Source organism: Triturus cristatus, chromosome 1_1 (assembly GCF_964204655.1).
Source record: "Triturus cristatus chromosome 1_1, aTriCri1.1, whole genome shotgun sequence".
Taxonomy (NCBI): Eukaryota; Metazoa; Chordata; class Amphibia; order Caudata; family Salamandridae; genus Triturus; species Triturus cristatus.
The window spans coordinates 1,113,370,424-1,113,514,602 of NC_140579.1; the positions used below are offsets into that span (position 1 = coordinate 1,113,370,424).

General features: G+C 45.8%; 1 protein-coding gene across 1 annotated transcript; it reads right to left on the minus strand.

Annotated features, from left to right (window-relative positions):
• Positions 1–64,105: 64,105 nt before the first annotated feature.
• LOC146871694 (uncharacterized) lies at positions 64,106–93,394 on the minus strand. Its single transcript, XM_085647646.1, has 3 exons — positions 93,285–93,394; positions 83,205–88,899; positions 64,106–64,276 (listed from the first exon to the last, which is right to left on the minus strand). Exons 2-3 carry the CDS (start codon positions 88,854–88,856, stop codon positions 64,106–64,108), a joined length of 5,823 nt encoding a protein of 1,940 aa, XP_085503772.1. The 5' UTR covers positions 88,857–88,899; positions 93,285–93,394.
• Between the last annotated feature and the right edge of the window lie 50,785 nt (positions 93,395–144,179).

Sequence of the window (144,179 nt, forward strand, 5' to 3'; positions counted from 1 at the left end):
TGCGAGGGGGTACTGTCATGGATAGGGTGAGGAGGCGCTCTAGAGGAGGCACACGACGTATGGTATGAATGTGAGGGGACCAAAACTATCTCTCCCATGAGTCTGGGGGAAAGAACTACTGCTCCCATGATGCTGGGGGAGCAACGGGATTGGCCTACTTAAGCTCCGCCCACCTAGAACACAGGGCTTGCCACTTCGAAGACTTCCTGGAGTCCTAGAGGATTATAGAAGTAAGCTAACAAGAGCGTTCTGCTCTCCTTAGAGAGACCATCGCCAGTATTCGTTCCAGCAAAGTTCCCGGCAGGGTGTGGTGCCCTACTACAGAGAGAATCTCTTGCCGTAGCGCGAACGCGCTACGTGGACAGCTTGGTGCGCATGCGTCCACAGAACCCGCAACACGGAAGCTGAGCAGTTATCGGCTCTCCGTGACCTAAACCTGTAGGCTCGTTTCGTGACATGTAACCCCTGACTTGGCCCGCAATTTCCACGGACTTCTCCACCTGCAGCGGACCGACGCGAACCGGAGGATACTACATCGGACAAAAGAAGGCGTGTCTTCTCCCCAGGGAGTACGGGTGACGTCACCGGAGCCGTGGTGATCCTGGGAGATACAAACAACTGTACGAGGAAGCCAAAGAGAAGCACCGGCTTCTATTTGCAGGTTACCTGGTGATGTAACCAGAGAAGAATACTGCGCCAGTATTCAGTTGCGAGGCGATCTTGACTTCGCGGCAACCTGAGATAAGTACATTCTAATTTTCGTTTACAAGACTGTATATACCTGGAATCTCTGTTCTCTTACACATTGCTGCTGTGTGGAAGATCACGAGTGCTGTTTATGTAAGTGTACCTACGCAAGGATTGCTGGGGGGAGAATGGTGTACCCTTCGAGCTTGCATGATGGAGTGTTTGTTTTATGTCTCACTCACAGGGTTTCTGGGGTGAAGCACAGGCGAGTGAGGTTCTACCTAGTGAAGACATCCCGTGCCAGTGCCTAGCAGCAGCTGATTATTTCCTTTTGATTTCTTTGTCCCTTTTTTCCCTTTCCCCGGGAGGGGTGGTGACCGGGTCGTGATTTGTGAGCACGCTTGGGTATCGCCCCTGAGGGGATAGGGTTAACTTGCATCTCATCGTTCCCGCTGTACCCGGCTACAAGGTACGTCTTACCTACCTCTGTGTGACAGGGCTCCTGGATATTTTCCTGTGGAGACACTTTTGCCAGATATGATTTTGTAATATACTCCAATTCCTTTTACTAACTCGGCACAAGGCATCAAGATGGCCACCAAGAACAGTCACATCCCCTGGATTTGCGCGTGGCTGAAGATGCTAATGTAAGTCCTGTTTCCGCGTATGTCCAGAGCCCTCTCTGATCCTGTGTCCCTTGGAAAGCAACTTATGTTAGGGTGCGCGATGATGGCCTGTAAAATATAGCCTAAACTTGGCGGGAGACCTCGGGGCTTCCCCACAGTACCAACGGACGTGGGCATCATTAGAAAAGATAGGTTTCCTGCATGCAGCTCGATGCTTGCTTCATAAAGCAATCAAACAGCATTTGTAGAGCGCAGCACTGTCACCCTTAGGGGTATCTGGTGCTGTATCTCCATCGAAGAGCCAGGTCTTGAGTCTCTTTCTGAAGTCTGCCAGTGAGGGGGCTGTACGGAGCTGGAGGGGAAGTCTTTCTAGGTCTTGGCAGCAATGTAGGAGGAGTGGCCACCACTGCAGCTGCGAAAGACGTGGGGGGTGTGAGCGAGGGCAAGTGAAGAGGCGCAACTGTCTAGCAGGTTGGTGGACGTTCAGTCAATGGTTGAGAAAGGCAGGTCCTCCGTCATGGAGGGCATGTATGAGGAACTTAAACTGGCATCTTTTCTGGACGGGGAGCCAGTGGAGGTCTCTCAGGTGGGGGCGATGAGGGTTCATTTGGGGAGGTCCAGGATGAGGCAGCTGCAGTGTTCTCTATGGTCGGAAGTCTTCTGAGGAGCCAGGTGGAGATGTCGGCGTGGAGAGCATTGCTGGAGTTGAGGCGGCTGGTGATGAGGGCCTGAGTGACAGTCTTTCTGGCGTTGGTTGGGATCCATCTGAAGATTCTGCATAGAGCATGCTAAGTGTGTGGAAGCAGGAGGAGGCGACTGCGTTAAATGGTCGTGTCATGGTCAGTTGGCTGTTGAGAATGATGCCAAGGTTGCATGCATGGTCAGTCTGTGTGGATGTGTGTCTGAGTTCTGCGGGCCACAAGCTGTGGTCCCATGCAGAAGTGTTCTTCATGAAGATAAGTACTTAGGTTTTGACGGAGTTGAGTTGAAGGTGGTTGTCTCTCTTCCATTCAGCTATGTTGGTCATGGCATTGCAGAAGTTGATTTTTGCGTTGGAGGTGTCCTCGCTGGATGAGAGGATCAGTTGAGTGTCATCTGCGTAGGAGATGATATTGAGTCCCTGGAATCTGATGACATCTGTGAGGGGAGGGGGGGTCATGTAGATGCTGAAAAGGGTGGGGCTGAGGGATGATTTTTGTGGTACTCTGCATATTGCTTTGGGTGCAGAGGTTAAGGGAAGCAGTTGGATGCTCTGTGTGCATCCTGTGAGGAAGGAGGCAATCCAGCTGAGGCCGTTTTGCTGTATGCCTATGTTGTGGAGTCTGTTGATGAGGGTGTTGTGGGAGACTGTCAAAAACCATAGAGAGGTTGAGGAGGATCAGGGCCACGACTGAGGAGTGTTCTGATGTCATCTGTGGCAGCAATCAGCGCTGTGTCAGTGCTGTGGTTGGGCCGGAATCCTGACTGAGAGGCGTCTAGTAGGTGGTTTTGTTCCAGGAATTCAGAGAGCTGCTGGTTAAAGACTTTCTCGAGAACTTTGGCTGGGTAGAGTAGCAGAGAGTTCAGACAGTAATTTATGAGGTCGCTGGGGTTTATGGGTACTAAAGTAGACCCTTCACAGGTCCTCACCAGAAGCTAGTCTCATGTTAGGGATCTAACAGTGGTGTTGAGGTGCTTGTGCACCACCTGAAATAGAGAGAACTTAAGTCTTGCAGCAGACTCAGCCGCCTGAAAACACAAGCCGCAATCTATTACTGCAAACAGTCGGAAATTCTACCACACCGAGATCCTGAATGATTTTATTTTAATCACATCACCCTCCCTACCTATTTCTGGCAGGATCTGGCTGTCACTAGAACTCAAGAGAAGAATTTGCTTCTGCCAGAGGTATCTTCAGGTTGAATAATGCATCAGGGTTTTCAGATGCTTCCTTCGGCACAGAGAGCTTCGCACATAAGGTGGACCATCTTGACTAATTAAGTGATCAATACATGTGCAGGCAATGCTAGTTCTTCAGAGTGGAGTTCGCTCTGTCCATTTTTTAAATCCCATCAACTGATTCTCTTTCTGTTTTGCACTAGCTGAAGATGCTGTGGTATTTTTTCAGGTGAATACATTTGTGTTGCATTGCAATAATCTGGTTCAACCAGTACTATTCCACAGCATACACTGGTTACCCTTAAATCTACCTAGTGGTTAATGGTGAGAGGGGGAGGATTTTGTGAAACACCAGCCATTGAAAATGCGTCCTCTTGGTGACCAGGTCAATTTAGAGCGATAGAACAGAGTAAAAGAGCACGCTTAGATGTTGGTTACTGAACACTGGAAAGTAGACGAAGAGAGCTGCTTTGCAGTGTGGCTTCCAATCCATATTTGCTTTACTTCCCCACCCACAATGGCAAAACTGTCTGACATGTCAAATATTGGGTCTAAAACAGGAATAGGCAGCCTGACCAGTTACAATAAATTGGCATAGTTAAATGTCCAGAGCAAGGATGGATATAATGGACTTGTACAGTCTGCTTGCCGTATTTCCCCCATTTGTTCACTGTTCTGGAATCTCCAAGTCATCCCATAGCTCTTGCCCAGTGGCTTGCATCCTCAGGACAATAGGTGGACTGGCTCCATGGTTTTTGGTGTGCTCCAGATGAAACAAAGCTTAATGGGGGGTCAGCAGCGGCCTGTGTAGGTAAGAGTAGTGAGGCCGGGTTGGGGGGGGGTTTGACAGACTACCACGAGGGAAAATTAAATAATTAATTTTCCCTTGTCTGATCAATCCCCCCCCCCCCCCCACCCGTCCCCATCGCTCTTACCTGCACGGGCCGCTGCTGACGGGGGTACCCCCAAAATATATGCTCATCCACAGTCAATGAGAGTAACATGGCCTCAGTAGGAGACATGGCGTCTCATTATCTTTGGTCTTGTTTGCGGGGGTATTGTGACTGCAACACAAGACACTGGCTCTTAATTGTTCATGCCATGTAGCTGCTTCTAGTTTGCATCTTCAACAACTTCTAGTTGTGCATCTCCTCCATGATGGCGAGACAAGATTTAGGCGCATGAGAGGCGTGCAATATGCCACTCCCGCAACAGAGATGTTTTTCTCCTCTATTAAGACAAAAAACAATCAACCTGACCTCGCCCCTGGGTGGACCTTGTAATCCTCCTGAAAAGGCTGGACAACTGAGCAGGCATTTCTGGAACTGCTTTAGCTTGAATCCAGGATTTCCAACAATTATCAAAAAATAAGAATGGGCTCAGTGGAACCACTGTCATTGCTCACCATCATGCAGCATACCACAAAGATCACTGTGTCCCTCTTTACTCTTCAGCACTTACCTGTGTCCTCTGGTGTATCTCATGGAATGATACCACGTAAATTTACAAATGTACGTCAATGACACTTAAATCCATTTTATGCTGGAGTACATCACAAACAGCCAGAGAATATCACAGGCAACATTGCTAATATAACCATATGCTTGAACTATGTTTTCCATTGAATGAAGGAGAATTTCGTCTGCACAAATGGGTTAAAAATCCTACTGCTAGAAAGACCTCAGCTGGACTCTTTGCTCTTCACTTGACGCTAAGATAATGACACACACCCAACTCCACAAAAATCTAAGAACCTATGGATTATATTCAAAATGGAGTTCTTCTTTGTGCTCAAAATCAATGCAGTCATCAAGGGACTTGAGGTGGGCCTCAATAAAGTTAGTCCTCTACTTGAACCAGAGAAGGGCCCTAGTCATGGTCTTTACTACTATAACACCATATACTCAGGGCTCTACATGCTGCAATTTCACACAACTAGAATATGCCTCAACATTCCCAAACGTGACTACCACAAAATAGCACTGACACAGCTTCAAGGGTGCCTGGGGGAAGAAAGGATTAAGTTCACCTTGCAGGGCATGGTCCACTAGACAACTGGGGATCAGAAAGGCTTGACTACATTTACCCACTATCCCCCCCACCCCTCACCAACTAGGAAGATTCACTCACTGACAACACAGCGCATCTGCCAGCAATCCTATAAACAGCTCAAACACAGAGACCGACCCCTGGGGTCCAGGATTCAAGACTATTAAAAGCTGAATCGAACTCCAGTTCAGGAAAAGAACAGTACAGGGTCTGGGGAGAGCACTGCACGGGCCAAGGAAACAAACGCTGCACAGTCCAGGAGGACAAGAAACACAAAGTCCAGGGGGACAGGGAGGGCACAGTCCGGGTGCAAGTAGCAGAAGGTCGGGGGAAGGGAAAGCTGTAGTGAGGACATGGGATTAACTGCGGACATTGCTAAAGTTAGCATAAGTTAGTATAGGCTTGGCTGCCATTTGCCGCTTTTTGCACGCGTTCCTACATGGCTCTGTTCTCGTAAACACTCTGCTTGCGCTTTTTCACATGAGAACTGTCTGCCTTTCACACATCTAGCTGTACACTGTGCTCCTCGTCTGCACAGCGTGTTCAAGGTCGAAAAATAATGTATGCTGTTGATTCCCTTTGGTCAGTCCCACGACCATAGACATAACATGGAACACAGCTGCACTACTGAAACTCGGGTGTATTTAATATGGCATTACATGCATGAAGAGGCACTTGGAGTAAATCATTCCAACGAAGAAGAGCTGTCTGTCCGGGGATGTAAGTCCTTGCATCTACACTTGGAGGTATGGGGTCCCCCTGACAAAGCCTAGAGGTCTTCTATAATTATAATAAACTAGCTCTTAGCACGGGGAGGGTGGTAAGGCGCTGTAGTCCTGTTTCCACTGTCGTTATGATATGGTTTCCCTTTTTGTGCTATATGGAATTGTAACAATGCTGATTATATTGTTCTTATGCATTTTGCTGCTAGCATTGGCTCGTGCACTGCATTATAGAGCATGTTAGTTAAAATAAACATTTTAAACTATACAGTGTCTCTGTTTACTCACATTGTGGACAAGTATGAGTGTTTGAAGGAAATAGTGTTCTTCTTCCCACGATTCCTGAGAAGGTCGGAGTGACATGTTCTAGGATGTCTAATCATTGGTAGCTTCACTGTAGTACGGAGAACGAATGAGACACTATAGCTGGTCGGATTGAGGTTCTGGGCACAGAGGTGGGTTTGGTACACCACTACACACCGAGGTCCTGGTTTCCTGCGCATAGTTCTGTGTATGTGCAGTATCCCTGCACCTAACATTTGGTCTGGTTCTTATTTAGGAGGCACTTTAGTAGTACTTATATTTGTCCACGATACCCACGCTTCTGTTTTCCGGAAAAACAGCCGTGACGGTATAATCTACCTATATTGATGTTTTTATCATTTTTTTCAAGTTTGATACTATTAAATGGTTTTATTATTCTTTTGAATTACTACCCTATTGCGCTACCACGCATTAAGTTGTTATTATTTCTTAGTTCTTATGGCTGATATTGATATTGCGGCACATAGCCGCTCTCCGTTCCGTCGTCATTTGACTACTTATGGAGTGCCTGACGTGCGTATCACACTTATTTTTGTGGTTGGAGCTGATCCAGCTTTCCACTTTGAGGTGTATTACTCTTGGGTAACCTTTCCGGCAGTGAATGGAGATGATAACTTGTTTCATGTATACACTCACACTGCGACACCTAATGTGTATCGGCCTTATAGGATTCTTGAGGTTCCGATTTCGGCATGGCAGCACCGTATTTGGTTTAATGGTGCCCTACCCCACTCAGTGACTTTGGTTCGTTTAGGCCCTTTATCAATTCCAGGGGCCACTTGGCCAGTATTGGCCGGCTACACACCACATCCACGTTATCTAGCAGTCCCAGTAGACGAACTGCGTGTCTTGCACACCTCCTTAATCGAGGTGCATAGGGCTCTAGTACAATACGTCTCACGCAATCTCCAGGTGGGAGCACCTGGGGTTGCTGCACAACCAGCTGGACCTAGTGGACTGACTATTAGTCCCGTCATGGTTAACTCGGTTATGGGCAAACGTCCACAGAATAAGGATGATTTACCTTACTGGCTTGCTAAGAAATTTGACTAGCTGGAAGCGGTATTTCCGAATACCACTCCTGTGGAAAAACACATGATTTTAACTATTAGTTTGCAGAAAGATTTAATACCCGAAGTAACCGATTGTGAGAATTGGGGTAAAGTGTTCACGGCGGTGTATGCGAAGTGTTTCGGCACACCTTCTATAACTGTGCTCCGCTCTGTGATTAAGCGTGTTCAAGATGAGCACGAACTGGAGGCGGCTGTGGAGTTGGGTATGAGGTTGGTTGGAGTGTTTGACGTAGTTGCTGATCTAATCCTTGCTAATGTCAAGGGAGATGCAGTTAACTTTCAATTGTCTAATGCTTTGCGCCTTGTCCCAGAGGAAGAGAAACCCCGCGAATTACCAAACATTATTGCAGATGCTTATAAGACCGTTGGAAGCAATAGTTTGGGTGTTAAGCCTTTTGCTAGAATACCAGCATAACAGCAAACAGACAGCACAGTCTACTAAAGACGACCGTCCTAATTTTCCTAAAAAGAATTGGAAGAATAAAAAGCAGGGGAAGCAACAACAAAAACAAGGGTGCGTGCAGTGTCACCGGTACCCGAGTCTTCTGAGCGCACTTATGATTTGCACGCCCGCGCGAGAATTAGGTCTCCTGACAGGTTTCAGGTTCCTGATCAGCGTTCTCCTCGTTCTTCACAGGAAACATCGGGCTCACAGGCTGGTGGCGGGGAACGCCAGGAACGTGGCAGAGGTCGAGGTGCTCCGCAAGAACGTGAGCAACCTCGTTGGACTGACGGAAAAGGGAAGCAAGACGATTTTCCTCGTCAGCGCCCACAGATTCAGAAAAAGAAAGTTTCTACTTTATCAGCGAGATATGCCACAAACGGTGAGGACCCGGCTCCGAAACCTATCATGGGCAGTAACTCTGCTAGACAGCGCAGCGGAGGTTACCATAGTACGGCAAGCACTGCGTCCATTTCTGGAAGCGACAGCAACTGAAACTTTCATCACAGATGAAACGGCTGATACCCGAGTGGCTCGCCCTGACAGATTATATGATATAGTTCTTCTAATTGAAGGTGACATAGAACGTGTAATTAAAGGGATTTTTTGGGAAAATCTGACTTCTTCTTATAACATTTTGTTGGCAGAGGCAGGTTGGCCCTCGCCTTTTGTTCTGGCCGCTCCACGGGGAGAAGAGGTTATACTCCCAAGATTTTCGCACAATGTCTCCAAGAAGCAAGCAAAGGCTTTTGCAGAAGAGTGCGCTTTGGTGCTTGCACCGGTTCTGTACCGTACTCAGGTGGGCTGGGATAAAGATTCTCCCCTGCATGAGATACCATTGCGGTCTATGCCACAGCCACAACCCCAGTATCCCCTCCGGCGGGAACCAAAAGCACCCGGTTCTGAGATTCTAGATAAATTAGAGTATCAAGGAGTGCTTGATACATCTGTGTCACCGATGAATAACCCTCTTTTTACTGTAACCAAACCCGATGGGTAGTACCGCTTAGTTTTGAATTACCGGCATTTGAACTCTCATTGTCGCACATGTGCGGTTCAGAATACCCATAGTTCTGCTCTAGTAGACAGTCTTGTTCGTAAAAAAATATAAAACTACACTTGACATTTCCAATGGCTTTTTCAGTCACAATCTGTCCCGAGAAAGCAGTCAATGGACCACTTTTACCGCCGGCGGAAAACAAAAACAATTCCGGCGTTTGGCGATGGGTTACAAGAATAGCCCGAGCGTATTCGCCGCCCGTGTCGTCTCCTTGTTGGACGCCATAGACCCTGATGCGTACTCGCACATTGATGATATTTATCTCACGGACGACGAATTATGGCCGCATCTTTGTCGCGTGGACCGCATCATAGTTTTGTTTGCGAACTACGGCTATAAATTTAACTTTGTAAAATCACACATTGCAGAGTACACAGTGTTGTTCTTGGGCTACAAGCTCAATAATTAAGGTAGAGGCTTAGCGCCTCACTTCCTGGAGAAATGTGCACGTTTGCGTCCTCCTACAACCCTGAAAAAACTACAGTCTTTGCTGGGATTTTTAAATTTCGGTCGAACTTACATTACTGAATATGCCCAGCGTATCAAGCCATTGTATGCTTTGATACAGCCTAACTTTTCCAAAGTCTGCTGGCTTCCGGAACATTCAGCTATCCTGCAATCTTTGCAGTCTGATCTTCTTGAATCTAAATACTTGTTGACAAGTGATAACCACACAAACCTGGTGATACGTAAAGTGCCAGGCGCGGTGGGTTTCTCCTACTTGACGTTTAATGAAGGTGACAGTGCCTATTGCTTACAAATCACATCTGTACACGTCGGCTGAACTGCAGTTTTCCACTGTTGAAAAAGTGTTGACGACTGTCCAGATGGCGATCCTAAAGGAACGCGCTCTGGCCCAGGGGAAACTCATTTTGGTTCTGACACTGTATCCTGCTCTAGAAGCAGTGACGAAAGCAAGTGTACTAAACTCAAAGGCTTTGCATCCGCGCTGGATACAATGCGCTACTTCGTTGACATCTCCGGATGTCACCTTTATCTTCGACTCCTCACTACAAACACAGGAGTTTTTACAGTATGAATTTGTTCATCCTGCTCCTCTGTCTATGCTTCCATTAGAGGAGTACCATTGTATCATTTACACCGACGGTTCTGCGCAACCGGCGACCGGGTCGAAGCATTCTTATTCAGCAGCATGCGCGATTGTGGCAGGTGCCATAGTGAACGGGGAGTTCAAGTCCAGTGTTGTACACACACAGGCACTAGTTGACTGTACCGCCCAATTATCAGAGCTATACGCTCTGGTGCTTGCGCTAGAGTTTGCAGATCCGAATGTGACTACTTTAATTGTAAGTGATTCTTACTACTGTGTTCAGTCTTTCAATGACAACTTATTCTTTTGGTCTCAGAATGACTATTGTGATTCTAAAGGCAGCGCAATTAAGCATAAAATGCTTTGGGTTCAAGTCGCAGATCTTAAAGACCGTCTGCCACTTACACATGTGATTCATACTCTTGGCCACCAGCGCGTAGGAGTACACGCAGTAGGCAATAGTTTGGCTGCTGAAGCAGCTAAATCGGCAGTAGCCACGTGCTCAGTTGCAGCAGTTACAAGATCCAATGATAAGATTCATAATGAGATCTTGGCAGCAATAGCTGCTACAGAGAAGGGTGGCAATTACCCGCAGGGTTTCCCTTCAAAATACTCTTATCATTTAAGTCCCGATAAGGTTCCTTATGTGAGAATTCATGACATTGATGACCGGTTGATTCCCAACACGGACCGCAGACTATATCTGATAACCGCCGCACACAAAGGCATGGCTTCAGCGCATGCTGGAGTGTCTGCGACAGTTTCTATCTTACAGCAGCGTTCCTGGTGGCATGGTTTATATAAACAAATCCGTAATTATGTGCTTTCTTGTGACATTTGTCAGCAGATTAAACCATCTACAGTAACAGGGCCACCACAAACGCAGCTGTGCATCTCTAATAAACCTTTTGGATGTGTTTATCAACATCACTGCGGTCCATTTTCTTCGGATACTGCTTATAAATACATCTTAGTTGCAGTTGATTTGTGCACAGGTTTTCTTTTGGTCTGGTCACAACACAGTGCTGACGCACGGACTGTCATTAGGGATTTGAGTGTCTTTGTGGGAATTTTTGCATGTGGCACCTTTCATTCCGACCAGGGTCCCGCGTTCGCCTCTAAGGTGTACAAGAATGCCATGAGGTCTTTGGGGGTGCAGGTCAAATTTTCGTCTATATACAGGCCTGAGGGCAACTCAGTTGTGGAGCGAATGAACCGTGACTTAAAGCAATCCTTGACAGCTAGGGTCTTAGGTAATAGCAGGAACTGGTTCGCCCATTTGTATAGCGTACGTGTACTTAAAAATCTCCCTAGAAGATCTCTGGGTGGGCGGACCCCATACGAAATGCTCTTTGGCATGAAAATGTTTGTGCCAGACCTTGATGGTCTAGACATGGCGGCGGCTGCCGCATCCTTTGACGTAGATAATCATTCTGCTATGTTACAGAACCTACAAGAAACCAGGGACAGTCTTGCAAAGGAACATTTACCCTCTACCACTGATGCAGCACTGCAGATTCCGGTAGTCGGCTGGCTACCCAAAGTCGGAGACCTGGTCCGAGAGAAGGTGGAGAACAAAAAAGTTTGGCCCCTCTTATCGTGCACCAGTCCCAGTGCTTAGTGTGCAGGGTACTCGTACAGTCATTTTACCACCACTTCCTGGGCGCAAAGAAAACAGATACATCTTGGTGGACAATGTCAATCTACAACATCTGGCCAATCCTGAATAGTATAACACCAGCAGCTTCTTGTCCAGCTTTGTCCAGAAATTGGAAGTTGGGCGCTTCTGACAACACGCAGTGTGACACTGCCAGAGAGATGGACTCTGTTACTAATCCTTTGCTAAACCCACCAGCTTCCAGTAATAATGGAGAAACTGGATATGGTTTTCCTACTACCGAGTCATTGCTTGGTCTGCAACCGGATACCCTTAACCAGTCACGTTTTTGCTTTGATTCGCACTCCACATCATCGTTGACCCCTACCAAATTCTCTGTCACATGGTTTAAACAGACTTATTTGGTTCCACCTTGGACATACATCTGGTTGGTGCTCATCGCCATTTTTTTGTTCATGTCCATTGGATTTGTGAATTTTTTTTTTCTTCTAATCAATGGTCACTACCTATCTGAACGCTCTGCTGTGAAACTGGTTGATGGAACTTTGGCTCCGCATTCTTCTTCTCACATCATGAAAAGAGACCAGACTTTTGTCAATATCACAGCCTGGCCAGTTGCAGATGGAATAGTTTGGGATGCAGTGGAGTTTGGTATGTGCGAACTCGTGAGATTGAATGCTGCGCGATGATGTGTGCGGCGTTACTGTGTCTAGTGTAGAAGTGCCACTTCTAGAAGCTGGCATGTCTGTGTAATAAATGTGAAGTGACTGTCTGGCTTGTGATTGGCTGGTGTGCCTGGCTCCAGGAGTCAGGATGGGTCTGCCCCGGTGGTGAATGGAGAGATCTGCATGTAGATGGCAGGGAGGAGTACACCCGGGACGTGAATAGGGCTGGGCTTTCCCTCCACAATGCTGGCTCCACCCCCTGTGGTGCGTCTGATGTCCCTGGCCTGTCCTGTGAATAGGGAGAGAGGCTGAGCAAAACAAAGTGGTCAGGAACCAGTTGCATCTGGTTCGCCTTTTCCCTGCACCTTTGGAGACAAAGGATTGTGTGTATAAAAGAGGGGCTGTGACCCCATGAAAATGTTCTTGTTCTGACTTGAATCTACCAGGGGCGTGCTGCTGCTGGGGCCCAGGGGAAGCCTTGCCTCCCTGGGCCCTGCCAAGCCCCTGGATGCTGGAGGACTTCTTTTGGACCCTCCTGCCTGGCCTGAGGATAGCTGGGAGACTGTCCTTGCCCTGAAAGCCTTGCCCTGCATTGCCCCTTACTTCCTAAAGGACTTATTCTGTTTACTCCTGGACTTTTGCATTCCTCTAGCGCCTGGGAGCGCTTTTGCCTTGATTTGGCCCTTTATTTTAGGAGGAGCGCTGAGGCTTTGCAGCGCTGCTTCCTGGGAGAGAGAGGGAATCCCCAGCTGAGGGATTCCCCCGTGATGCCGGCCTTGCGGGTGCCCACCCCGCTTATTTTTAGCTTTTGGTGCGCAGGTGCCCACCCTGCATCTTCGTTTTACTGGATGGATTGAAGCGGGTGCCCACCCCGCTGATGTGAGCCCTTGCGGGTGCCCACCCCGCTTGTTGACTTTGTTTCCCCACCGAGGGAGCCTACCCCTCATTTGCCGCTGTTGGACTCACCGCTGCGGCCCGAGTCGCGGACCGGGCGGAAGTCATGCAACGATATGCCTGACGGCGGGCGGGACTTCTGGTTTGGAGAAGGAAGGCCCGCGCACACCGCTGCCGCCACAGGAAAAGCTGCCGAGGAGAGGGAGGCTGGCGCCTGCCCGTGCGGGGCTCCCCGTTGCTGAGGGAGAGCCCCGCGGGCGCCAGCCGGTAGGAATGAAGGGCGGAGGGGGTGCGAAGCACACTACCGGTGCCGGCCCCCGCCGCAAGTGAAGAGGCGCGGAGTCCCCCTTGAGCAGCCCGGTAAATTAAGAAGGGCTGGGGGGCTCTGTTGGTGCTTGGTTTATGCCGACCGTGGCAGTGTGGGACAAATAGTGCTGAGTAGTCCTGCCTGGGAGCGGGCCACTCCAACGACGGGGCATAATTGTTCTAAGAGCCTAAGGGGCTCTCACAAAGGGGGCATAGTTGTTTCCAGAGCCCCCTGTCCGCTCCAACGTTGTGGGCCTATTTGTTTAAAGGGCCAGAGGGGCCCGTGAGCATTTTTCAGTGCCCCTGGTGTGGGGCTGATCTTCACAGCGGCGCCGCAGTTGCGGGCCGCTGCAACACTTGGGGGCATAGTTGATCGTCAGAGCCCTGTGTGGCTCCACAGTACTGGGGGACATGTTTTTTTTTAGAGCATAGGTGGCTCCAACGTTTTGGCATATTGTTCTAGGGCCATTGAGAGCCCATGCCTCATATTTAACTTCCACAGCTGCGCAGCACTTGGTGCCAGCTGCAGCGTTTAGGCCCTGGTGCAACCTGGACCCAAATGTGATTTAGGTGCTATTGTGATTTATATACTAATGCTTTGGGTGTTAGGAAATGTACCCTGTGTAGTATGTTTTGCGCACCCTGTGTTTTTTACCTCTAGATAGGATTTCTGCATAGGAGGTTGTTTTACCTGTTTAGGTTTATGTTAGGGAGATTATACTTCCCTGTGTGATGTACGCCCCTAGTGTAATTATACTTAGGAGGTAGGTTCTAATGCGTTAGACTTGTGAGAGATTGCATAATGTGTTTATGCCCCTGTGATGTATACAGGATAGGTTTTATACCTGATTCTATTGTGATAATGCTGAGGTCATTATTGCGCCAGTAGTTACTGGTTGTGCTCTACAGTTATAATTTGTGTTACAGTTGGTATATGTTCTACATTTACAATTGGTGATTTGTGCTAATTCTGACAGTGGTCCATGTGGCCCTGTCTTGTGTAAATAGTCCCCTGTAAAATTCTGCCCAGTGCCAGTTGGCACAGTGTAAATTATGTGATTATCATCTAATGTGTTTATTATAATACAACGGCTATTTTTTATATATAACCTTGTGTGGAGTTTCTTTTGTGGTGGGCCTAGGGTGTTGTTGCTGTGTGCGCGCACAAACGCTTTACACATTGCCTCCGGGATAAGCCTGATTGCTCGTGCCAAGCTACCAAGGGGGTGAGCAGGGATTATCTTTGGCGTGTAACTCCTCAGCCCTGACTTAGAGTGGTGGTCTGTGCCTGGCTTTGGCGCAAGCCTTAGCCAACCAGAGATCCCATTTCTAACACTAGTACATTTAGAAATGTTTTTAATCACACACAGTGGGAACATTGCCCGACTCCTTTGGAAGACAGCTCAAAAAGTTTACATATTTTACAGATTTTGAAAGTCAAAACCAGAGTCATTCTACTTTAGATTGGATACTTCGTCCAATCTTAAGGTAATGCTCACCCACACTAAACTTTTGTATTCCAAAACCTTTATTGATAAGTTGTCAGTGGTGGGCATGATCTGCGGAAGGCCACAGTGGATCTTAAATCTTTTTGGGGTTCTAGACCATGGCAAGTGAGGGGCACAGAAGCTTTACATCGCGCGTGCCTCATCCCAACTCAGATTTTATTTTTAAATGATTCGGCTACTTGTTTTGGATTGGCTACTTCAAAGCAAATGAATACCCCTACGATTCCTGCTCTGGCAAAATACCAGCACTGGAGCAGTCATACCAATTATTCCATTGAAGACTTGCAATCATTGTTTACAAATGACACCTTTAATATTTCTAGTCTAGACCTCCTAGGTTGGTTGATTTGGCAGACCAGTTCATGCAAGAAGAGGCACTTGGAGAAAATCATTCCAACCAAGAAGAGCTGTCTCTGTCTGGGGATGTAAATCCTTGCATCTAAACTTGGAGGTATGGGGTCCCGTTGACAAAGCCTAGAGGTCTTCTATAATTATAATAAACTAGCTCTTAGCATGAGGAGGGTGGTAAGGCGCTGTAGTCCTGTTTCCACTGTCATTATAATATGGTTTCCCCTTTTGTGCTATCTGGAATTGTAACAATGCTGATTATATTGTTCTTATGCATTTTGCTGCTAGTATTGGCTCGTGTACTGCATTATAGAGCACGATAGTTAAAATAAACATTTTAAACTATACAGTGTCTCTGTTTACTCGCATTGTGGACAAGTATGAGTGTTTGAACGAAAGAGTGTTCTTCTTCCCACAATTCCTGAGAGGGTCGGAGTGACATGTTCTAGGATGTCTAATCATTGGTAGCTTCGCTGTAGTACGGAGAACGAATGAGACACTATAGCTAGTCGGATTGGGGTTCTGGGCACCGAGATGGGTTTTTTGGTACACCACTACACACCGAGGTCCTGGTTTTCTGCGCATAGTTCTGTGTATGTGCAGAATCCCTGCAACAAAGCATCACAGGGTCTTCGGAGGAGAAGGGGTCAAACAGCATAAGATCAAGAGTGTGGAGAGGACCAATGCAGAGCCCAGGGCCCGAGGGGAGCAGGGCAGAGCCCAGGGCGGAGTGGAGCAGTGCAGAGCCCTGGGCAGAGGGGAGCAGTGCAGAGCCCAGGGTGAAGGGGAGCAGTGCAGAGCCCAGGGCGGAGGGGAGCAGTGCAGAGCCCAGGGCGGAGGGGAGCAGTGCAGAGCCCAGGGCGGAGGGGAGCAGTGCAGAGCCCTGGGCGGAAAAGAGCAGTGCAGAGCCCAGGGCGGAGGTGAGCAGTGCAGAGCCCAGGGCGGAGTGGAGCAGTGCAGAGCCCAGGGCGGAGTGGAGCAGTGCAGAGCCCAGGGCGGACTGGAGCCGTGCAGAGCCCAGGGCGGAGGGGAGCAGTGCAGAGCCCAGGGCGGAAGGGAGCAGTGCAGAGCCCAGGGCGGAGGGGAGCAGTGCAGAGTCCAGGGCGGAGGGGAGGAGGGTGGAACCCAGGGCCCGAAGGGAGCAGGGCAGAGCCCAGAGCAGAGCAGTGCAGAGTCGAGGGGAGCAGTGAAGGGCGCAGGGCCGAGGGGAGCAGTGCAGGGCGCAGGGCCGAGGGCAGCAGTGCAGAGCCCAGGGCCGAGGGGAGCAGTGCAGAACGCAGGGCTGAGGGGAGCAGTGCAGAGTGGAGGGGAGTAGGGCATAGCCCAGGGCGGAGGGGAGCAGTGCAGGGTCGAGGGGAGCCGTGCAGGGTCGAGGGGGGCAGTGCAGAGCCCAGGGCGGTGGGGATTAGAGGATTAGAGTAGAGCCCAGGGTGGAGGGTAGTAGGGCAGAGCCCAGGGCGGAGGGGAGTAGGGCAGAGCCCTGGGTGGAGGGGAGTAGGGCAGAGCCCAGGGTGGAGGGGGGCAGTGCAGAGCCCAGGGTACACGGGAGCAGTGCAGGGTGAAGGGAAGCAGTGCAGAGCCCAAGGTGGAGGGGGCAGGGCTGAGCCCAGGGTGGACGGGGACAGAGCAGAGCCCAGGGTGGAGGGAAGCAGGGCAGAGCCCAGTTTAGAGGAGCAGCACAGGGTCCACGATAGGTAACGGTCTGCCTTGCAGACTCCCTAGGCCAGCACTGAGGGGGAGAGAGGGTAAGCTCTCCGCCGAGAGAATGGGGACACCGGCTGAGAGGCAAGGGCGCCAGGTTACAAGCTAGGGCATGGGGAAGCGTCCCCTGGTTATACACTACAAGCCCCCTTGGTCAGCCTGGTGGTAGAGGGGTGGGCCCTAAAGTGGTGGACAAGTACCAGAGGGCTGGGGCTCACCTCTCAAGGACGCAGGTGGGTTGCGCCGTGCGTGGTTCTCAGTTGGGGGACGCGAGCCGGAGGGCCGGTTGGTGCTGGAGTGATAGACCGTGCTGTAGATAAGTAAGTCAGTCAGTTAGGGTGATTGTTCATGATTCTAAGTTAAAAGTGTAAATATTGATTAGTGATCAATTCCTGAGGTCAGCATCAATAATGTAAATAAGTAATTTTAATTTGTCATGTTTATGTGTAATGGTGTGAAATAAACATGGTCGTTTTACCCACTGTTCTGATTCAGGTATTGATTTGTCGGTTCCGTGGGGGCGGGACATGGAGCAACCTGGGGGGTCCGGGCTCTACATACCACAGCACCCAAGCAATGCTCCCTCTTGCAGGTAGGGTTGCCACCTGAACAGTTTTATACCAGCATGACGTGTATTTTTGTGTGCCAGCCGCTACAAAAATTAACAAAATCTCCTGAAGCTGGTATTTCTCCCATTTATCAGTACATACTTTACACAGTGAATGTAAGAAGAAAACACTTTAAAAGTGTTCTACAGCTGCCTTAATGACCCCTGACTGATAAGTAAAGTAAGCAAAGACAGATAGGGTGTGCTAAGAATGAATACCGACCATGTCATACACAGCTCTACTTAAGAATCATGTCCGGGCCTTTGTAATATCTTATAAGGTGAACATATCCTGGTATTTTCCTCTCGGAAAGGTGGCAACCATACTTGGCGGAACACGAGCAGCAGCAATGCTTTCCCTCTTGGAAAAAGATATCCCATCGGGCTGCCACAGCAGCTCAAGCCTCCCTTCCTTCTAGAAAGAGTTATGGCATGGCAGTCTTTGTTCTGGGGAGGTACAAAACGGAGCCCTCTTTGCCCTCAGTAAGTGAGCAGGGGCAAACGATCCATTAACCTTAGTTAAGTAATGCTCTGTGGGCTGCTGGCTTTAGGGCGCTTCACGGTGGGTGATCACATTCCCACTTATAACCCCAACAAAGATAGAAACAGCTTCTAAATTGACTGGTCGCTGCAGCGGCATCCTCGTCTCCCCCGTAAACCAAGAGTGCCCATTGACAGGCAGTGCTGTACAGGGTCAGACTGGCTTGTAGGGCAGCCAGGCAGTGCCCCATGAGCTGGTCGGACAGATCAGTGAATGGAATGTTTTATGGCCAGGTGGGTCGGTTTTTACTGTTGATTTCCCTGATTTTAAAACAAATATTCCATGCAGCAAACACAAATGCATTCAGCCACCTTTAACATGCAATATACTGGCACAGCAGGCTTTTAGGAGTGCAAAACACGGCTGATTTACAAACATTGGCCACTTTCTTTTTTAGCTATCTTGTTCTTCAAGGAGGTCCACTTTTCTGTAGGTGCCAGGGCCCTATTTGTTACGCAAATCGAACCTGGAGCTGCACAGCTTAAGCTCACATTTTTCAATTCTGCGAGAAGGACTAATGGCCCCTATTGCTTTAGGCATCCCAGTTTACCTCTTGGCGGGGCAGAGGGGGGCTGGTGACAAGGTGTGGGTCACAAGCAGCACACCAGGGTTGGTATGCATCACAAGCAACCGGGCTGACACTGAAGGCTCCTACCCAGGCCCACATATGCTTGCCCCCAGCCGCTTCTTAGACTCTCCCTTCTGATGCGAAGACTGATATGCCATACTCGAACTATCACTTTTTAGGTCTCGCCTGCGTGGGCTGCGCACATGCGCAGTCTCGCTGGCGAGATTAACGTTTTGAGGTATTTTGTGTAAAGGGCATTAAACCCCGCCCCTCTTTTCCATTGGCCGGCGTCACCGCTTATGCTAAACGGTGGCCAGCCATTGGAAAAGAGGTGTTTGTGACGTTTTCATCCGTCTCTCTGAGCCGTCCCATTTGGACGGGCTCGTCTGCCTTCCTTCTGCCGTGAAAGCTTTCTTATCTTTATGGGGCCATGTGTTTCAAAACACATGGCCCCATAAAGACAAAAAAGGTTTTACGGCAGAAGGAATGGAAAGCGGACTGTGCTTGTTTCTGGGTGAGTTAAGGGTGGATAGTAAATCACTTCTCTCCTTGACGTCCGTAATCAGATCACACGTGCCTCCTCCCTGGCCGGCACGATTGGCAGCGCGGACTCTTTAAACTGCGGTCCTAAAGAAATGCTGACTACAGTGGGCGGGGCTTGATGGTAATGGGGAAAGTTATGTGAACAAAGCAGAAGACACCAAAACAAAGTCCGACTTTCCGTTTGTTCTCCTGATACCGGCGGGTAGGGCTCACTGCTCCGCGGGCGACGGGGGGGGGGGGGGGACTGCGGGCACTACATCGTGGAGCTGGGGAGATTTGGACTGGCGCTTAACGTTCGGCGTAGCTCTCCCCAGGCTCCACATGGGCACGATTTTGCCCACTTGTGCCTGCCGCCCGGTGTTCGTGCCCCTGGGACCCCTACAGCTGAGTGGCAAAGTCAGCAGAGCAGCCGGACTCTAGACCAGCATGCGGCCGGCATCGAAGAAAAGTCCCGGCAGTTGTTCCCGAAGAGGAGACGGACGAGGCAGCATGGGACCGGAAGCAGCGAGCAAGACTCCACTCTCTCAACCAGGGGTTTGACCAGCGCAGCTTACTTTGGAAGCAGGCGGCAGTGCACAGAACAGCGTGCAAGAGAGGGCAGCGGTACCTACAGCCACGCCACGACCATGAGGGTCTACCTGCTTGCTGCCCAACACACCGCTGCGAACCAGGAAGAAATATCGGGGTGTCCCCGACCAGCAGAGGACCACCGCACAAGTGAAGATGCTTGACTCGGCAGGCGCAGGGGAGCCAGGGCAAGCGGTGGAATCGGCTGCCTTCATGTCCCCTTTTCCAGGCTGGAGCCTGCAGTCTCGGGTGGAGCCAGAGTCATGTTGCAGAGGATAAAAGCTCCATACGAGGTTCGCAGGGCGCTGGGGGGCCTTTGACGAGGTCATCGCGAGTGTCGGAGGTAAGGTGAGCAAGGGGCGAAAGTGACAGCATGTCCTATGGCCGCAGAGCAGAAGTCCTGTTAGAATACTGTAGCGATCCGTTATGTAATTTAAAAGGACAGGGTGCGGTTCCCAGCATTCCGCCCCCCCCTTCATTTCTTGTGCAGCACTAAAACACAGATAGATACACACCCGCCTCTAGTTTCAGGTTCCAGAAGGATGAAGGTCTGAGTGCTAGGTAATGATGCGATTGCATCTGCGGTTGCATGTGGTGGCAATAGTTTGAAAGGGGCAATCCAGGTTCAATGGGGCCCAGTGGAGAATAGCACGATGTAGCCGTTGCTTACAGCGCATTAAGAGAGTTAGTGAGTCTCTAGGGAGACTGGCGCATATGTTAAGGGAGCATCAGAATTGTAGTTTCGGCTGGCGTGGTTCTTGTGCTAGGGATGGCCCCCCCCCACCACTTCTGCAGCGTGGCTCATGGTCAGAGGCTGTTGTATATTAAGGCCTTTACTCTTACAAATACTTTGCAAAGGTATCTAATATCGCGTTGCTCCAAAGAAAGTACACCATTTAGATGTGCATTTGCTTTTCACATAAACTGGAGACATGCCAAATTAGATTGGTTTTGTGATTCTTTTTGCAATTTCTGCATGTGAATTATACATTACGTCATGACATTCAAAGAGTTAGTTATTGATGGGTGATATTGTCTCACTGGTGTCGTTGTCTCACCGTTGCAGCTTAATGCCTGTTTCCCTTAGCAAAACCACCCAGTACCTCTAAAGTCGTAGAAGTCATTGTTTGGTACCTCTATAGATTATTTGAATATGTCGAGTTGCTACTACTGATACTTTCAAACAAGCAGATTGAAACCTTTTTTGTTGTGTCAGCATGTGAAAGCCAATATTTTGTTTTGTTAGGGAACTGTTTTTACAATGGTACACCAGTATGTGACTTCTCTCTGCCTGCAGCAGACAGTAGATATAAATTCCACTAATTGCAACCATTGATTGATATTATATCATTTTAAGTTTAGATTTATTTGTGAATGACTTGGTAGAAGAAATTGCTCTGTGTTAGGTAAAACTTAGCTCATATTGTACTGCGTATGTACTGTTTGTAATATTGAAACTATGTTTGAGTTATTGGTGTGCTATATAAACAAAGAAGCATGCTCATGTTTTCATATTTGTGATCTCATCCTAATAATGTAGTGTTATTCATAGAGATGTATACATTTACCAGTGTGGCCGTTTAGGCTTGTGTGGTTGTGACGGTTTTTCTGAGCAGACTTTCACTGTTCAAAAACACAACTGCAGTGGTTTGAGTGGGGGACCGGAACTGTACATTCTCTAATAGCAGTGCTGCTGCTTCTCCCGTTGATCCAAGCCTGTTAAATATCATTCATCTTTCAGTGAATTAGACTGAAGAATCAACAAGCTTTGTTGTCTCAACGGTGGACCTAAATTGTTCATTCAGAGAGGTGCTAGGAAATTTATAACGAGGCCATACCTGTGCATTTAGAGCAGTGGGTTGCCGGCATACTCGGCTGATGCCATATATTCGGCAAACAGAGTATTGCTCTCTGGGGCATGTGTATACATATCTACTGTTTGAGCCACAAGGCTTAAATGCACAATAGTCCTAACTAGGGGTGCTACAGCACTTGTATGTATCAGGACTTGAGGACTCTGATTCCATCTGTATTTTTGGGTGTCAGTACCACATTCTGAAAACGTTTCCATCCTCTAAACATTGGGACTCATAGAGTGGCTTATATGTTTTCGTTACTTTCTCATACAGATTCTTCATCAGTTCTTGCCCAGGGCTGTTTCAATAACTATATAGGGGGGGGTAACAGTCTCTTTTTTTATAAAAAAAAAATTTCTTTCTTCACAGCTGTTTAAAGTACAGAAAAAGGGAATGCATGTGGGTGGGGAGCAAGTTAGGGAAAAATAAAAAATGGTCCTCAGTACATTGTATGTTATAAAAGGAAGGGGAAAATCGGGGTGATGCGAAGGGGGCTGGGGAGGTACCCAAAAGGTAGAAAGAGATGAAAAAGAATCTGAAATATGTAAAAATAACCTCCTGGAACGTTAATGGGTTACGTACAAGGAGTAGGCGAAGGAGGATTTTTGAATATTTGAGATCGATCGACAGCGAAATAATTATTCTACAAGAAACCCATTTGTTAAGAAAAGAATGGGAGGAAATCATGAAAACACTCCACTGGGTGGACTCTTTCATATGCACAAATCAAGAGTGCGTCGTCAAGGGGGTGGCCATTCTATTTAAAAAATCTCTGAAAGTAAGAATAGTTTCTTCAGAGTCTGACCCAAAGGGAAGGTGGGCAGTTGCTAATATTAGTATACTTAACGAACCTTTCACTGTGGTAGGCTATTATGGCCCAAACCTGGACGATCCTACCCCTCTTCAATCGCTATATTCTCATTTGATCACAGCTACAAGTCCTGTGATTTTAGGCGACGATTTTAACATTATTCTAGACCCGAAAGTGGATCGATATCCCAGGGAAGGCCTGAATAATCTCCCTAAGATGAGAGAATGGTTAGGAATCCATAAAAGGGATCTGGGAATAATCGACTTCTGGAAGGTTAAGGGAGATAACCAGCTTAAGTTCACTTTTCACCTTCGACTAAAGATCCTTTGGAAAAATGCATGGGGAAAACGCGTTTTGGGACCCCCCTTTTTTCTCGGCCCCCGCTTGACTAATCACCCCGAGACTTTTAGGGTAGGAGCGGAGCGGAGCGCCCCACCTATTTTAAATTTGCGAGGATTCGTCAGCCGGCGCCAAAGTTATTCAAAATAGAATTTTCAGATTTCCTATGGAAACACGGTCCTAACTATAACTATCTACTGCCGACCGCCAGTAGATAATATATATATATATATATATATATATATATATATATATACACACACACAAACATACTTAAAAGGTCAGATTTAAACATTCTACACAAACGTGGGCTTGTCCATTGGCTCCAATAAAAACTGTTTTAGTAGATGGAAAACCAAACAGGAGTGGCACAGTGTAGTGCCTGTTTTTAGGTCTCGCTGAGACAAAGGCTCGAAGAGACATTTTGTATGTGGGATTTTCAAAGTGCTACCCACAGTCTTTTGGCTGGCCTAAACCTTGAGTGCACGATCACATGCACGTGCACAGCTGCTCCCACTCCCCCCTCCCTTCTCTATAGCTTTGGCTCCTTTGTTTTTTATTACACCCTCCCTTCTCTCCCCGCTCTTTTCACACTACCCCCTCCCTTCTAATCAGTTTCCTTTCTGCTCCTTGGAGTGACCTTCCCCCTCCCTTCTCTCCCCACCTCATCGCAGAGACGGAGGAGACAGAGCCATCCTGCATGGTTAATGCTTTTGCAGGTTTCAGTTTTCAAATGTAGTTTTCAAATGTATGCAAACTGCACATTTCACTCAACTACACACACACACGCGCGCACACATTCACACAGACACACACACGCATTCTTTTCTACCTTTATTGGTTCAGGCATCAATCAGTGGCGCACGGAACAACATTATTCAGCAGGATAGAGACATTTACACTGTTCAGACATAAATTAAGAATAAAACTGGCTTAGGCGATGGAATATTTACAGGAGAAATTCAGTTTTTATTAGAATTATTTGTTTATTGAATTGGGACTTGCTGGGCTAATAACAGTGTCTCAGCCCTTACAGCCTTTTAGGATTATATACATTGGCTAAACCAATAACTCTAGCTAAAAACCTACAAGGCCCCAAAGACGAGACCAATTGAATTTTGCTAATGCTTTTTTTTTTTATTCCACTTGATTGTTGCTGCCTCCTGTCTTCCCCTGTCATTGCTTGCCCTTCTCCTCACCCCCTCCCACTTTGCTGCTTGAGCCGTTCGCTTTCGTGCGCTACTGGGCACATTTATGTCCTTGTGTAAGGAAACTGGTGCTCATGTAAAGCGCTCTGATACCCGATATGTTTGGGTCTGATTCGCACTAAATAAAACTTAACATAATAATTTGTTTTGGAGCGTCCACAGGCAAACTTGACCGCCGTACATAGCAGCAGCATTTGTATTTAGTTATTTGCTGCTCCTGCTGAGCGCTGTTGATTAGCGGCCTGGCAGCTCTCCTAGTCATTTACTCTGTGTGCTAGTGACAGTGCTTTATTCAATGTGGTTTAATATGCTTGTACCCCTTTAAGCCAACATCGTCCCTATTTTTAACATGTGAAATGTCGAAAGGCATGTGTTAAACTTGTTTGAGTAAATCTATGCACTATAACCCGGGTGACCTCAGGGGAGGTCTGCATCGAAGATAGCAGCATTTCCAGCCCCCGAAATGCACCAATTTTTAATTGCTCCACTTGCCTTTCAACCTGTACGCCCGTCTAAAAATCCTTTCACTCACCAACCCTTATTCACCTACTTTTCATTCAAGAGACGCATCTCACCAGTCCCAGTGGGGTGCCTTTCCTCAGGATCTCACAGTTCCATTCATTGGGGAAAAATGCAGAATATATTTTGAGTTTGCTTCCGAAGGACCAATTAATTTCTGTTCCCTAGTCCTTAACAGAAAATCTTTGCTAGCATTAACACATCTGTGATACAAGTGTCATCAAACTCAGAGATGAAAGGTTACGAATCCTACCCTTAAAACCACTGCTATGTCAGTTGCTCAGGGATTCACAGCAACACATTCTTGGCTCTTGAGTTATATCTTGCTCAGGATATAAATGTGCTTGAGCAACGACGAACCATATTATGCAGTTACATACCATACTATACCATACACCATCAGTAAAAATAATAGACAAAGCCAGTAGATCTCACATTGGCTTCCTTTTAGGCCTTTTCATCTTGCACAGACTAGTGCCTACCAAGTGGTATCTTAATAACCTCAGAAAAGCCAAATGCAAATCTAAAGAGCTGCCACTGAGTCCACACATTGACAGTATCTTGCCTTTGTGCGTTGAACGTTTAAGAGCTCCATTTGTGTTTTATTTTGGTGATGTATATTCCCAGGTGTCAGGTGGCTAGAGTGGTCCCTTACCCATTCTGCTTTGAGGAGTCTGGGGGTGAGTGTATGCAATGTTCAACACTCCGTCCATCATCCCCTTTGCTTTTGCTTTGAGGAGTCTAAGGCGCCTATCATAACCCCTATTTGGGCATGTCTGAGTAAACTGCTACTGAGGGTATAGCGATCTTGTGGATTCTTGTGAGAAAAGTTTTGATAAAGTATTTGACCTATACTCATATTTGACCTGTTCAGGTTTGCTCCTAATTCCATAGTGCTTAATTTTTAGATCCTGCCCAGAAACCGTTTTAGCTGTCTTGCTAATGTAATGAAATAAAATAATGAATACAAAATGTCTACAACTCCGTATTAGGGGTGGGTACCAGTACATTACTTTGCCAATGCTTTTATGTTTTAGTACTTAATTTAAAAAATCTTTTTTTTTAGACTCCTTGTGTGTTTAAACTGCGTTCAGGTTGGAGTAATTCAAAACGAATTGTCTCCTTTTTGAGCCAACAATCATCATATTTGACCATAATTAAAGCTGAAAAGAGCCCCGATATATGCTATTAGCACACTTGTCTGTTCAATTAAAATTATGTGCGTTTTATTTTTTATAATTAATTTTTTATTGCAAGCATCAGGGACCACGTTTAGGCTACATGTTTTACTTTTTCTTTTTTAACAAAAAAAGAAGGCAAGACCTATTGATTTTGCCAATGCTTGTTATAGCATGGGCATATTTGGTATTGAGTCTCATAGTTTACTCCGTAGTTCGCCCTCCATGTGGAACAGAAGTGCATGGTTTATACAATTAAATGTAAACAATTTGTTGTCCGATCCAAAAGGCTCATTTACCTAATGATTTGTTTACAATCTGACACAGAAGTAAACACATTGGGAAATAGACAGGAATGTGTTGCAGCGAGCCATCCGCATCGCCTCGCATCTTTATTTATTGATTTCAAAACGGCGACGCTTTGACTTTAAGCTCGCCTTTCATTGTTTAAAACAGAGTTGCTTTCACAACGTATTTACTTTTCTTTATTTCACACTGGCAAACCAATTGATTTGCTTTTCCGAAACTGCTGGGCCAGCAGCTGGTTGTTCTCCAGTACCCAGAGCACCCCCACCCTCCCTCCCACCCCGCTGTTCATTTGCTCTCATGTCCCAGCCTTTCATCTCCCACCCTGAACCACTTCCCTTCCCGCCGTCTCTTGAGCGCCGATCGCTTGATTTACAGCCTCAATGTAGCTTTAACTCTAGAATACTTTAAAAAAAAAAGCTATACTGCAAACAAAACATGTGTAAAAACATTACCACCACTTCATTGCAGTCTCTCTGCTCTTACCGTCACTTTTTTCACATCATCACACTGTACCTCCTCTTTACCAGAGGCTCTCAGTTTATTAGTGGACTCCTCCTTTCACCTCAGCCTTTAACTGTCTTCTAATGGCACTACCCTCCGTTACTTCATGGCCTACCTCTCCCCTCTTCATTCTGTCACTCCTTTCACCAGAGTCTCTCGGTTTCTCAGCCTGTCCCTCTTTTCATCCCAGCCTTTTAGTCCCTCCATCTTATCCATTCAGTCTCTCTATGCGACTCTTCCACCAGTACTTCATAGCAGTCTCTTCGCTCTACTTGTCACACTGTCCCTCCTCTAGGCTCGCTCTTTTTATTGCCCATTAACTTGTTCTCCAGCGTCGCAAGCTCATACCATACCAATAGCACTATGCAAATATATTTACTCTACTGCAAATACAAAAGCACAAGTAAAAAATATTGTCCTTTTCAATGCCAATTGCTCCAAGTTTAATAAATGCGAGACCTATTGCATTGTAAATGCTTGTTTGTTCTGTGTTGCCTCTTGGCATATTCAACCACTATGATGTTGGTGCAAGGGCAGGGGGCGAGGGCTGGATGGCGGGTAATTTGATGTAAAGCTTACTATGTATTGGCTCCAAAATATTTTTGTATAGATTTGTAAATAACTATCCCTATGCGTCGTGCTTTGGCTTTATGCTGTTGATAATAAATAGACCCTGAAATGTTATTGTTTAACCAAAAGAACACGTTTGGTCTGGAGTTGTTATTCACTGTCTTTGTAAAACGTGAGGGGTGAGGGGAAATGGGAGGGTTACACGTGACGGAGGCCCTCGACGTGTCCCATCCATATGAAAATGTAGCATTAGCCCCCCTTCCTGGGAGGGAAAGATGGGCACCTGTTATGTTGGGCCATAGGCCCTCATGCTCGGCGAGAATAATGGAGACAGACACATTGTTGGGTAGTGGGTTAACTGGCCTCGAGCACGTGCGCTCGGCCCTTTTATTAGCAGCGTCACCTGACCCAGTGACGTCTGTGGTGGGTGGGTGTAAAGAGTATTACACACATGTCAGGAACACTAGAACGTGTCCCTGCTAGGACACTACATTCCTCCCAATTTTTAATGACAAAAACCCAAAGTCAAAACTCAACCTGTGGGAGAAAAAGATATATACACATATACAATACAGTGACCAAACTTCTGCAGAGTCTCTTACGCCTCCGCTGCTTGGAATCGCAGACGACGTTCTTCCTGTCTTGGAGGGCAACAGTTCGCTGTGGCACCAGTCATGGGTGCTCGATGGATTCAGTCTGTTGACGGCTCTGCCTTGAAGTTGTCCTCACAGTCTTTTCTTTGCTTTACTTCCATGGAGACAAACGCAGTTGTAGTTCTTGTAGTTCACCGCTAGCTGTTGCCGTTCATCTTTTAGTCCAGTCCTATTCTTCATCGGTGGCGTGTATTCTGTTTTAGCAAAATACGGGTTGTTTGCAAGACACCCCTCTCACCAGGATGCCACTCTCACAGGTGTTCCCCTGCCACGGGATATCCCTGAGGCCCTCTTCATCAGATCTGGCCTGGGTTGAGTGTCCTGTATCGTGTTACTCCCATGCCGATAAGTGCGGGTGCGGAGGAGACGACAGGTCTCACCTCAGATTCCGCAGTCAGACCTGGAGGGTAGCTGTTGGCTCCTGTCTTTCACGCGCGATGTCTTCATCCTCCTGGGACGTTTGCTGAAGGGCGGCTGATGACCATCTCTCGTCGCGGGGATACTCTCTCTCACTGGCATCCCTGAGGCCTTTGCCCCTGAGTCACCACGGCTGGCATTGACCAGTGTCCGCGTGACCCCAAAGGTGGGTGTTCCGAATGGTCCGGCCTGCTCACCTCTGCAGATCCCGGGTGTGCTGAAAGCATCGTCAAACAGATGGTCTTTTCTCCGTGCCACGGGTGTTCACAGGACTTGCTCTCCATGTTCTGGCACTTGTCGCCTTCCTTATCTTCAGGGTGTGAGTAGTCTTGCCACACTCCTCTCTCTTTCCTCGATTCTTTTCTCCGTGAGGGTGTCGAGTCACTCTGACTTCTTCTCCTTCTTCTTGCAGTGGCAACCGTGCCACTCAGATCTCTTTCTTTCCCCTTTTCCTTTTAGTGGCAGACGTGCCACTCTGACGTCATCTTCCTTCTTTTCTTGTAGTGGCAAACGTGCCACTCCGATATCTTCTTCCCTCTTTTCTTGTAGTGGCAAACGTGCCACTCCGATGTCTTCATCTCTTCGCTTCACGACCTACTCTGGACCGTTTCTCTTCTCCTCTTGGTCTGGCCAGGCTTCCCCATGCAGCGCGCGCACTCTGCACGTGTTCCCCCTGGTCTTGTCCTCGTCCGAGAACACTCTCTCCATCTTCCTCAGCATTCCGAGTTAGGGTCGTGACTTTCTCTTCATCTTCTCCTTTTCACCAGTTACTTTGGTTGTTGAAGTTCGTGGGGCCGTACTCTTGGTCCTCTTCGTTCTTCTTGAGCTTCTTGGACCACTTGACGGTCCGGGCTGCCGATCACTGTCAGGATACCTTCGGTCTTGTCGTCAGACCTCTTGTTCTGTAGTTTCACTGACCCGTGCGTCGGTTGCCTCCTTTTGCAACCCCTGGCGGGTTGGCTTCTGTGATGCGACCATTTGGCCGGTCGGCTTGGCCTTTGCGGTGCGACCATTTGGCTGGTCGGCTTGACCTTTGTGGTGCGACCATTTGGCTGGTCGGCTTGACCTTTGTGGTGCGGCCATTTGGCTGGTCGGCTTGACGAGGTGTGTCACGTCGTGTGACTACCTGTGTTTGCTGAATTGTCGGGCGCTGGTGCATGCTTCTCTTCGTACCGTCGTGGTACATCTTCAGTGTCGCGTTGCTCCTTGCGCCGTGATCTCTGGTTATCGTGCACCCACTCCTTTCCTTCTTTAACTATGGTCCTGCTTCAGACTGCTCCCTTTGGTTGCTTCCGTGGACGCACTTGCTGCGCACTTCCTTCCGATCCTCCTTTGAGACTTGCTGCCTGGACGAGTCTCTTCAATCCTTGCCACCCAAGGCCGGTGCTCTCTGGTGTCTTCACTCCTGCAGCGACTACCCCTGGCCAGTAGGCGTCACCGCACTCCACGCAACCTTGGCCGCAGGTTCTCTCCTGGAGGATTCCTTGTGTGCGCCCTTGTCGGAATTTGCCACTTCGGTGTGGGCGGTCGTGCATACTCCACTCTGCTTTGCTACAGCCTTCCCCTTGCGGTTGTGCAATTCAGCTGCAACAGTGCTTGTGCTCTTTATTTTCCCCACGCACGTTTGGGTTGCAGCAGCTCCCTCAGTACTGTATTATTTTCTTCCAGGCGCTCCGTTGTCTTCCAGCCCATGTCCTTATTTTTCCTTTATGGCGTGCAACCTTGCAGCCACAGTCTTTCATATATTGGGCGCAATGATGCACTTTGGCCACTAGATGGCAGTGTAGCGCATAGCACCGTCAGCTTTGCCTGCCTGCTATTTCTCTCGGTGATTTTCCTTGACTTGGGTCCTGCAGCTCTACTGCTCCACGCTGCAGGCCTCTCCCAGATCTTCCACTGCTTCCTTTACCTGAAATACGATCACCCTTGGAGCAGAGGGAAGGAGGGCAGGGCAGTCCCCCTCGTGGTGAGTGCTTATTCTTTGCTTATTTATTTGTGTTAAGCAGCTCTTTGGCTCGTGTTCCCAGCTTGTGCTCACGTCGTCCCCACTGCACTCGGGTGAGCCTCAGCAGCTCTTGGGGGCACACTCAGGCGTTCAGGCACGACCGGAGGGTCTGGTGTGCTGCAGTGAGCCGCTTTGCCCACATGTACAAGTTAAATCCTTTCCGCCCCCCGCTGCAGGCCTTTTTCTTCACGGGCCGCACAGGGGGGGGGGCTTGTACTCACTTCGGCTGCCTGGGGGCACCTCACGCTTTTCTAGTAGTCAGCGCTTCAATCCGCTTGTTTCTCTTGCCTCGCTCCACGGAGCTGGCCGCCTGCAGTGCTCCGCCCCCCGCAGCAGACTCACACGCGTCGTGGGACGCGAGGGGGCTGGAGCACACACACACTTGCCGGTGCTTGCCTTCGTGTAGGTCCTCCCCGCGGCAGACCTTCGCTCTTCTCGGGCCGCGCGGGGGAAGGGGTACTAGTGCCTCACTTCTCCGGCCGCAGGCCGGACGCTTCCATTTCGTTTCCGCACCCCGCCGCAGCAGCCTCACCTTTCATACGCTGCGCGGCGGGGAGGGAATGCTGCTGTTGTTGCCTGACCGCGGGTGGGCTCCGCTTTGTTACCTCACACCGCGCCAGCTCTCAGTTCTTCGTGGGTGCGGGTACAACGGGCACGGCTGGTCTTCGTCGCGGGTGGGCTCCGCTGCTGCGGGGTGGGCACCCGCTTGGCTATCCTCGCTTTGGCGCTGCTCCTCACCTCATTCACCGGGATCGTTGCGGCCGATGCGGGTGGGCTCCGATCGGTCCGCTTTCTTTCGGGGCACTTCCCCACCGGGTCACGGTAGCACACGCGACGGGGTCGGGGTGGGTACCCGACTTCCTCGCCTTCACTTTGGGGCGGTACGCCCGCAGGATGTCGCGGCGGTGCGGGGTGGACTCCCGGTCACCGCTCACGCCCGGGGCGATTAGGCGCAGTTCTTGCCTGCAGGGGGCTACACGCGGCACTTCTCTCCCCCTTTCGATCAGCTGGGCTGCTGCATGCTGGGGCTTACAACCCTCGTCGCCATTGTTATGTTGCGCCCTAGGCCCTCATGCTCGGGGAGTATAATGGAGACAGACACATTGTTGGGTAGTGGGTTAACTGGCCTCGAGCACGTGCGCTCGGCCCTTTTATTAGCAGCGTCACCTGACCCAGTGACGTCTGTGGTGGGTGGGTGTCAAGAGTATTACACACATGTCAGGAACACTAGAACGTGTCCCTGCTAGGACACTACAGGCACCTAACTTGGAATGGAACAGCAAGGGGATTATCACCATTGGGAGACCCGTAGTGTTGTACAGACAAGCTGGCCACAGTCATGACTGAGGTGCTATCGTAGTCATCATGTGAACTAGCACACAGTGTGGGGGGAGGGGGAAGAGAGACAGAGAGAGAGACAGACAGAGAGAGAGAGAGAGAAAGAAAACGCGCACACATTAATAGCAGGAAGTTCCACACAGGGCCGGCTTTAGGGCAGTGCGACTGGTGCGGCCGCACTGGGTGCTGACCTGGGGAGGGGGCGCCAACCTCAGGGGGGGGGGGCGCTGTGTTTAGCAATAACTTATGATTGGAGCGATGAAGGGCACTTATGACGGGTGGTAGTAAGAGAATCTGAGGAGGCGGTCATGGGGTGTGGGGGCGCCAAAGATGAGGCCTTCAGACTCTTGTTCACCATCAGTTGGTCTCTAAACTACCCACTTATTAAAGAGACCCTGAAACTCATTTCCGCGCTCCGAGCCTCTGAGACTCCTGCTCAGGCTCAGATCCTTAAGGTTCCAGCTCACTCTCAGGTGCCTTTGGATTCCAACTCATCATCCGGTCACCTGATTTCCCTGTTCACCGTCAGACCCTGTAGCTCTTGCTCATTCCTACTTGGAAGCTCCAGGACATCCTCATTTCCTTGAGGATCATGTTGACCATGAGATTCTGTAAAACCTATATATCCGTATAGCTTCCTTGATGTTTTGCTCACCCTAAGGGCATAAGGTGTATTGTCAACACCAGATGGCTGAAGATTTTGCTCACCCTCAATCCTCACAGTAGGTATTGGGGGGTAAGCATATGCTTCAGCAGCACAGCTGAGTTTAGGTCCTTGAGCCTCAAACTCACCCTCAGGGTCCTGAGGTTTATGCTTACTACAAGTTGCCCGAAACCCTGCTCACTCGGATTGAGCAGGGCTCCTGCTTGTCCCAATGGCTCTGGCTCACCAGAGGTGCCAAGCTTCCTACTCAGTGTCATTTAATTGTGCTGCCTGGCCCTGCTCAAGGGCCTAGAGGTGCCTACTCAGGGATATTATTCACTGAAGATGCGGTCCACCTTAGACCCCTGAGGCACATGTCATCCTCAAGTTGCTGAATCTTCTTCTTAATTTCACCTACCAGGATATCTTGTGTACTTTCAGATCACTAAGTTCCCTGGCCGCCCTGAGGTCTCCTGATATCTCTGCCCACACTTCATAAGTCAGAAAACTCACTGCAAAAATTCATGCTTCAGTGGCTGTATACACCCAAGTCTTTCATGGACCCTTTTGGTAGTCACCCAGAAGTCTATCTCTCTGAGTGTGATGTCTTGAGGGGTATAACACAGCTTGGTACTTGGAGACATCTATACTGTGCGAAGAGACATGATCTGAATCTGCTTGACATGCTGGAGGAAATCACTTCAACTACAGACGTTCTTTTCATTTTTTTATATAGTACCTGTGTTCTGCATGCTTTCCTTACTTTCTCTTTCGTTCCCCCACAAGTAGGAACAGCCAATCACTGCTCCTGCTAGGGTTTGTCCCTTTTTTCCCTTTATTTGCTCTCTCATTTCACCTGCACTCTAACGTTCTCACTGATCACATATATTAGATGTTCTATGTTTTTGTCTGTCCATACCTACTTTTCATTCTGTCTCCGTCCCTCTGTCATAGTCTCATTCTACAAACCCCTCTATCTAGTTTAATACCCTTCTTTATCATTGTCCCTCTCATTTTTCTGTCTCTCTTGTTATTCATCTCTTTTTTCCTGTCTGTCTCTCTCTCTCTCTCTCTCTCTCTCTCTGTAGTTGCCCTGATCGTCCCCATTTCCATTGCCCCTGTACTATTTACTTCCCTCTCTCTTAGTCTATAATTTCTTCTTCTTTCTCACTCCTCTGTCACCCACATACACTATATAGGTTGTTGTTTTCTACCTCCATGTCCTTATTCCCCACTCTCTCAATTCCTTTGGTCTCTTTGAGTTTTACTTTAGGTCTTTTCCTGTCTTGAAACTTGTCATTTTCTTCAATTGTGTTTTCTCATGTATTTTCTCATGTTAGTCACCCTAATTTTCCATAGCCCTTGAACTTGTTTGTATCCTACACCAAATGCTATATTTTGTTGTGTCCACTTTACTGAGTTGCTGCTGTGAGTAGCTACCTGCTTTATCAAACCTTGACATTTGCAAAAGACCATTAAAAAGATTCCTGTCCTTAGAAGTGCTTTCAGTTCTGCATGCTTTCAAAGGTTATGCAGGAAAGTAGAGGGAGCTTGTTTTACCTTTAGTACAGATTAGACCAAAAGTATGTTTTATTGTTGAGTGGTAAGGGAAAATACACCTATTTCTGGAGGAGTTGTTAGATACAGTGGAGAATCCACAGATGGTATTTCTTTTACCATAGTATCTCTTTCTTGGAGGGATAGTATCATATTAGCCTTTTCTTGGGTTCTACTCCTGATTTGGCACTTCCTCTAGGTGTTGCCATCCTCTATATCAAGCTGTAGACTGCGGGAACGTCAGAACTAAGAAGTGTGTGAGGCCTTGATTCATCCTTTCCTTATTACTGACTAGGAAACTGCTAACACTCTCTTCTGCATCCATCCTTTGCTTTATCATTTACTATTCTTTTTCTCCCTTTGCCATCGCCCTTCTCTCCACTTTGGTTTCCCACCCTACCTTTACCAATCTCTTGTTCTACCCTCCTCTCCACTTTGTCTGTCCTCATTTCATCTTTTCCTAGGCTGTTTCCATCTCTCGTTTCCCCCTCTCTCACTCACCCATTGTGCTTATCTCTAGTTGTTTCCCTCCCCTCTAGCCTCTTTTCCTCTCTTCTCTAGTCAATGATTTCTCCCTCTTTCCTTTCCCCTTCTCCATTTGTCTCTACTCCCCACTAGAGCTCTTATTTCCTTTTGTCTCAGTCTCTCTCTTTATCCCTCCTCTGCTCTTACCTCTCTTTGGGCCATATGTTGGAAGCCTAATACCGGTCAGTAACGGCCGATTTTCGGTAAATATCCCGTTACCGACCGGTATTTAGGCTTTTGGTATGTAGGGGGCACATTTCAGGATTCGGTAATTTACCGAATTGGTAAAATTACTGAATAGGTAATTTTACCGATTCGGTAAATACCGAATCCTGAAATGAGATGTAGGGGGAGTGTGTCGTTGGTGTGGGGATTCGTTATTTACCACCAACTTAAAGTTGATGGTAAATGACGAATAACTGGAAAAAAGCATTTTTGTGCACTTTGAAGTGTGCAATGTGGCAGACATACATGCCCTTAGGGCATGTATGTGCGCCACATGTGCACACATAGACGAATCAGGGGTGCAACAGGGTGTCAATGTGACACCCTGCCACCCATGATGATGCCTCCCCCATTACCGATTCGGTATTTACCGATTCGGTAATGGCAACTGGCTTCCCATTCATTCCTATGGGCCTCCAGGCCCATAGGAATGAATGGTAAGCCAGTTGCCATTACCGAATCGGTAAATACCGATTCTAAAATACCGACATTTACCGATTCGGTAATATTTTACCTACATTACATTTACCGATTCATAAATACCGAATCGGTAAAATTCGGTATTTAAGAATCGGTAAATGTAATTTACCTACATATGTGCCCCAACATAGAGGGTGAATTATTTTTTTCAGTGCAACATTGTCAAAATCAAATTTTTCTCTTACCTATATATAGTTGTCATTTTTTAGGTCGAGCATGGGCAGCGCATGCGTTGCTCTGCGAAGCATGCTGTATTCAAGTATGGACTAGAAGCTCCGCTCATTTTTCGCCCATCTTTGTAATTGGCTCCCGTCACAGACCTTTGTAAATGGTGGGTTTTCATTGGTCAGTAAGCTTATTAGCCCCTCCTTAGTACCTCCCTCTCTTCTGTTACCTCCCATAAGGACACCCACTGTTATATGTGTAGTTGCTCGGTGCGTTTTATTTACAGTCTGTGAGCACTACTTTGTTAAATCACTTTCTCCTATAGCATAGCGACATGCTAACCTGCAATCACTTGCTTTTAAGCAGCATGGCACCCAGGTGCGTCCACCTTCCTACAGATCTGTTAATCTCTTAGCCACCCTGTCCCTGTAATAGGTCACACTTCCTGCCTCTGTAGCTTGTCAATATCTATCACAGGCTTTCTCTCCAACCCCAGTTTACGTTCTCAATTGCAGTTCCCGGTTAGAACCTCATGTAGTTATGAATCTATTACCCCTCGATTGTCACTGCCTCCGGACTTCTATTCTCCCACTCTCCACTTTATCTTTTCCACCCCCTTACACTGCGATCTCACATGTATATCTTTACCACTCACCTGTCCGTAGCCTCCATGGTTCCCAAACTGAGGACAGCTTATTTGAAATCGAAAGCATCTTCTTCAGTCCGAGGTTATTATTCCTGCAGGACCAATCTGCCACACCCACTCTTCTTGCCTGCTATACAACTCTAAGCTATCGCCATGCACAGGAGTCTTTCTTCTATGGAGGTGTTGGGACTACCATGTTAATGGCAGTAATAAAATTGGTGACGTAATAGTGTGTTTTTCTTGCCAACACCGACCAGCCAGTTTCACTGTGCTTCGCGACAGCAGCCATTCTGCACACCAGGCATCTTTAACTTGAATGTAACATAGGATTATGTCCCAGTTATTCTTTCATTTCCCCGTAGGAAGAGCTGCTCGTGATTTTCACCAGCATTACTGTATTTCCAGGAACATTACTCATGCATCCTAATCAGTCATGAGAACCATTATCCACGCCCATATTTGCGATGTCACACTCAAAAGTGATTTTCAGTATTCAGTAGCTGCAACCTGTTTCTGTGAAAGATCCAAAACGCCAGGAAGCATGTACATAGCTACATTGATTTGTTTTATTTTAACTACATTGTCATTTAAACTGTAAAAGTAATGCAGGGAGGAAGGAACGATGGAAAAGGAGAAAATGACGGAAAAGGCGAGAGAGGGGAGGCACAGAAGGGACAGTTTATAGAATAAACAACACTGCGAAAAGCATTAACAATGCAATATGGTATTGTAGATTACAATGCCTTTTATTTATGTGGTAAGAAAACCTGCAAAGTACAAAGTGCGTGTTCAAGCACCGCTTGCAGGTTTTCGAAACGCATAGATAAAAGGCAGTGTTATTTACATTGTCAATACCTCAAACTCGTGCAAATGCGAGGCCTATTGCATTGCACAAGCTTATCTTTAAATGTAAAGTTATTTCAGTCCTTAGTATTTTTTTCTGAAGTTTCATCACTCTTAGCTGTGTACAGCACCCTCCTCAATCTACAAATGGATAGAATTTCATTAGAATGAAACTTCCAATCTCAGTCTGGTATGTCACTGCACAGTTTTTAAACCAAGAATTCTGGCCTAGTCCCCATTCCACTGTACCTTTCCGATCGTTGAGGCCTGGTGCGGGGGACTAAAGGCCACGTCCCCCACCTATGACTTGTTAATTGCGCTGCTCAAAAGCATCAGCAGCTCCTGAGAATCAAAGTCACCTCCTGAGGTCTGGGATGGGCAGAGGTGCACCATGCTGTGCCTGCTCTGCTGGCCCATAATTGTAATTCTGCCCATGACAACGGACCGGCTGACTCTGTGGCTTGCAGAGAGGAACAGTCGAGCTGTAGCAGCCTTTCGGGTTGTACAACAGCAGGAAAGCTGGCCCAGATGTGTGCCCCTGGTTTTCTACTTCTGAATGGCCTTGGATGGAACAGGATCTTATTTGGGCGGGCCTGGCCCACCCGCCCCACCCTCTAGAACCGGGCCTGGTTCTCGGTACCTGACGCAGCGACGTGTACACGCAGGGTTAAGGTGCATCTCCGGCGCGCTGGCAAGAAGCCTCGTGCTCACATGCCTGGTCCGCAGCCAGAAGCAACAAACCCCCATTTCTATGAGAACCAGAACCAGACGCCCCTCGGACCCCTTAAAAAAGCACAATAGAAACGTGAGCGCCAGCGAGTGGATTTGGGGATTTCCTGCGTCTTGAATTCATTGAAGTAAGAGTCTGAATGTTGGGGGAGGGGGCCCGAAGAAACCGAGATTAAGAAAAGAAGAGTATTCTTCGAAAACTGCAGACTTAGTTTGCAGACATGCCAACCCTCCCGATTCAGGCGGGAGACTACCGATTTCAAGGCTAGTCTCCCGCCTCCCGATTCAAGCATCTAGAAACCCGATTCCTCGGGGTTTCAGTTGACAGGGCTTGGTATTGTGTAACGTGCTAATTCTTCCAGCAATAGTCAGTGGCGATGCAGGGGCTCTAGTAGGGGTGAAAAACCAACAAAGCCTCATTAACAAGCGAATGGTCTTTTAACCCCTTTGCCGCGGCACAAATTTTGCCACGGCGCTGGGGGGGTTTGGGGCAGCGCGGTGCCGCCATGCTCGTGACGGAACCACTCCGTCATGAGCCACGGGCGCGCTGTCCTCATGACGGAGTGGTTCCATCACGACTCCGCCCACTCGCGCTAATTGCCCGCACAGGCGGGGAATCAGCGCCGCGTGGGCGGAGCGGCCCCCAACGGCCGCAGCATGACGGAACCACTCCGTCATGAGCACACAGCGCCCGTGGCTCATGACGGAGTGGTTCCGTCATGAGCAGGGAAGGGGTTAAAGACCTGTGAAGTACTGGGGAGCGGCTGTGTGGGTGCCCAGGAAGTTCTTTCAGCCCGGGGTGCCACACACGAGGGAGGGGAGTTGGTGTATGCACTGCCAGCAACCTGCCAGGCCAGTGCACAACACTTGTATCACCCTCTCTCTGCCTGCCGTTGCGCTCCATGCTTCTGAAAGGTAAGACAAAAACGTGCATTTGCGTTTCAAACGTCCGATCCTGCAGCAGCACACTTCCAAAGCCCATACATGACAGTAGCCCAATTCACGGCCCCATAGTATCGCCATTGGCACCCCTCAGTCCCCCCTCCAACAAAATACATTACCCAATAATAGCACACACTCAGACTGTTTGATTGGGTACAAAATGCTGCAGGTTTATTACATACACCGTTATGTAATAGGTGGGTTATCTTACGGGCGATCCAAGGGCAGGCAACCAACTGGGCCGCCTGCCCGCCTGATGACCCGGGCAGCACTGGGGCGAACCCCGCCTTTGCTGCCGTCCAAGTGATTCTCTTCAAGGATCACGTGACCGTTGGTAACTTCTACTCACGCCCCTTCCCGGGGCGGATCGTAGCATAGCAAACCCCCGGTTGTTCAGGCCCACAACCGCCCGAAGGACTAGCAGGGGCGCCGACACGGCTTCCGGGACCCTCCCATGAGGCTCCTCGGATTTGGCTCTGGCACCCCCTATGGTGCCGCGCAGAGGTACCCTTGGTACCGGCCTGCTTCCAGATCGCCCTGTAACTCCGCCTGCAACGAAAAAAGGAAATATTCGAATATTCTCACCCCCACCTGCCAACCACGCCGGGTAAGCGGTAGGGAGGGATGAGGCGTGCAAGGTGACAAGAGGTCGCCGGTATGGTGGGGGAGGGCTATATAGCCTCCCCCCACGCCCAGAGGAGCCCCAGAAGTGACGCCCGTCGCGTCACTTCCGGGCAGGAAAGAGGAGAGGGACACCGGCCAGAGTCCCTGCCCCCCCCCAGGAGGGGGAGGCGGGGAAGGGTGACCGGTGCCCAGGCGACACTAGGGCGCCGACCGCTCTAGTGGCTCCCTGCGGGGGCCGCGGTCAGCGGCATAGTATCGCCATTGGCACCCCTCAGTCCCCCCTCCAACAAAATACATTACCCAATAATAACACACACTCAGACTGTTTGATTGGGTACAAAATGCTGCAGGTTTATTACATACACCGTTATGTAATAGGTGGGTTATCTTACGGGCGATCCAAGGGCAGGCAACCAACTTGGCCGCCTGCCCGCCTGTTGAGCCGGGCAGCACTGGGGCGAACCCCGCCTTTGCTGCCGTCCAAGTGATTCTCTTCAAGGAGCACGTGACCGTTGGTAACTTCTACTCACGCCCTTTCCCGGGGCGGAGCGTAGCATAGCAAACCCCCGGTTGTTCAGGCCCACAACCGCCCGAAGGACTAGCGGGGCGCCGGCACGGCTTCCGGGACCCTCCCATGAGGCTTCTAGGATTTGGCTCTGGCACCCCCTATGGTGCCGCGCAGAGGTACCCTTGGTACCGGCCTGCTTCCAGATCGCCCTGTAACTCCACCACAGCTCTGGAGGTGGCCACCGTCGCCGCCAGAGCCCCCCCCACCAAAGCAGCTATAGTCTTACCTGCCACCTCTCCTGTCTGGAGCTTCCTGCAATCCAAATGAAAGAGAGCCATCCCTGCTGGTTATAGATGGCCCCATCTATATCCCAAGCCCTTGACGCTATCCTGAGTCAGATAGTGTCTGCTGAAACCAGAGGCCCGTCAGGCCTGGGGAACTGTGCCAAGAGCAATTCACCCCCATGCGTGAAGGTTCCACTGCTTCACTTGCCTCAGCCCCGAGCCAGCTCTGGGCGGGGTGACTGCCGACCCCCAGGCTCGCAAGGCCCCTTTTATGTGCTGATCTCACCTAGCTGTCGTTCTCCTCGCACTGAGTGCGCCTGAAAACCTGTGTGCCTATCTAGGGGACAGCAGCCCGCTAGCTAGGTGACTACTCCCCCACCCGCCTGGCTGCTCTGGCTATTCTGGCGAGGGGGAATCTATTTAACCTATGAACAGTCCCTTTGTTTGCTAAATACTGACGCGCAGGAGAGTTCATAACTGAAGTGTGTGGCCATGGGCAAGGGACTCTCATGCCCTTGCCATGTATCCCTTATTCCTTATGGGAATTATGCCTGTTCAGCTCCTTCTGTGGAGAAACCCCCCCAGGCATACTGGCTTAGAGAATCTGTCTGATTTAAGCAGTGCCCATTGCCTACGGCATGGTCCAAGCATCCGGATTGGCTAAGTCCTACTTTACCCATCCTAGAATGCTCCCAGATAAGAGGGTGTCCATGGGGGGGGGGGTTATCCACCGCCCACCCAGGGCATCCCCAGCGGTGACAAATTACCTGCTCCGTTGAAGTTTAGTTTTAGTTACCCACTGGGCGTGCCAAATGTTCTATTGACATAGTGTCCCATTATGTTGACACGCTGCTACCCCCTTATTGGGACGGCAGCACACTAGGTTGGCTGACCGCAACCCCACCAATCGAGGTACAAGTGTCAGTATCCCAGGTTCCCAGTTTCTCGCTAGCTCCAGTACACTAACAGTGGTTCCGCTGGAAGGTACCAGCAACCGCAGTGGTCATCCGAACCTTAAGAAGCGCCCAATTCTCACCTGGGCGCACCTCTAAATGATAGTGATTTCACACAGCTTTAAGGCCAGCGACACCCTCTTAAACCTATTTACTGGTTTTGCTACTCTGCACCCTTATGGTTGGAGCTCTGTGTTTAAGCAGCGCGCATGCCCCCCTGGCACGGTGTTGCTGAAGAGCCGGGGTCTGTTAACTTAAATGTCTGAGGTGAGGAGTTGAGGAACACAAGACAGGTAATATGCAACTGGAGGATGTATGTACTTCTGCCAATGACCTGACAGCGGCCCAGCTGTGCCCCACGACCTCGCAGAATTCACACCCTTGGGCTGTTAGCCGGTGGCATGGCAGGCTGTAGTTTAGCAACTCGCGACATTGCCTCCGGGTATATACAACCAACACCATGCCTCACTACACGCCAGTACCCTTAGCTTAACAATGCTTGTTAATTGTGTAAGATAGATGAAACAAAATTCTAGTTTCCCTGCATAGCCTATTGGGGATGCTTCAATTCTGACATGGTGGGACTGTCACCTTAACGTGTTGGACATTCCTTAACTGTCTCCCTTCGATGAATCGTGGGCTGAACTGCAAATGAACCCACACACTAATAAACTTCCGCAACAGCCAGACAGGTTACCTACACGTGATCAAAGTGCGGGAAGCGGGAGCCCTTTGGAAACGGAATGGTGGCGCACAATCCACGCCTTGGAGACAAAGTGTTTCACCTCATTGTACTGCGATATCGGTGCATGTAAAGACAACCTAACTATCCTTTGCCAACACTGAGCCAGACCGTAACTTTTGTCTAAATTGGGAGGAGGGCAGACCATGGGAATATCACTGATCAAGTCTATGATGTCATATATGACCTCTCCCCCTGTGTTTTGTGTGATATCGCCCTCCTAGGTGTGGGCAGAGCCCCGGGAAGTATACATGGGTTCTGGGCCGGTGATGCACCCTTGTTCGTGGAGAAAGCTGAAACCATGCTTGCCGGATCCCGGCCACAACCGACAACCATTTTTACCCTTTGTCAACACTAGCACATACATCAATAAGACATTGATATGGGCCACCTGCCTAACTCCTGGTGGCCGCAGGCCTTGTTGGCAAAGCAGCGAAATCTTCGCTCAATGCCCTAATACGAAACAGTTTTCTCACGGCGCACGCCACCCAGGCGCCAGACAGGACACAAAGGTTTACACCGAGCATCCTGAGTCCAAAGGAAAGGCACCACAACCCCAACCCCAACCCCCTGTGCAAGTCACTCACCAAGGCACCGCAGAAGGATCCACCCCTGGACAGCGCCTTCAATGAGCTAGCAAGCTCAAGCGCAAGTGGGACCATTACACTAAGCGACACCACCCATCAACGGGAATCAACCGCACCCCTACAAACCGGTGGTGTGTGTGAAACCTTTTTAATCACTTACATCTACACTCCCGGGCCCTCACACGCATGCACCATACGGCAGGGAACAAAAGATCTCCGACAAAGAGCCCCTGTATGGGTGCCCGTCGGGTATTGCACCGCCGACCCGACGAGGAGCAGAACCCAGATGATGAAGCATGACACCTAGCTTGCTGGGTGTGTGAGGGTTTTAGTTCCACCCTGAAGGGATTCCCTTCCCTTGTGCACTTACTTTCACTAGGTTGACGTCTGAATTGGAATACTTTATTCCCTGTCAACTTCCTGTCCTGCAGGAACTACACATCTTTTGTTGATACAGTGTGTGAAACCCAGCCACGGGCAAACGAAAACATGGAAGCAGTTTATCTGGGGCATTGTAGAGACGTAACCGATACTAGACAACCTGACTCTTCTATCTGAAAATCGATAATCATTAACAGAATGCCAGGTGACTTAAAAGAGGCATAACACTGTAACGGCTCCCCGCGCTGCAAAGGCTCTTGCTGCACAGGGGGACCTCAAATAAGGTGCTTCCTTTCCCTGCCTACGCTTAATCTGCATTCCTGTGACCTTGGCTGGTAAAGAGCTATCCCTGCCTAACATAAAATTAAACTCTGGAACTGCAGCCATGAAAGCTAAACAACTGAAGACCAGTGACCGAGGTAAATCCTTCGGAGTTTATGCTCGCAAAGCTGAAGTCATGAGACAACAGACACATTTATGATACCAGAGTATGTCCAAAAGATCCCTTAATATCCTACTTGAATGCTTAAAACCTATGATGCATAAAGCTGCTTAGACCACCTTTGGAATTTCCCACATTTGTGAATGGACCCTAGGTTGTATGTTAGCCACCCGCCGGTCAGCCAAGTCCATGTGCTTGCAAAGAACACAGCCCCTTATCAAATTGGTGCCAACCAAGACTTAGTTTCTATTTTACTCCTCTAAACCTGTGGGTATTCTCAATATACTGTTCTTTCAATCCCCTTTCCAGGTTGGCACACTCTCAGCCCTTGTACTGTTATCCCGGGGTACAACTCGTGCCATGAGCTCTATCCTCACCTCAGGGAGCCCATCCTCGCCCAGCCTGACTGCATGTCCTGCCCTACCCAGGCAGTGCTGGTCAAGACACTGAGGGATCGTCGTTAATTAGACTTTACAGCCAGTCGCAGGGATATGATAGGGCTTTGTGCTCCTAATGTGCATGAATCCAGCTGAAATTTGCATGGGCAATCGGTAGCTGGTGCGACCAATCATATTGTGTGCATGCATGTACTTAAACATGTCGCATCCGCCGACGCCCCCACACATGTTGTGTGCCTACCTGTAATTAACATGTCGCATCCTCTGACACCCCCAAACATTGTAAATACATGTAATTAAACATGCCGCATCAGCTGACGCCTCACACAGTTGTGTGAATACATGTAATTACACATGTTGTATCGACTGTCTCATTTAATATTAGTCCACCGTTGGGGAGGGTGGGTGAGGCCTGGGCGCCCCTGTACATTCGGAAGGTCCGGCTCTCCCAAGAGGATGCCTGGGATGCCAGGGGTCTATCTAAATCGTGTGTCCTCAGACTAATCAGGTGCAATATGTTGAAGCCCTGTTGAGGCCAAGGGAAAACCGCATCTGGCCCTCTATGGCCCCCCCCCCCCACACCCAGGCAAACTCCGGCTCAACCTATAGTGCCTAGCCTTACCACCAAAACCGGCTGCACTCCTTGCACCACCCTTGCTGGTGCCAGGCTGCTATACCTTTATTTCTGGATAAAACAAAGTGTTCTTAGGTTATCCCTTTGACCTTATTGTAATCCAAAAATGAAAGTATGTAAACATTCCCTTATACAATTCCAAGCCTGATATTAAGAGCGTGGCCCGAGGTGAGCATATTAATTAATTGTAGTAGAAAACCCATTAAAAGGTAAACTTCCAAAACCTTAACGAGGAAGGAGAAACAACAAAACAGCGGGGCAGTGCCCCCGATGGCGTAAACGCCTCATTGCCCTCAGGAATATTCATGGCCAAACAATCGGTGTTAGTACATGAGCCCCCTGGTGTTGTCCTGATCGTTCCAAGGCTATGACATTCACTTAGACTTTATTTATTTATTTTATTATCATCCTGCCTTTTCTATGAACAGACACCAGCCATGCAGCTACAAAACGAAGTCTACCATTAACCGGGGACAATGAACTGCATAGACAACCCTACACGAGTTCTCCAAATTGACCTTGCATCACGATTATGGAATGCCGCAAAACTAGTTTTAAGTGGGCGTCAGACCCTCTTCCTAAATGTCTCCATTGCTCCACTGCATCACTGCCAATAACGATGCCCACCAGTGCATCCTCGTACCGTTCCGCGCATAAGTTACCTCTGTGGTGGGTATGATCCCCTCCCCACTGATGCCAGGTGCGCTACAACCCACGCTGCACATGCAACGCTGGTGGGGGGGTGGAGAGCTGCCCCATGCGGATCCGCTTCAGGACCTACACGTCCTGGCGGCTTGTGGTCGGGTCTGCCGGGCATCAATCCTGGATTCATTGCAGCAGCCCGTCAAGGCTGGGGCAGAGCACAGCCAGCCTGGGGCACACGAGAGGGGCTCGGTCCCTTCCTCGACCCCCTCAGACCTAACCTATAATAGGGTGCAGAGCCATGCACCCGTCCGGTGGTGACCTGCTATTGGATGCAGAGTGTACGGAAGCCATCGTTGGCTCCCCGCCCCAAAAGTGGATTAGCCCGTAGCACACCCCGCCCGCCATTGCCCAGGAGCGAGACGAGTGCACGCATTTTAAACAGCCACGACTGCAGCATAGACACGGGGCTGTGCTGCGAGACAATGGACCACAAACAAGCCTTACCCCGCTGCGCCTCTTGCAGGGGTCGGAGATGAGTGTTCCTGCCCGCTAGTTTGCCCGACCTGGCTGATATGCTGGGCCCACGTCCCCTCTTTAACATCCAAGTTGGTGCCAAAGCCCCAGACCGTGCTACACGCCACCCAACTACGCTCCCAGTGTCCGCCCCACACATGAAGGAAACATGCTAGTGCGAAGCAACGCATGAGGGGCATGAACCTACAGGGCAGCAGGGCACCGCCAGGTCAACGAAATAACGCCCTATCGGGCCAATGTTCAACTCCGTCAACCTTGCAAGTCAAGGTCCAAGGCTGGGGGGACAGGCCCAGGCTGATGTGACCCCAATCAAACCGCGCCGCGTAGTCCGGGCCAACAATGCCCGACATGAATCAACCAAAGTACTGTGCCTCTCTGTCCAGTGGAGGCTGCAAGCCGCAATGCCGTGGCCGTCGGGTGCATCTACAGATGTACATGGTTGATATGTCCCCCGGATATTTTACTGGCCTCGAACACGTAACAGATGAAGAACCGAGGCCCTAATGCACAATTTCTAATATATAACGAACAGGCATAGCAAGTGAGCAGTGGATTTTGGCCGGGTAATCCCCCGAGGAGAGGGCAAGCTCCTCTACTTTACATGACACCAAAACCGAACCACTTAAGACTGCTCAGCTCACTTCAAACATTTAAAACCACTTCTGCCCGCCTATGCTCATCGCACCGCCGACCAGGATGTTAGGCCCGAACCCGCTTCCTCACTCGGAGGTCAGCAGTTGTAAGATAGGCCAATGCCTTGCCCACCACTTGGTGCCCTTGGGCAGACATCTGAGCATTTGCACCACCCCCAAGAGTTGGGCCACCGCCTCCCGGATTAGGACCCACCACTTCTTCGGTCTCCAACGCGGCCGCAGGCTGCACCCCGAACGAAAACCACCCATTAGGTGCGCCGCAGGTCCGCCACTTGTTTAAGGCGAGCACCCTATCCCATCCGGATAAAGCCAGTAAGCCCTGGACCCTTGTAGGGCGCCCGGTGCGCCCCAGCACTACGGGAAAGCAGAGGCACGCATGCGGCCCCTTCGGCACCAGCCAGGAGGCCCAGAGACTTTAATCGGGCACCCGGTGAGCCACCGCCATCACTTCAGCGCCCCCACACCATGACCCGTAGCGGCTGCCGGTGCCCCCCGCCCTCGCTGAGGATACAACATGTAATCCGAGATGGCCGCCACTTTTAAACCCACAAGGCGCTGCATATTAGCGCCCAACCAACAGCGGACCATAGTTAGAGCTGCTGCTGGCAGTCGATATGTGCCGGGAGGTGGGGTGGCTCAAAAGGGCAAACCCTCTGTGCCCGACCAGCAAGCGAACCCTGGGCTCCCATGGAACCCGCTGCCCTGCGGGAGGTAAATTTCACAACCTTAACAGGTGCCCTAGAAATAGCAGCAGTATTCATACGGCGTTTGCTGTCTTGGGGTGGAGAACTAAATGACCCCCTTCCCCCAGTAGTCCCTCACCGCATCGAGGATAAGGCCTAACGGCCACAACTGCCGACTTCAGAGCTGGGGGAAACAGGCTCGAGCCTCCGCGCAGGCTAATGATGAATCGGATGTCCAGGAAAACCGAGGTGACAAATCGGCAGTGAGGGGGGGGGGAGCCCCGTGAGGCCCTCCGCACACCCCCCCTGCCGCAAGGGGTCTAGGGCTTGCCCTGTCCCATGTGGCCGCCTCCCCTGGCCCGGATTTGAAACCCCAGACCCTGTGAAGGGAGGGACCGGGCACAGCGAAGGTAGCTCCCCGCCTACCTCATTACCCACACTCCCGGGCCTGCAAGGGAACCCCGCTGGGCAACTAGGGTCAGGACCAGGCCGCGGCGTTCCAAGGCGTCGGGCCAGAAAGCCACCGGCCCGTGTCCCCGGGAGCTGAGCTAACCCCCCCCACGGCCGACCGTCACAACGGGAGAGAGGGGTTGCTCTTGGGCTACCCGCCGCTCCAGGAGGGCCACCAAGCGGACCCTCAACCGCATCACGTTTGTGGGCAAAGAGGATGCCATGAGGCGTGCGAGGCGACAAGAGGTCGCCGGTATGGTGGGGGAGGGCTATATAGCCTCCCCCCATGCCCAGAGGAGCCCCGGAAGTGTCACTTCCGGGCAGGAAAGAGGAGGGGGACACCGGCCGGAGTCCCTGCCCCCCCCAGGAGGGGGAGGCGGGGAGGGGTGACCGGTGCCCGGGCGACACTAGGGCGCCGACCGCTCTAGAGGCCCCCTGCGGGGGCCGCGGTCAGCGGCATTCTCCCGATTTTTTCTAAAAAATCTCCCACTTTGCTCTTCTGAAATATTGGCATGTATGACTTTGCCCTGCAGGAATGTACTATGGCCGAGCTCTGCAGACACACTGCATCTCTACTGAAACACTACAAAGCGCTGCCCCCACCCCGCTATTCATTTCTTCCCTGCTGAACCCTCCACCCGTCCACTAGCCTCTGTCTACTCCGTGACCCACACAGCTGCAGGCAGATGTTGGCATTTGTGAGGCGTAACAGCAGTTATCCTGACCCACGCTCTGCTATTTATCCTCTCTCCTCCCACTCATTGAACATCCCATCCAGGCCTTGGCCACTCTCCCCACGTATCAATGCATTCCAAGACCCCACCCAGTCCATGAACACACACACACAGGCTCCCAGCCGCACCCCAACACCATTCCTAAAACAGAAAACCAGAGTCCCTGGAGGACAGGCAATCCAGTGTCTGTGCAGGATGAGGAACTGAGACGGTACAGCTAGACCGGGGCACGATCAACTCACAGCTGTGAAGCAGGGAGCACGGGCTGTGGATTCTATAAGATCCCCTGTCTGCTTTGATGATGCCAAATTCTTTGCTATCATCCTCAGAGAAGTAGTCAGACTGACTGGGCGAATTACAGGCTTGTTCATGGGAATCTTCCCATAGACCGAGTCCAGCCCCAGGAATTGCTTATCTTTGAAGCAGAGAAAGATTACTGGCCTGGATCTAGGATTCCAGGCATGCTGCACACCCAGCTATGAATGGATCAATGCCTGCTTTTTAACGTCCTTGAAGGTCGATCAATAGGCAAAGTGCTCAAGAGAGTGGAAGTTCCAACTTACTATAGGTCAGACCATGAACCAAGACATGGGCTCTGGTAAAGCTGCAGGATGTGTAATTGGCCTCAGGTTTTACCATGTTGAATTTGTTCCCAGGATGCCTGTGTGTTTATTTCTGGGTAAGTGGTCTATGGTAGGTATTCTTTAATATTCCAAGGCAGTCTTGATTTCAAGATCCAGGGGATGCAGTCATGGCCCCTGATGATCATGTAATCTAGTGATCCTTGTGACAAGGTCTGCTTCTACTTGCGATGCACAAAGCATCTGGGTTGGTAAAACCAATGGGAGAATCTAAGTTTGTAAAACACCTGTCTCTCCAGATACCCTCTCTAGCAGAAGGCACTTGAATTTAAGATTCAGCCTGCAGGTGGGTGGGCTCCAGGCAAGGCAGGCCAATGAAGGGTGGGCAATGCATTTGTCCAATCGTGCGTTCTGGGCCTCCCCATCTTCTAAGTCAATGTGTTGGTCAAGGGGAAAAGGGCCTCCCGCAAATTGGGTCTGAATGGTTAGAGGGTTCTTTCACCACTGCCCACAATCTGCCACGCTAAGACTGAACTTAGAGCTCTGCACAGTGTTGGGTAGGGGGCAGTGGGCGGGTGCAGGGGTATTTCCAGCGACTCCCACCTGTTACAGTAATGGAAGTCCTTGCCATCAGGGCCCTGGCCCGGGAGGGCACCGCACCAACTGCAAGGTCTTCCTGAAGGTCTCCCAAAGTGTGGACTTGGGGGTCTCCTTGGAAGACCACCCAAAGGTGCAGAGTCCACCCTTCGTCCACGGGTCCGGGATACAAACTGAGACCAACACTGGAGCGCCGAGAGAAAGGATATTTATTACAATCTCATGAGATGGAGAGAGAGCATCGGCAACAGACACCCGCAGCTTGTCTGAGGAGGCAATCTGCCAAGCACTTTGGTTCCACGTCTTATATACCCTTCGTCCCCACCCCCTGCGTGTACAGTAAAGAAAGAACACCATGATTATGCAAAGGGGGGATGTGTACAGTAAACGATGAACACCATAATTATACAAAGGAAGACGTATACAGTAAAACAATGAACACCATAATTATACAAGCAGAGGTCAATCTGACAAGTTAGCAGATGGTCACTGTTGGGCCCCTGCAGGGCATAGGTGAAAACCCATAATTACAAAACCAGCAGAGGTCAATCTGATAAGCTAGCAGATGGTAGCTGTCAAGCCCTGCAGGGTGAAGGGCAGGGTGAGGACAGTAAGCACGGGCGAACAGTTCTGTTCAACTGGGGTTAGCAAGAGTTCAGGCAGATTGTGGCAAACAAGGGCACGGACAGTCCTGCTCGACTGGTTTAGCCTGAGTTCAGGCAGGTGGCAGTAGGTCAGGTCATAATCAGGGCAGTGCAGAGGTGAATCAAGAAGGGAAGCCACAGATCATTTGTGATACATGAAGAAGGTCAGTGATGAACGGTGGGTGAAGCGCAAAATGGCGGAGCGAATGGCAAGATAACAGACATACTTTTCCACAGAGTACAAAATAGCTGAGCGAGTGTCAAGATGAAAAATACATTTTCCACAGTCCCTCCTGTTGACAAGAGCGAAGCAGAAAGTCTTGAGGCATTGTGCCAATCGTTGGTACGTGTGGCTAGTGTGACTAGTTGGAAGACTGTCTTATTTTCTGCTGTACTTTTATTCCTTTCAAAAGTTTCCTGAGGAATAATGCAGAGCAGTGGTCATACCTGTAAACAGAAAAAGTAACCGTTGGTGCCTGTCTCCAAGTAATTTGAGAGGTTACTAACACTTGTATTACTTAGGCACTCTCAATATGAAGAAAACAAAGTGATGAAGAAGGTAAATATGTCTTGTTGTCACAACTTGTAGACTGAGGGGTTGGGGCGTTGATGTTTCCAGACGTTCTTAATTGATGTATGCTTGGGGTCTGCTTACACACACTCTTCCTTTCTCTGCTGTGTGGAGCACGTGCAACCCTTCAGGATGAGCTTGAGATACCATCCTCACTTGGTAGTTACTGTGGAACACATGTAGTTTCTGTGTAGCTCCTAGCCCCTTGCGCAACCCCTCAATCACATGTGAGATGAACGCCATGCCATTGTCAGAACCAAAAACCATAGGTACTTTAAAGCGCAGTATGAATTCTTTCAGGAGGCATTTGGCAATCATTTGTATATTGCAGTTCTTGGATCGGTATGCCTCAGTCCGTGTACTGAACATGCACACAATAACCAACACGTACTTGTAGTTTGAGTAGGGGGCATGCTGAAGAAGTCCATTTAATGTGGGGAAGAGAAGTTGCCTGGGGCAGTGGAAGTACCCTTTCCAATTTCAACTTTGTATCAATATTTTGGAAAACAGTCTGATCATTCCATCGTCCTACAAGTGATAAACCATAAAAAAGTCGAGCCATGGGAGCAAGCATTATCGTTGGTATACATATCTTTCCGTTTGGGCCTATCCATATTCCTTTTCTGTCTGCATACATCCTCCCCTGTTCCCTTCTTCCTTTTCTTCCACCCAGCCCTTTCAATAATATACTTAGGGTCATAGTACATATATATCATCATCTTTTATCTTTATATCATGATATCATGTGTAATAGAAGCAACCTGAATCATTGTGTACTCACAACCATGATACATAGTCCTCGGAGGAGGTGGGTGCAGCACATTTTACAATTGAAACTTTGGTAGCAACAGGCCTTGCAATAGTTGTGCTATTAATGGTTCATGCCGTATTTGTTGGCTTAAAAAGAAATCCATTATCTCCAAAAGCAAAAGAAGGATTAAAACATTGTACTATAGCTTGTCCCAACAGCAAATACAGTTGAAAATCTCTGTCATAGTAACACCTCTGGGAATCAAAATACTCGTAGTTGTCAAACTGTGCCAATCCTTTATACCTTGAAATCCAATTGCAAACACCTTTAAAGACTGCACCTGTATACTGAAAGACATATTAAATCTATACTCACTGTATCCCAAAACAGTATAATGTGAAGCACAGTTATTCGATGCACACTGTCCTTCTGTATTTACATATACTCATTCTCATTACTAAACCTGAATACATACATTTATTGCTACTATATATTATCCATATTTTGTGGTCCCTAATGAATGCACTGCATTTAGAATGCATTTTAGCACATTCCACCTTACGATGGAATTTGTTACAACAATATTCTCTTCAACTCTGAAGAATCTAGAAATAAAAACATTAATATACATACACATTATTTCTTTTAAATAGATATATAAAATAGTACTTTGAACAGAGATGCCAGAAAATTCCACAGATGTATGAAATTTACCTGAGAGGGGAGACCTAGGAAAGGGATTATGAACTAGAGAGGTACAAGTAGCACCTATATGCACCAGGAACTCATGCCCCCCCCCGCAGTGGTACAGTAACATAGGTGCCAGCTTTATTAACTGGTATCATGAACCTTCTTCTGCCCTTCCTAGACTGCCCTATGGAGGGTATTCAAAGGTATTATAATCAAATGTCAGTAGTCATCATTGTAAAAGCTTCTGTCTGTTTGTATACTTATAGTGCGGAAATCTTTGCTACCATATTTTGATTCTTAGATTCTATCATAGAATCCAAGGCCAAGCAAATACGCCTTGGCAAAAGCTGTTTGTCAATACATAGAGCTTGGTGTTTTCAATAAAAAGTCAAAATGTAATACATAGCCTTCATCTAATCTGTCCTCGTCCTAGCTAAATCTACCTCCCTCTTTTCGACTTCATCTTAATCTGTTCTCCTCTTTCATCAAAATCTGCCCTCTCGTCTTCTGCATCTGTTCTCTACTCTGCTTCCTTCATTTCTACATCAAAGTCTTAGTCTGAGAAGTGTGATTGCACCACTTCTGCTTGTACTCCTTGTGAATGAATTACCCCTTCCTCTCGCCATCGTTGTTTGGCCCTGTAAATTAGGGCATTCATCCTTTCAATGACCCTTCCTGTAAGCAGTAGGCACACTCATTTTGGCCTAATCCTCCACTACGTTGCTGCGCTGGATCCAGTGACGGTTGACCAGCCCCTGTTCGATTGTCCTCCTCCTCTTCTGCATATTTCCCATTAATTTCTGTCTCCCCTACAAAAACCTGTTGCAATAACACTATCAGGATTTTCTTTGTTCAATTTTAAATAACTTTCACAATAAGAATACGTCTAATGAGAACAACCCTGTGCAACATGGTCTGTAAAAGACAATGCTAATTGTACTTTTTCATGTTAACTGTGTTTTTATAGAGCTTAGCATATAGACACTATAATACTGTCTGGGGTCAGAACTCTGGCCCAGAGGGTTGTAGAGACATCTGGTTTTCACTGTTTGTCCTAATTTTATGTGTAATATAATTTTCTTAGGTGTAATAAAGTGCTTTTCTTTTATAAAAAGTAAAGCACTGACTGGACATTGAGTTCATCAGCTGGCGGTACAGTGTGCGCTGTATTCTGAATGTCTAACCTCACCTCACCTCTTTGAGTAAGCCTTGGACTGCCCTGTCTTGCTATCCTACGAGTGAAAATGAGTAGGAAACACTCCAGTCGATGCAATTGGAGCATAGTGACCCCTGAGTGCCCTGGTCTCCAGAAAGCTCGTTCAAACAGGCTGTGAACCTGAGGCGGAATGCACCGTCACTGAAACAAACGGTCCAATTGAATGGGCTAACATTTGCACATATCCCTGTTAGAGCACAATGTTTTGCGCATCCTGGGCAAAGGGTGCGTCAGGCTGTTGACTAGCTGGACCTTGTGGTGGTTGACTTGGTAATAGCATTGTCATCTGGGCTGGAATAATAATAATTTAAAACTCTCCTATCACACATATATTAGTAAAACAAAGCATACTGTAGGAGTGCACTGTCATTACAGATAGCATATTCTCCATTGAAATGGCCACTAAAGGTGTCCCACTAACGTGTAGTTTTACTGATAAAGATACGCAGTGCACAAACAATGTTTGGAAATCGGCATTCAGCAAGAATACCTAAAAGTTGCACATCACCAAGCAAACCATTCTAATTTGTTCTGATCCTATAAAAATATATATATTTTTTTTCCTCTCAACACAAATTTACAAAAGTGTGTCTTCATAATTGGTGAAGCATATTTGAAATGTTTGAACCGTTCACTTATTAGCTATTTCAGTGCTGTGTTGGAGAAAAAGAAAGAAACCTGCCATCTGACAGCCTTTCATTGCACATGTTTTGCACAGTGCAATCGTAACGCAGTTCACTTCACAAAATCCTTTAATTTCAGTCACAGAAAACAAACTGACTTTTCACTTCTGTTTCTGAAAGCTGAGCAAATGTTGCAAGATAACAATATTTAAAAGCATTGTTATTTCTTATTCAGTTTGCTGAGTAAGTAGAACACCCGTTGTCACCTCGCTATGGTAATCCCTAAAATAGCTTGTCCATATTAAATCTTGTTCGACGTTGTGAGTGAACTTTTTTCTTTTTTTTCTTTTCAAGCCCTGCTAAAGTGGTGCATGGTCTTCCCATTTTCGAAAGCTTTCCAATTTATCTACCTTCTTTTTCCTTAAAAAAACACACAAGTACTGTATTTTTGTTTAAATCTAAGGAGCCGTCCAGCAGACACTCAAATCTTCATTGTCCTTTGTATATTTTATACCAAAAAAAAACCTATTCCAAAGATTCACCCCAAATTTCACCTACATCCTCCAATTTGAGGTAGGGAGTGGAGCAATTTGTCCAAATACGGACTTCCAAAACAACATAACAATGAGAAATGCATTTCCTTAGTTTACTCATTGTCCCCTAAAATTGGAGACCCTCAATAATTGAGAAAACTAATAATCCCAGTCTCCAATCTCCCAAAATGACAAGTGTCTCCGATTCAATCAAATGCACAAGCATGCATTTAGAGCAACCTCACCAAATGAATGTGGGGGCGTCCGTCTCTCCGCACTTTGGACAAATGTGTCAATCTGCAATCAACCCGGTTCTGGACCAGAGAGAGATGGGGGTGGAGCTGTAGGGTCGGGACGCAAGTCTGGAGCGGGATGTTGTTGTCAGTTAGCGTCGGGGAGTTGTTGTCCGTCAGCGGGAAGTAGAGGGGGAGGTACGTGATATGGTGGTGGCAGGGGGGTATAGGAGTAATTCGTCCTCATGGGGGTCTGACTGTGCTAAGGGGGTATATCGCATAGGATACTGGCCAGAGGCATTTAGCCGGTGTTCTCTATCTAGACAGGCAATATTTGAAGCCACCTTTTCTTGTTGTAATTCCGCCAATTGTTTTTGTTTCTCTGATTTATATGCTGCCTTCTGGGATCGGGCCTGAGCTCTCCTCTCCCTTTCTATAATTTCCTTTTTCCATAACCCCAAGGAATCAAACATGGATTGTCTAGATCTGCGCCTATGCAATTGGGCTTCTACTGCCTCTATTTTCTGAGGGTCAAAAGAACCATATTTTGGCCAGGTATTATCCCTATCCTTTGACGTGTATTTGTTCCATAATGTGCTGTACATTATGGGAGAAATTCCCTACTTTATGTATATTTCTTTATTCGGGGTCAACCCTTCGTCCACGGGTCCGGGATACAGACTGAGACCAACACTGGAGCACCGAGAGAAAGGATATTTATTACAATCTCATGAGATGGAGAGAGAGCATCGGCAACAGACACCCGCAGCTTGTCTGAGGAGGCAATCTGCCAAGCACTTTGGTTCCACGTCTTATATACCCTTCATCCCCACCCCCTGCGTGTACAGTAAAGAAAGAACACCATGATTATGCAAAGGGGGGATGTGTACAGTAAACGATGAACACCATAATTATACAAAGGGAGACGTGTACAGTAAAACAATGAACACCATAATTATACAAGCAGAGGTCAATCTGATAAGTTAGCAGATGGTCACTGTTGGGCCCCTGCAGGGCATAGGTGAAACCCCATAATTACAAAACAAGCAGAGGTCAATCTGATCAGCTAGCAGATGGTCACTGTTGGGTCCCTGCAGGGCATAGGTGAAACCCATAATTACAAAACAAGCAGAGGTCAATCTGATAAGCTAGCAGATGGTAGCTGTCAAGCCCTGCAAAGGCCCAGAAGAATACTTATTTTGCACAGTGAATGAAATATCCACCCAGTTCGGGTAACTTTCAGGACTACTCACTCAGAGAAATAAATTATTTCCAAGGGGAGCAAAGTTATCACATTGAGGTTTTTGATGTAGTTTGACAGTTTTAATAAGCGGTCAATATTGCACCATGTTTTCAAACAGACTGCGTACAGCAACCAAATGTCATTTTATTGCTCAAAACAAATCAATACAACTTTATAATAATGTAGTTTCGAAAGACAATTTACAATCAGAGAGACGGGCAAGGAAAAAAACACTGTTGTAAAACACTCAAGTTTTATGTAATATCTTTTTTTAATAAGCAAATTGATTATCTTAAACCCCTTATTGATTTTTTGTACAAAAATAAGATACATTTACAGTTGTGATTCCTGCACGTCAAAGGCATGACTAGCAAGAGATGAAAACTTGCAAACGCCATTAAGAAGCCCAGAGTACATTGCGTATGCACTCCCAGGATATACCTTTCGCTTCCCTTTAATAGTCAGTCGAAATAAAGTACTCCAGTGTTGTATATTCCTCCGAGCTGGCTGTAGTGAGGTCCTTAAGGTACCTGCCTCCTCAGACGCCTAGCGCCTAGAACTCCAGTGGGACCCTCTCTCTGGGAGTCTACATGCCTCCTGCACTCTCTCCATAAAGACGAGGAGCCTCCACTGGCACTAAGCAGTCATCACGTGTGTGGATGCATCTAAAACTAGTGTGCACAGACAAAGGACCCTACCAAACCAGGCCCCGAGCAAACACTGCTCACAGTCAAAGCCATTCCACTTCTAAACCCTAGTCATCCATTTCAATGCACAGCCAACAAAGGAATTACAGATCACCCAAGTTACCAATGTAGGCATTTCTACACAGGCTCATTGAAAGGTATCATCAGCACTTCTAGAAGAACAAACAAAGATCCGCGTGATCAGATGAGCAAAATGAGGCCCTGGTATCAGAGTATGAGTAATGTTCTATACCTTGCACTTGCTAATAAAGCTATCAATCAGCTGCAGACAGTCAGACCCGGCCTTTAAACCACGTGCTCCAAGAAGCTCGTTAAAACTGCATTGCGTCAGAGACTAATCAATACAAAACTTTAACTACTGTACACAAATGCCTCCGCACCTGTACGCCCACACAATTTCCAGCTCATTATCAAGCATTACCCGCCCACAGAAAGCCTTCACTCCACCACAGTCAATAGTGAAAACACACAGTCATACAAACATGGACGCAGGAGATTCTCAGTTATCTGGATCAAAAAAATGGAACAGGACCACTGGTCCCCTCACCAGGTGGAATCCACCCAAACCTTTGCTGTGCCATCTCTTCATGGGGATTCAGAATAAGCAGCATGGACGAATCGTAGCTGCTGAACAAACCAGCATTTCAGCATCTACAGGGTCCAGGAAATTGGAAGAGCCCACATCTTCAAGGGCCGAGTTAGGAAATGACTCACCATCTCTATGGTCCAGGGTATGAGATAAGCGAGCATCTCTAAGGGACAAACTGAGGTAGGCCAAGCTCTGCAGGGGCCAAACTATGAAATGAGCCAGCATCTCCAGGGGCCACACTATGGAATGAGCCTAATCTCTGGGGACCAAACTATGGAATGAGCCAGGATCTCTGGGGGCAAGCTTTGAAATGAGACGGCATCTCCAGGGACAAAGCTATAGCACTGTGTAATGAAGTATGAATGAATGTAGGACATCAAGCAGAGATACTTCATGAAGTGTGTTTATTAGCCACAGCTGCTGCAGACCAGAGCAACAGTCACCTCTGGAACCTCTGAGCTACAAGCTCACAGAGTACATTCCACATTCCACAGACATCTCATCTTGATGGAATGAAAGCAAGATCACAACATCTCTTGTTTACAATGAATGAACCAAATAAACAACAATAAAATGACACAGCATCAATGCAACAAATCATAAACTTACAGTAGACACGTTAATAAAAATGCAAATGAAACATCATGACATTAATGCACCAAATCATGAACATACAATAAATGACTTAATGATAATACACATCAATTGCGATATCTTAAAGGTTTGACAATATTTTGTCTCTCACTCCTACGTACAGGTTCAGGATGAAAAGAACCCCTTGATTCTAACACATCAATATCAGAAACACAGGAGTGCAAGACCGGTTTGGGTGGAAGAGAAGAATCATTAGGAACAACAACGTGATTGTGCACTTTCACCACTCTTCCCTTATTCCACCATTCATTCTTGCTAGTCCTCACTGCATTCCTAGACACAACCTCAATCCTGAGAGGAGGCCTGAATTTCGACATTCCCTTGGGAACGTGACTGGGATCCTTGATACGAATCCAGTCTCCAACCTGCAATTTGTCTTCTACAGGTTTGACTCTGTGCGTAAGGTCATAATGTCCTTTCATTTTACTCTGAGAATTTTCAACCTTTGGCCTCACGACCTGGTCCATTTTTAACATATGATCATTCTTATGTTGACACTCTCTCAACCATGCAGGACATAGTCTAGAAGCAGGTGGGCGTCCTCTTAACATTTCAAATGGTGTAAAGCCTGAAACAGCATTTGGACAACATCTATGTGACCACAGCATTTCTTCAACAGATTTACAGGTATCAAACTTATTCTGTATGGCCCACTGAATACACTCAACTAGTGTGCGATTCATTTTTTCCACAAGACCATTTGCCTGTGGATGGTATAGCGCAACACACTTGTGTTTGATGGCATTGCAAGCAAGAAAACACTCCATTTCTTTTGACACAAATTGGACACCATTGTCCGATACAATTTCTTTGGGGAACCCTTCTCTTAAAAACAGATTCTTCAAAAACTTGATTACACTGACAGTATTTGGCTCTTCTACGAACTCCACCTCCCACCACTTGCTGTAGTAATCTACAACCACAATAGCAAACCTTAATTTCCGTGGAAGAATGCTAAATGGACCAATAAAATCTATAGCAAGCTTGGACCAAACTGTATTTGGTAATTCTACAGGCTGTAAAGGAACCGCCTCCGTTTTAAGACTTTTGTCACTAGAGGCACATACAACACATCCCCGCACAATGGCCACAATGGCAGAATCCATGCCGGGCCACCAATAGCTATCCCTAATTTTCCTTTTTGTTATCGTTTGTCCCAGATGTCCCTCATGACCATAAAGGATAATCCTTTCCCTCAAAGAAACGGGTGGAACAAATTTATCTCCCCGTACAAGCATACCCTTTTCTTCAATCGACAACTCATCTGCAATTTTAAAGTATGGTTGCAAGTTTTGCGGCAGACTTTTTTCTTTAGGCCACCCACTCATGACATACTCTATGACACTATCCAATTCCAAATCCTTTGAAGATTCATCCAACCATTCTTTTTCATTAAATGTGGTGTCATGACAAATATCTACACTAGCAATTAAACATTCTTCGTCATTCTCCTCATAGTTTTCATTGTAATCTGTGAAACTTAACGGTGAACGAGAGAGATAATCTGCTCTTATGTTCTTACCACCTGGGATGTATTCAATGCTGAAATTATATTGTAAAAGTTTCGAGCTTAATCTTGCTATTCTGGGGGTGTGATCTTTTATATTGGTTCCACTTAGAATGCTAACTAAAGGCTTGTGGTCAGTCTTAAGCACAAATTTTCTTCCCCAGATAAAACACTTAAACCTTTCAACAGCCCAGCAGCAACTCATTAGCTCCTTTTCAATCACCCAGAAAATTTTCTCATTAGACCTTAAAGATCTTGAAGCAAACCCAACTGTTGCCTTATTTCTTCCTTTCATCTGAGAGATGGTGGCACCCAGACTATCATTGCTTGCGTTAACAGTAATGATACATTCATGTGACGGGTCAAAAGGTGCAAGAACACCAGCTGAAACAATTTCTTCTTTCAACCCATCAAATTCAATTTGACAGCTTCCTTCCCATGAGAATTTTTTGTCCTTTTTCAATAATTCCCTTAGCCTGACAGTTTTTGCCGAAAAATTCTTAATAAATTTTGAGTAGAACTCACAAAGCCCTAAAAACGAAGCCACATTCCCTTTAGACAAGGGGGTAGGTGCTTGGTGATGGCATCGACCAAACCGGGTCTGGGTTCTACTCCTCTTTCTGAAATTAAATGTCCCAAATACTCAATAGTTTTCTTACTAAATTCACATTTCCCTCGATTGGCCACCACACCAAATTTTTTTAATCTTTCCAAAACAGCACCCATCCGTTTGTCATGAACACTTTGACTTTCACCAGCTATAAGGATGTCATCTTGGAAAGTGACCACCCCATCGATACCCTTCAGCACATTCTCCAACACACGTTGAAAAACGGCAGCAGCCGATGCAAGACCAAAAGGCATTCTTTTGAATTGATATGAACCCATTGGAGAAACAAAAGCAGTCAAGTGTCTTGAAGATTCATCCAGCACAATTTGATGATACGCAGATGCTAGGTCAATTTTCAAAAAAAACCTAGCACCTGAGAATGTACTTATAATGTTGTCAATTCTGGGCAAAGGGTGGGAATCAACCCAAATAACCTTGTTTAGGCTTCTTAAGTCGCCACACACTCTCAATTGACCATTTTTTTTCCTTGCGATAACCAATGGACTTAACCATAACGATGATTCTATAGGTTCTATCATCCCATCATCACACATTTTTTTTAGAATTTTTGCTAAATCCTCGCGTACACTGAACGGTACATTTCTTAATTTATGTTTCACGGGTGTAGCATCCTCCTTGACCTTAATCCTATGTTTGAATCCATTAATTTTACCTAACCCGTCCCCAAAAACTGTGGGATATTTTCCAGTCCAATTGTTACTGTTTTCACATTTTTCCTCATCTTCATCGGTTACTATAGAAACTTGAACATCTCTGCCAGGTCTAAGCGTAATACCGAAAAGGCCTTGGTGATACCAGCCAAGAATATTTAATCCTTTCTTTGCCACATATACTTTACCCATTATGCTACGATCTTTGAATTTAAGTTCACACTCAAAGTATCCTGACAATTCAATTTTTCTTCCATCGTATGTAACTGGATTCCTATCTGGAGGAAACAACTTGCGTTTACCCCATATTTCATCATACAACTCATCAGTTACCATTGTCATTCTGGCACCCGAATCAATGAGAAGTCTGATGTTTTTACCATCTACCACAATGTTTTCATAGGGATCAACACAATCGGACTCTTCGTCCTGCACAACCACAATCATGTCCCTGACACCTCTAGAACAATTTTGTTCTTCCTCTGAACTGTCATAAGCCTCTCCATCTTGTACATAATTGATTCTATCCTTGGGTGTCTGACAAACTTTCCCGAAATGCCCAATTTTATTACATATTTTACATTTTACGTTTTTTGCTGGACACGGTTTTCCATTAATTCCATGCCTTGAATTTCCACATCTAAAACAAATATTCTTTTGAGAGAAAAAGTTATTTTTATACTCTCTTTTTTTTGTTACATTTTTTCCACTAATATTTTGTTTTGATACTGTGCTTTCATTCACACGTGCCTTTGGAACAGAACTTTAATTCACCACAGACACACCACTAGTTTCTTTACGTGTAAGTTCTCTTTGAGCCTTTCTTGAGACTTCAATCCCTTTTACTATATCTATTGTTTCAATCAAATTGGGATTGCGCATAGTGAGCAGTTTTTCTTGTACTTTTTTGTCTCAACAACGTTCCACTATTTGATCGCGTATAAGCTGGTCTGTAAAATTTTCAAACTCACATTCTGCAGCCAACATGCATAAAACAGCAACATAAGTAACTATCGATTCATCCTGCAATTGCTCTCTTGTGAAGAACTTATGTCTATTCACAATTAAACTCGGTTGCACATCAAACTGCTTTTCTAATTTTTTCACTGCTAATTGAAATTCATCTAAGTCCTCTTGATCATGAGGAACGACATATGGTGGAAGATGTTCATATACAGATTGTCCTTCAAAGCCTAGATTATGTTCTAGCAAAAACCTTTTCCGCTCTGGTCCATATCTATTTTCACCAATTGCCCCTAAATATTTCGTAAAGGCTCTATACCAATTTCTCCAAGGCACAGGGGGATCACCCGGTGTTTGTAGAAATGGCGGAGGAGCACCAACATTTTGCATATTTGCCATGACACTTAAACTTTACAGCAAGAGTACTAATGCTATATAGTATCTATACTCAAAAATGTGCTTATCACCACAAATTATTAATTGTAAAACATCAACACTACACTTAATAAAAGGAAATGTTGAATAGAAAAGTCAATACTAATAACCTGTGCAGATCACGAACATGCAAATATTTCACATTGTTTTTTTTGTTTTGTTTTTATAAGATCTATAAATTAAATTAAACTTTAAATTTTGTACTCCTATAAATGTTCCCTTGTTTTTTCCAAAAGTAAATAATGCTGAGATTTTTTTTTAAGATAACAATACTGTTGAGGTTGATTTGTCTCTCTTCTTTCTTCTTTTTTTAAAAAATACTGTGTATATATAGGGACTTCCTGTTAATCAGCAAAAGAGAATCAGTTAGCATTCTAGTAGTTGAAGGCAAAACTAGTCCTTCCTCGATTTCCTATGCTTTACTTTGAAACAACATAGGGATGTTATTGTGAAGAAAACGACATGGGGATGAACATATTTTCTCCCCGGTGGATAGCTGTCAACTCCAGTAAGAAAAAGTTCTATTTTCTCCTTTCCATTAAGACAAATCTAACTGGCGTTGTACTCGTGGCCACAGTGCTAAACTGAATAAAGTTCCCTCTCCAATGGAAGGTTTATCCCAATATGCACTCCTTTAAATTCCACTCTTTAATAATACGTAATCAAGTGTATCTCTGCAATCATAACTGTTTTATTTTCACAGTAGGCTGATCAAAATGTTAATTCAACGTTTCATTGTCGTTTTGTACAGTGAATACTGTTCCATATTGAAACCATAGGTGCTCGGGTTACAAATGTAAATCCTAGGTATTCGGGTCACAGGGTTTTCTATCCCAATGCATTTCGGGGTCCACCCTTCCTCAGGGAATACTCCCTGCTTAAACCCGCCATACGGACGTAACTCCTTCGCGTTCAGTGTTCATTATCTAAGTCCGTATGGCGGGTTTAAGCAGGGAGTATTCCCTGAGGAAGGGTGGACCCCGAAATGCATTGGGATAGAAAACCCTGTGACCCGAATACCTAGGAGTTACATTTGTAACCCGAGCACCTATGGTTTCAATATGGAACAGTATTCACTGTACAAAACGACAATGAAACGTTGAATTAACATTTTGATCAGCCTACTGTGAAAATAAAACAGTTATGATTGCAGAGATACACTTGATTACGTATTATTAAAGAGTGGAATTTAAAGGAGTGCATATTGGGATAAACCTTCCATTGGAGAGGGAACTTTATTCTGTATTTTTGCCACATCCCTTCGGACAGGGGATAAGATCCCACTGCACCCAAAGCGAGTTAAAAGGATTACTATCTGATTCACAAGATTAATTCAGGAGTGCGACCGACACCTTCACCTCATCCACAGTGCTAAACTAACACACTGTCAAGGAACAAACTATGGAAAGCGCGTACTATAAGGAGGCGCGCCATTAGGACGCGGGGTCCCGGGATCCCGGCCACGCCCTCGTGGTTCCTGGCCAAGGGATTGTTCAACGCGGCCAGGAGGAAGAATCTGACAGGGGGTTCAGGGAACGGCGCGTTATGCCGATAGGGCCAGTGTGTTTGAATCGGTCACCCTACGTACTCAGAGCAGGCGATCTCACGGTGAACCAGCAGTGAACCAACAACGGTAGTCAATTATGTTGGATAGGTGGCGGTGTGAATGGAAACACCCCTTTGTTCCCATAACTTCAGTTTCCCTCGGATCTAGGTAGGGCCCTGGTGGCTGGGTACATCGCAATCTCATACCTGGCACTGGCGTCGGTGCACTGTCCACGGAGGGACAAGCCTTTAAGAGGTGGCGAGTGTGTAGGGAGGGGGCAGTTGGCACACGTGGAAAGTGCCATACAATGGTATTCGGTGTTGCCTTATGCCCGTGGACAGGAATGCAGATCGTGGTGGGGGTCGAGGTGTGCCTAAAGCGGATCACATGTGCAACCTTACCTCTGAGCAGAGGCCCTGCCTTGACCCGGGATGGGCATGGGCAGGCAGTATTTGCAGAGTATTGGCTGCTTGGGGCTGTGAGTAACAGCAGGAGGTACTGCTCCGGGCAAACGTTATGAGCAGTGTGAGTATAAAACGGCCTAGTGGCGGCAGCATTAGCAGTATGCTTACGGTAGAGGCGGGCAGAGTTCGTACCGTTCGGCGCGGGTAATATTGGCGGTGGGTTGAGTACTCAACGCAGTATCAGCAGTGTGTTTGCTGACCAATGGTGGCGGTATGAATATGGTGTTATAGCTCAATGGTAGCGGTATTAGCGGTGTGTTACTGTTCAAGGGTGGCAGTATCAGCAGGGTGTTTTCGGCTCAGAGGGGGCGGTATTAGCAGGGTATTTACTGCTCGGTGCAGGCAAGTTAAGCAGTGTGCTACGTGGTTCTCGCATTAGAGCTAGCGGTGGTTTCACTGCGTAGCGCAGGCGGCATTAGGAGCAGGTTGGCGGATACTGTCAGTATCAGCGGGATGTTTACTGTTCAGTGCGGACAGTATGATCAAGGTGTGTTTGCCACTTGTGGGGCGACAGTAGCATCAGCACGTCTTCTGCTCAGTCCCATCAAAATTCATATTATGTTTGCTCAGGGCGGACCGTATTGGCAGGGGGTTTACTGAAGTACGGCAGTGCGCTTACTGCTTGAGGCATGCCAGACTAGCAGGGTGCTTACTGCGGAGTGCTTCAGCAGCGATACGTGTTCTGCTCGGTGCTGGCAGTTTATCACGGTTGGTGTCCCGCTTGTTGAGAGTTTACTGAACAGATTTAGCAGTAAAAGAGTTATGCTTGCCGGTTGGCGCAGACAGGGTTAGGAGTCGTTGGTCTGCCAGTATCTAGCAATACTTTTACTGCTTAGAGCGAGTAGTATCTGCATGGTCCTTTTGCTCAGCGTGGTCTTCGGCACTTGGCCCACAGTGTTAACAGTGTATTTACTGCTCAGGGCTCGAAGTATTAGCATGGTGGTACTCCGTAGGACAGGCTGTAAGAGCGGTGGGTTTGCTGATCAGAGCTTGCAGTAGTACCAGGAACCGCATTAACAGGGGTTTATTGCAGGGTACTAGCGGTATTTGCACTGTAGTTCGGGTGCGTTAGGGGCCATGTTCCATGCTGTTTGCTGTTCATTTCCGGTGGTATTGGCAGTGGTACAGTAGGTATGTACTGTTCCGGGCCACCAGATTGTCAGCGATTACTGCTGAAGGCGATATTAGTATTAGCAGTGGGTTATGGCTAGGGGCGAGCCGAATTCAGTGGCTTAGCAATAGTTAGTTTCTCCTCCGTACAGGCGAGGGTGACAGGATTTACTACTCAAGGTAGCCTCTGCATTAGCAGGGCCGACTGAAGTCAGGGCTAGCAGTCGGCACAGTGCTCCGGCCTGTGTTATTAGCACCATCCGCTGCATTACTCCCTCTAGGGTGGGGGTGTTCTCATGCTAGGGACTCAATGGGACCTAAAGCAGGTATACATGCTGGCAGGGAACATGCTGAGGGTCCCATTCTTATCTGCTGCATTATACCCTCCGTGTAGAGCGCTTATGTGATAGGGGTGCGATGGGGATCTTACGCATGCATGAAGGCTGGCATGGAACATGATCAGTACCTTTCTTTCATGAGTTCCAGGGGCGCCCTTGTCACGGGGGCAGCCATGCGTGCCAGCGTTTGCTCATCTAAACAGCATTTAATTCTGTTCATTTAGCCCAATCTCTTCTGTTTTTTGTAATTGCCGGGCCCACGCAGTTTACGCAAGAGGGGACCGTGCATGGGTCCATTGCTCGAGTTAATTCACGTGGCCAAGCTAGAAATTCTCCCTTTAGTGTAACAGTGCACGAAATACACTCTGGTGGACCCAGTTCATCATATTGTTTTAGTCCCTCTGTCAGCCAATGAGTAAGATTTGACAGATGCTGCCAGTTACAGGGCACAAGTGGATGGGGCACGCTGGTAGACGACACCGATCCATTCATTTGGGAGGGGAGAAGCGGTTCACCCGTCCAAGAGGTGGGGTTCCGCGGGAATATGCAGAACCTTCTGGGCTAGGGGTAAGTTGCGAACACTGACAGTTTCAGCTGCATCTGCAAGTTTTCTGGGCTTGTTCTGAGGGACAATGCCAGCCAGAGACGAGGCTTAGCTGGTTCCAGCTTTACCCATAACATTGGCGGAAATAGAGGGGCCATCAGGACTCCTGTCAGGCAAAAGCTCAGATGGCTGGGTTCTCGAATGGGATGCCGGCCCTACCTAGGTTGGTAGGGGCCTCGCTACGAGCGCACCTGAGGGATAAAAAAGTAGATTTCCCGTATATAAGGAGTATCGGACCTATATTATGTTAGCATGATACATCTATAAGTACACTCCCTGTTTGATATATATGCTTTTGCTTGGAGGAAACTCGTTTATTTCCTCCCTGTATATCTATTGCTATAAGAGTAGGCCGAGAACCATACAAACGCCATCTTCTGATCAAATGCTCGAGCATGGGCCGTGATCACGCATCTGGCTTTGGGGGCGATAAGCACATTCCTGGAGGCGCCGTGTCTACACTCCCAGGCACCAAGACGAAATGGAGTCACCCCTCCTGACCTCATCAGTAATAGATAGTCAAGCCTTTGTACTGATCTGATGTGTACCATATATGGTCCTTCCTTGGAGCTCGAGGGCCAACTGGTGTTTTTCCTTTTACAGTGATTATATGTGTTGAACCGAAAAGTATATAACCTCATGTTTGAATACGAGCCAACAGTCTTCTCGGCGCACCTGATGGGTGAGGTTCGGAGAGGCTCCTCTATAGAGTATTTTGTTTAATAAACGATTGAACCTTCTTCACTGCCAACTGACTGATTATTTGGTAATGGTATTGGGACTATTGGTAGGTATAGTCCTTTAGATTGATTTTATGGTACTTCTGGTGGGACTCCGTGACTGGGTCGTCCTCCTCGTAAACGGGTGTTAAGGACAAGGGGTAATTCTGGTCGAGCGGGTGGATGGAAAAAGGATCCTTTTGAAATTTAGCCATTTTTGGCATGAACTTACTCCGCTCTCACGATCAGAGTGTCCTGTCCTCAGCTGCTAGTGACCCTTCACCGGAGTCCTACGGGCGTAACCCAGGAGCTGACCGTGTTGGTCCTCAGGAGTTGGCAGTGGAGAACGCGCAATTGTGCCTGTGTGCACCAGGTGAGTGGAATTGTTTTGATGTTTTTGGCATGCACTGTTGAGCAGTGCTTTTGAAGCAGTTAACTGTGTAAGTATTTGATGGTCAGTGTACCACGGAGAAATTTGGGGGTCTGACAGGACAGCATTATGGTGGCTGCACGTATAGATGCTCTACGGACCTTTTGTGAATAATAGAGACGCCGATCGGATGCCCGGTGTGGCACGTGTGGTGCGCGCCCGGCCGGCCTGCTCTCGGAAAAGCCTGTGGCTGTACCTGGGTAGCCTTGGGAACACATCTGAAGCGGTGCTAATGAAGCAGACTTAGTCAGAATAGTCCCAAGAGTGAACCAGGAAGGCTGCGGGATGGTCTGTAGGTCGGTCTCTGGTTATACCTGTCTGACGGTCTCTTGGTAGTCTTTGGACTGCTTGATTTTGGTATCTGTCGGTCTTGTAATCTGAATTTGATTGATTCTCCACGAACAGGAGTCGACGGGCCCTGTTCTTTTTTCGAAGAAACATCATTTTTGAACATTTTCTTATGTATATATGTATTATTGTTTTGTGAATGTTTGAATGACCCTGAGGTTGTATGTTTTGCGAATGTTTGAACATGGCCATGTTTGGAAGTTTATTTTTATGATCGAATGAAGAACGCGTGACGACAATAACCATGCCGTGTTTTAGCAAATTGAGTTGTTTTGGATGTTGTTGCTGCCCTAATGATACGCGTTTGGCTGAAAGTCAACCTGCCCCGCCTGAGGGCAGCCCAAGTTATGATATGTATGTAAAGCATGGTATTACACCTCTCTTGTTTAATACACCATGGCATAAATATACTAAAGATAACGTGGAATTACAATGGCCCTTAACCGGGTCTTTTGATGAAAAAAAGATAAATTGGCTTCAGGATCAATTATTTTCTAAACGTAGTCGGCAGGCAATGTTTGACTCCCTGAGCCTGTGGCAGAAGGAAGCAAAGCGTAGACGTATACGAGACGAGAAAGTATGTAGGATGAAAGGAAATCAGACGCCTACGCAGAAAGCTATAGCTTATGATAAAGCACGAACTGAACAAGGGATTGATTGTGCAGACAGACAATTTAGATTGCAAGTGGATAAGACCTATGCGGCTAGGACTGAAGCGGAAGATGAGATAGAGGATTTATTGGACACTCATCCATCTCCACCTTATGCTCCAAAGCATATATATCCCGTTGTTCCCCCGACTCTAGTACAGGACCCTTCAGCTTCCGCCCCTGCTGTTTCCTCATCCCTTGCCTCTCCGGGAACGTTCTCTGTTTTGTCTCCCTCAGTGTCTGAGACGGCTACTTTATAGCCTGTTACCCTGCCGTCTTCCGTTATGTCCACAGCTGTTTTGTCTCCCTCCACCTCTGTGAGGGCTTCCCTTTCTGCGAGCACGACCCCATCTCCAGCTGTTTCGACTCCATTTCGTGCTCCGGGGGATTTCGACGCACGGAAGTTGTTTACCCGTTCGGCTGTAGGACAGAGTGAGAAACAGATGATTGAGAATCAGTCATCCCAGTGGATGCGACAGCCTATTTACACTATAACTGACATATGGAGCACGCTTCGAGACTATGAGCCTGTTATGCAGCAACATGCCTTGAAACACATGGCTGCATGTATTATTTCTCTTTGGGAACAGTATTTTCCAGGGGGGATGGCCCCCCAAGTGATTTATGACATCCGGGACAGGGCTCATAAGTCTGAACTTAGCCAAGAAGAAGTGTACTGAAATGTGGAGGTTTTGTTAAATTATCGAGAACGGATGCATCAAAAGTGTCCCTCGTGGGACACTCAGCATCCTATGCGAGAAGTTCAGCCTATCTTTCATCCTGAAATACCATAACTAAAGGATGACCACGGCGTGGTGACTAGACCTCGTGTAGAGGCTCGAGTGCAGGAGCAATGGGTTTACACCCCCTGGAAGAGGATTTTAGTCCTCTCGCTAAAATCACAATTACCCGACCCCGTAAGAATCCCACGGCTTATTATAAAGAACTCACAGAAGCGGCCTCTTCGGCCGTCATGACCTTAGCTGACATAGAGCTATTTTTTGCATTGTTAGTTCCCGTTGACGTATGGCGTCAGGTGCATGATCAGGACCATGCTCAAGAATTAGGCAGAACATGGGAGCAGATAAAAGATTGGGACAAGGATCGTAAGCCTGGAAATAAGCCGAAACCTGAATTATTGGCATTACCTGGCCGTATTATCACTGACATGCATTCCTTAATTCCGCCTCGTAAGGTGGATTGGGACAAATTGACCGCATGTAAACAGAAGAAAGATGAAAGTGTTTCTGATTTTTTCACTCGATTTGAGGGCTTATTCATTGATTTTAGTTGACAGGATTTATCGTTGGAAGGCGGTATACGATTATTTGTTAATCGTTTTGTGACCAATTTGTTACCAGAAGTCTCTGCACGGTTATAAGCCGCTGAAAGTACCTGGAGCACTTCCACGCCCTCGGTAATATTGAGTATGGCCCAATATTACGAACAGAGAAAATGAGAGTAAGGATAAGACGGAAAAGAGAACGAGGGATCTTAAAACACGGGTGTTGTTGCAACAAGTTGTTCAAGGAGGAGGCAGAGAGAGAGGCGGTAGAGGTTTCGTCCGGAGGGGGGTGGGAACTGGACGAGGCAGAGGGCCGGCTGTTGTTTTGGGAATAAATCAGTGTGCTTATTGTAAGGAGGAAGGGCATTGGCGATCTCAGTGTCCGTTGTTGACGGCCCAGAACGGGGCTATGAGAGGTAGAGGAAGAGGTCGGGGAAGTGTGGATCGCAGTGATATGCGACGAGAAGAGGCGACGCAAGTTGGACAAGAAAATAATTATTTTGATAATCCAAGAGGTAGGCAGTATTATAATGAGGAGTGTGCAATGGATGCGACTGAAGGGTATGCTTATACATAGGATAGCCATGGACAGAGTGAGGGCCAGTTGTCAGTACCCGTTGATCAGCAAGGACCTTATGTAGAGGCGCATTTGATGGGGACATCTGAAAGGTTTTTAGTTGATACGGGTCAAATGAATAGTTTTATTTCTCGTTCCCTGGTCCCAGGGGCTGCTCTGTCCGGGCACAATAATGTTTCGGTAGGATTCTCGGGAATTCCGGTGGTGAGCCCCATCTCCAAACCTATTCCTTTTACAATTGGTCCTGTTACGATAAGACTCCCCGTTTCTTTTGACTTCCCATTGTGGCGAAAATTTGTTGGGTTTGGATTTGTTGAAGAAATTACATGCTAAGATTCATAGTTCATCTGATGGTGTTTACTTGACTATTAATTCCCTTGGGAAGCATACTTTGCAGTGCTTCACTAAAAATGAACCCCTCCCTCCTGAGTTTGCTGCTATTCCAGCAACATTGTGGGCCACTGGTGACACAGATGTAGAATTAATAAAGATTCCGCCAGTTTTACTTTGAAGCAAAATGCTTGGCTTCCTCGTATACCTCAGTACAAGATTTCTCCGGCTGGTGAGAAGGCTTTGCTCTCCATCATACAAGATTTGGTAAAAAGCGGTGTGGTGGAAGAGACAGCTGCTAATGTGTGCAACAGCCCCATTTTGCCTATCTTAAAAAATGCCCCTGTTGGAAGCGATCCTGACTATGCTGATACCTATCGTTTTGTGATTGATTTGCGCGAAATTAATAAAATAGTGGTGCCCCAATACCCTGTGGTTTCAGACATCACTACTATTCTCACTATGATTCCTCCTATTGCTAAATATTTCTCTGTGATTGATTTAAAAAATGCTTTCTTTAGCATTACGATTCATCCTGATAGCCGCCATATTTTTGGCTTCTCATTATCTGGTCGCAGCTTCCGGTTCTGCCGTGCTCCCCAGGGGTACACAGAGAGTCCTAGTATTTATAGTCAAGCTTTGAAAACATTGTTGGATGATTTGGTCTTGCCCCCTGGTAATGTGCTTTTGCAATACGTAGATGATTTGTTAGTGGCCTCGGATACCGAGGACGGTTGTAAGAAGGCCACTGTCCAATTATTGTCTCATTTGGCTACTAATGGCAATAAAGTATCCCTTTCTAAATTTCAATATTGTCGACAGGAGGTGACCTATCTCGGTCATCTACTGTCGAAGGAGGGGAGGAGACTAACCCCTGAGCGTGTGACTACCATTTTTAATATGTCTGTACCTCGTACTCAGCGTGATGTTTGTGCATTTCTCGGCATAACATCTTACTGTTGCCAATGGATCCCTAGTTTTTCCCTCCTTACTAAACCTCTTCTGTACTTAACCACTAAAGATGTGCATGAACCTTTACCCTGGACTGATGCTTGTCAAGATGCTTTTGAGTCTTTGAAATCTGCGCTTTGTTCTGCATCTGTTCTTGGTACTCCTGACTACCGCAAACCTTTTGTGCTTTACGTACACGAGTTGGACGGTTGCTCGCTTTCAGTGTTAACACAAGGATTTGGTCGTAAGCAGAGACCTTGTGCCTATTTCTCGGCGGTGTTGGATAACGTCGCCAGAGCACTCCCTAGCTGTTTAAGAGCTACTGCTGCGGTTGCGGTGGCTATTCGACAGTCGGAAGGGCTCGTTCTGAACACTGACCTCACAGTGATGGTACCGCACGCTGTGGATACATTATTGAACAAAACAAAGACCCAGCACCTTACGAGTGAGCCTCTTACCGGATACGAATTGACTTTGTTTGCTCCACACATTACGATTAAACGATGTGCCACTCTGAACCCTACTATGTTACTACCCCTCCCTTCGAATGAAAAGAACAATGATGTTCATGATTGCATTTTTCGGACTGAGGAAGAAACGAAGGGACGGGTAGACCTGACTGACACTCCTCTATCTGACCCTCAAGGGGAGTTGTACGTCGATGGCTCTTGTTTCAAGTCACCAGATGGCACGACAACTGCTGCATATGCGATAACTACTCTCACACTATAGTTGAGGCTTCTCGAGTACCCTATCAGTCAGCACAGGCAGCTGAATTAGTGCCATTGTTTCGGGCCTGTGAGTTAAGTGAAGGACTGAGAGTAAATATTTACACTGACAGCCAGTACGTCTTTGGCGTGGCTCATAGTTTTGGCTGACTTTGGGCAGAAAGAGGTTTTCTTACCTCTCATGGTCAGCGAATACAGCATGGCCCCTTGATTTTGCGATTACTGACAGCATTGACGTTACCAGAAATAGTGGCTGTAGTCAAATGTAGTGCACACAAGGCAGTGGTTGATGCAGTAGGGGAGGGTAATGCTTTTGCCGATCAAGTAGCTAAGGAAACTGCAAAATCCAAATTGACCTTAATGTTTGTGACTAGCTCTGCTAGGTGGGTGGCTGAAACAGAGATGTTTGATAATACCATGGAGAGCGTCCGAGAAATACAGAAAGAAGCTACCCCTATTGAACTGGCTCACTGGAAAGAGCGAATTGGGAGATTAGATGCAGATGGTTGTTGGATTGATCTGACAGAAAAGCAGCAGTGGCTGTTGCCTAAAGCATTAGTGAATGCGGTGGTGACAATGGCACATGGTTCAGCTCATATTGGGGTGAAAGGGATTTGTGCAATATTAGATCCTGTATAGTACAATCCCAATATTTCTAGGACCGCTGCTCATTTGGTACAATATTGCATGGTTTGTTTACGACATAATCCAGGGGGCAGAGTGCCTGTTCTGAGTGGAAACTTTGCACCACCATCTTTGCCTTTTGAGGTGCTTCCAATGGATTATATCCAGCTGGAGCGCGTTAACAATTTGAAGTATGTCCTGGTCGTGGTATGCGCTTTCAGTAAATGGGTGGAAGCCTACCCGACAAAAGAAAACACTGCTTTGGCAATGGCAAAAGTGTGGTAAAGGATATTTCCCTCGCTACGGATTGCCTCGTGTGATTTGGAGTGACAACGGAAGTCATTTTAATGCAGAACTCATCACACATATGTGTAATGGACTACAGATTAAACAGAAATTCCATGTGACTCGACACCCCCAGTCCGCTGGGTTGGTCGAGAAGTATAATGGGATATTAAAGCTCAAATTAGCAAAAATTCAAGAAAGTACTGGATTGAGGTGGCCAGATGCTCTGCCGCTGGCATTAATGTCAATACGAGTTACCCCACATTCTCGTTCTGGTTTGTCTCCGTATGAGGTCATTTTTGGGCGCCCTGCTAATGTTTGGGGCGTCCCGAGACCCAGAACGTTTCGTGATATAGAGTATCCTATGCTGACTGACTTTTTGTATGCTTTGACTAAAGATCTTCGTTCCATTCATCAACAGGTTTCAGCAGTTTTGCAGCCCCTGCCGGAGGGTCCTGGACATCGCTTGGAACCAGGACAGTGGGTTCTGGTCCGGAACTATCAGCGAAAATCCAGCTTGGATCCTCGTTGGTCTGAACCATTTCAAGTCTTGTTGGCCAAGTGAACGACAAGCGACACTGGATTCGTGTGTCACATCTGAAAAAACTACCCCTCCCGCTTCCATATGATCAACGAATCCAGGACGGGGTTCTGACTCAGGAAAGTGAGCGAGTTCCTCGATTCATCCCTTTTTCTGACGCCCAGGTAATTGGAGAAGGGCAAGGAGAAGGTGCACCGGGCTCAGAAGGGGCTCTGTCATCAGCACAATTGACCGCCCCAGATTCTGTTGTTCCTACAGCTAATCCAGAGGCTCGCAGTACCCCTGTTTCACCGGATTCGTCATCCTCTGTTTTGTTCTCTGATCAAGAAGTGCCTGGTCATACTCGATACAATCTGCGGCCCAGAAAACAACACAGTACACCAGGTGAACATATTAGGAGATAGGGAGAGACTTGAGTGATAGGGTACAGACCTGTACTCTGAATGTCTGTTAGATACGCTTCTGGTGTACTGAGCGAGACACTGGACTAAACGCGCTGAGAGCCTTGAACATTTGTTTGCTCTGTTCAGAAAGAAAGACTGAATTTCATGTTCAAAGGGGCCCAGGTTGTGTTATCTTCAAAGGTTGTGTGAGAACATAACTCCAACGTGAGAAGTTTGTTTTGGTATTAACTGTGATGAACGATAGGAGCCTGACTTTGAGGCTCTAAACGGACACAGGAAAGAAGTACCCTCTGGCAGGTTGGACTGCATTGCCCTAGTGCATTGTTGGACTTTTAGTTAGCATGTATCCCTTTGTTCGTTTTGTTCCTGAAGAGGAACACCCTTTTGTACCAAGCTATTTCCCTACATATATGCCTGTTTTTTCTAGTTGGACCAATCGTGTTAAAATTGCATTTACAGCTACTATAGCAATATTGCTAATTATATTACTGGGAGTATTCATATATTTAGAATTTCGCCACCCTATGCATACTGTTATAGGAACAACTACCCCACCTCCGGAACATGTATTTCATACTTTAGCCCCTCATAAGGAAAGGCATCGTCAGACCTATGTGAAAAACGCATTCCTTGAAATGCTTCACCAAGCACACAGTGCCACCAATACTACAAATTGTTGGGTTTGTGGTCTTTTACCATCTGTTATGCACAAGCACGACTTATTTATATCCCTACCTTTGTCTCATTTGGGGAGTTGCGAGGCTTGGTTCAAATTGCTTTCTATGATGTATATGCATTATGTTGTGGACGCTCGTAGGTTTTCAGAGAGAGATTATGAAATGATTTTAGCATATATTGAGGTTCATCAAGGATTCAACCACGATGGGAATAATGGAGAGGGAACCTTAGATCCGAATGCCTGTATGAATATGTATATGACGCATGAAAATACCACTTGGTTGAAAAATGAAATTTCGGACTTTGTTGAATTCAATTTCACTCAATATTATCGACACTTTCAGGACCGTAATGTTACTGAAGATAGGGCTATTCCAGTGCCTGTATTAAACAGTACCTCTACGTTTTGTGTTCAAGGGGTAGGGTACATATCAGTAGGAGAAAGTCAATGTAATTACACTTATCAGTTGCGTACCTTTAGCAGCCCCCGTTGTTAACCCCTCCTAATGTATATTTTGTCTGCGGAGGAAGTGCCTATACTTGGCTTCCACGAAGATGGACTGGACGTTGCTACCTGTCCTTCCTGTGCCCTCCAGTTTATATTGCCCCTTCTAACTATCACAAGGATCACTGACTAGAGAAACGTAGCGTGCCTATTAGGAGAAATAAGAGGGTGATAGATACCACCGATATAAATCAGACTGATACTCCATCGCAGCATTTCACTGACATTATGAAGGGAGTGTTCCCATTTTGGGGGCCTATGATTACTAGCCAAGAAGAACGGCGTTTGTCTAGAGTAGTTGAAGGGGTAATTAACACTACTGCAGGAATACTGACCAATATAACAGTAGAGCTACAGGCGACCAGACTCGTTTCGCTTCAAAACCGTATGGTTTTGGACGTTATCTTGGCAGATCGAGGAGGAGCATGCCGTGTGATCGGCAGCTCTTGCTGTGCTTATATTCCTAACTCCGCCCCCTCCGTTCATTTGGCTATACAGAAGTTACATCGTTTAGCTTCCGAGATACATGTAGAAAATGGTACGTGGTCTCTCTCTGGTTGGTTCTTGGGTTTGCTGTCTACTTGGGGATGGAAGATTTTGATGGTGCTGGCAGGTATAGCCGGTATCATATTCACGTGTTGTGTTTGTGTACAATGTGGACCTGCATGTTGCTCTTATTGTGCGACAAAACTCACTTCCTCTGTGTCTGGTCCATCCCCAACAGCGGTAAAAGCTCAGCTAGTTCAGCAGGAGCTCAAGGACCTAATGCAGATTGATGAGGGCCGTTCTGAGGGATAAAAAAGTAGATTTCCCGTATATAAGGAGTATCGGACATATATTATGTTAGCATGATGCATCTATACGTACACTCCCTGTTTGATATATATGCTTTTGCTTGGAGGAAACTCGTTTATTTCCTCCCTGTATATCTATTGCTTTAAGGGTAGGCCGAGAACCATACAGAAGCCATCTTCTGATCATATGCTCGAGCACGGGCCGTGATCACGTGTTGATCACGTGCAGTTGTCAGGCTCCAGTTCATTTGAGTTGCTGGTAGCAGCTGAAGGTAGGCTGTTTACTCGACTGTTCTAAGACTCAAGGTCGCATCTGGCTCTGGGTGCGATAAGCGCATTCCTGGAGGCGCGGTGTCTACACTCCCAAGTACCAAGACGAAAGGGAGTCACCCCTCCTGACCTCATCAGTAATAGATAGTTAAGCCTTTGTACTGATCTGATGTGTACCATATATGGTCCTTCCTTGGAGCTCGAGGGCCAACTGGTGTTTTTCCTTTTACAGTGATTATATGTGTTGAACCGAAAAGTATATAACCTCATGTTTGAATACGAGCCAACAGTCTTCTCGGCGCACATGATTGGTGAGGTTCGGAGAGGCTCCTCTATAGAGTATTTTGTTTAATAAACGATTGAACCTTCTTCACTGCCAACTGACTAATTATTTGGTAATGGTGTTGGGACTATTGGTAGGTATAGTCCTTTAGTTCGATTTTATGGTACTTCATACCACATGGCCAAGCAAAAAAGTGCAGAGGGCATGCAGGCAAGCCCACGAAGGGTGGATGGCATCTAGCGAGACCGCAAAGCAAGCTTGTGTCTTACGCGACAGCCCTAGGGGCGGTGATGGGTCTTTGCCAAGCTTGGGTGATAATAAATGTGGGCAATCCTTCCGTGGGTAGTACGACCTTAGCAGGATACATATGGGCTAACCTCCCCTTAGGGAGTGGTGCGATAATGAGCTTACCTTATTTTCTGCAGCATATGCAATGGCATTGTTGGGGGCTTGCCATTAGGACAAGGGTCTGCAGTTCTGGGACTCCAGGGATAGTCAGTCAGGCTCACTACTAGGGGGAGGTTCGAACATGACCCCACCGGTAGGGGAGCGTGAGCCAACATAAAGGGGTAGAGGGGGTCTGTAGATGATCTTGGGGAGTACATGTGAATCTGTCCTCAGGTGGAATGATTTCGCATAGTGGTGCGTAACATAGTTGGGCTACCTATGGCAGTGGGGGATGGATCTAGTTGTTTCCTCAAACAGAAGGGGGTGCGACAGGCGCAGCAGACCGGACAGCTACTAGACGAGATTAGGGTAATATGTCATCCAAAGGCGTGTGGGTTACTTGCCCGTACAATGGGCCACTTATGGTTGACAGCAGTGTCGAGGGTTAAAGCTTGGGGGCGTAGAGAGTGTCTCCCTTTCATGGTATTGAAGTGACAGGCTTTCAGTTTGCACATACTCGCCAGCTGGTGGAAGACTCAGTGAGCCATTGCGGACTGCAGTTCCCAGACTTGGTAATCCTACAGTTAGTTGGTAAGGATATGTTGGGGCTGGGACACAGAGCCGCGAGGGAGGCTCTGTCTGGTTACGCTCAATTGGGATAGGACGTTCCCAGGATAGCGTGGTCTCATGGTGCCATGGCGAGATTGAGAGTCCGGACTACGGTCAAATGCCTGGTAAGGTTTCGGCCAAGTGCCTAGAAGGCCGGACTGGCCTAGCAGTACCCGGGGCTGGGGCTTACTTGGTAAGGCACCCACATAGTGGGTATGTGGATGGCAGGGTTCACTGCATTGGTGGGCACACGTCTACCTGGGACCCAAATTGGTGGAGCCGGCCATGGGATTGGACATGGCTCTGAGCCTGGAGACCGAGGGAACTTGGTGGTTTCAGAGGTAGGCTGGTGGTGGGCAGGGCGAAGGGCGAAGGGCGAAGGGCGGTTGGCCCTGGTCGCCCTTGTGGAGGTAAGGAGGCCACATAAATTGCCTTACATGGTTAAGGGGAGTCCTCCTGCATACTCCCTAGGCCAGCACTGAGGGAGAGATACAGTAAGCTCACCCCAGAGAATGGAGACACCGGCTGGGGGCAAGGGCGCCAGTTTACAAAATAGGGCATGGGGCATCCGCTCCTGGTTATACCCTACGAGCCCCGATGGGCAGCCTGGTGGTTGGAGGGGTGGGCCTCTCGGGTCACGGACAAGGACCAGATGGTAGGGGCTCACCTTCTCAAGGACGCAGGTGGGTTGCGTCTCGCGTGTTTCTCAGGTTGGGGTGGCACAAGCCAGAAAGCCCCTTACTGCTGTAGCGATAGAAAACATTCTTTGTCGATTAATTAAGTTCTGTAATTTCTGCTGAGGGATGAAGAAGTTATGTGTAGCATGGAAAAATTATCGTGCAGTTATTGAAGTTAAGTTGATAATTATATGTCGTCTGAGATTTGAATTGGATTGATGATATATTGTCATGTTTATATGTGATGATTTCTAATAAACATGGCCTATTTTATCCACAGCTCTGGTCGTCAAGTCTTGATTTGTGGGTTCTGATGGGGCGGGCCGGGGGACAACTGGGGGCTCCGTGTCCTATGGAATGAGCAGACATCTCCATGGGCCAAGCTATGAAAAGTGCTGGCATCGCCAGGGCCAATAAATGGAATTAACCTGCATTTACAGGAGCCCGGCCATGGAATGAGCAAGAATGTCAAAGAATCCTGCGCAACAGAATGAGTTAGGATAATAATGGTCCCAGCAATGGAGTGAGCCAGCATCTCCAGGGGTCCAGCTACTTATTTAACCAACATCTACTGGGGCTCGCCATAGAGTGAGGCAGCAATAAAGTCATCCAGGATCTCCAGGAGCCTGATTGTGCAATGAGCCCAGCTACTAGGGGAGTCAGCATTAACAAAGCTCATGCCATGGAAAGATCGAGCACCGCAAGGGGACTGGCAATAGATAAGAAGTTCTTTTCAGGGGCTCCGCTATGGAATGAGCAGTCATCTCTAGTTAACAGATAAGAACTGTGTGTGCTGCTTATATGTCTCCACAACTGGCCCACTATGAGCACCAGCACAAGCTGGTTTCAAAAGTGCATGCTCCAGGACACCTCCATGCACGATTTAGTTCTTTAGCAGAACCTGGCTCAAGTCACAACTCAGCTCAGCTCATGTTCCAGCACAGCTCAGATTTTTATTAGAAATTATTTTAGTTTAAGTTAAAAAAAACCCAAAATATATATATATATATATATTCACTGAAAAAACCATAGGTTTCACACACGTTATAGTTAGGAATTAGCATTTAAAAAACCTTAGAAATTCAGTGAAAAAACCATAGGTTTCACACATGTTATAGTTAGCTGGACATTTTACTCGTAAAAAACCAATGAAATTGCCCCGTTATAGTTAGTTCAGCTAACTATAACTCGCGCGCCCGCAATGCACTGCTGATGACGTCACATATTACATCACTCATGACATGGTCAGTGACATCACTCATGACATCACTGATGACATCTCAAATGACATCACTGATGACCTCACTGATGACATCATCCAGTGAATGTGTGTTTTTCTGAAAATTAAATATGTTTTATATATGTATATCTCAAGGTCAATGGAAGAATAAATGGGTATATAAGTGTCTAAATGGATGATTTGTTTTTGAAAAATTGATTGTGTAACTGACTGATTAAGTGTATCTCTCACTTTGTGTATAAGTGGCTGCATGGGTTGGTGAGTAGCTACATGGGTGTCTATATAGGTTATTAGTTGTTTTTTTGAGTATCAGTCTGAGTGTCTGTATGGTACGGTGGGGGGTATTACGTAGTGCATAGATGCATGAATGAGTGACTCACTGTTTGTATGTGTTGAAGACAGCATGTGTGCAGGACTGTATGGGTGGATGAGTGTGTGTATGGGTGTGTTAGTGAGTGAATGACTGTCTCAATAGTGTCTTCAGGAGTAACTACATATGTTTTAAACTAGTATATGTGACTATTGGTGTATATATGTGAGTATATGTGAGAGGGAGAGATTGAAAGAGTTCCTGTATGAATAAGTATGTGTTTCTATAAGTGATTGTTTAAAAGACTAAGTATGTGTAAGTTTCCGTAGAAGTAAGTATGGTGGTGTGTGTATTACTGTATATGCAAGTAAATGTATGTTTTATTCTTTATTAGCATGAGTGACTATGTGTGTGAGTAACTCTATGGATGAGTGGCATTGTGTAACAGGATGTATAGATGTATGAGTACATATGATGAGTGAGTACATGTATGAGTGACTGTATAGGACTGTTGGTGAATGAGTGGATGTGTATGTGGATCTTAGAATTACTGAAGAGGTTGTTGTAACTGGTATTGGTATGTCCATTGTTTTGAAATGTTTAGTCTCTATTTTTGAATGTGTGTATCAAAGCTTATATTAAGGTGAGAGGAGGTCTGCCACTCTATCACAAGGATGATGTCATCAGTGAGGTCATCAGTGATGTCATTTGAGATGTCATCAGTGATGTCATGAGTGATGTCACTGACCATGTCATGAGTGATGTAATATGTGACGTCATCAGCAGTGCATTGCGGGCGCGCGAGTTATAGTTAGCTGAACTAACTATAACGGGGCAATTTCATTGGTTTTTTACGAGTAAAATGTCCAGCTAACTATAACATGTGTGAAACCTATGGTTTTTTCACTGAATTTCTAAGGTTTTTTAAATGCTAATTCCTAACTATAACGTGTGTGAAACCTATGGTTTTTTCAGTGAATTTCTAAGGTTTTTTAAATGCTAATTCCTAACTATAACGTGTGTGAAACCCATGGTTTTTTCAGTGAATTTGCAAGGTTTTTTAAATGCTAATTCCTAACTATAACGTGTTGTGAAACCCATGGTTTTTTCAGTGAATTTGCAAGGTTTTTTAAATGCTATTTTTTTTTTATATTCTTCATTTTTTTCAAACATATTTTTATTTTAATTTTCTTATCTTTTATAAAGACTATGCTTTAATTTTTAAAATCCTTAAATATTTTTTTTATATATATTTTTTAAAATAAACATGTAAAATTTATTTCCAGATTATTTTTTTTTTTTTTTTTTTTTTATAGTACGCGTACCGTAAGCTCACGGTAAGCGTACGGTTTACGCAACGTCCGTAATCTATCTACGCTGCTTGCGCATAGTTACGTACTTTGCGTAGCCGCGCGTACTGCGCGTGGGACGCGTGCGCGCTTACGCAACACGCGCACGTTACGCGGAAGTGCCGGGAAATGACTGTTATGCGCATGCGCGCAAGCGCGTGTCTTTTTTACGCGCACGCGTACTTTTTGCCGTAAGCGCTCCGTAAGCGTACCGTAAGCGTACGGTAGGTCATGTGATCATGAAACACAACTTTTGATTGGTGGAAACTACTTTCAGTTCTAGAACTCTCCTACACCACACCCATTCCCCTCATTTCTGCTTGTGATCCCTTGGAAGAAGGAGCTGGTTTGTCTTTGGGATACGATGGCAGAACAGCAGAGCCCTTCTGAGAGTGAGGCTAGCACCAGCAGCACTGTCTTGAGGCAGAGAGCGAGGAAAGTAAAGCCTTCTTATGTTTGGGATTATTTTACTTTTCCAGAAGGCCAGCAAAAGGTGAATGCACCCTTAGTTACTTGCAAGCTGTGTAAGCGTGTACTTTCTAGAGGTAATCCTAACAGGAAGTATTCCTTTGGGAATCACACCATGATGAGGCACCTCCAGGATGTACACAGAAGGACACATGGTCATCTTTTTGGAGGTAACTCTTCAGAAAGACGAGCCAGTACATCCACAGCAGCTCAGCCTGGACCATCATCTGCAGGGCTGACTCCTTCTTCTGCAGGTCAGGTGAGCCCTTCATCTGTGGGGGGAGAATCTCCTTTTGCTGGCCCTCTGGAAATTAATCCTCGGTTTGCGAGGGTTGAAGTACGGTGCGCCACTTGTCACGATCTAATTACTTATAGGGAGACCAGTGTTTCCCTGGTGAACAGTAAAATAGATCAGCACACTTGTCGTACTGTCTAATATTCCCAATCTTTCTTTCCTCTGTCCCTGCATGAACACAACGGTTCTTTTAAGAGCCAACCTTATCTTTCATCTTTTTTTTACATGTTTTTAAAAACTTTTTTTATTTTTTTTTTACCGTACGCGTACGGTACGCGTAATTTTTTTTTTTTTTTTTTAAAAAAACACTAAAAATAATTTATCACATTACAAGGTCTTTGAGAGACTACAATTATTACTATTGACTTACCATACTCACTCAAAGAAATATTTATTCATTTGTTTTTTTAAAAAATAGTTTTTAAAATGGTTGTAGTTTTCGAAAATTTTCTATATCGATCTGGAAAAAAAGAAAAAAGTATTAATATTTTTATAACAATTTATAATACAGTACACATATTTACATTTTTTACCAAAAAATAATTTTTGCCTTATTTTTGCTGTTTTCAGAATATATTGCATTTCACTATAAATTGTGAAAGCAATTGCATTCATCATTTTACAGCGGGCAAAAAAAATTAACAATCTCAAAGATTGTATTAAAAAAGCCCAGAATCTCTTCTCATTTAAACTTATCATTACAGAAATGCATATTAGTCTAAAAAAATGTCATCAAAAAACAATACTTTTTTCTTTAAAATACCGTCTGATATTTTTGTTTCAGAAGTACATTCACAATATTATATCTCAAATAACTCCAAAATACATCTGATTTTATTTCCTTTAGGCCAAATAGTATTTTTTATTCTTTCCCTGGAATAAATTTCCAAGGGAAAACCATTAAAATTCTAAAGTTTAATCTGTCCAGATCTCACCGATTCTCTGTAACATTTTGGTTCACGAAAATTTTTTGAATAATTTATTTAGTCCACAATAGAATTGCTTACTTTTCCACATGGCCAAATAGTAATTTTTTAAATCATTTTTGAAAAAATTTCCAATGGCAGTCCAATAACATTCCAAAATTTAAAATGTGCAGAAGTTACCGATAAGCTCTAAATTATTGGTTTTTCAAAATTGCATTAAAAATTTAAAAAGTCCACATTACAATTGGTTATCTTTCCTTTAGGCCAAATGATAATTTTAAAAATCTTTTTTCTACAAAATGGCAATGGTAATCCTGTAAAATGGTAAAATTATTTTGTCCAGATCTTGCCAAGTCTCTCTAAAATTTAGGTTTCAGGAAGATTAGATAGGAATTTGCTAAATCAAAAGGCAAACGTTGTTTGAAAATCAATTGGGAATCATTACACAGTGTCCAGCCTTTTTCACATTTTAGATAAACTGTGTAATGTCCAGAAGTAACAGTAGGTCCATCATGGAAAATTATTGCAACAGTTACAAAAGTTTTTCCTGAAATTGATAATTGCTGTCCTGTAAACTTCTTTATTAAAGTATCCAATTTTGATCCATCAGCTCTACATCGTTGCATCATTAAAATTACATACTGTCCGTATTCCCTTAAAATTAATGTTGATAACATGTCAGAATTACACTCACCACATTTCATGCTATGATTAGCATCTTTAACTAAGTTTGCAAAAGTGACTGTTTTACTCTCTGGCAATGTCAAATAAATAAACCTTTCATTATCAACAATAGAACCACTTATATTATAACAATTATCACAACTATGTTCCCATTTATAAGAGAGACCAAAAAAAATGTCAATGGGAACTCCTTCTTCTTCCACTACCTGAAGAAAATACATCAAAAATTCGTGAGCATCTTGCTGTTCATTTTGAGAAAACTGTGTTCGTCCTGAACATACATCTAAAAGTTTTCTAATATCAGTAGCACTTTCTATTTGAGTTTTATCTTTACTCAGCTTTTGAAAAAGGAGACTGAGCTCTGAACAGAATCTTTTTCCCTGATTTATTATTATCTGCTCTTGCAAACTTTCCAGATAAAATGCAACATTCAGCACTACATTTGCGTAGCAGTTGACACCAGAGCTATTTTCAAAATGACATCCTACAACCTGTTCTTCATTTTCCTTATTCTTTCTGCTTGCAATTACATCACTCCTCTTTTTTTTCCTCCTCTCTACATCTTCATTACAGATATTCTCATTTCTCCTTTTACGAGAAACTACACGTTTCTCCAACACAGGATACTGACCTAAATGAGGAGCATAGCTTCTTCTTAATCTATTATACTCCTTTACACAGTTTGTATCAGCACTAACTTTTGAGTCATCGAAGTCTATCATGAATAAACCTGATAATGTTTTGACTCGTGACAAAGCAACATATGCCATACCTTCTTTGAACACACTAGATCCAATGTTCACAAATGCACAATCTACAGTCAATCCTTGAGACTTGTGAATAGTTACAGCATATGCTAGTGAAAACGGAAACTGCTTCCTACGTACATATAAGTCTTTCACAAGCATGAAACGAACTGAACAACGACAAATGTCTTTAACTTCCTCTATCTGATCAAATTTTATTTTTAACCATTCAATTCCATCTTTTTTCTGATAATTAATAAAACCCACAACTCTTCCCATCGCTCCATTTACTAAGCCTTTTTCAACATCCAAATTTCTCCTTAAAAACACTCTACAGTTCATGCAAACATATAGATTTTTTTCTAATCCTGCTGTTTTGGAGATGTTCTTCTCTAGTGAGTCCAATTTATTTTTCAGTTTGCCTGTTACTGTGACAGTAATTCTTCCATCCTCAATTTTGTCCACTGCTTCCAATTTCCTGATCTCTTCCTTTTCCAATTTCAAAAGCTCCTCATTAAATATTGAGCATTCACGTAGAGTTGGCATTAAGCAGATGACACTTTTGTTTTCTGCAATATTCTTGTATATTTTCTCTGCAACTATTTCTTCATTTGGAAATAAGTTATGTAACAGCCGACTCTGTAATGCTTTTTTCCCAACTTCTGTGAGTAGTCCAATCCTGATATCTTTCAGAATACTTCCATATTCTTCATCGTTTGCTTGCCTCATATTAGTTGTAAGTTCCTTGTACTCAAAGAAGGACCAAATATTTGTATTTCCAATGCTTCCCAATGACTTCTTCGTGTCTTCATGTGTCACAGTATTAAACACTGGTTGTCCTTTAACCGGAGTAAGTTGCAAAAGATCCCCAAAAACTATGACGTGTTTTCCACCAAATAACACGTCATAGTCTGTCTTCAAAATTTGCTGCATTCTTAAATGCACAAAGGCAAGCATTAAGTTTGATACCATGCTCACCTCATCAATAATGAGAACTTGCATCTTCTTCAATACTCTTGAAACTTCCAAGCATGCTTCTCCAGTTAGCTTGTTGAATTGTATTTTGTTCTCATGCTCCACTGGTAACATTAGCAAACGATGTAAGGTGATTCCTTTTATGTTATATGCTGCTAACCCAGTTGGAGCAGTAACCACACAAGACAAAGTAGAATCCGTTTTTTGCTTTAGGTAGCTTCTGATGACTTTAATTAGGAAACTTTTTCCAGTGCCAGCTTGTCCGCTTACATACATCCTGATTGGATGAAATGATGTGCATGAGCACTCTTTTTTTTCATGTAGAAATCCGTGATCAATTTTGTTTTTGATCTCTTCATAAATTTGTTGCTGCTCTTGATTCAGTTGTCTTTCCAAATTTTCTAAGTCTATAAATTCTTCTTGAGCTTGATTCATAGCCGTTTCCACTTCATTCATGGCTATTGATGCTTCATTTTCAACGATTGGTTGTCCTAGGGGATCTTGACTGTATGTTCCTGAACTTTGGCTGTCCTGAGAACTGTCTCTAGCTATTTCTGCTGCAATTGTAGTTTCCTGTTCAATTTCTTCATTTAACATTTGCAGATAAGTTGAGAATGTACTGCATTGTATGCTGTCTTTGCAAGCATTAAAAGAATCTTCATAGCTCTGGAATTCTCCCAGTAGTTCATCCTCTGAACGCCATGGTTTAAACAACTGTAAAAGAGCCAAGTAGTAAAATTCTTTCTTGTCGGTAGTGTCGCAACTCAGCTTCCGGTGATTTATCAAACTTCCTTTGGTTTGCTTCACCAAACATCCTTCTTCACCAACGACTTTATATTTTCCATTATTGATGTCTTCTGCAGCTTTCCGTGAATAAATGTAGTTCTGCAGCACTTCATAGAGACACATGTTCTCCAGATGATGACTTCTCTTGGGATAATATGTGTCCAACATGTTTGTTTTCAATATATCTGTACTTTCAGGTTCGAACTGTGCCAAATATTCAATTTCTCCAACAGATTTCAGTACCCGATTTCTCATTGCTGCAAGGCCTAAACTTGCCCAAATTATTCTTCTTGACTTCGAGTAGAGACTTGCAGAAGATAATCTATCTGAACATTCGTAGGATCCAATTTCTCGATGCGATAACATCTTCAAACTGAAACTGTACAGCTTCTTACTGACAGTCTTCTCGTGAGAAATCTCTTCCCACATTTCCTTCAATTCTGTTTTTTCTGATTTCGTAATGTAAGACGTTACATATCGAGCAACAGCAATGGAATTGTCAGCAACATACTGTATATCCATGTTAGCGTTCCACATGGATAAAATGACTGGGTTGTAGTCATTTATATTTTTTGATTCTTCTTTTCTTTTAAGGTTGTAGGTATTCTTAGGTGATTTTCTTGTGATAGTATGTCTCACAGCTGACATAAAACTGTTGACTCTTCCATTTGTAAGAACAGGTCTAGGAAATCCAAATCGACATTTAGTGTAGTATTTTTCTTTGCTCTTGTATTTCCGTCGACAGTATTTTCCACACCGATGACTTTGGAAACGTAGAACTTGCTCCTTTAACTTTTTTTCTTCTGTGCTTTTAGGTATAGCACATGTTGCATATTCTTCAATGTAAGATAACACTGCTTCATCAGTATCTGTTCCAAACTTTGGGGCATCCTTGATCCACAGCAGCATATGAATATGAGGAGCACCTCTTGCCTGGTACTCTTTTCTCCAAAAGAAATCCACTACTTCTCCAAGGGGTGGATTTTTTTTATTGCAGATGAAGGACATCATAGCCTCAAATCTATGATTGAAATATCTGCAAACATTAACCGGATCCAATGAGCACAGTTCTCCTGCTGTCTTGTATTCGATGTTTTCAATGTTTGAATTGGCCTCTCGTAGAAAATCCAGTAAATCATCCCAAGCGTACTCGGCGCAGCTTAGGGTAAGGAACCATGTTGGTGTTCCTAAATTGCGTAACATGCATTTTAGTTCACCATGGCGTCGGTACCAATATTCATTTGTCCCACGCTGACAAGCCATCAGATTGATCAGTTGTGTTTCCAAATGATCATCTCGGTGCTGCACTTTCTCCATAAAATCCTTAGCAGACACATTTTGTAAATGTACTCCACTTTTTAAAATGTGATTTACTGCATAAGACAGTGCAGACAAGTCGCTTTCAAATAAAAGATGGAACAAATAAGGGATACTTTGTCGAAATCTGGGATCTTCAGCATATAGTCTTGTAGTCCGATACTCTGAAGCTGGAATCTGTTCTGGACGTTCATCGTATCGTCCTCCTTTTCCTTTAGGAAACAGCTGGGGAAAACATCGAGCTTCCAAGCTCTCCTCCCATACACTCACGGGATTTCCTTTTGCTTTCTTCATCTGAAAGAGATCAATATTGTCTCCCATAACTTCTTTCGAATGGAGAGGATGTATGCTAAAATGTTCATAAATTTCTTCTTCCTTTGACTTGTCCACTTTTTCAATTTGTCCACTTGGTGTTTCTGTATCTCCTTGTAAATCTTCTTCTTCTTCTTCTTCTACTATATAAATTGATTCATACCATTTGTTATTTTTTTTCAAATACAAATTTGCTCTTTGTACTTTCCGCACATCTACCAGCTCCTGCCAAATCTTCTTATTCTTTGTAGGTACACCATTAACCAGAATAATTAATGGTTCAGTTTCCAAAGTATCCGCATCAATAGTTTCCATATTTTTTTTCAAATCCAAGGGCAAATACACCACTCTACCTTTTAAACCTCTCAGTAAATCTGAAGGAGGTAATTTACCAGTTTTGGGCTCCATACGTACTATGGTCTGGAACGGATGAACACATTGAATGAGTATAGACTCATATGTATTTAATTCAGAAAGTTCAGCAGGAATAGCATCCAATTCTAAATTATTATGTACAGCTCTGGTCGGCATTCTATTTTCCTCTAACTTGTTGTAGCAGTATTTACAAATACGCTGATCTTCACCCAATTCAAAACAATTTTCAAGAAATATATATGTTGCAAAATCCATCCACTTATAATTATCTTCATTTTCACTCTTTCTGTAGAGATCAACATTCCTAGTTTGTTTTCTATAATGAGTTCTGCGGCAACAAATACAAGTAACATTTGGTCTTTCATTAGAGACTATTGCAAATTTTGTTATGTGATCATTAAATGTCTTACTTACACAAGGTTCTACATTCTCTTCCACTTCTGCCTCATTTACTGTGTCCTTCTCTGCACTGTTTTGTTCAGGACCAAAGTAACAAAACTGAATTTCATCAACAACCTTCTCTACATCTGATACCGTTCCTCGGAACAGAGCCCTATTCAATTCATTTAACTTTATTGCTGGACTTTTGGCAAAATACAACCGTCTCACAAACTTTCTCATTTCAGTATGATGAACAGCCAGCATCCTAAAATGATGGAAAACACTATTGCACACTTTTCTAGATAGACAAGCAAGAGAATGACCCTGCAAACCAGTATTCTCTCTCACTCTGCATGGATCCAGACTTTGAAGCACCTTAATCTTTTGTTTTACACTTTTTTTACTATATTCTCTTAGAAACTCTCGAAATCTGTCAATAGATTCCTGACGCACAGTGCAAATACTACTACAATTCCAAGTGTACACTGGGGCTTTAGGACGTCTCCCCATTGCCTCATCTGCCATCACTTGTACCTCATCTCTTGGAACCATTATCTCCTTCTCCATTATGCAACCATTTTTTACTTCGTATGAACGACCTCTGGTGTCAACTGCATGCAGCAAACTATTACTTTGAAAATAGCTCTCTTCATTAAAAAAAGGTTCACTACTTGAGCTATGCATCCACTTTCCTAAAAACACTTTACAAAAGTTTGTTCTGTTCACTACTCTTTTGCTTTTGCTTTGTGATTTCAGTACATTAACCATTTTATCTAATGTACGCATCCTATTCAAAATTAAAATGAATAGTTTCCTTTTTAATTCTAATGCTTTTGCTGCAATGGCTTCAATTTCTTTTTTTCTCTTGTAATATTTAGCCTTTTGCTTATATTTCTTTATATCCTTTATCAAATTGGACATAACTCTTCTCTGAAACATTTTTCTACGTATCTCTTTAAATGCTGTTTTTCTGTTTATGTTAAACTTTTCAATTGCAGAAGGTATATTTGCATTAACTAAATCCTCAATTTTTTGCTGTTCTGTAGGTTTTTTTACATTTTTCCGACAACAGACATTTTGTACATTTTTCTTTGTTTTGAATAATTTGTTTATAAATTGTTTTTTTTGCTTACCAGAAGATTTTTTCTTTTTCCCTACATCAGCATCTTCTACTAACTTTGGTCCTCCAGTTGTCTTCAAATATAGTTTTTTTTTTAGCGTTTTTTGAACTCGAGATTTTGTAGGCATCTTAAATTTTGTTCACTGTTCTTCAGCAATACCTGCAAAAAAACTAAAAAAAAAATCCTTTATTGTATTTAAATATATTACTACATTTCTTTTCACAATAGTCACAAAACGAAATTTCTTTGCCAATTTGAATGCACACAAACTCCTCTTTTTTTTTGGGCAAGTGAAAATCTGTATAACAAACTGTCACATTATGAAACCAAGCTGTTTTTTTTTCAGACCACCACCGTGTGTATTCTCTGTGACTGCCTACACTCCAGCAGGGGCAACCAGCCTTAGTGATGCTGAATGTATTTGCATTACAGACTTAAACCTGAAAACCCCACTCGCTTCTAATTACTGTGCATGACTATACATGGCAAGCACATGGGTGTGTGCTAAACCTCTGCTTCTTCCCCCAAAAATTCGCTCCTCTTTTCCATCTACTGCAACTGTGAAATCACCAGAGCAAGACGCAATACATTTCTGCCTATAATTCTTCTATGCACACAGAGTCATGTTTTCACATTAGTGCCAAAACGAAATTTCTTTGCCAATTTGAAAGCACACTTACTGCTCTTTTTTTTTCGGGCCAAGTGAAAATCTCTTTTTACACTTTGAAATCACTTTTACAGACTGACACATTCTGAAACCTTTTTTTTAAAATTTATTTAAATGCACATGTCCAAGCTGTTTTTTTTTCAGACCACCACCGTGTGTATTCTCTGTGACTGCCTACACTCCAGCAGGGGCAACCAGCCTTAGTGATGCTGAATGTATTTGCATTACAGACTTAAACCTGAAAACCCCACTCGCTTCTAATTACTGTGCATGACTATACATGGCAAGCACATGGGTGTGTGCTAAACCTCTGCTTCTTCCCCCAAAAATTCGCTCCTCTTTTCCATCTACTGCAACTGTGAAATCACCAGAGCAAGACGCAATACATTTCTGCCTATAATTCTTCTATGCACACAGAGTCATGTTTTCACATTAGTGCCAAAACGAAATTTCTTTGCCAATTTGAAAGCACACTTACTGCTCTTTTTTTTTCGGGCCAAGTGAAAATCTCTTTTTACACTTTGAAATCACTTTTACAGACTGACACATTCTGAAACCTTTTTTTTAAATTTATTTAAATGCACATGTCCAAGCTGTTTTTTTTTCAGACCACCACCGTGTGTATTCTCTGTGACTGCCTACACTCCAGCAGGGGCAACCAGCCTTAGTGATGCTGAATGTATTTGCATTACAGACTTAAACCTGAAAACCCCACTCGCTTCTAATTACTGTGCATGACTATACATGGCAAGCACATGGGTGTGTGCTAAACCTCTGCTTCTTCCCCCAAAAATTCGCTCCTCTTTTCCATCTACTGCAACTGTGAAATCACCAGAGCAAGACGCAATACATTTCTGCCTATAATTCCTCTATGCACACAGAGTCATGTTTTCACATTAGTGCCAAAACGAAATTTCTTTGCCAATTTGAAAGCACACTTACTGCTCTTTTTTTTTCGGGCCAAGTGAAAATCTCTTTTTACACTTTGAAATCACTTTTACAGACTGACACATTCTGAAACCTTTTTTTTAAATTTATTTAAATGCACATGTCCAAGCTGTTTTTTTTTCAGACCACCACCGTGTGTATTCTCTGTGACTGCCTACACTCCAGCAGGGGCAACCAGCCTTAGTGATGCTGAATGTATTTGCATTACAGACTTAAACCTGAAAACCCCACTCGCTTCTAATTACTGTGCATGACTATACATGGCAAGCACATGGGTGTGTGCTAAACCTCTGCTTCTTCCCCCAAAAATTCGCTCCTCTTTTCCATCTACTGCAACTGTGAAATCACCAGAGCAAGACGCAATACATTTCTGCCTATAATTCTTCTATGCACACAGAGTCATGTTTTCACATTAGTGCCAAAACGAAATTTCTTTGCCAATTTGAAAGCACACTTACTGCTCTTTTTTTTTCGGGCCAAGTGAAAATCTCTTTTTACACTTTGAAATCACTTTTACAGACTGACACATTCTGAAACCTTTTTTTTTAAATTTATTTAAATGCACATGTCCAAGTTGTTTTTTTTTCAGACCACCACCGTGTGTATTCTCTGTGACTGCCTACACTCCAGCAGGGGCAACCAGCCTTAGTGATGCTGAATGTATTTGCATTACAGACTTAAACCTGAAAACCCCACTCGCTTCTAATTACTGTGCATGACTATACATGGCAAGCACATGGGTGTGTGCTAAACCTCTGCTTCTTCCCCCAAAAATTCGCTCCTCTTTTCCATCTACTGCAACTGTGAAATCACCAGAGCAAGACGCAATACATTTCTGCCTATAATTCTTCTATGCACACAGAGTCATGTTTTCACATTAGTGCCAAAACGAAATTTCTTTGCCAATTTGAAAGCACACTTACTGCTCTTTTTTTTTCGGGCCAAGTGAAAATCTCTTTTTACACTTTGAAATCACTTTTACAGACTGACACATTCTGAAACCTTTTTTTTTAAATTTATTTAAATGCACATGTCCAAGCTGTTTTTTTTTCAGACCACCACCGTGTGTATTCTCTGTGACTGCCTACACTCCAGCAGGGGCAACCAGCCTTAGTGATGCTGAATGTATTTGCATTACAGACTTAAACCTGAAAACCCCACTCGCTTCTAATTACTGTGCATGACTATACATGGCAAGCACATGGGTGTGTGCTAAACCTCTGCTTCTTCCCCCAAAAATTCGCTCCTCTTTTCCATCTACTGCAACTGTGAAATCACCAGAGCAAGACGCAATACATTTCTGCCTATAATTCTTCTATGCACACAGAGTCATGTTTTCACATTAGTGCCAAAACGAAATTTCTTTGCCAATTTGAAAGCACACTTACTGCTCTTTTTTTTCGGGCCAAGTGAAAATCTCTTTTTACACTTTGAAATCACTTTTACAGACTGACACATTCTGAAACCTTTTTTTTAAAATTTATTTAAATGCACATGTCCAAGCTGTTTTTTTTTCAGACCACCACCGTGTGTATTCTCTGTGACTGCCTACACTCCAGCAGGGGCAACCAGCCTTAGTGATGCTGAATGTATTTGCATTACAGACTTAAACCTGAAAACCCCACTCGCTTCTAATTACTGTGCATGACTATACATGGCAAGCACATGGGTGTGTGCTAAACCTCTGCTTCTTCCCCCCAAAATTCGCTCCTCTTTTCCATCTACTGCAACTGTGAAATCACCAGAGCAAGACGCAATACATTTCTGCCTATAATTCCTCTATGCACACAGAGTCATGTTTTCACATTAGTGCCAAAACGAAATTTCTTTGCCAATTTGAAAGCACACTTACTGCTCTTTTTTTTTCGGGCCAAGTGAAAATCTCTTTTTACACTTTGAAATCACTTTTACAGACTGACACATTCTGAAACCTTTTTTTTAAAATTTATTTAAATGCACATGTCCAAGTTGTTTTTTTTTCAGACCACCACCGTGTGTATTCTCTGTGACTGCCTACACTCCAGCAGGGGCAACCAGCCTTAGTGATGCTGAATGTATTTGCATTACAGACTTAAACCTGAAAACCCCACTCGCTTCTAATTACTGTGCATGACTATACATGGCAAGCACATGGGTGTGTGCTAAACCTCTGCTTCTTCCCCCAAAAATTCGCTCCTCTTTTCCATCTACTGCAACTGTGAAATCACCAGAGCAAGACGCAATACATTTCTGCCTATAATTCTTCTATGCACACAGAGTCATGTTTTCACATTAGTGCCAAAACGAAATTTCTTTGCCAATTTGAAAGCACACTTACTGCTCTTTTTTTTTCGGGCCAAGTGAAAATCTCTTTTTACACTTTGAAATCACTTTTACAGACTGACACATTCTGAAACCTTTTTTTTTAAATTTATTTAAATGCACATGTCCAAGCTGTTTTTTTTTCAGACCACCACCGTGTGTATTCTCTGTGACTGCCTACACTCCAGCAGGGGCAACCAGCCTTAGTGATGCTGAATGTATTTGCATTACAGACTTAAACCTGAAAACCCCACTCGCTTCTAATTACTGTGCATGACTATACATGGCAAGCACATGGGTGTGTGCTAAACCTCTGCTTCTTCCCCCAAAAATTCGCTCCTCTTTTCCATCTACTGCAACTGTGAAATCACCAGAGCAAGACGCAATACATTTCTGCCTATAATTCTTCTATGCACACAGAGTCATGTTTTCACATTAGTGCCAAAACGAAATTTCTTTGCCAATTTGAAAGCACACTTACTGCTCTTTTTTTTTCGGGGGCAAGTGTATATCTCTTTTTTCAATTTGAAATCACTTTTACAGACTGACACATTATGTAACTACAACAAAAACAATTCCCATTTCTATTATTCATTTCTTAAGTTACCACATACATCCCCTCTCAAACTGTAAACTCACCTTTTAAATTAGTTAGTTGTGAAAGAAATGTGGCACTCAAACAGCAGATTATCAGAGCCAGGATCTCTGTTGTGTTCACCTCTCTCCTCTCAGCAGAACCAGATAATGGCAAACTTTCCCTCTATTTTTCCACACATATACATGTAAGTTTCAAATCTCAGTGCTTCCCCCTTTTTTTTCACATGTAATCACACATTTCTATTGGTTGAAAACCAACCCTTTTCCAACAGTACCCTTCCCCCAACTTGACTTCTGCCTAGTACCCTTCCCCCAACTTGACTTCTGCCTGCTACCATAGCAACAGCTCATGGAACACTGCTGTGTGCAGTTAGGTCAGAAGTTCGACACACAATGTTTCAATTCCACAGAGCAAGAGTGCTTGACTTTTCAAACCTAACAGCAAATCCAAAGTACTGTTCTTTGGTTACACATTTTTTTGTACCAATTAAAAACATGTTTCTATTAATTTTCACATACAGCCTAGTTTTTATTCTGGAATGGTATGAAACAGCCAATCAGTTCTTTTTGTTTTAAAAAAATATGTATGCCTCCATTTCCAAACTGTCTTTCTTTTCATATTGCCATTCTACTGAAAGACACCTCCTGAGTGCATCCAGTTCTCCTTTGAAGATGTTCACAGTGTGGATTGTAGGGCACAGCTATGTCTTCTGGAGTGAAAAGTTTGCAGAGAAAACAGATATGGTGAGAGACCTTGCTTTGCCAAATGTAGACATTAAATGGATTGGTCAGAGAGGGTTAAAGTGGCACCAATTGATGCCATTGGTGAAATCCTTCATTCAAATCCAACACCCTGACCTCATAATAGTGCACTGTGGTGGCAATGACCTAGGCACTTTGACTGGGGTAGGTCTGGAAATGCTTATGAAGGACACCTTTGCACAACTGTTTACACTTTTCCCTAAAACTGCCTTTGTGTTTTCCAACATATGCCAAAGGCAAAAATGGAACTGGTCCAATCATTTCTGTCCACAGATTGACAAAGCAAGAAAGCACGTCAACAAATCTGTTTCTGCTTTCCTCCGTGACTATGGTATGGGTGCCATTTACCACAACAACTTGCGTTACAACATGCAAGACATTTATAGAGGAGATGGTGTGCACTTCAATGATGAAGGGAACAGAGTCTTCCTCTTGAACCTTAGACTCTGCATCGGTACTTACTTGTAGGTACCACTAAAAAAATGACTCCATAAACACAACAGCTCTTTTTAGAGCTCCCTAATTTCTAAACTCTTAAATCTGATTTTCATTTATTTATTATTTTTTTTTTTTACCGTACGCTTACCGTAAGCGTACCCCGTGATTTTTTTTAAAATCAATTAATGTTTTTTTTGTACTTTTCTGTCCTTCTTTGACCCCCTTACAAATGTTAGGGGGTCTGTAACTCTCCTCATTGCCCCCTTTTCTTCTTTTCACTCTTTTTTTTTTCAGAGTGAAACAGAAAATGGCGGCCGCCGCTTCCTGGTTTCGGCCGATTCGAATGTTTACTAAGATCTAAGAGCCAATCAGAATCGCGCTCGCGCACGCCACCGTACGCTTACCGTAAGCGTACCCCGTGTTTTTTTAAAAAATCAATTAATGTTTTTTTTGTACTTTTCTGTCCTTCTTTGACCCCCTTACAAATGTTAGGGGGTCTGTAACTCTCCTCATTGCCCCCTTTTCTTCTTTTCACTCTTTTTTTTTTCAGAGTGAAACAGAAAATGGCGGCCGCCGCTTCCTGGTTTCGGCTGATTCGAATGTTTACTAAGATCTAAGAGCCAATCAGAATCGCGCTCGCGCACGCCACCGTACGCTTACCGTAAGCGTACGGTAAGCGTACCGTAAGCTGGCTCAGATATATATATTGATTTAAAGGCTATTTTCTCAGAATCTACTGAACAGATTTACACCAAACCTACAAAAGGCACTTCCTTGACCTAGGGACTACCTCTCTGCCAAATTTTGAGTAATTCTGTTCAGCCGTTCGGGCTGTAGCTCGTTCTAAAGGTCCTATGGAAAAATGCATGGGAAAAACGCGTTTTGGGACCCCCCTTTTATCTCTGCCCCCGCTTGACGGATCCCCCCGAGACTTTCAGGGTAGGAGCGGAGCGTAGCGCCCCACCTATTTTGAGAAATTCGCGAGGATTCATCGACCGGCACCAAAGTTATTCAAAATAGAATGTTGAGGTTTTCCTATGGAAACGTGGTCCTAACTATAACTACCTACTGGCGACCGCCAGTAGGTAATATATATATATATATATATATATATATATATATATATATATATATATATATATATATATATATATATATATATATATATATATATATATATATATATATATCCTCCAAAATTGGTTCCTGTGAGCCGGTTTTCGCAGCGCTCCATGCGGGTGCGTTCCACTGCGGCTGAACCACACCACTCCTTATTCTGCACACAATCTTCCTAGCCAGGAAGAAAAACGGGCCGCACTCTCAAAGTGACAATTAACGCATTTATTTATTTCTTTTCATTAGGGCTTAGTTAGCAGAGCTTGATCTACGCGTTTCGATGCCTCCTGACACCTTGCTCACGATCAACTCGCCCACTGACTGAGTCTCGTTAAAAAGCAATCAAGTTGCTATGATGTCATTTCCTGTATTCTTACTGGCCCTTTGCCTTATGGTCAATGTAGTTGCCAGCGGTTTCTTTGAAGAGAATGGGTTCGTTTCCACATTTCACTCCTGCTTGACCGTAAATTAATCTTGAAATTATTTGATTAAATGGTTTTCCGGGATACAGTTGCTCTTTATGATTTCATTTCATTAATTACGGCATCCATTATGCAATGTTTTTGAAATGTTTTTCTTTGATTATTATTTAGAATGTTATTTTTGTGTTTGTCAATAAAAGTTACTTCTTCTTCTCTTTTTCTATTTTTATTTCCTTTCCTGTTCCTCAGATGTTATACTCTCTTGTTGCATTGTCGATTTTTTTTTCCCCTTAGTCCGTAATTCATTTCGTTGTATCCCACATTATTTGTATTTTTCTATTGATGTTCTTTATAGATGAATGTATAGCTCCTCTGATTGATTCAGACCATGGGGACTGAGAGTTCTCAGGTTTAAGATGTAACGCGATTCCTTCTGGCACAATAACTTCTCCCGATCTCCACCGCGTTCTCTTTTTGGAATTGTCTCTATTCCAAAAAATCTTAACTTCTTCCAATCTGCTTGGTGAACCTGCTCCATATGTTTTGATACCGCATTGGTTCGGTCTTTGTGGATAGTTGCCCTCACATGCTCCATTATTCTTTTCTTTAATTCACAAATGGTACTTCCCACGTACCTTAGTGGGCAGGGGCATTCCATCACATATACTGTATATTGCGTCTTGCAGGTGATTAATTGACGAATTTCCCAGACTTTATTGTTGGCCAATTTCACTTCTTTGATGGGTTTGGCTATTTGGCACATCTTGCATGAATGGCATTTTACAAACCCTTTTGTTTTCAGCCATGTGTCTTCCTTTTTTTTGACTCTGAAATGACTGTGAATCAAATGGTCCTTCAGGTTTTTTGCTCTTCTATAAGTCACCGTGGGATGGCTCCCCACTATGTCTTTAACCGTGCTATCCAATTGCAGAATCTTCCAATTTGATCCTTGCTAGGAAGATTGTGTGACGAACCAGCGAACCAGTAGAACTTTCCAGGGGTCACCTTTACAGCAGCAGCACCACGAACACTATGGTTTATGGTGTCAAGTTAAGACCAGACAATAGAAACTAGGTTAGGATGGTTGTGAGGTTAAAGGGAGTCTGAGACACTGATGTCTGGTCTTACACCACACATTATCTTCATCACAAATATTTATAGTTTCCAGCAACAGAATGTGAGATTATTTACCTGGAATCATATTTTTTAAGGTGTCAAAGATTAGATTAGACGCCAAAGCTTTAGGTGCCAAAGTCAGCAATTTAGCCAGCAGAGCATATCTCGTCTTCCAAAGCCTTCAGATATCCTGTGCTGCCCGGGCTCATGTCCAACCACATTCGGTTTGTGTCCAGGCTCAACCCACAGCTCAGACTCAAGCTCGGCTCATGTCTTCTCAGAGCCCAAGCTCATATGGCGGTACAACCCCCAGCATGGTTACATGCAAGCAAAGACCCTGCTCCCGAATTCGAGCACAGACCCAGTCCCAGAGCCCCAGCTCAACATTCGTCCTACGGTCCCAGCAAGCACAACCTTCACCCCGGGTCCCTGCACAAACTCCACCTAAAAGTCCCGGCACAACATCTACTCACCATCCCAGCAAAACCCCGCCTCATGGAAACACCGCCCCACAGTCCCTGCACAACCCCCAACCTAGGGTCCGAGCACAACTCCTGCCTCAGATGCCCAGCAGAAACCACCGCCCTCAGAGATGTTTTAAGGCATGGGCAAAGTGGGCCCTCACCTTAGTGATGGCCCGTGGGAGAGCGAACATCCTTTCAACCTCACTTGCATGCATTTCTGGATCTTTACCGTTAATGTAAAATTCAATACTATTTGGCATCATTGGATTTGAATTAAATGGGTAATACAATTCAGAGTTGTGGCAAACAGTGGCCCCCAAAATATTTCTTGGCCTGGCCCTCAAAATCTTTAATAGGACACGGACTGCCATATGGTCCCAGCCGCTCTCTCCGCTCATGGGTCCCACCGCTCTCTCCGCTCATGGGGCAGCACAGCCCAGCCCCTGCTCCAGCACACCCAGACTATCTGCTGTTCTTGGGTTGCTGCCAGTTCCTCGCCCGCTGTTGACACACGTTGATTCAACAAACACACCTTGTGGGAAGGCCAGAGATAAAGGAGGCTGCTGGCGATTTACTTTAGACCATAACCTGTGAGGTCACCACTCAGCACTTTTAATGGCCTCACCAACATATTCTTGGCAGATCCGAAACCCAGGGCTGGAAAACTGGTTTGAAGCCTGGTCTGAAAGTTCTAAATAGTTCTATTTCCTACTGCAGAGTGGCCTGCACCATTTACATCTGTATCACTTTGTAAAGACCTAGTAACGGGTGAAAGGACTGGAATAAGCTGAATCCTCTTACAAGGCACCAGGCTAAGGCAGCCATGCAGCAGCCTATTCAGCTCTAAATGAACACTGCAATCAACTTGTTGTAACACATCAATGACGACAGCATCCTATACCCACAGATGCACCATCTCCAAAAACAAGCATTTGCAATGCAATTGGTCTCGCAGTTGCGAAAGTTTAAGCTATTGGCATTGTAAATGACTATGCCTTTTATTTATGTTTTCATAATTAACACATAAAAGGCATTGTCATTTTTAATGGCAATACCTCAGGCTCTTTAAAATGCGAGACTTATTTCATTTCAAAGAAGCGGCCTCCATTGTCCCAGCTGCTTGGAAAGTAAAAGCATGCTTGGCGCGCTGAATGTTGCAGGAAAGCATGTCGTGCCTGCAGTAGGAGAAACTCATTTAAGAAAGTAGTGCTTACAGACTAAATAAGGCATACCGTGTAACAACAGAAGTAAAAGGGCCAGTCCTAAGGAGGGACTAAAAAACCTATTAACGAATCAGAAGCCAGCATTTACAAAGGCCTAGGACACAAGCCAATGGAAAATATGGGCGTAGAGTGGGCAGAGCTTCAAGTCCAAACTCTAATACAGCATGCCTCGCAAAGCAGAGCATGCACTGCCCATGCTCGACCTAATAACATTATGCAACATAATCTTTGGCAGTATTGCTGTTCGTCCTTCAAACGTTCCTTGATACAAAAGGCAGGCAATGGCTGTACAAAACACAAAAGGTACACATTCACAATATCATATCGTATTACAAAACCAATATCAATTTGACTCGCATGAAGTACCAATTTATTTATACTTTCCCTTCTAACTTCCGGAAAAAAATAGTTTGTGTACAACATACTTTGTAGCACTAGTAAAAAACATGCCTACATGGATGCACTTCCTGTATTTCTGTGCAACTCAATTTTATTTAAACTGGTCTTTGGGTTTGATGTTATGTGTGCCCACACTATGTACCTCTAAAAGCAAAGCTTTCCATCAAAAATAGCCCTGTGATTAAAATAAATTGTAGGAACTGTAATGCTGCGTGTCATTGGGGTGGGGTAAGTGAGAGTGGTGAAACTTTTATTGTTTGTCACCTTCAGGTAACTACATATAAAGTAATACCCAGCTTAAATGAAAATTGAACTCAAGTTATGTTAATCAGTGGGAAATGCACTATCATGCATTATGAAACCTTCATTAGTTAATGCACTGAACCAGAGAACTACACAATGTAATCCTGGTCGATGCAGTGGTGAATATTGACTTGTGTATGTTTAGTGCTACAAAGTCCCAGTCTGTGACAGAAATAACTATGAACATGCAAGTCATTATTTTAAACTTGCATTACACACAGTATAAGATAGGCTGCTACAAAATGCGCAAAAAGGATTAAGATAAAAAAGTGCTTCCAAAATATAGATTTTAGTAATATCCGGACTGTGCGTAGAGCACATTTTTTTTATAGCTGCCTCTTAAAAGCACACACTTCACAGCTTAGCTGGTTGCTCCCTTACAATACCTCTCAAAAAGGATAAATGTGTCATCAGGAAGCTTCAATGGATTACATAAATTAAAGTCAATACCGGCTTCCAAACACCCTTTACATTTACAGATTGACCAGATGCGTATGTTTACATTTCTTTTGGGGAAGGCACCATGGCAAGGTGGTTTCTTTAGCGGTCTGCCCTCCCTCGGTTTTACAGCACAGGAGACTCCCTGCCTTACACTTCAGCTGAAGCATTTCAACAGTAGAAACGATTTGTCCCGTGACGGTTGTCTTTTAACAACAAGCATTTGCAATGCAATAGGTCTCGCATTTGCGAGAGTTTGAGCTGTTGGCATTGTAAATGACAATGCCTTTTATTTACGTGTTGGTTTTTAAAACATAAATGAAAGGAATTGCCATTTACAATGCCAAAAGCTTAAACTCTCGCAAATGCAAGACCTATTGCATTACAAATGCTTGTTTAGAAAGGTGATATGGTGCTGGCTGAGCTCGTAAGTGTACGAATGCTCTGACCTCAGATTGATTATTTATGTATTGTTTATTTATTTTGCAGTTTTAGCGCGAACACAACCCAAAGGTTTGAGCGCTTTACATAAGCATCAGGCACATTACAGAAGTACACATGGATTTTTGTGTGTGTGTGTGTGGGGTGGGTTAGGCATGGGGGAGAATAAGTGATTTGCCCAGAATTGCGATTCTCCTATTACCATGACCAGAGAATCTGAATTTCATTAAAGACACGGAGGCTGACATTATGCATTAATCTTTTAATGCAACTTCAAGTAACATCATAAAGGAGAACTTCTAGAATAAACAAGTGTAACTAAGGCAACAGCAGCACAGAGATCAGCCTCTTTTAAATGCAGCGAGAGCAAGGAAAAGAGTTCTTCCAGAGGCAACCAAGTCCAAAAGCTGGCATCATGCAGGAAAGGCCACTCCTTGCAACAGAGGAAGGCGAGGTGTCGAGAGCTGCTTACAACGGATCGTGAAGAAGAGCCAATCAAGACAAATAATCTGAAAAGGGACAAAATATTAGCAAATTGTACTTAACACCCTATTTAAAGGGGGGAAGAAACAGTGGTAAATGATATTATATTACACATTACACAATTAAAAGGCAAAATACTGTGAAAAATTTAGTTATATTGTAATTAAATCAAAGCATTGCATGACAATCGAAGAGATGTTAAAATCCACTCCCGGGAGGGTTGGGATAATGTCAGCCTCCGTGTCTTTAATGAAATACAGATTCTCTGGTCATGGTAATAGGAGAATCGCAATTTCATTACAAGACCAGAGGCTGCCATTATGCATGTTGGTAGTCAAGAAGAACTACATCGGACATGTGTTCGACAGGTTTGCAGTAATGTTTTGCAAAGGTATAGGAACTTGACCAGTCTTCTGCTTTGAGGATATCATCCAACTTGCCTCCCTTCCAAAAGGACTGACTAGCCATAGCCCCTCTTAAGGAATGTGCCAGAAATCTAGACAGATCGATGTCTGCTAAATGCATAGCTATTTTAACCCACCTAGCTATGGTAGAAGAAGAGACAGGTTTGAAGGGCGTAACAAAGGATATAACTAGTTGGGTTACACCAGTGGTGCGAAGAGGGTCCATCCTTAAATCATACTCTTTCATGCAATTCACCACACATGATTTTTTACAAGTGTCAAACCTAGGGTAAAAAATCATATCAGACATAATTTTAGTCCTCTTGATAATTTCGAATCTGACGCCTAAGGCGTCATAGGATCTGTTGGATATTTCCAAGGCTTTAACATCCGAAACACTACGGCAGGATATCAGACAAAGGAGAGTAGCTAGTTTGATGGAGAGAGACTTAGGTGCCAATTCCGATCCGGTAAAAACCTGGTACGAACCGTCGGACGGAGCCTTTTCTCCGTCCGACTCGTACCCGGTGCGAAATCCATCCGAAAATGCAAGTACGATTCATACGGAAACACCATTTCCGTACGATTCGAACAAAACACCGACCGAACAGAAACTAAACACAATTCCGATCCTGAAAGGAGCCGACGTGACGTCGGTACGCATCCAGCCTACGTTTCACGAACCAGGAAGTACGATTCGAACCGACGTCATCCCGCACGGAAAATATTTACCGGCTGCCAAAAACTGCCGGGAAATCAGGACGACACACGCAAGGAGCAGCTGGACGCGACGAACAGACATGGACCCGAACCTACGTGCCATCCCTGCCCTCCTAGCAGTCCACCTGGCGTACAGGAACCGACGCAGACGCCGCAGAAGGTCAGCACAACAACCAGGGGCAAAGGGGGGGGCAGGGGCAGGACACACAACACCAACACATGGTACCAAATCACACATGGCCTGGACATACCTGACCATCAGGGCCTGGTCACTTCCAGGGGGTGGGGGCGAGGCCAGCAACGCAAGCGTCCGCCACAACGGAAGTGGATGGTCACGCGAACCGGTACGTACCCTACCCAGGCCGCAAGAGCGTGGGTACGGAACGTACCACGCGTCCCCCTACGTCACTCCAACAATAGCGGTACGGCCCGTACCCACGTCAGAAAGGCCTTGGTACAGCTCGTACCAGCATTGCTGGGGTCATGTAGGGGTACGCGTGGTACGACCCGTAGCCACGCCCCCAAGGCCTGTGTACGGTGCGGACCCCACGGCCCCGCAACAATGGTGGGACGCACCGTACCCACCCACCAAAGGCATGGGTACGGCCCGTACCCAGGCACGCAGAGCGTGGGCAGGGGTATGTACGGACCGTACCCCCACCCGTGGAAGTACGGCCCGTACCCCCACCCGTGCATGTACGCCCCGAACCCCCACTCGTGTATGTACGCCCCGAACCCCCACCCGTGTATGTACGCCCCGAACCGCCACCCGTGTATGTACGCACCCAAGCGCCACCCTTGTATGTACGCCCCGAACCCCCACCCCACCCTGGTATGTACGCCCCGAACCCCCAGCCGTGTATGTACGCACCGAACCCCCACCCGTGTATGTACGCACCTAACACCCACCCCAGCAGAGTATGTACGCCCCGAACCCCCACCCGTGTATGTACGGACCGAACCCCCACCCCAGCAGAGTATGTACGCCCCGAACCCCCACCCGTGTATGTACGGACCGAACCCCCACCCGTGTATGTACGCACCTAACACCCACCCGTGTATGTACGCACCTAACACCCACCCCAGCCGTGTATGTACGCACCGAACCACCACCCGTGTATGTACGCACCGAACCCCCACCCCAGCAGAGTATGTACGCCCCGAACCCCCACCCGTGTATGTACGGACCGAACCCCCACCCCAGCCGTGTATGTACGCACAAAACCACCACCCGTGTATGTACGCCCCCGAACCCCCCCCAGCCGTGTATGTACGCACCGAACCACCAGCCGTGTATGTACGCACCAAACCCCCACCCCAGCCGTGTATGTACGCACCAAACCACCACCCGTGTATGTACGCACCAAACCCCCACCCCAGCCGTGTATGTACGCACCAAACCACCACCCGTGTATGTACGCCCCCGAACCCCCCCCAGCCGTGTATGTACGCACCGAACCACCAGCCGTGTATGTACGCACCAAACCCCCACCCCAGCCGTGTATGTACGCACCAAACCACCACCCGTGTATGTACGCACCTAACACCCACCCCAGCAGAGTATGTACGCCCCGAACCCCCACCCGTGTATGTACGGACCGAACCCCCACCCCAGCAGAGTATGTACGCCCCGAACCACCACCCGTGTATGTACGGACCGAACCCCCACCCCAGCAGAGTATGTACGCCCCGAACCCCCACCCGTGTATGTACGGACCGAACCCCCACCCGTGTATGTACGCACCCAACCCCCACCCGTGCATGTACGCACCGAACCTGCTATAAGAATGGGGTGTGCAAAACACCCCCAGCAGTGCCCAGACACAGGAGGGGTGGGTGCAGGGTCCTCCCAGCAGTGCCCAGACACAGGAGGGGTGTGTGCCTATCACTCCCAGCAGTGCCCAGACACAGGAGGGGTGTGTACCTATCACTCCCAGCAGTGCCCAGACATCGGACAATATACCCCATCAACAAGTTCAGTGACCTACAAGGGTGATACCCCAGATGCAGGCGGAGCCATCGCTGAGCCAGCATGGCTATATTGAAAGGCAACCCTCACACATCCAGGAAATGTAGACACAGCACAGCACAGCATTTGGGAGACACCCTGCAGGAAAAATGGCCTGGGCCACAGAGGATGGAACACACCTTGGGACAATGTCACCATACAGTGAGAGCAAACATGACCAAATACCATTTGCAGAGACCTTTGTGATGGCACGCAGATGGCAGGGTACACCCCATGAGCAGCACACTCCAACATTTCACAGACCCCTAACACATTATCACCACCCCAACGCAGGGAGCACCAGCACCAACAGCAAGTCCAGGAAAGCATCAGTGTGCAAAACAAAAAGAAAAGGCTTTATTCAGCAGGAAAATATATCAGAGAAAATGTCCACTATGTACAAGGGCCATGGGCCAGCCCAGCAGCAATGTCCGGGGGGGGGGTACACATCGGGACGTGTGTCCCCTAGCTTGCCTGCACAGTTCACAAGTCCATTTCATCCACAGAAGAGGGGGCATCAGGGGGGAGGGTGGAAACAGGCACCGCAGGGACAGGAGGGGAAAGGGTAGGTGTTGTGGGTGCAGGGAGGGATGAATCTGCCACAGGGGGGGTGCCAGCGCCAAAGGTGGAGGACAGAATGGCGCTGCACACGTCGGCAAGTTCCCCCAGCGACTCCCCCGTACCCAATCCAACCACAGGCCCCAAGGAGGGGGGGGGGCAAAGGGATGGGTCGCAGCGCCACTGGGGGAGGGTGTGGACAGGGTGGGGGACTCAACTCCCCTGGCCGGGTCCCGCCTCCACCGCTTGCGGGGTGGTGTCATCCTGGGGCTGGGGGGCACACTCGCAGTGGATGATGCTGTCACTGACTGTTGGCCAGGAGAGCTAAGGGGAGTGGATTTGGAGGGAGTGGGTTGTGTGGAATGCGGACTCCCACTGTGGCTGCGTGTTCTACGTTTCCCCCCCGACCCAGTGGGTGTGCCTTCCTCACCCTGTGTGTGCGTGACAGGAGGTGTGCGCTTCGACTTCCCTGGTGGTGTGGTGCCTGTGTCTGTTGGGGTGCGTGCACGCTGACGTCTGGATGTGCGTGGGACAGGCACGGGAGTGGGAATTGTGGATGGGGCAGGGGTAGGGGGTGTTACGCAGCGCTGCAGGAGATCCAGTGCTGCAGTCAGTGTGGAGTCTATGGACCTCAGCAACTGCCGTTGGTCAGACTGCGCAGCCGACATGCCCTCCATGTATGCCTCCATCTGGGTCAGCACCTGGGTGTGGGCATGGAGGACATTTAGCATCGCAGTCTGACCAACCTGCAACTGCCTCAGGATGTCCACAGACTCCGCACTCACCGCAGCAGTGGTGACAGGGGCAGGGGGTGCGGTGCCTGGCAGGAAGGAGACATGTGGGGACCGAGCACGGAGGGAAGGGCCACGAGCATGTGGGAGGCCGGTGATGGAACCTGAGGTGGCGGGGGGATGTGGAGGGCTGCCATCAGCTGGGGGGGCAGACTCCGCCACCTCTGGGAGCTCAGCCTCGGACCCGTCTGCGTCATAGTCTGTGTTGGCAGTCAACAGGTCCTCCGCCTCACTCCCTTCGGCCTCCGTGCCACTCCATGTGCCAGACAGGACAGCACTGCTGGTACTGGTGCTCAATCTCTCCTCCCGGTCCGTGCTAGTGTCTCCTTCCGTGTCCCCCGGCGATGCTGTGGGCAAGGTGAAGAGACAGGAGAAAATCAGACACCTGTACACTTATGTCACATGAGTCAAATATACATAGGTCACATTGCATAGCCTGAAAAGCAACAGGAGTAACACCTACAAAACAATGTACACATGTAGGCCATGGAACACACAGTTTTTCGACCCACCATGCCACTGAGACACAATGGAGATCATGACACAACAGCAAATCACTGCACCTGAAATTTTAGAGAGGAGTCAGCCTCTGGGGACAAATGTGCACAGCACCTGCACCACACTGCGTCGTCAAAAAGGGATGAGCATGAATCATATCCATTTACTCTTGCCGCATGCTGCAAAGGCAATACATGAAACCAGGCCACACATGACAGGGTCACTGCACCTTGAGCGTATGTCCAGTCAAACATCACACACAGGCTAAACCCAGCAAGGAGGATGAAGCTTCTGACATGTAGGCCTTGTACGCACAAACCACCCACACCTGAGACAATCTCATTGAGACGGAGAAAGTATGTACACCTCTTACTCTGGGATGGAAACACATGGCCTCCACTAATTCATGACTGTACACACACAGCCCCTGGTGGCCATGTCCACACATCATTGACAGGCAAACATCATCAGATTGTCTCAACAACACACACAGGTAATGCCCACTGTGAGTATGCACAAGCAAAATGGGTCCCCCTGTACAGTGGACACATGTAGCAACCTGTAGGTCCTAACAGTTGAGCCCAGGGTACAATGCCACCCTACGCAACCCATGGCAAAGACACAGTGAATGGCCATATTGTTGGATGACGCACATGATACCTAGGAAGAGGTGCCCCAGGGCACAGTAGTGCCCACACTCCTCCATGGTCCAGGATGGACATGACTGCAAATTAAGCAACCGTCCCTGCACTTAGCAGGCCTCCCACTCAGGCACATCATGTCAGAGGGCACACAATTGGACATGCATGCTGGAAGGCTGTACATTTTGGAGACACACCCCTATGTCGTGATTCACAATCAGTGCCAAGTGACATGGACACCACAATGACTGAAATTGGCCATGGCACACGCAAGGTCCCCATACCTGTGGCACATCACCCCCACACATGATGCTGATAGCATAGGGCACCTGCATGAACTGCCTGCCTAAATAACCGTGTGCAAGAGTGGCGACAGACCAGGGAACACATTGCAAGGAGGGGAAGGGAGGGAGTGAGAACAGCACTGTGCTACTTTGTGGAGAAGTTGACGCACTGCACAATCAAACCCTGGCAGTGTATCCATGCAACTGCACACTTACATTGGCTGGGGACACACAACTGACACACATGTACCTACCCCCTTCCTGCTGCTGCCTCTCCTGTAGGCGCCTGTCCATATCGGGGAAGACCACCGCCAGCACACGCTTCTGGATGTGGGTCAGACGACGGCGGCCACGGTTCTTACGGCTCTCAGGTGAGTCCCCCAGCAGGAGCCGTGCAATCCTCCTCGTCCAGCACCGGATGTCCTGCCAGCGTTTCCTCACCTGAGACAGGCTCCGCCTCCGACCCTCTGTACCCCTCACGGCACTGACGGCTTCCCTCCAGATCTCCCCCTTGGCAATGGCGCCTACCTGTGAGGATGCAAAAGAGAGAATACATTAATCCACATGAGCAAAGACACAGAGACACACATATAGAACAATCCTCATTATGAACAGGCCATGGTATGCATGCAACTAATTGCACCTTTGTCATAGGGACATTATCCACTGTGGAAGGCCAAATGCACTACGTGCCAGTGGAAGCACACGGGTGGCATGAGGGGTACCACACACTCACTGACCAGGGATCACACTGTGCCTCACAGGCTACACCAGGATTATGTACAGCACCTCACAGCAGTCACCTGCCCCAGCACACTGATGCTACCTCAGCAGAGTACACAGACACACACAGGTACAGGACAATCACATGGCATTGCCAACTGCGGGTACACACCTCACTCTGCCCATGTGCCAGTAGACGGGGGTGTCACAGGTGTGGGGCTGGCTCAGCACGGCATGCACACAGCACTGCTCCCTGCTCACATCCGATGGCCAGGCCATATCCATCCCTCATGCTGCTTGTGTGCAACACTCCCCATATGCACTCACCCACATGACAGGGGACTAACACACACACCAATGTGCAGGGGACGAACACGGCCTTTGGACACTCACAGCACAGGTACACTGAACAAACACACATCCATGGGTACTGACACCTGTCACACTGGGGGGAACACAGGATCACATCAGGACTGTGGAAACAACATCCCCAGGAGGAGTATGCAGGCAGAATGTGGCATGCACCTTGCATTCATTGTCACAGTAGGCACTATGCAAGTGAGGAGTGCACACAGGAAACACAGCATGCTCTGCATGGGTGACATGAGGCCTTCCACACCCTGGGACCCACTCCAAACAACAGTGCATGTCTGTCACACATGGACACAATGCCAGAAGTCACTGTCACACAAAAGGGGCACAGTCTAAGCTAGTGGAGTCTGCACTCACCTGAACCCCTGGTCGACCATACAGGCTCTGGAACTGTGGGAGGATCACATCTATCAGGGCAAGGTTCTCCTCCTGGGTGAATGGCTGTGACCTCTCCACAGTCCTGGACATGGTGCCAGAGGAATCACTATCAGCAGCAGTGGTCATGGATGAATGGATGTGCAGGCAAGTGCTCTCTCATGGGACCTGGCTGCCTTATATATGCCTGGCTGGCCTGTTCATGTATAGGAGTACAGATTGATTGGTCAGTCACATTAGCATCCTACGTTTCATCCAATCCCTTCAAACCTACCCCAGTGTGTGGCTTTGCATGGTTTCAGTTTTGATAATGATGTCAAGTCAACATCCACATTGCAACAATGTAGATTCTTTCAAACTGACTTCTGCTGTGAAACCTGGTGCTCAAATTCAAAAATTTAACTCAGTCTCCATGGCAACCATCAGGCATTTAGGCCCTTATACTTGTCCCTCATGTGTCCCCTATGTGTTTGCATACATTTACACACAGGTACGGTGCGTTCCACGCCCTAGGGCACCCCACAAGCAGTGATACCGACCGTACATGCGCTTGTACGGTCCGGATCACAATATGGGCGCTGGCGTATGCGTACGCCACAGTAGTACGGACTGTACACGCGCTTGTGCGGTCCGGATCACAATATGGGCGCAGGCGTATGCGTACGCCACAGTAGTACGGACCGTACAAGCGCGTGTACAGTCCGTACTACTGTGGCGTACGCATACGCCAGCGCCCTTATTGTGATCCGGACCGTACAAGCGCGTGTACAGTCCGTACTACTGTGGCGTACGCATACGCCAGCGGCAATATTGTGATCCGGACCGTACAAGCGCGTGTACAGTCCGTACTACTGTGGCGTACGCATACGCCAGCGGCAATATTGGCCCAGGGACCCTATACACGCGCTCCGAGCGTATGTACGGTGCGTATAACAACTGTCAGTGGTGACAGGCGGCACACAGACAGGAATGGAGCGGACAGGTATTGCCAAGGGTGGACACAAATGCATTGTCTGTGCAATACCACCTGTGTGTGACACAGGTGTGTCAGGATGTGATGTGGCACTTTACCCCTGAGGTGTGGGCAAAGCACATGTACGATGAGCTGTGTACACATGTCGTGTGTGATGGTGCGCATTGTACCACACATCCCCTGCACTCCTTTGACATGTGTGCATGTCGTACACACTAGTGGAGCCATGAGTCACTTGCATGTCCCAGTCACGGACACCCGCACCTGTCCCCTGATGCCAGGTACACGGAATATTACATATGACACGTGTATGGCTGCGTTGCATGCTGCAACCATGTCATGTGTGTGGCATGTCTTTCCATGATTTTGCTGTAGGTGTGTGGTTCAATGCGTCAGCAGTTGCTGCTGCCAACATGTGTCTGTGTGTCGATGGGCATGGCACACTGTTCCGCACACCAGCCCACATATGTGATTTGCCATGAGGTGTGTATGTATCCAACTACACGGAGTATCAACACAAGTACATATCCACATGCTCCCTATGTATGTTCTGTCTCGACATGTACTCCTCAAAGGCAATGTGTGTGGCCTGTCCTATTCCTATGACATGTGACCAGTGCATATCGCATCCAACTACCTGTCTGTACCATACGCATACTACTTCTGCACATGTGTGGATGTCTGTGAATCCTGTGATGCGTGTGCATGTTCACTTACACTGGCCCACAGCTAGTCTCATGCCATGTCATCGTGATCTTGCCCCCCTCCGTTAGTGGCTGTCCCTTGGTAGGAGTGTAACCTGACTGGCGTACGTGTCCAGGAACTGTGGCACAGACCTGACTCACAACGTGGCATATGTGTATTGGCTGTGTAACATGTGCTCAGTGCATTGACGATGTTGTTGTACAGTGCTCACTCTTAGGTGTTCCTTCCATTTCACTGCAGGGCTCCGCCTCTCCCTCGACGTATGCCAGACATTGCTGCCCTGCATGAACGGGACTGTATACGCCGCTACAGATTCAGCCAACGGTTGATTGATGAGTTGACTGGCCGGCTGGAAGCACAACTCCTCCCGCGCCACAGGTATCCAAGTGCACTGACACCCAAGTTGAAGGTGATGGCAGCCCTACATTTCCTTGCCACGGGTACGTTCCAACATACCATTGCTGATGTCGGGGGCATGTCCCAGACGATGTTCAGCCGTGTTCTGCATGATTTCTTAGAGGCCATGTTGGTTCACCTGGATGAGTACATTAAATTCCCAAATCGTGAGCAGTTGACAGATGTCAAGCGTGAGTTCTATGCCCTGGGAGGGATGCCCCATGTCATTGGGTCCATAGATGGGACACATGTTGCGTTGGTACCACCACAGGCACAGGAGGTGGTGTATAGGAATCGCAAACATTATCACTCCATTAATGCCCTTGTGGTGTGTCTGTCCAACATGGTGATTTCACATGTCTGTGTTCGCTTTCCAGGATCAGCACACGATGCCTTCATCATGAGGCGTAGCAGGGTGCCAGAAATGATGCTGCAGCTGCGGAACGAGCGAGCATGTATTGTTGGTGGGTAGACTCTGGCAGTTCAGTGTTTGGCGTCATCTTCCAATCTCACTGCCTGTGCTGACACACTTCTGTCCATGATGTTTCCTTGTAGGGGACGCTGGCTATCCCAACATGCCATGGCTGATGACGCCTGTCCGCAACCCCAGCACGGCTGCCGAGCACCGCTACAACAACGCACATGGGCGGACCAGGAGAGTCATTGAGAGGACGTTTGGACTTCTGAAGAGCCGATTCCGGTGCCTCCACAAGACCGGCGGAGCACTCCCATATGCCCCGGTGAAGGTGTGCAAGATCATCATCGTCTGCTGCATGCTGCACAACATGGCAGTGGAGGAAGCTGTTCCACTCATACTGGATCAAGATGACCAGGACCATCCACCCGTGGAGGATGAAGGGCTTGGTGACGGGGCAAGTGATGTGGAGGAGGAGGAGGCTGTGGAGGACATGCGGAGTCGGCTCATACGCAACTTCTTTGCTTAGTGGTGAGTTCCAGTGTCTGAGTGTGCACGCATTGGGCCGTGTGTGGCATGTGTTGCAATGTGTGTGTCCATCTGCATGTCTGCCAAGTGAGTCAGTGGTGTGTATTGAAGTGTCACTCAAGTGATGGCGCAATGGAAGGATGTTGTCTGAGGGTCATCATTGTCACCTGTCATGTTAACAACATGATACGTGTTAAGTACATGCTTGCGGATGTGCTCCTTTGTGCTGAATCCTTGTGTGTCTCTCTTCCACAGGTCCATGTGCATGCTGTCTGCTGGTGGCATTGTTGTGCTCCTGCTACTCCTCATGAACACAGCGACATGTGCTGATTCAGCGTCACATGCACGGGCAAGTGTTGAAATCTCCTCAGGGTAAGGGATGCCTCACGTCGTTTTGGGTGTGTGAATTGTTTGTAGTCTGTGTGCACTTCTCCGGTTCATGTGTGTTCCATTTGCATACATGGTGATCCTACATGGGGAACATGACATGGGGCAGGCTTCACCTGGAGCCATGCTCAGACTTGGTGACTGTCATGTGGCAGGGGATTGGGGATTGTGATGAGGCCATCATTGTGTGTAACACTGGCCTCGGAAACATACAGGTTGCACCGGGTTGACATGGTGTGTGATTGCCCCATCAGGGCCTCAATGGTGTATGGCGGCCTCTCCGTGGCAGCAGGGGGTGTTTAGCTGTTATCCGTCACTTGTGTGCCAGGTCAATGGGATGCCAGCATCTGTGTTGCAATGGGGGGTGCCAGTGTTGCTCCCACATGTACATCCACATGACCTGTGTATGTGTTGACAGAGTATCATTGTCATTCCAACACACATGACTAATAAATTTGTCCCTCTGTCTCCAAGGTGCCTCTTCCCTGTCAATGGTGCCCTGTTGCCACTGTGCGTGCCGCAGGTCTGGCATAGTTTTCATAGGTGGTGCATATGTGTCTATGTGTAGAGTGACAAGATGCTAGGGGTTTGTCAGGGAGTGGGAACTGTATTATGCACAAGATGCACAGTTCCATCCACCTCAAGGCAAGAGAGACCATCCCCCAGGGCAACTACAACATCCGTGTCGAATCCTACCCTGCAGTCTACGGACATGTGCCTCACGACTCCCATGGTACTTGTCCATATCCGGAGTGCATCTGCACAGCTCTGCTACTGCGTCGGGCAACCAGGCCACATCAACGTCCTAACGGGATGGGGGGAATGTTTCACAGCCAGCTGCAGGATGACCTTCTAGATCCACGCCCACACTCATGATGCAGCCCACAACCCCAACACAACCATGTGGCACGGTGATCCTAAACTGCATTCTGGCATCTCCATGCATCCAACCTTGGCCTAGCCACCATTCTCAACATCCGCCTGACGCAAGCATGCTGCACATTGTAGGGACACATGTCTAGACATACCTGGGAGCGGCAAGCCAGGTCACTCAACATGATCCCTGACCTCTGCGCATGACTGTTGCTCCCCTGTATGTGTCTGTAGCCACAGTTGTGCGGGAACCACTCAGCTGGTTGGGCCCAGCACAGGTGAGTTTGGTACTCCATGTCTGTATCAGATGAGACATTGGGACCCATGTGTGTCCTGGGCAAGACTGCGACCCCACGGTTTGGATGGTTGGAGTTAATTCTGAGATCAGGCATGCTTTGACTGTACGACACACACATGTATTGTAATAATGTAGAATCACGGCATCATCTTGTAAGTGTGATTAATTTATTTGTGGTGGGGTACGGGTTTGTGGGGATGACAAGAGGTGCACAGCGGGAGTGTAGAATCCAAAGTTCACTGGGGGAGTTGGTATCCTTGTCGTAGCAAAATGTCAGAGTCCATGCCACAGTCTTCGTCAACATAGGTCAGACAGTGACCAGCAAGTCCATGTGGCAGAGAATGTCATGTGCTGCTATTGGGCCAGAGGGCCAGGTGCCAGGCCAGGTGACCTGGGAGATGGTGATGTTCTGCTGACTCTCACAGTCTTTTTCGTGGACGACCCACCTTCCTGCGGGGACCCTCGGAAGCAGTCCGTGACGATGTCTGTGACGCTCCGTCGGATGAATCCTCCTCCTCCTGATCCCTCCCTGTGTCTGGTAATGGCCTTCGCCTGGTGCCACAGGGAGGGTTGCCCATGTTGTCGGCAATCCGACGGAGTACACCGGTCATTTGGGTTTGCACCGCCACGAGCTCAGCCTGTCTATCCTCCATCCTTCCTTGGTGTTGCAGTTGACAGGCATGTTGCTGGGACTGCAGGGTCTTCATCTCCTGGAGGGTCCCCTTGATGTCATTGAGGGTGGACGCAATCTGGTCCATGCCCCTGGTGTCACGCCGGTATGTATCCAGGATGTTGCTGACCTGGGACACTACCGGGTCCTGAGCTGCCTGGTCAGGTTCGCGCCTCCGCCGTCCTCCACTCCCGCCACCCCTGCCCACGTGCACCTGGCCTGCCGTTGTGGGTGCATCGGGTCTCCGGGACCCCTGAGGGATGGCATCTGCGTTGCCGCCTGCCTCCTCCTGGGTGCCCGGAGGACCGTGTCCCTCCTGGGCAGACTGGCTGGGTGGTCGTGTGCGGGCAGGGCTCCTGGACGTCTCCTGGGATGTGGCAGGAATGGGGGTGGTGGTTGGCACAGTTGTACCTGACGCAGGTGCTGCAGGTGGTTGGACACCAGAGGGGCCAGGTTGGTCTGGGTCATCCACGGAGTGGTGAGAGTCATCGCTGGCGGTGGGGTCATCATCCCGCGGAGCCTGGTCCTGTGTGACTTCCCCCCCAGTGTTGGGGGGTGTTCGTCGACGTTGACCTGTGTGTGAGAGAGACAATGTTAACAGTGTCACATGTGGCATCCATGTTGCATGCATTTCTGATTTGGCACTCTTCCTCTGGGTAGTTGGATCTGTCCTGCATTCCTCTCACAGTGCACTTGTGCATGGCTATGTCCCTTGGCCACAGCTGTCAGGGCTTTACGCATGTGTGAGACACAATCTTAGTTGATGCATCTATTTGGGTACACAGTCAGCAGTGTGGTGTGCGGGCGTAGCGAGCCATGCAGAGGCGCCTTACGTGTTGCACTGTACGTGGCCAAATGGTGTTTTGGCAAGGCAATTTGATGTTGCAGGTAGGGGACTGAAGCATTTGTGACAGGGTTCTTACCGACACGGTGGGTGGGTATACTGGGTGTGTGGTTAGGTCTGTGCCTGCAGCACGGATGGACTCGTGCACAGATTGACACATGGACCGGTCTTCATCTACGGAAGGGGGGGTTGAGGCACTGCCAGACCTGGTCTGCATGCACACAGTCCACCGGCTGACGAGTGGACATGGCCACACCACCCAAGGGTGATTTAGTCTCCCTGTGTCTCCCTTCCTCCCTCCCTCTGTCACCCTCCTCCCTCCCTCTGTCGGTCTCCCTCTGTCACCCTACTCCCTCCCTCTGTCTGTCTCCCTGTGTCCCCCCTCTGTCTCCTTCCCTCTCATTCCCCCTCTCCCTCCCTCTCTTTGTCACTCTCTGTCACCTCAGGCCAGCTTCCTGGGCACACACAGTTAGCCGGTCTTTGAATGGCCATTGGCTTGTTCATGTGAGTTAGTCCCTGTTCTCCGGGCACCCATTGGGCAGTGTGTCTGAGTGTAGGCTGCTGCTGTGGCGGTGTGTGCTGAGACTCTATCAGAGCGATGCATCTTCATTGTCTGCTGTTATGTGCAAATTGTGCCTTCAGACCCATGGCATCCTGCATGGCAGCCATCATTTGCAGGCAAGACAGTACTGTGTGGGTACACACAGTTTGTATGGCTGTGCCCTGGGCCATATGGGCTGAGGGCATTGTTGTGTGCTTGTGAGTTGCTCAATGTTAGTTTTGCTGCCCCCACTCCCAGCATCGACCACATCCTGTGTTGTGTTGGTGTTTTGTGTGGCCTGTGACTTGGCATGGCCCTGATTGATGCATGGGGCATGGAGGCGCCAGTGGCATGTGTGTGTTTGTGGAGTGTTGTTGTGTCCGGTGGTGGCTTGGGGGGGGTGGCATGCATGATTGATTGTGTATGGCATCCCCCCCATGTGAGGTGAGTTGTTTGTGTACTCACCAGGGTCTGGGAGTCCTGGCAGTCCGTGTAGTCCCTCCACCGCCAGCGTGGACATCACCTTCTCCTCCCAGGGATGGTATTGTACAGGTCTGGGGGGCGGCCCTCCTCCAGTGATGTTCCCCTGGTTGTGATTGTCAGTCATCTTCCTCTTGACCGTCCTCCGCAGATCGTACCACCTGGATTGGCACTCGTGCCTGGTCCTTCTGGTTGTCCCAACAGCATTCACAGAATCGACGATCCTCTGCCACATGGCGGTTTTTTCGGATATGCTGGTCTGTCTGACCAATGTCCCAAAGAGCTGTGGCTCGACTCTGAGGATTTCGTCGACAAGGATCTCCAGCTCCTCCTTTGTGAACTTTGGATTCTTGGTGGTGGACATGGCGTGGGGTGTGGTTGTGGGGGTGTGGGTGTGGATGGCTGTGGGTGTGTGGGTGTGGTAGTGGAGGTGTGTGTGTGAATGTGATGAGGGGGTGTTTGTGTAGGTGGTTGTGTGAAGGTATGCAAGTGTGAGGTTCAAGTATGGTGGTGTGGGTCGTCTGTGGGCTCTGGCAGCAGTGGGTCTGTTGCAAAGGCTCATGGTTTGTGTGTGTGGTCCATTTTTATTGGTCCATTTGTGGGTGTGGCTGTGTTTGAAATTTGTGTGGGTGTGTTATGAGGAGTGATTGAGTTTTGGGCCTCTGTTTGGCAGTTTGGCAGTTGCAGGTGAGTGTATGTGATGTTTGTGGGGTTGTTGGGCCTGTTTGGTGGTGTGGGGAAACTCTACTTGACTCTCCTTGTGTAAATATGGTTTGTCCGGGTTCAGTACGTGTTTTTTTGGCGTCAGTACGGTCCGTACATGCACTGGTGGGGGTGCGGTCCGTACATTCCCTGGTGGGGTGGTGGTTCGGTGCGTACATACACGGCTGGGGTGGGTGTTTGGTGCGTACATACACGGGTGGTGGTTCGGTGCGTACATACACGGCTGGGGGGGGTTCGGGGGCGTACATACACGGGTGGGTGTTTGGTGCGTACATACACGGCTGGTGGTTCGGTGCGTACATACACGGCTGGGGTGGGGGTTTGGTGCGTACATACACGGCTGTTGGTTCGGTGCGTACATACACGGCTGGGGGGGGTTCGGGGGCGTACATACACGGCTGGTGGTTAGGTGCGTACATACACGGCTGGGAGGGGGTTCGGGGGCGTACATACACGGCTGGTGGTTAGGTGCGTACATACACGGCTGGGGTGGGGGTTTGGTGCGTACATACACGGCTGGTGGTTCGGTGCGTACATACACGGCTGGGGGGGGGTTCGGGGGCGTACATACACGGGTGGGTGTTTGGTGCGTACATACACGGCTGGTGGTTCGGTGCGTACATACACGGCTGGGGGGGGGTTCGGGGGCGTACATACACGGGTGGGTGTTTGGTGCGTACATACAAGGCTGGTGGTTCGGTGCGTACATACACGGCTGGGGGGGGTTCGGGGGCGTACATACACGGCTGGTGGTTCGGTGCGTACATACACGGCTGGGGGGGGTTCGGGGGCGTACATACACGGGTGGGTGTTTGGTGCGTACATACACGGCTGGTGGTTCGGTGCGTACATACACGGCTGGGGGGGGGTTCGGGGGCGTACATACACGGCTGGTGGTTCGGTGCGTACATACACGGCTGGGGGGGTGTTTGGTGCGTACATACACGGCTGGTGGTTCGGTGCGTACATACACGGCTGGGGGGGGTTCGGGGGCGTACATACACGGCTGGTGGTTCGGTGCGTACATACACGGCTGGGGGGGGTTCGGGGGCGTACATACACGGGTGGGTGTTTGGTGCGTACATACACGGGTGGGGGTTCGGGGCGTACATACTCTGCTGGGGTGGGGGTTCGGTCCGTACATACACGGGTGGGGGTTAGGGGCGTACATACGCGGGCGGGGGGTGGTGGGGTGTTCGGCGCGTATGCGGGCACATGTCTCCATGGTTGCTATGGGAGTTCGGTTCGGACGGTGTTTTTTGCGTACGGTTGTGAAATGGGGAGGACGGGAGGGATCGTACTTGCGCAGTCGGACTTTATTTTTCCGCACGGTGGGTTTCTCGCCCGGGGACGTGTCGGTGACTTTTCCCGACCCGAGGACGTGTGGGGAAATCTTCCCAATGCGATTCGTATGGACTTTTTTCCGTTCGAATCGTACTTGGCAGTTTGTACGCTTCTTTGACGATTCGGACGGAAAAAAATCCGGATACGAGTCGGACGGGGAATTTTTTTACCGGATCGGAATTGGCACCTTATTCTTTAAAAAGTTATTATCCGGCCAGTTACAAATGAGATCAAGTAGTAACCTAACGTCCCAAAGGAAGTCATATTTAGCTTTTGGAGGTCTTTTTTGCCTGATACTTTTCATAATTCTGCAAATAATAGGGTTCTTGGCAATAGTTCTACCATTAAGGAGGGAATGACCAGCGGAAATGGCAGATCTATAACAGTTAATAGATCTATAGGAAAGACCTCTTTCAAATTGTTCTACAAGAAAATTGGTTACATGCACAATAGGGGCCTCCACGGAATCCAGATTCCTTTCCAGGCACCAACAAACCTATCTTTTCCAGATGCCATTGTACCCATAGTGTGTACCTGGTGCCCAAGATTCTTGGAGGAGAGAAGAAGCTTGCGCTGAAAGTCCAGAGATTTCATTGGCTCGCCTGACACTTTCCAGGCAAGAAGGTTCAAAGTCCCGTTCAGAATGAGCGGGTGATCCAAATCGTCTAGGTCTCTTAGGAGGCCTGAAGAAGCTGGAAGTAGAAAGGGTGTTTCGTAAGCTAATTCCAAGGTTGTTGGAAACCACGCTTGGGAGGGCCAAAAGGGTTCACCAGGACTATTAATGATAGTTCTGTCCTCAACTTCTGAAGGACGCGTTGGCTCATCGCAAAGGGGGGAAAAGCGTATCCCCGAATGTCTTTCCAATGTTGGAGAAAGGCGTTCACTGCTAGGGCACCTGGGTCTGGCAACCAGCTGAAGTGGTAAATGGACATAATATCGAAAAAATAATATCGAACAACAAGAATATCGAAGGTAAAATATCGAGATAACATTAATATCGAAGTGTAGAATATCGAGGTAAGTAATATCGTGTTTTAAGTGTTTAGTAAAATATCGAAGTATGAAATATCGAAGTAGTAATATCGTTTGAAGATAATATCGATTGAATAGTTTTGTGAGAAATATCGAAATATAATATATATATTGTTTAAACTGTGTATTTCATGTATATTGAATAAGTAAATTGTTTAATCATATTTGTATAAATACTTTATTATTGTTTAAAATATAATTAATAGTGTTAAGTAATTTATTGTATGATATGTTTTAGGAGCGGGATGTTGGGTTATTAGGGGATAAGGGTGGGGAGTGTTTTAAAAATATTAGTGTAAAATCAGATAATAATTTAAAATTATTAAATAATAAATAATTATGAATAGTAAATTGTAATGAAATTTCTAAATTAAATATTAGTAATTTAGAAAAAATAAAGAAATTATATAAATTTTTTAGGAGCGGGATGTTGGGTTATTAGGGGATAAGGGTGGGGAGTGTTTTAAAAATGTTATAGTAAAATCAGATAATAATGTAAAAATTAGGAATATTTTAGATTTCGAAATTTAACAATTTCTATACAAATTCGAAATAAAATATTTTAAAATTAAAATGGAATATTTTTTTTTTTTTATGAGTGGGATGTATGGTTATTAGGGGATAATGGTGGGGAGTGTTTTAAAAATTTTAGTGTAAAATCAGATAATAATTTAAAATTATTAAATAATAAATAATTATGAATAGTAAATTGTAATGAAATTTCTAAATTAAATATTAGTAATTTAGAAAAAATCAAGAAATTATATAAATTTTTTAGGAGCGGGATGTTGGGTTATTAGGGGATAAGGGTGGGGAGTGTTTTAAAAATGTTATAGTAAAATCAGATAATAATGTAAAAATTAGGAATATTTTAGATTTCGAAATTTAACAATTTCTATATAAATTCGAAATAAAATATTTTAAAATTAAAATGAAATATAATTTTTTTTTTATGAGTGGGATGTATGGTTATTAGTGTATAAGGGTGGGGTGTGTATTAAAAAGATTAGTGTAAAATCAGATAATAATTTATAAATATTACATAAAAAATAATTATGAATAGTAAATTGTAAAGAAAATTCCAAATTAAATATTTATAATTTAGAAATTCAAAAAAAAATTATATATATTTTTTAGGAGCGGGATGTTGGGTTATTAGGGGATAAGGGTGAGGAGTGTTTTAAAAATGTTATAGTAAAAACAGATAAAAATGTAAAATTTTGTAATATTTAAGATTTCGAAATTTAAACATTTCTATAAAAATTATAAAGTAGATTTTGTAAAAATCTAATGAAATATTTTTTTAAATTTATGAGTGGGATGTATGGTTATTAGTGTATAAGGGTGGGGAGTGTATTACAAAGATTAGTGTAAAATCAGATAAAAATTTAAAATATTACATAATAAATAATTATGAATAGGAAATTGTAAAGAAAATTATAAATTAAATATTTATAATTTTGAAATTTAAAATTATATTATATATATTTTTTAGGAGCGGGATGTGGGGTTATTAGGGGATAAGGGTGGGGAGTGTTTTAAAAATGTTATAGTAAAATCAGATAATAATGTAAAAATTTGTAAATTTTTAGATTTCGCAATTTAAAAATTTATATAAAATTACGAAATTGAATATTTTCAAATTCTAATGAAATATTAATTTTGTTTTAGGAGTGGGATGTAGGGTTATTAGTGTATAAGGGTGGGGAGTGTATTAAAAAGATTACTCTAAAATTGGATAATAAGTTATAAATATTATTACTAAAGAATTAGACATGTTAAAATTTTAATTTCATTTTGACAATGTTTAAAAAATATTTTCAAAATAATTTCGACCTTATTTTTTTGTTTCATGGTAGGGAATTTGGGTTTTAAGGGTGTAAGGGTGTGGATTGTATTTTAATGATTGTTACAAAATTATAGAGTAATAAATAAATATTTAATTGGGAATAATTGTAATATGTGAACATTTTGGGACTAATGTAGGTAAATAAATTTAACCTGTTCTTAAATACCCAGCCATACCTAATCGGTACATTAGAATCTGTAAGTTATATGTAGGTAACAATTCGGTAACAGTTACCTATTCGGTAACATTAGGTAATCACGATTCGGAATTCACCTAATCCGTAAATACCCAGGTGGTATTTACTCAATCGGTAAATACCCAGGTGGTATTTACCCAATCGGTAAATACCGAGGTGGTATTTAGCTATTCGGAAAATACCAAGGTGGTATTTAGCGATTCCTAAAATACAAAGGAAAATACCACCTTCCCTTAACTAAGTAGCTAATATCATAATGATGTTATAATAGAAGGTCTCTTAGGCTTGAATAGGGGACCCCATACCTCAAAAATAAGCTCAGTGAAATCACATCTCAGGAGCATCAGGAGCCGTCTCGCAGGAAGGCTCGTCTTCAGTCTGAATAATAAACCTGATGTCTGTGACATGAAAAGCAACAACTTTCAGGTATTTGCAGCTGCGCGTGTGTCATGGCTAAAGAGTGGGTCGAACAACCTAGAGTGGAACACATGCATTGTGTAAAATTCCAGACTGTGTGTCACAGCATGTACAGACCAAGGTCTCTGCGCAGAGCTTGGGATGGAAACAACAGAATGCACTCGTCTGAAGGAAGTCTCGAGTAAGCAGTTTATTCAAGACAGAACATGTAAACCCAGTGTCGTGTGCAAAGAAAAAAATATGGCTACATAACATTCAACGTGGTTATGCCAACTGAACAATGTATGCACGTATTCAGGGAGAACTCACTACACGCCCCCTTGAGCGAAGCAATATGTAATAGGCAAGAAAAGAGAGAACGCAGAGTTCAGTTTCGTCAGAGCAGAACAAGGCGTAACCAATGCAGCGCCAAAGTCCTAAAGTCCAATTAATTGCAGCATAAAATTCAAAAAAACACAATGCAAGTATAGTAAAAAACTCAAGCCGACCATCAGGAAGAGAAAAAAGAGAAATAAAAGAAATAAATGTTGCGCCAGGGTGCTGTCCAGTAGTACAGGCGCAATGGACGACAATCCAGTTAATCCATGAATGTATAGGCAGCATATGTGGCCACGGCTTCCAACAAAAATTCGTTTGCAGGGCCACTAAAAGTCTCAGCCATCCAATTAAGTAAAGAAAAGGAACATACGTGTTCTCCAACCAACGGAGCCTCTAGCACAATCAGAGGGCACCCGGAATGTTCCTCCAAATAGCTCATGGACAAGAAGTCGGAGGCTGCCGCTGAGATGTCCCAATTACCCAGGATACCATGCGCCGCCCCACACGCCATGATCCGGACACCAGAACAGGCCAACTCGTGAGACACTAAGGGCCTCATTAGTCGATCGAAATCCGGCACCGGAGACACTATGTTGGTCAAGCACAAATCCAGAGGCCATTCAAAGGGACAATCCAGGCAGTGTAATACAGGTTGTACGCAGGTGAAGTTGGAATACCTGAAGGATAATCCATAAGCCAGACTCAAAGTCGCCAATGGCAAAGTACCATAGAAGTCAAGCATCCGATCACGAAGAAGATGCAGACGGGACAGGTGCTCGTGTGGCATAGAAGGAGTAGCCATTCCGGAATATGGAAAGGAAAAGCAGCACACCTGCCACTAGCGCCAGGAGCAGCGGGACACCTCCAAAGATGATCGAGAACAGTGAATGAACAAATGCCGGTATTACACCAAAAATAGTTTGGGAAGAGGTCACGAGACCCGAGCCCACATGTTTAAAAAAATGAGCCAGGCCGGTGGTGGACAAGGCATTGATAATAGTTTGGATCAAAGAGCCCAAATGCAGGGGGAGGTCAGTATTCAGAGGCGCCTGTATCTCATTGCGCGTATGAGCAACGTGAAGGAGAAATGTTTTAGTAGAGGAAGTCAAAGGAACCTCTTTGTGGGACAATGGCTCTCTATTCGGCTCAACTTGTTGAACTCTGCTTTCAAGGTTGGAATCGAAGGCCAGATGGAAACATCCCGCCGCACATGCGGGGGTGGAAAAAGAACAGTATTGCAGCAGACAACTTAATGCGAGACAGTTATGTACTGGATTCCCACTCACATCCAGCAGCAAGCTTCATTATTCAACATTAAATGAATAGCGTTTGCAAGCAGAGTGAAAGAAGGTGTAATCACAGGCACTGGGATACCTCGTAGGACGCACGCCAGAATCTGGGCTTGTACATAGCATGCGCCGTGTACTTGCATGTGCCTATTGTCTGATGTATGGATCATAGAAGAGAGTGTGCTAAAGCTTTTATCTATAACGGCTAAGGCCTTCTCCATGTTTGCTTGGTCAATAGCTCTCAATCTGGAAGCCGCCTCACTGTGCGACAACTTGCAGACTTCGTTGTAAATAGCATACGCCCACCTTTTGGTTATGCCACCCAAAGGACCATTCACAAAATCACTCAATTCGGTATGCACCTTGATGGAGTGGGTGGACTTCCTGATCCTGTAGATGTGCTCTGTGTCAGCTGGTGGACAGATTGGGATGTGTGTACCATAAATGCAGCCAATGAAATGGGGGAACTGTGCCATGTGAGAAATGTCTGTTTTTGTTTACTGCAGTGCAGCCTGTGTGTTGTGGAAGCAGATGTAGTGGTGCATTCTCTGCATCATGGCATCCAGGAAATTCAAGAAGGAACGGGACAGCCAACTCTGGGATACACCACCCACCGCAGCTGTCACCACCTGATAACCGCCGGATGCCAACACATGTGGGCTGCAGAGTACCTGCACATGTGGGGGTTTGGCGTGCGCCCTTCTTATTGGCTGGTCCAGGAGTGGGTGCAGGTCCCTGATTAAGTCAATGATGGTTTCGGGGTGTAGCTTGGACCTCTCATGTATCTCTGCATCAGTCAGCTGGAATAGTGTGATGCGCTGTCTGTAGATGCGTTCCTCCCGTCGCCAAACCCTCAGTCCTGCTGCCTGTACATGTAGGCGCCTTGCAATGACGTACATAGCGGACATGTTGTCCACGCTGTTGCATTTTGGGATTGCTTATCTGCACTGTTGATTGTTACCACCTGCTTTCAATCCGTGTTAATTACCTACTCTTATTTACCCATTGTCTTGGATTTCTTAATTACCTAGTGCTCCTACATGTCATTTTCATTTTTACCACTTCATATTTACCACTTCATATTTACCTATTCGTTAATTATGTATTCGGTAACTCTTAATCCGTATTTAGGAATTCTGTGAATATGAATCGGTATTTACCCCCTCATATTTACCTAAAAGTGGTTTTTGGACTCCTACATCTCACTTGTTTGAATATCCGTCGGTAACCGCATATTTACCTAAAATCCGCCGTTACCCACCTGTATTTGGCTACCTACATGAGGCCCCTTATGTCGAAATTGAATTATGTAATTTTAATAGGAAAATCTAATTTCAATATTTATGTAGTGTTTATGGGTGGGATTTGGGTATATTAGGGGAGAAGGGTGGGGAGTAATTTTTAAAAATAATAGTGTAAATATAGATTATACAAAAAATCACATTATTTGTAAATATTGTGAAATCAAAAATTTACAAATATAAATATAATAAAATAATTGTATAGTTGATGGAAAAGATATTGTACATATTTTTTTTTAAATTATGGTGATTATGGGATAGGGGTGGGTATTGCAACTATAGTTTTTTAATTTTTAATAGTTTATAAATTATATCTCATAGTTAATACATGTAGCTCATTAATATTTTAAGTGATCTTATAACCAGCACCTTCTCTCAGTTTGATCTTTCTGGAGTGGGAATATTAAATTATATAGGGTTAATGTCCAGCACCTGTCCTGACTTAATGTTAGCTGGAGTGGGAATAGTAAATTATATACAGTTAGTGTCCAGCATCTTCCTTGAGTTTATGTTAACTGGAGTGGGAATAGTAAATTATATAGGGTTACTGTCCAGCACCTTTCTTGAGTTTATGTTAACTGGAGTGGGAATAGTAAATCATATAGGGTTAATGTCCAGCACCTTTCCTGACTTAATGTTAACTGGAGTGGGAATAGTAAATTATATAGGGTTACTGTCCAGCACCTTTCTTGAGTTTATGTTAACTGGAGTGGGAATAGTAAATTATATAGGGTTACTGTCCAGCACCTTTCTTGAGTTTATGTTAACTGGAGTGGGAATAGTAAATTATATAGGGTTAATGTCCAGCACCTGTCCTGACTTTATGTTAACTGGAGTGGGAATAGTAAATTATATAGGGTTACTGTCCAGCACCTTTCTTGAGTTTATGTTAACTGGAGTGGGAATAGTAAATTATATAGGGTTACTGTCCAGCACCTTTCTTGAGTTTATGTTAATTGGAGTGGGAATAGTAAATTATATAGGGTTAATGTCCAGTACCTGTCCTGACTTAATGTTAACTGGAGTGGGAATAGTAAATTATATACAGTTAGTGTCCAGCATCTTCCCTGAGTTTATGATATCTGGAGTGGGAATATTAAATTTTTTAGGGTTAGTGTCTAGCACCTTTCCGGACTTTATGTTAACTGGAGTGGGAATAGTAAATTATATAGGGTTACTGTCCAGCACCTTTCTTGAGTTTATGTTAACTGGAGTGGGAATAGTAAATTATATAGGGCTACTGTCCAGCACCTTTCTTCAGTTTATGTTAACTGGAGTGGGAATAGTAAATTATATAGGGTTACTGTCCAGCACCTTTCCTGACTTTATGTTAACTGGAGTGGGAATATTAAATTATATACGGTTACTGTCCAGCACCTTTCTTGAATTTATGTTAACTGGAGTGGGAATAGTAAATTATATAGGGTCACTGTCCAGCACATTTCCTGAATTTATGTTAACTGGAGTGGGAATAGTAAATTATATAGGGTTATTGTCCAGCACCTTTCTTGAGTTTATGTTAACTGGAGTGGGATTAGTAAATTATATAGGGCTACTGTCCAACACCTTTCATGAGTTTATGTTAACTGCAGTGGGAATAGTAAATTATATAGGGTTACTGTCCAGCACCTTTCCTGACTTAATGTTAACTGGAGTGGGAATAGTAAATTATATACAGTTAGTGTCCAGCATCTTCTCTGAGTTTATGATATCTGGAGTGGGAATATTAAATTATTTAGGGATAGTGTCCAGCACCTTTCCTGACTTTATGTTAACTGGAGTGGGAATAGTAAATTATATAGGGTTACTGTCCAGCACTTTTATTGATTTTATGTTAACTGGAGTGGGAATAGTAAATTATATAGGGTTAGTGTCCAGCAGTTTTCCTGACTTTAATGTAAGTGAAATGGGAATAGTAATTTCTATAGGGTTAGTGTGCTGAATGTATATGTATTGTGTTAATGAAGTATGCTTTTGGATGTAATTGAGGATAAAAAATGTGATTTTTACATTTAAAAAAAAAAAAATTAGCTACATTATATATGTGAGAGTTATAAATTAGGAAATCCAATGACACATTTTATCTTTTTATATAATCTTTATTTTTTTTAAAGAAACTAGTCAGATGATTTTTTTTTTTATTTACAGAATGGAGTATACATTAGTAGAGATACAGGAAATATGCTTTCATTTGTGTCTTTTTCAAATGTTTAAATTAAAATAAAATGTATTCATATTATTACATTTCATAACAGAAGTATTGATAATAACAAAAAAACATACATAACATTTATTACTTTTTAACATTGTTAGCAAAAAAACATTCTTACAGTATTCATATAATAATGTTTTTGTTGGCTATATACATAAAAAATATCATTGCATATTTAATTTCTGAAGAATATTTTTTCATTTTGATTTTGTTGTACATAATTAGTACATGATACAAATTATGTTTTTATGCAATGTATTTTTAATGATTATTAATAATATTATTGTAGGAAATGTTAATATTATTAATTTTTATATTTTATAATTATATGAAAACTAATTTTTGTAACATGTACATTTTGTTAATAAATGTTAAATAATATAAACATTTTCTTAGTGTTTGTACAGTTGTGAAAATAAATTACTGTATTATAATCATAATAATAATGTTTTTATAATTATTATGAATATAATTTTTAAAGGTATTATTTTTTAGAAAATAATTTTCTACTAATTTTGATACATTTATGTGATATTTTTATATGATTATAATGTGTTCAATTTATTTACACTGATTTAAGCAGGGATTTTCATTTGAATGGGATTATTTTGTAACCTGTTCATGTTATTTTGGGTCATTTTGGAATGAGGAAGTTCGCGGTTGGAAGCTGCTTCGCGTTGAGCAAGGTAAGGGGTGTTTTAAGTATTAAGTGTTATTAAATACTTATGTTTAGGGTAGTTAGGATGTTTATAGTGTATTGATAGATAATTTAAAATGTTTTGGGTGTTTTTGACGTGTTACTAATGATTTAGTTACGTCTGTTTGTTTACTGGTAGTGACGTAGTTTTCGAAGTAAATATTGTGATTAAATATGTGTTGTTTTTAAATGATGTAATTGTATTTATTAAATGTATTTGGGTGTGATTGTGTGGGTGGGTATGTTTTCTTCTGTTTTTCAGGTAAATGTTGATCGATGTGTTTTTCGAAGACCAACACGCGTTTTTTTTTTTTTAAAGCGTGTGTTACTTGATTTAATTAATATTGTTAACACACTTTTTAAGTTTTTACGGGATTTCATGGAGCGTTTATTTAGATTTTTAAATTGTTTTCGGGTTTTTGAGGGTTTGGATATTATGATGAAAAGAGAGACGTTTTTTTTTTTTTTTTAAAGTGTGTTTTAGTTAATGGAACAAATAAAGTTATCACACTGTTTTTTTTAACCCGGATTTCCTGGAGCGTTTGTTACAATTTTGACCTTTTTTTCGGATTTTTGAATGTTTCACGTTTTTGGATTGGCCGAGGATGGATTTACATTGGATGTGTTTATTTTTTCTTTTTACTTGGTGGAATTCATCTTGTATGGGTACATCAATGGTAAGTTATATTTTGTGAACATTTGGGTGGGAAATGTTATTATAGTTTATTGTTATATATATTACATTTACAGAATTAATATTTAATTGTACATATATATTTCTTCTAAGAAAATGAAATGTTTCTGACAATTATATATTATTTCTGAAAATATAGTATTAATTTATGATTGCAATAGTTTATTGTATTGACCTATTTCATTTATTAGCTGTGTGTATGTTAATTATAAAATGCTTTTGGCTATTAGTGATAGGTAGTCTAGTCCACTTGTTGATGGGTATAGGTTTACTTGACTTTGTAGTAGATCAAACATTTGTTTGGTTTGTTTTGTTAATTTAGGACCTATTTGAGTCACAGATTGTTGCATCCGTAATTCTTGGTAGCTTTGTTCTTTTTGTAGAGATTCCACCAGTTTTTGTAGGGTAGGTTTCCCTCTGCTTGTAGTTGCTTGGAAGGCATTATGCCATCCTTCAACACTATTGTTTGTTTTGGATTGTTTATTTAAGGTACTCAGGTATACATTCCACCAAGGAATGTGGAACTTTGGTTGTCTTCTATGTCCTGATCTATGTAATCTTCCCACCCAGGTGTCCTCAAAGTAGTCTAGAAGTTGGCTTAATTTGTCTTCGTTCTTTTTGTAATAGGGACTTTCAATGAGAATATTATAGTGTTCTGCTACATCTGTTACAGGTACGTATGCTAGTGCTATTAGTTTTTTAACCTGGTAGGCAAAAGTACTATCTGTAGCATATTGTACACTTAGGGTGGACTTTTGCAGATGTCTCCATAGACTCTGGTTAAAATGATAATAGCAACCTTGGATTGCTGTGTGTGGATAATTTTTTAGTATTGAATTGATCATGGCTAATTCGAAATCAATAATTATTTTTTGTGGGAAAAAATTATTGGTTTCTTCTTGAATTTTGGTTAATATTTCTATGTATGTTGTTTGCTGTTTATTTGGTAAGAGGGCATAGATGAATGGAATGTTAGAATGGTGGTACAATCCATGCACTGTGTACAGCTGGTAAAATGGTTTTGGACAAACTTTAAAAGTTCCATCCATCATCCAAGTGTCACATTGTTGTAATTTCACTAAATTGTTTGCAGTAGCAAACATAATTATTCTTTTATCAGGAGATTTGTTGTCAAAAAAAATAAATGGTTCATTACTGTGAGTTATGCTTAATTCTGGGGGAATAATTACTGTCTCAAATGTTTTAGGGGTAGGTAAAGTTTTGGTAGTTAGTTTTTTTTGTCTAGCTATAGTTCTTTTTAAACAATCAATTGGGGGTAATTGTGCTGATGCATGGTGTGGTATTTTAATTAATTGTTCTTTGAGTATTTGGGTGGTGGGTTTATCAGTGCTAGTACTTGCTTCTTTAATGTTTTCAAGAGCATTTCTAACTTCTATCTCTGTAATATTGGGGGGGTGATTATGTTCTTTTACAGAAAGAACAGTGATTTCTTTTGTAATAGCTCTACCATAGCATTTGTTTGAGTAGTATTTGCTACATTTCCAAAACATTTTCAGACCACTTTGTTTTTCTTGTGTATATACATAACCCATATAACATAACAACATTTTATTTTTTTGAGATGTTATAAATTCTGCACCTTCAGTCATGTTGTTCTGTATTATGCTAGGGGAGATGAAAAAATATTTTGTAAATATAAACAATGTTATAGATATTTTAAATATATTTACATTTTAGTGAATATACTTACAATGTTTAATTTGATGTGTTGAAAGATGTTAATTAGCTGACTTCAAGCTTTCAGTTTAATCTTGGAGATAGATTATCTGTTGATAAGAAAAAAAAATATTGTTAATAGTTGGATACATTATTTTGAATGTGCTACTGTTTTAAGGGGGAAAGTAACATTCTGGATGCGTATTTTAGGCTGTTTAATGATTGAGGTTTATATACTTACTTATGTGTTTGGTCCAGTAGGTGATTGCGTAGAAGGTAGTTTTCGATGGTTCAGTGGTTTTCTGTAGAGGCGAGAAATAAGGAAAAAATATTTTTTAGAATAATTTTTTGTAATTAATAGTTGTAGGTCGGTAGGAAAAAGTAAAACAATACTTACATTGATTAATATTAGAGTTGTGGGGGTGTCCAAAATATTTCGGTAATTTTAGGAGGTATCTATAGAGGAGAAATGAATGTAATTAAATCAAGTGTAGTACATTCATTTATAGAAATAGTTTCAGCTGTAGAATTGTAGATTCGTTGCTTTATAAATAGAGTAAAACTTACTTTCTGTAGTTGTTAAATTTTCTTTAGGATTGTAATTCTTCTTTCAGGAAATAGTTGAGTAGAGTTTCGTCTTCTTTCTTCTTTTCAGTTTGTAGTGTGAAAGAGATGTTGAAATGTAGTGGTTTTATAGTGTGCAATTAATTAGTTGCTTCATTTCATTGGTTTAATTTGAAATGTGAGCATCTCATTGGTCCACATGAATTTTTTTTTTATCTACTGGCTGTTTGTTTCCTTGTAAGGAAAACGCTAATTAGCAACTTATTAGTAGTAAGTAATTGTTTATTTGTATTATTACATGCTTTAAATATATTTTTAAATTTGGTTTAATGGATGTATAATAATTATAACATTATTTATGTTATGAAATGTATTCATATAGTTTATGGAATGTTTATTTTTAAATGTATATGTTAGAAGGAAAATTTTAATGTTATTTAGGTGTTTTATTATGTATTACAATGTTAATGTATGTGTTGGGCTTAAAGTATATTATCTAAATATTTTTTTAGATAGTCGATATAGCGAAATTAACTATATTTTGGTTGTCTATATTTTTGTTTTCGATAACTTTAACATTTACATAGTAATTTAAGAGTAGACGATAATGTTGTTAACTATATTTTTAACTTCGATATAATCATATACGATAATTTGTAAAGACGATATTGTGTACTCGATATTTTAGTATTTTCTTAAATAAGTATGGTGAGTCGATAATATTGTAGTCGATAATTTGGCAACGATATTTTAAGTACTCGATATTTTGGTAATCGATATTATGTCAGTGATCCGCTGAAGTATCTTGGAAGTTGGGTCGTGAGTCTGTTTGCGAAGAGGTCTACTTCTAGGGGACCCCAAAGATAATCTAGACTGTTGAATACGATTGATTTTAATTTCCAATCGGTTTGATCTACGAGGAACCTTGAATTCCAATCCGCACAGACATTTTTTAGGCCGGGAAGGTATTCTGCTCTTTATAAAATTTGGTGTTCCAAGCAGAACATCCATAGTTTTTTGGCCAGGTTGGAGAGGTCTGGTGACCTTGTTCCCCCTAGGCGATTTATGTAAGCAACAGCTGATATGTTGTCCATCTTCAGGAGGACTGACTTCCCTTGAAGGGATTGTTTGAAGCTCATTAGGGCATAGAGCCCGGCGGTTAACTCCAGGAAGTTTATATGTTGTAAACTCTCCCCGAATAGGACAATAAACCTCCGGTGCTCTGATTCTGAAAACAAGCACCACAGCCATGAAGGCTGGCATCCGATTCCAGTACGTCATTTGGGGAAGTCCAAAAAAATGGCTTTCCGGTTCCATGTGTCTAGATTCTCCAACCACCAAGTCAGTTCCTCCTTTGCCTCTGGGTCCAGGTGAATTTTGTCTCCATACCAAAGGACGGAACGGAGGGCCCTCCTTTTGAGTCTTTGAAGGGCTCTGTAATGTAGCGGGCCTGGAAAGATAGCTTGGATAGATGATGAAAGGAGGCCCAGAAGTCTGGTTGGTTGCCTTAAGGTTAGGAGATCTGATTTTAGGACGTGGCGTATCTCTTTGCGAATCTTGGAGGTCTTCTTGGTGGGAAGTAAAAGCATAGACTTTACGGTGTCTACCTTGAAGCCAAGGCACTCTAGAGACCCGGAGGGAGTCATGATGGATTTCTCCCTGTTTATAAAAAAGCCTGTACTTTCTATCAATTCCACAGTAGTGTTTAAGTCTTTGAGAACTTGAGAGTTGTCTTGAGACATGATGAGAATGTCGTCTAGATAGATTATGAGGCGGACACCCCTCTCCCGAAGGACCGTGGTAATGGCCTTCATAACTTTGGTGAAGCACCAGGGGGCCGAAGATAGTCCAAAGGGAAGAGCTTGAAACTGGTATACATAGTTGTCCCAAGCAAATTGAAGGAAGGACTGGGATTCCTCTGCCATAGGAATGGTGAAATATCCATCTTTTAGATCTAATTTGACTAGCCAGTCTTTCTCTAGGAGCATGTCCCTGAGGAGATGGATACCTTCCATCTTGAAATGATTGGAAGTGAGACACTTGTTCAACTCTCTTAGATTTATTACCGGTCTCCACCCTTTGTCCTTTTTTTCCACAAGGAAGATATTGCTTAGGAAATTCTTGCGATCCCAAGGAACTTCTAGAATTGCACATTTTGATAACATTGAATTTACTTCCTCCGCAACGATAGAGTGTTGGTCTAGCGTCAAGTTTAAGACTTGTGGAGTTGAAACCTGGAAGGGTTTTTCCGTGAAGTCTATTTAGAAGCCTTGAACTGTCTCTAAAACCCAAGGATCGTGTGTGTTTGCTCCCAAACGTGAAGGAAATGTTTTAGGCGACCCCCTACTCTTAGAGTTAAAGAGGAAGGATGAAGAGGAAGTGTACTTACTTGTTGAGTTGGAGTTGTTGATGCCTCTGGCTCTGAGGCCTCCTGAACGGAAGGAACGACCTAGTTGTGGGAAGAATGAGGAGTTGTGTTGGTAAGCTCGACCGAAACCTCTTGATCTTGAGAAGGGTCTTTGGAAGAGACGGCCGGCAGAATGACCCCTTCTGCTGACCCTAGCAAAAATATTAGAGTTGAAAACTCTGCGCATGTTGGCTTCGGCCTTATCAAGAGCCGTAAAGATTGCTACATACTTCCCCAAACCTTTAATCATGTCTTCCCCAAAGAGTAGACCATTAGGGTTAGAAGAGGATTCCTTCTCTGCCATGTCGCAGAGCTTGGGGTCAATTTTAGACAGGACTACTTTCCTCCTCTCAGTATTGAGAGATGCATTAGCATTACCGAGGAGGATAAGAGTCCTTTTGCTCCATCCCCGTAGGATATCAATGTTAGGTTGTGTGCCCTTGATATAGCTCTCCTCAATTAGATTGATCATGCGGCACAAGGGGCCGAGCATGTCAAGCATGCGGTCCTGGCAACATTTGAGGGAGCGTTCAATTCCCTTCCTAGGGTCTCTGCCCAATTTGAATAGGAACTTAATAAGGTTGGGATCGAGGTTAGGAGTAAGGCAATATTTGTCTTGGATGACGGGTCGTGGGCATTCTGCTTTAAGAATGTTCCTTGCCTCTCTTTCCAAAGGGTGTTTTATCCATCTCTTAATAAACTTGGCTACATGATTTTGGGGCCACCATTGGGAGCTCCTAGAATGCTGTATGTTGTCAGGGGAAAACATTTCCCCGCCAAGGGGATCAAGAATAATCTGTTTAGAGGAGGAGGGAAGTTCTTCCTCGGAGAAATCATGGTCGATATCATCATCGATCTTATCTAGGTCCAATATATATTCGTCTAGTGACTCATTAGAGGCGTCATTGGGTAAAAGGGGATCTGTATTGGCACTTTGGTACAGTGAGCCGCTTAGGGCATCCAAATGAGATGTGCCGTTGTTGGCACGTAGTCTTTTTGGGGCGCGTAGGCCTCCCGTAATATTTGAGGAGCTTAGTCCTCCTTCTGGTCCTGAGGCGCGTAGGCCTCCCAATATATTCGAGGTGCTTGGACCTCCCATGGTGCCTCCGTTTTCTAGGTTGTTGCATTTTTTTGTTTTTTTACCTCCAATCTTGACCGGTTCATCTGAGTCCGCTCCAAGGAGTGCAGGAGGGGGTCTCTTACCTGCAACAATCTTATTTATAGTCTCCCTCATACATGAGTGTAATTCTTTATGTATCATTTGCTTAATAAGCTCCTCATTGGTATTTGGAGCGGGTAGCTGGGTCTGAGAGTCATCGGACTCAGCATCAGACATGATAAAGGTTAAAGGGGGGTCACTTGGAAGTTAGAATTATAGAGGGTAAGTAGTATTAGTTAATACGTATAAATATATTTTTTGTTATAAGGGGTTCAAATAATTAGAATAAGTAATCGTTTTAAATGGGAATATAAAAGTAGATTTATGTGTCCGGAGTTAGAAAGTTAACGAGCTCTCAACCGCCGGTAATCAGCTGTTGAAGAAAAACAGCGTTGCCAGGTAACAAGGGTTGCAGAGAGGACGTGCCTGCGTGATGCGGGTCGCTGCTAAGGGTGTATCCTCTAATACGGAGGCCCCTTCTACGACTTCACGTTAATACTATTACATTTTTTTTTATATATCTTTAAAATTATGGCTTGGAGAAACGCGTGCCTAAATAGAAACCGAAGGCGCGACGGTGGCGCGGCCGGCAGTCCATACATTGGAGCTGTGGGGAAGGGGCCGCGCCGAACCGACACGCGAAGTAAGGGTGTGGAGATTATCTTATCTTGTGACGGCAGAAGCAGAAGCAGGAGAGAGGGTGTCTCTCAAGTGAAAAATGGAACGATGCATAGAATGAAAAGGTAATGGAGCGTCTACATTGAGACAATAAAACTGCAGTATTAACGTCAGTCAATAAGAATGCAGTGTTAACATTCTAGATTATATAATAGAATCTGTAAAGTAAAACAGTAGTAAATAACATCTTAGGCTATGTAATAGACGGTAAAAACAGCAGTATTAACAGCTTAGGCTATGTAATAGACAGTAAAAGCAATTAAAATGGTGATTTAAACCAAGCGTAAGAAGGTAAGGGTCTACAAGGGTTTCAGAAGATAATCAGTAACACAACTAGGTAAACCAAGTACGAAAAGAGCAGTACAGTGACAGGATAGTAAAAACACAACTTATCTGTCTTGAATCGCATTTAAAAGAGGCTGATCTCTGTGCTGCTGTTGCCTTAGTTACACTTGTTTATTCTAGAAGTTCTCCTTTATGATGTTACTTGAAGTTGCATTAAGAGATTAATGCATAATGGCAGCCTCCGGTCTTGTAATGAAATCACAGGATGTTGAGCCGAGTCGGCAAAGTCTGGCCGCTTGAGGCGTGGAGCACTTTCACTGTAAACATGTCGCCATTCCATCAGTGGTGCGCACCTCGGCGTCGTCTTACACCTTTCTGGACACATATAATAAAAGAAAATGCAGTTCAACTGAATTAAACACCATTAGTATTACCTGGACGGCTCTTTGTGTTCTCGACCCGGGGCACGCTATTATCTTGGAAAAAAAAGCTTGAGTTCCGGTTCTGCTGCAATAACTGCCAAAGCCGACCGTTCCCTCTAGTACATTAAAATACCACCACTACGGCCAGTCTGTCGGAAGCATTCCACGTGCAATCTGGATGCACGCGTGCACAGAAAGGTTAAGAGCAGAGGCACGGCCGTCCACTTCACTGAAAGATCATTCCTTGATAACTCCGGCGCACCCGCTTGTAACATAACACGTCTCCACCGAACAATTTAAAAGCCGAGAGCGGTCTATGTCCGTTTTCCATGCAGGGAAATATAAACACCAGCTAATGAAAATGAAAGACAAGTGGTGTAAAAAACAAATCTATCTCTGGTGTTTCAAAATAACAATTTAGGAAGCTGAATTAAACCCCTTGAAAGGAGAATAAAACAAGAGGCGACGCTAGGACAGAAAAGCTCTGCCCATGCTCACATCGCACAAGCGCTCGCCATGACGTACTTGCTCGGCTTCTGCCAAAAGGTTTCTTGTCTTTATGGGGCCATGTGTTTGGCCCCATAAAGATAAGAAACCTTTTGCGACCAACACAAAGCAAACGAGTCCGTCCAAATGGGACGGCTCGAAAAGCCAAGCAAAAACGTCATCGACACCTCTGTTCCAATGGCTGGCCACCGTTTAGCATAAACGGTGATGCCAGCCAATGGAACGGAGGGGCGGGGCTTAAAGCCCCTTACAGAAAATACCCTGTTAACACTAAATCTCGCCAGCGAGACTGCGCATGCGCGCAGCCTACGCCAGGCGAGACCTAAAAAGTAGAGGAACTCTTTTTCTCAAATTAAAAAAGTATGAGCACATCGTGCCCCTCAGATCCGCCCGCCTTCGACCACTGTTCTCTACATGTATAATACAAGTGTCTTACTAAGCCATAATCTAAGACTGAAGACATCCCACTTAAAAAAACAGAAAAGTACAATACTTATGATTTTTCTGTACCTGGACCGCCCTCTTCAAATAACTGCGGTTTTGCCAACAGTAACTTTCGTGTAACATATATTTGCAAAACATTTTCATGGTAAAGAAGGATATTTATGTTCACTGTTTTTCTTTTACATTGAAATTATGTTGCGTTTTTTTCATGATGGCCAGAAGCTCTTCTAAAATCCCTCACCAGGTGATCAATGCTTTCCCCTAAATAGCCTCAGTTTAATACCAGAAGGCAGCATCAGCAGTAGAAATGTGACAATTTAACCTTTAAAAAGCATCTGCACTGCTTTTAACTACTAGGAAAAATGCAAGTTTGTTTAGTAACGTTGATCCATTTGAGCTAGACAACAATTTTTTTGTAGAAATGTTCAAATCTTACAGAAAATGGCAGAACTGCGGCAAGTGTGATTAATCCATAATTACAATGAAAACGCCATGCATGCAGAATGGCATAACATCAGTGGCAATAGCAACAACCTAACACACTTCCAGCTGAGGGGAGCTTTCACCACAAACACCAAACAGGTCTGCAATTCAAAAGAAACACTCTCCCTTAAACAGAATCCCATAACAAGCACATGCCCTACCAAAAGAAGGTGTTCCAACCCCCAACGATCATAAAAACCTTGAAAAGGATGATAAACATAAAAAAAATCTATATATTTGAGTGGAATGTTTATAACGAATAAAGATGTAACAGCCATTATTCTTTTTTGATATGATGAGCGAGGCTATCCTGTCAGCCACACAGTTTCTTACTGTAGCATGGATTTGTGCAGATGGCTTGAAATGAAACTCTTAGCAGCTGTTTTGTTGACATTGATTTCTTCCTTTCATGAAATTGATGTTTTTAATGTCATTCGAATTTGAACTAGTTTTATTTTTTATTAACCATTCATACTCCAACCATCGAAAACGGACGAACCAAAAAGGACTTGTTAATGTTACATACTTTTTCCTGCAAGATGATTCTTAAGACGAAACTTTCCCGTTCCAATAAACCCACCATTCTGATTTTTTGTATATTTTTAATTTTGTATTTTTTAGTAACTTTGTTTAAAATGCTTAACAGTTCACCATATACATTTCAGAATAAACTGCTTCGACGGGGTAGTTCCTACAATTCTCATGAGCTCTGCCAAAGAGTCTCCAAGATTCTTTAAAACCTCATTCTTAGTGGCTGGTCAAGTGTGGGCAGTTGTTGTCACGCACAGTAGATGGTTGGCACTAGGCATGAAAAGAAACCCCAAAAGCAGCAGCTTTTGGAGTTAAAAAAAAAATCCCACAAAACTGCAAGAGAGTAGAAAAAGGATACCAAACAATGGCCAAAAGGAATCTAATTTTCCAGTCTAACAGGCACACCTGGCAACACTGCCACAAATGTAGGATAGACATGTTCCGGCCCTGTCTTATCTCTCAGCAATCACTGCAGCGCGAAGTCACTGGAAAATTGCAAGGTCTTGTCGCATCCACTAACGGAAAGGGTAGAAATACCTGTTCAAAGGCTGCCAGGCCTCAGTTTGCTGCTCAGGGAGAACAAGCACCACACTTTCACCCATCATGCCCTCCTGTTAAGTGATTCTGGTGAGGTGAGGTGTGTTGTGGAAAAATTATCTTGGTGAACAGAACACTGTGGCTGCACCAAGCAAATTTGGAGGGATAGTTCATGTATTCACTCTTGAAGGACGCGCTATTTATACCAGTAATTAATGCCGGGTGCATGTCATGTTTTCCCCAGATTGTGGCCTGGGGTCTGTGTGGAAGCCGAGCTCACATTCCGGCACCGACTATGGTAGCATGAGTCATCTAGCTCCTGGGGATAATAGGAGAGGTGGGTAGGACTTAAGTTTCGCAAGCCCAGGAAACTAACGATGCAAGAGCACTGGAGCACTGTCACACAGTGTTCCAGAAACAGAGGCTTGAAGTTGTAATGTATTGTTTTATATCGTTTATGTTACATAAATTCAGACGTATTTGTACTCCCCAAACCTTTCTGCCAATAAAACACCTTCACATACTAGCAAACAACAAAAGCCTCAGGACTCTGACTCCGCTCGTATATCTAGTTTCAATTCAAATTGTGAAAGCCAGTGGGTACCACTACTTGGGGAGGGATGGACTGGTAGGACTAGTCTTGGGCACTCAGGGATTGCCAGTCTTGGGAAAGAAATCTGTTAATTGATGCCACATACAATGCTGCTGAATGGCCATAACAAGAAACCGCAGCTGAAGTGCTGGCAGACACTTTTTGAACCTGCACTGGTAAATGCAATAGGTGTGGTGTTAACTACCAGCTTTTAGCTTTGTCAATGCTTGTTTTTTTTGTCATAGGTTTTGAAAAGCTTTTTTGTTGTGAAAACTGCTGTGTTTCGTTATATAATTTTAAAAAATGGCTAGAAGCAGTGGCGTCCCCCCCATTGGGGCGTGGGGGCGTCGCCCCACTGCTTTCTCGCAGTTCGCGAAGGCAGAAACATAAATGGTAATAACTACCATTCTATGTTTCTGCTTCTCGCACTGCGAGAAAGCAGAAGTGCCTGGTTGGGGGTGGGCGGTCCTGCTCGAGGGTAGGGGGAGGGGGGAGTGTCTTGCCCACTATTGTGGGTATTGACTGTTTGGTCACCCTGCCGACCAAACAGTCAATACCCACAATAGTGGGCAAGCCACTCCCCCCCCTGCCCTCGAGCAGGACCACCCACTCACCCTTTTTAGGTCGAGCCTAGAGCAGCGCATATGCGCTACTTGCGAGACTTTTAGTAATGAGCTTCAGAAAGCTCACCACATGCTCGTGTGTGTGCTTATGTTTTTCTCCCAGGCTATTGGGATTTGTGTGCGTCTTTCTATGAAAGACAATACGCAATTGGGCAAAGGTGGGTGCATGTCCTGCCTTTGCTCCGCCCATGGCCTACTGCTTGCGGTTACCCGCACAGGCCACATATGTTTTCAATTATCGTGCCACTGTGGAAAATGTATTTTTTATCTTGACACTGCTCAGCCATTTTGTACTCTGTGGAAAAGTATGTCTGTTATCTTGACATTCGCTCTGCCATTTTGCGCTTCGCCCACCCTTCATCACTGACCTCTCTGTATCACACAAATGCTCTGTGGCTTCCCTTCTTGATTCACCTCTGCACTGCCCTGATTATGACCTGACCTACCGCCACCTGCCTGAACTCAGGCTAAACCAGTCGAGCAGGACTGTCCGTGCCCTTGTTTGCCACAATCTGACTGAACTCTTGCTAACCCCAGTTGAACAGGACTATTCGCCCGTGCTTACTGTTCTCACCCTGCCCTTCGCCCTGCAGGGCTTGACAGCTACCATCTGCTAGCTTATCAGATTGCCCTCTGCTTGTTTTGTAATTATGGGTTTCACCTATGCCCTGCAGGGACCAAACAGTGACCATCTGCTAGCTTATCAGAGTGACCTCTGCTTGTTTTGTAATTATGGGTTTTCACCTATGCCCTGCAGGGGCCCAACAGTGACCATCTGCCTACTCAGATTGACCTCTGCGTGTATAATTATGGTGTTCTTTGTTTTACTGTACACGTCTCCCTTTGTATAATTATGGTGTTCATCGTTTACTGTACACATCCCCCCTTTGCATAATCATGGTGTTCTTTCTTTACTGTACACACAGGGGGTGGGGATGAAGGGTATATAAGACGTGGAACCAAAGTGATTGGCAGATTGCCCCCTCAGACAAGCTGCTCATGAGATTGTAATAAATATTCTTTCTCTCGGCGCTCCAATGTTGGTCTCAGTTTGTATCTCGTACCCGTGGACAAAGGGTGGACCGTGCACCTTTGGGTGGTCTTCTAAGGAGACCCCCAAATCCACAATTGGCGCCCAATGTGGGACCCCATCAGTGACGCGGCTGCCCGGTCGAGGGGTCCCAACGAAGTTTGAATGGAAAGTGGTGGGGTATACCTACGCAAAGAGATCCTCGTCTTCGTAGCCACCACCTGACCTTCACTGCATCTGAGGAAACCCCCACAAGTGGCGCCGGTCCTGACTGGGGCCCCCCGATAGACTTGGACGAGCTTTGCAGTAAAGAGACCACCTGGAGAACGAGACAAAGGATTCTGGTAGGATCGGCAGTTGGCCATACCTTTTGTTTGTTTGGTTTCTGTTATCTGGCTTTTGCTCACTCTTTGCAAAAAGTGAAACGGGTAATGTGGACTTTTTGTCCGGCTTTAGAGACTTGTAGAGACGTTTTGGTAAGATAACATAGAAAAGCATGCCCGTATTTAGTAAATTTGAACGATGGTGTTGTTGCTGCACATCTCCATCAAAGGTATTTTAAGAAAGTCAGCCGGCTCCCCCGGAGGGTACCCCGAATAAAGAAATATACATAAAGTACGGTATTTCCCCCATAATGTACAGCACATTATGGGACAAATACACGTCAAAGGATAGGGATAATACCTGGCCAAAATATGGCTCTTTTGACCCTCAGAAAATAGAGGCAGTAGAAGCCCAATCGGATATCTAGACAATCCATGTTTTTAAAAAAAACATTTTTATTAATTTTCTTGTAAGCAAACCAACAAGACACTTGAAACATCACGTTGCCCATCATTTCTGTTAACAACATACACCACTTGGCAATACATAAGTGGATCCCAGACCAGCACATTGCCGCATAGCCGGTAATAATCTCTGACCCCTCCATCCCTGGGGCCTCCCCATCAGTCCGAGTCTGAGGATTCATCTTGTGACAGCGGTGGAGGGTTGCATATTTCTCCTCTGAATTTGTTCCACGCCCCCCAAACCTTGTCCCACTTTCGGGGGCACCCCCACCTGATAAACACAGAGCGTTCCGCAAACATTGCTGCATCCATGTCCCTTCCCCATGCGGTCAGTGTTGGTCCCCTCTCCGCCCCCCATTTTTGGGCTATGTTCCTTTTAGTCGTTATGATCCCCAGTGTCACCCAGTTCTGCTCCTGCCGATTGAGGTCATTGGGCTCCCACACATTTAGTAAGCATCGCCGGGGCTCAGGCACCAATGACACTCCACACACCTGCGACATCGTCCTCATCACTCGTCTCCAGAAATCTTGGATGACAGGGCATTCCCAAATACTAGTTTGGTTTGCGCAATGCGTGACGGCTTGTTACCCCACAACAGGCTGGAGACTTGCGTTGCAATCGCGCGGAAGTAGGCCGGAGGCACTGGGTACGGCGTGTTTTCCAGTACATATAGGAAACGTGGCAGAGCCACCATTTTGAAGAGCGCCGCTCTCCCCAACAGGGTCAGTGGCAGTGCTCCCCAGTGAAGCACATCCCGCTTGAGGCGGTCCATCGGGGGGCTTAAATTGCGCCGAAAAAACTCCGCCGGATCCAACGTAATATGCACCCCGAGATATTTAAACGAGCCTTCCGCCACCTGGAGTGGACAACCCGTCGGCAAGCGCGGGGGATGGCCATGCAACACAAATAGGACCGATTTAGACCAATTGATCGTATATCCCGACGCCCGGCCAAAAATCTCGCAGATATTAAGCAACGCCAGTATAGAGCGGCTAGGGGAGGACAGATACAATAGCACTTCATCCGCATATAGAGAAACGCGGTCCTCCCAGCCATCCATCCACCGGAGGCCCCGTATCATGGGCTCCCAGCGTATCCACGCCGCGAGCGGCTCAAGCACCAGGGCGAAGAGCAGTGGCGATAGGGGGCAGCCCTGTTGTGTCCCTTGCGTCAGGGGAAAGTCCTCCGACATATGCCCATTGGCCGTGACATGCGCTAGTGGGTTAGTGTATAGGAGTCTGACCCAGGCACAAAATTTGGGCCCGAAGCCCAGATGCGATAATCCCGCAAAAAGAAAGGGCCACTCAACCATGTCGAACGCCATACGCGCATCCAGGGAGAGAAGCACCGCCGGCTCCCGCACGCGTCCCGCCCGGGCCAGCACCCCGTGTAGGCATCTTAGATTGTGGGATGTACTTCTGCCGGGCATAAAGCCGGACTGATCTGGGTGCACAATTTCAGACAGATATGGCGTCAGCCTGATAGCCAGTAGCTTAGCCAGGATCTTGGCCTCTGCATTGATTAGTGATATGGGACGGTAGGAGGTACATTGCGCAGCGGGTTTACCTGGTTTTGGAATCACCACAATGGTGGCCGTGCGCTGATCTAACGGAAGCTCGCCCGCGTGCAGGCTGTGAGTAAACATATTTAGTAAGTGTGGGGCCAGCGTCTCGGACAATCTTTGGTATAGCTCAATCGGTATGCCGTTGGGCCCCAAAGCCTTACCGGGCTGCTACGCGCCAATAGCCGCCTGGAGTTCCTCCACCGTGGGCTCAGCCTCCAAGGCCTCCCGAGCCGCGGGGGATAGTGTGGGCATCTGAATGTCTTTGATGTATGTTAATGCCTCTTCCATCGTCATGGAGGAAGCGGAGGCATAAACCCTCCGGTAATGCTCCGCTAGGGCACGCACTATGGCGCGCGGGTCGGACGTTGTCCGGCCCTCCGCAGTGTCAAGCCGCGCAATCCACCGGGCACCACTGTCGCGGCGGTCAAGCCACGCCAGCAACCTCCCCGTTTTATCCCCCACGTCGTAAACTGTATGCTGCGAGGCCTCCAAGCGTTGTCTGGTGCGCTCCGCGAGGTGCTCTCTGTACTTAATCTGCGCCAGTTGCAGGTCGCGGGAGGCCGCGGGGGATGGGTCCCGGGCTTGGCGGGCCTCCGTCGCCTGAAGCTCACGCTCCAGCGACTCCAGCTCGGACTGCTGCCCGCGTTTGTGTTCCGCGACGGAAGCCATAGCCTGCCCTCGAACCACCGTTTTGTACGCCTCCCAGAGGACAATAAGGGAAGACACAGAGGCGGCATTTTCTTGGAAATAAAGGCTCGTCGCTTATTAACTTGGACTTATTAATCTCGGGGAGCCGTAGGTAACCGGGACGCAGCGGATAAATATGACGACGCATCAAGTGGTATGTCGTGTAGTGCAGGAGTATCGGGGAGTGATCTGATATGCCTCGCGGTCTGATTTCTACGTTGTCAATGTTTTGAACACAACCAGCCGATCCCAGGAAGTAATCTATGCGAGTCAAACTATTGTGCACCCCAGAGTGGTACGTGAATTGCTATGTCGTCGGGTGATGCAACCGCCACAAATCCGTCAGCCCGATCGCCTCCACAAAGCTCACAAGGCGTGAAACGCACCCGCCTCGGGCCGTGGGGGACAGCGATCATTGAGGTCGCTCATAACCGTATTAAAGTCACCACCCAGTATCACCTCCCCCTCCGGTAGTGCCATCAGGAAGCCAATAAGCGCGGGGAACACCACAGCCTGTAGCGCAGGCGGAATATAAACAGACACAATGTTAAGGGGCCGTCCCTCCCATTGGGTATGGATCGCTGCAAAACGCCGCGACCCCTCTGTGTGAACGCTGTGCACAATTAGATGGGACTGTCGGCGCACCAGTATGCCCACCCCCCGAGATCCGGAAGTAAACTCAGAGTGTGCCACCATCTTGTACCCCCATCTGTCTAGGACTTTGCTAGCGGTGCCAACCAGGTGGGTTTCCTGGAGTAGGACCACCGTCGGGGCGCACCTCTTAATACCGTGCAATACCAGGCCCCGCTTGATTTTGTCGCCTAAGCCCCGCACGTTCCACGTGAGCATTGAGAGAGCCGCACTGGGGTCAGATTGGTCTCAGACTGCGCATCGCACTCTACCCCGGACATTACGGTGGTTGGGGCGGGAAGCCGTGAGTCTCGCGGATGTACTGCTGTGGGGCATGTGCATTACAGTGAAAGCGCGCATCATGTGTCGCAAGTGCCATTGCCAACAAAAACCAAAACCTATAAAGAAAACAAGAAAACAATCCCCAACCTCCACCCCCCCTCCCTGCCTCCCTGCCATACGTACCTGGAACTGCCCACCACCCCAACTCAGCAGAGTGCTCGAACCCCATAACCCCAAACAGTACTTGCGTGCAAAGGAGCGGGAGGTCCGAGGAAGACCAGTACCTCCCCTGTCCCAAGGTCCCATAGGTTATACAGTCAAACAACGTGAGATAGGCCACTCCAGCGCCTGTGGGTCTCTGAGTGCATTACAGTTCAGTAGGCCGGGGAAGACCGCAGCCCGGACCTCATCCGGCAGATCCCTCCTCCTTTTCACTCGTCCGCCGCTGTCGACCATCAGGATCTTCAGAGCCCCCAGACTGTCCTCTGCGCCGGTCCGAACGTCTGTTACCCTTGACGCGCTGCCATCCCTCCAGCCAGTCATGCGCCTCCTCCGGCGTGTCAAAGAATTTTGTGGTCCCATCCACCACCACTCAGAGCCGCGCCGGGAAAAGCATGGCATAGGGGAGCTCACGTGCACGCAGCTTCTTTTTGACTTCCAGGAAGCTCCTCCGCTGCGCCGCCACTGCCGCCGTGTAGTCCGGGAAGAAGGACACAGCGGAGTTCTGGAGACGGATGGGCGGCGCCACCCGCGCCTCCTGGAGAATGGCGTCTCGGTCGCGAAAGTTAAACAGGCGAGCCAGCACCAGCCTCGGAGGCGCACCCACCTTCGGCCGGCCACCTGGTACCCTATGGGCGCGCTCCACCGAGAAAAAGGCCGAGAGGC

What these genes read in the sequence shown, in the direction of transcription:
- LOC146871694 (XM_085647646.1), bottom strand. Translation starts at nt 88,856, where the DNA reads ATGCCTACAAAATCTCGAGTTCAAAAAACGCTAAAAAAAAAACTATAT. An exon ending in AGGAAAATGAAGAACAGGTT is followed by an intron (nt 64,277 to 83,204) that starts GTAGGATGTCAT and finishes CCGCTCTTACAG; the next exon opens with CCTGTCCTACGGAGTACCAC.